This window comes from Odocoileus virginianus, chromosome 31 (assembly GCF_023699985.2).
Source record: "Odocoileus virginianus isolate 20LAN1187 ecotype Illinois chromosome 31, Ovbor_1.2, whole genome shotgun sequence".
In the NCBI taxonomy this organism is placed as follows: Eukaryota; Metazoa; Chordata; class Mammalia; order Artiodactyla; family Cervidae; genus Odocoileus; species Odocoileus virginianus.
The window spans coordinates 21,186,486-21,330,664 of NC_069704.1; the positions used below are offsets into that span (position 1 = coordinate 21,186,486).

Here is a 144,179-nt window from a genome sequence, read left to right on the forward strand (position 1 = left end):
GAGGCTAGAAACTACTGATGGCTGTGACATTGCTTGTTGATTAATATGGCAGGAGATATTTTCATTTCACAGTGGCTTTCTCTGTCCCCTTTCGTTCAAAGCGGCAGTCAAGTCTCTGCTGGTTTATCCCTCCCTATCCTTGGTCTCTGTTGAGAAGACTGATTTTTTTTTTCATTTATTTTTATTAGTTGGAGGCTAATTACTTTACAATATTGTAGTGGGTTTTGTCATACATTGACATGAATCAGCCATGGATTTACATGTATTCCCCATCCCGATCCTCCCTCCCACCTCCTTCTCTACCTAATCCTGAAGACTGATTAAATTAACAAGCCACATCCATGATCTCATCTTCAAATGGGTGCTCAGCTATACCCTTAGAGTTTTCTTCAGAACAAGCTTGCTCACTTTGAAATATGGATAGGCTGATAATTTTCCAAATCTCTAAGTTCTGATCTTTTTTTTTTACTGTATAAATTTATTTAGTTTTAGATGAAACAAAGATGAATATTTTTAATGATAAAAGGTACAACTCACAAAGAAGACAGACATCATAAACCATTCAGCGCCTAACAACAAAGACACAAAGATACGTAAGGTAAAAATTAGAAGAAATAGAAAAGAAAAAAAATATATAATCATAGCAAGGCATACTCACATTTCTCTGAGAATATTTTATCAAGTGCATAAAAATAAGAATAGAAGCATCTTGAATGATGTCATTAATAATTTGAATATAATAGACTTCTATTTATATTGATTTATGTTAATCTTATATCTTATACAGACAAACTTAAAATTCTGTATCTCACATGTTGCTATTAGATGTTCATAGGATGGTGAGAAAAACTGGACAAAAGATAAACATTACTAAATTTCAAAAAGTGGAATTCTTTTTTGTGTATGATTCAGTTATACATATACACATATATTATTTTTAAAATTATTTTCCATTATAGGTTATCATAACATATTGACTATAATTCCCTGTGCTATACAGTAAAACTTTGCTGCTTGTTACATATTTATTTTTTAAATTAGAAAACTAGCATTCTATTTATACTAAGTCGAACAAGTGGAATCAAAATGTTGTAAATTTTTTAGTTAGGCAAAAACTAGTAAGTTTTCTAAAATATATATATTATACATATTATTTATATCTATGTATACAAGAGCTTTTCTATCAAGCCTTTAATAAAGGCTTGAGGAAGAACACTGAGAAAAAAGAAGAAATGGAGAAATTAGAAAACATAGACTAAATGAAATGGGAGTCTTGAATATGAAATGAAAAAAGTGAAGCAAACTAGATAAAAGAGCCTTATATAGCCCAGATATGTTCCAACATCTGTTGGATCATCGAAAAAGCAAGAGAGTTCCAAAAAAGCATCTACATCTGCTTTGTTGACTATGCCAAAGACTGACTGCGTGGACCACAACAAACTCTGGAAAATTCTTCAAGAGATGGGAGTACCAGATCACCTGCCCTGCCTCCTGAGAAATCTGTATACAGGTCAAGAAGCAACAGTTAGAACTGGACATGGAACAACAGACTGGCTCCAAAATAGAGAAGGGAATATGTCAAGGCTGTATATTGTCATCCTGCTTATTTAACTTATATGCAGAGTACATCATGAGAAACGCTGGACTGGAGGAAGCACAAGCTGGAATTAAGATTGCGGGAGAAATATCAATAACCTCAGATATGCAGATGACACCACCCATATGGCAGAAGCAAAGAAGAACTAAAGAGCCTCTTGATGAAAGTGAAAGAGCAGAAAGAAAAAGTTGGCTTAAAGCTCAACATTCAGAAAACTAAGATCATGGCAACTGGTCCCATCACTTCATGGCAAATAGATGGGGAAACAGTGGCTGACTTTATTTTTTTGGGCTCCAAAATCACTGCAGATGGTGACTGCAACCTTGAAATTAAAAGACACTTGCTCCTTGGAAGAAAAGCTATGACCAACCCAGACAGCATGCTAAAAAGCAGAGACATAATTTTGCCAGCAAAGGTCCATCTAGTCAAAGCTACGGCTTTTCCAGTAGTCATGTATGGCTGCAAGAACTGACTATTAAGAAAGCTGAGTGCTGAAGAATTGATGCTTTTGAACTGTGGTGTTGGAGAAGACTCTTGAGAGTCCCTTTGACAGCAAGAAGATCCAACGAGTCCATCTTAAAGGAAATAAGTCCTGAATACTCATTGGAAGGACAGATGCTGAAGCTGAAACTCCAATACTTTGGCCACCTAACACGAAGAATGGACTCATTTGTAAAGACCCTGATATTAGGAAAGATTGAAGGTGGGAGGAGAAGGGGAAAACAGAGGATGAGATGGTTGGATGGCATCACTAACTCAGTGAACATGAGTTTGAGTAAACTCCGGGAGTTGGTGATGGACAAGGAGGCCTGGCTTGCCCCAGTCCATGAAGTCTCAAAGAGTCAGACATGACTGAGCAACTGAACTGAACTGAACTGAATGTTCATTAGAAACATATCTGAAATTCTGGCAAAAAAATTTAAAAAAGCAATGCTTGAATATTTTTATTTATCAAAAATTTCCAAGATAATTCTGATATGCATCTGGATTATGAAATGTCATTACAGGTTTTTCTATTAAATGGTAGGTTTGAGGATATAGAATTCCATTATTTTTCTTTTGACTAATAATGATACAATGGTGGAGCCCCTACCACCCATGCCTCCACAGGAGACCCTCCAACAATAGCAGGTAGTTTTGGTTCAGTCTCCTGTGGGATCACCACTCTTTTCCTCTGGGTCTTGGTGCACACAAGATTTTGTTTATGCCTTCCAAGACTGGAGTGGCTGTTCCCCCAGGCCTGTGGAAGTCCTATAATCAAATCCTGCTGGCCTTCAAGGCCAGATTCCCGGAGCCATATGTTGTTAGGAGGAACTGTCTCATGTGTGAATTCAGATCCGTGTCGACCCTAATACACACACCTGTCCAGCCATGGGTGGCAAGGGAAGGGACAGTAGTTGTGGGATGACTTTGCAGAACCCCGGGCCCCTAAGGTCAGTCCCCATAGCCCCAGCAAGATGGGTCCCCTCCCTCCCTTGAACAAGACACTCCTGTACAAAATTCCCATAAATTCCAGAAAGGGGCCCAGTTGTCATTTTCCTTATATACATCTTTAAGGGGCACCCCATGAATTTCCTCTCACCCATTTCTCCTGTTTCATCCTCACTGGGCCTAAGAGGTAGCTGCCTCCACCACTCTCCACACTGCAGTAATCCCACTGAGACAGGAGGATGCTCACCCTCCAGCCAGGCAGAGAGGCAGACAATACGGACCCATGGCCGAGATTCTTCCTCTCTGGTCAGGCCACCACACAGGAAACCCTGGATGAGCAGAGGATCAGCCCAGCCCCTTCATCTGGCTGCTTCGGGAAGCAGAGAGAAGCTCCCTAAAGACAAAAGCTGTCTCCAGGCTCCATCCTGGAAACTGCTTAGTGTCCAGAGGGCTGAGGGCAGGACAGCAGCTCTCCATCCCCAGATGGTCCAGGGATGCAGATGCCAGTACAGATGTCCCAAAGGTTTCGAGCCAAGCTGGCTTTAGAGAAGGGGATGACGAGGGTGTCCCTGTGGAGGATGAGAGCTGAGAGCTCCCAGGAGCCGCCTGAGGAGTCCTTATCTGTGTGGAGGCAAGACTTGGCCACCTGGAGACCCACAGCATCTGTGAGCTCCCTCCTGTCAGGACCCCCTCTGTGGAGCAGAGCAGACACAAGTAAGATGACAGTGACCCAAGAGCATTTCCCAACAAAACTGCATTTATTCACATTTTACATACATCTCTCCAAGGATCCCGCTGCCACCCACGCCCACCCAGATCCACCTCCCCCACCTCTCGAACTTCCCACAACCCCAACCCCCTCCCTGCCCTGGAGTCCCTTCCCCCAAGAGCATCCAGGATCGCCCATGAGCTGAGGAGCCCTAGGCTCCCCTTGGGGCTGGCCCGCTGTTCCCTACTGGCTGCAAAGCCGCTTCCTCTTCTTCCCTGTGACAAACGGGTCACACTTTCGCTTTCTCAGCTGTGAGGGGTCAACCATTCCCAGAGCCAAGGCTGGCCTCTCAGAGACCCCGAGGCCAGCCCCTGGGCCGGGCAGCATCTCAACAGCATCTGGGCCTCCGCACAGAGCCGGCTTCCTAGACTTGGCAGCGGCCAGAGGAGCTGGGCTGAGGCCTATTCTCTGAGAGGAGGAGGCCTGGCCTGAGGCAGGGACAGGACTCTGGGACAGCCCCCAGGGCAGCAGGCTGTGCTGCGAGGCCAAGAGGAAGGCCAGGCTGGGGAGCTCCTCCTCATCCTCGCTGGACCCGTCCCTGGGCCGTTGGGCCCCCAGAACTGGAGAGGCCGTTCTGAGAACTGAGGTATCCCTGGGTCCGGGCTGAGGGCCAGTGCACCTCTGACCCTGGGGAGGGGAGGGTTGTCCTGGTTGGAATGGAGGCAACTCCTGTTGTCCTGCAGAGGGAACAAGGTCTTTGGCTCTGGACAGGCCAGTGTTTGCTTGGCTGAACCTGTGAACAGCCTCGAAATCAACCTCTGGTGGGCTGGCTTCATGACTGATCCCTAGCTGGGGGCCTTGGTCATGTCTCTGGGCCTCTTTGCTGGCGTCGGACTCAGAAGGACTTGAGCCCACTCGGGGTACACTTTGACTGCTGGGGGTCCGCACTCCCTTGTCTTCCTTCAAGGCCAGGAGTCGTTTCTGCACCAGCTGGTAGGAGAGAAGAGGGCAGTGACTGCTTTGCACACCCACATGTGAGAGGAGCAGCACTGGGCAGAGGGACATGGCCCTGGGTGGGGCGGAGAGGAGGGGCGATCCTGAGACTCAAATCCAAATATAGACACTGTGGTGTTCCTGCTGGTCTCCTGCTCCTCGTTCCCAGCTGTGTCCTTCCCTCCCCCATCACCCGTCCCAGCTCCCTATCCTCTCCCTCCTATCACCCAGCACTGCACCTACCCCAGAGCGGACTCTCCTCCAGGCCAGATGTCCCAGGCAGGGGAGGGATGGACACAGCCGTGGAAGCCTCCTGCTCTGGGGTTCTATGTCTCCCTTGCTCACCAGGGTCCCCCACCCCCTGGTTTACCTGGGAGACCTTTGTCTCCCCTGTGCTACCTGGGATTCCTCCCTCCCTTGGCTCCCCTGGGTCACATGGGGTCCCCACCCATAGGCTCCAGAAGAATCCCTCCCTCCCCTGCTCACCTCCTGAGGGGTGAGGCCTTCCTCCTGCTCCAGCTCCTCAGCTAGTGCCAAGGGATCCAGTTGTGGTTCTGGGGAAAGCAAGTCTGCCAGGAATCGAGGGTGAATGACTGCCTCTACCTGGAACAGGAGGAAAAGGCTGTGAGCATCCTTGGCTAGGAATGGCCTGGGAGCCAAGAAGACCTAGAGGAAAGTGAAAAGTAGAGACCCACTCCTGTTCTCTTCCACAAGATGGGATGTTTTAACTTGTCATGGTACACACACACACACACACACACACACACACACACAAATATGCTCATACACATACAGGCATAAAAAAGTACATATACAGAGTATATGCCCAGTAGTGGGATTTCTGGGTCATATGGTAGTTGTATATTTAGTTTTTAAAGGAACTGCCATACTCTTCTCCACAAGACACAGAAGCCCCAATGTTCATTACAGCACTATTTACAATAGCCAGGAAAGCAAGCAACCTAGATGTTCATCAACAGATAAAAGGATAAAGAAAATGCAGTACATATTTACAGTGAAATATTTCTTAGCCCTAAAAAGGAATGAATGTGAGTCAGTTGTAGAGGTGCAGATGAAACTACAGCCTCTCATACAGAGTGAAGTAAGTAGAAGGAGAAAAAAAAAAAGTCATATATATATGTGGAATCTAGAAAAATGGTCCTGATGAACCTAGTAGCAGGCCAGGAACAGAGGTGCAGATGGAGAGAATGGACTTGTAGACATACAAGTAGGAAGAGGAAAGGGAAAGGAAAAAAGGAAAAGGAAGGGAAGGGTGGGACGGACTGAGGGAGGAGCCTTGACATATACGCACATTATGTGTAAAATAAGTAGCTAATGGGAAGCACAGGAAGTCTCAGCTTGGCGCTCTGTGAAGACCCAGAAGGGTGGAAAGTGGGGGTGGGAGGGATGCTCAAGAGTGAGGGGTGGGGGATATACGTATACATGTGGATGATTCACGTGTTATACAGCAGAAGCTGACAGAACATTGTGAAGCAATTATACTCCATTAAAAAAGCACATATACACATGAACCTACACAGACATATGAAGGCATACACACAGACAGACACAAACATGAGCACTCATACATGTGCATATGGACAAACACACGAAGTACATGAACACACAGCTCAAGGAACAGAGCTTCAGTCCCATTGGCCTGGGCAGAACCCAGATCTTGGGTGCTGAGAGTTCCATGCCTTGGAATCTTATAGACCCCAGGCTCCATGCCCAGCCCACCTTGGTGACGAAGTCTTCCTGGGAACACAGCTTGTCAATGTAGCTCAGGAGATCCGGGTCTCCATAAGTCCATTCCTCTTCCTGGTTCAGCTCATTTCCATCCTCTCCACATTCTGCATCTGACTTGTCCATGGCCGAGTGGATGGGCCCCACCAGCGCCTCCATGATCTCCACATACTCTCTCACAGCCTCAGGGGGAATCTCTTTGGGTGCCTTGGGCCCTGGGTGCCGCTGGGATCTGTGTGGCTGCGAGCGGGTGGGACGGGCCCGGGAGCCGGCCTTCCGGGGAGCATTGGCTGAGGCAGAGCAGGAAAGAGGGGAGGAAGATGAGGGGCTTCTGCATCCACCTCCTGACCACTGAGCAGGCGCTGGTGAGGGCAGTGTTTGGGGGTCAGTGACTTAGGTGTGGGCAGGGTTAGCACCACCTGAAGCCTCATGCACAGTGGGAGGGGGTGGAGGCCATCTAAGAGAGTCCTGTGAGGAATGTGGAACCTTGATTCTTCAGGGTATCCCCAACAAGCCCACTTCTTCAGCGGACTTTGTGTGGGGTCTTTTGACAGGGAGGTGGAAGAGGAGTTATTAAACTGATGGAGATAATACCCTGTAGTGACAAAGGACGACTGAAGACCCTGTCTCACTGGCTGTTCTGGTTGAAAGACCAATGACCCTCTTGAAGGAAAAGGATCCACATGGGGCCAGTGGTCATCCCTTGGCCCACGTTACCTTTGCTTTGAACTCCGGCGGGAACATGGGTGCCTGGCTGAGGGCACACTTTCGGGGCTGAGGACCCCTGAGGATCCAGCTTCGGTGGGACTGGAGGAGGCAGGCCTTGCACCCCCTGCATCCACCGTAACTTCTGAATCTGCATCACCTCCTCAGCCTCAAATTCCATGAACCTGGGAGTGATGGAGGCATACGGCACACTGAGAAAGAGGCCTGGCCTTTGGAGCCGGGAACAAAGGCAACAGAATGAGGGGCTGGGAGAGGGTGGACAAGGCCCTGGGAGGTACTATTCCCAGCAGAGGGCTCTCCTGGAACTGACTCGACATCTGGGACTCCTCCTACCCCACCAGCACTTGCAGGGCACTCAAGAGCATAGACAGAGGCTGCTGAATTGAACCAGGGCCTCAGGACACAGGCAGACCCACAGGGGACCCTCCTCATGCCCCCATTCCTGTCCAGAACTATATGAAGGGCTGATGGCCAGAGGTTGAATCAGGCACATGTCCCCAGAGTGGTCCTTGCTGAATCCAGGACCCTGGACAGGGGCTGAGAGTCCTGGAGACAGGGCCCAGGAAGGGTTGGAGGATTTGGCCACTAAGCTTAGAGGAGAGGCTTTCCTTTCCTCTGAGAGATGTCTGTTTGTTTGGTTCTATTTTTTAAACTAAAAGGATTGCCATGGAGAAAATACTGGAACAGCCAGAGATGCTTGGGCTGATGACATGCTGGCTTTCCCAGCTTCTTCAGGGAGGTCAGAGTACCCACTCCGGCCTCTTTTCATGAGAAGAGGGGGTCCCAAATTCTATGTCAGTGGCTGTCAGCCACCCACGACCAAGGAAGCAGCAGGCTGGTGGGTGGAAAGCATGCCCCTGCACAGTCTCTATGGCTGGGGTTGGACCCCTCTGGGGCTCAAAGCTTTACCCCACCCTATCCTGAGACCTTCATGTCAAGCCAAAGGTAGGTCACCATCAGGGGAGATCAGAGGTCCTGGTGGAGGAAGTACTGAAGACCCACACTCTCAAGGTGAGGGAGGGGTTCTGGAGGGAAGTAGGGCATCTGGGCTGTGGGGGCCCTGTGCTGAGTGAGCATGCCCACAGCCAGACCCTGACCTGGGGTCTAGCCCTCACCCACCCCTGTCACCCAGCACACAGCTCTAGGGCCCAGGATGCTGACTCACTTTCTGGCCATCTCATAGTAGATCATCCGGTCAAAGTTGCTTTTGTGTTGCCATTCCTGCACAGCCCGCCACAGTCCCTCCTCCAGTGTCATGCTGGGCTTCAGGCGAGCCAGGGACCGAAGCACTGGGCTGTAAGCCATCAGGGTCTGTTTCAGAGTCCAGCCCAGTCCCCATCCATCTGATTCCACCCAGCAACTTGGACCACATAACCCAAGATAGCATGACTGAGCATCAGGAGGGTGAGAGGGCAGGCCTGGGAGAGCAAGGACAAGCCTTACTGCTACTGCCATCTCCGCCTCACGCTCACTGGAGGATGACCATCCATTCCCAGGCTAAGGCTGGGACAGGGAGCCTTGTGAGGGCTCCTTCCTCTGCAAGATTGCCTTTTCACTATAAAAATCCCTATCAACAGTGATGCATGGCACATGCCAGGCAGTCTGCTAACACTTCATAGTGAGCATCATGGAAGGCCAAGTTGGCTGTACTCACAAGGCGGTGAGGTAACTGAGATAAGGTACTGAAAGGATGTCAGGAACTTGCATGGTAATGTGTAGGACCAAAATGTGCCTTCTCAGGGACATCACCCTCAGACTTTCTTCCCAGTATCCCTAGAAACCTAATCTGAGTACCCACCCCCAGTTCCTTTTTATCTAAAAGCTCTGATAACCTCACGACCCCCCTGGCTGTTCACTCACATGAGAAAGCAGGAAAGAGCTTCAGCATCAGGACTCTGGGGAAGGTGTCTCCGGGCCAGAGACTTGAAGCGCTGCCAACGTCGGAAGTTCTCATACACGCTGTTGGGGTTACAGGAGTCATCCTGCGAGGCCTTGGACTGGTTGGTGGCCAGGCTGCCCTCCCTGGAAGTGCCATGTGACTGTGGCCCCAAGTTCACTTGGGGAATGTTGGGGGCCAGCTGGGCAGCTGGTAGTGGAGCTTGAGGTGGAAAGCCTGGGGTCCAGCTTCCCTTGCCAGACTGACCTACTCCAACAGCTGGGGCAGTCACAATGGTCTCCATTGCAGGGGTTGTTAAGAATAGGGGGACAGGACATGCAGTATTCCCGCTGAGGGGCCCTGGAGTGCTCCAGTTCAGGGGAGCCTGAGTAAGGACAAAGGTCGGAGTCTGGGGGTGCTCCACCGGCCTTCCTTCGGACCTGACTTGGATAATGATGTTGCAAGCCCCAGGGGCACTGGGGCCAGGGCCAGCATTGGGCACCAAAGGTGTCCTGGGGAAAGCTGGCAGCAGCTGGGTGCTGCCAGGAGCGAATGACGGGGTCATGGAAGGTGGCAGGTGTTGCTCCCAGGGTGGCCGGTGTTGGGGGCCAGGAATGGGTGGAGGAAAAGGCACTGTCATGAAAGGAGACAAGGAGGCACCACGGGTCAAGGTCACATCCGTTCCCAGCGCTGGAGATGCTGTTGAGACAAAGGAAAGATTTGAATGGAGGAGGAGAATGGGCAACAGATGAAAGGTTGTTGCTGAACCACTAAAAGACACCAGGATTCTTGAATCAAAAGAATGTCTGGAGGTTGTAAAGACCTCACCAGACCTACTCCCATAAATTACATTTTAAGATAACAGGATTAGCCAGAAGGTTTAATCCAGAGACTGTCCTCAGGCAGGATACATTATTGTTATATAATCCTAAGGAATGTAGAGGGGGGAAAAAGGGTTTGTCCTTTCTTCCTCCTTGAGAATTCCAGACTCCTCTATCCTTGAGGACCCCTAGACTTATCAACCTGCTTAGGAAATGACTCTCTCATTGGGACTGAGGCTCTCTGGAGAGAATCAGAGTGTAAATCTCAATAGATGAGGACATCCGGATAGTGTGTACAGCATGGACATGTCTCTTCTAATGATTTTCACGATCTGACCTCTGGGTGAGAATTATTCCACTGGTGACCTCCCTCCTAGCCACCAAGGTCCCTGAGCCCTGTCTGCCAGGAAGAAATCTCCTCAGCAAGTGCTGACTCGGAGGCTCTCCAAGCCTCCCTGGCACCCAAACCTCACAGGCTGTCTCCCAGACCCAGAACTGGGTGGACATGTGCTCTGTGAGAAACGCCCCTCAGCAGGTACACTAGCCAGTGGGCATCTTCTCCAAGGTAAGTTCTAGGCACCCAAAGACCCTTTGTGGACAGGCATTGTTTAAAATGTTAGGGCCCCACCTCCACCTCAGTCTTCCTTTTTCCTGGTGCTCAGTATAAATCCTCTCACTCTTTTCAAGCCTCACAAAACAAAAATAATGGAAAATATCACTCGAATGGAACTCTGATACAAACCCATAACACACTGGCTCAACATGCACATCAGAACCACCACTGCAGATGGTTAATATGAGCCAGGTTATACTACCCCCGTCCCAGTGCCCAGAGTCATGTCATCACTCTAGGAGTTCTGTTAGTAGGAACTGTGGGGAGTCTGAGAAGTGGGCATCTGTCCCTTAAATTCTGTTATTTCACAGAGGATTAGACAAGGGCCAGGGAATGGTCATGTTACATTGGTTGTGGGAGTATAGACTGCCTGGGGTCCTTCCCCTTTGAGTTCCCAATAACAGAGTGAAGACAAACAGAAACAGGCCTGATTTAGGTGCCATCGTGATAAGGTTGTCTGGAACACATCCCTGTTCAGGAGAACAAGGTACATACCACATGTATCTAATTAATCAAAACAGGTGTCATACGACTTTTACTCATAACAGAGAAGATCGTCTGCCTGCTCTGAGCTACACTCCTTATCCTCTTTAAAGAAGAAATCAGCTTTCACTTACATTCCACCAGAACTAACCACCCTCCACATCTGTTCCCTGTCCACAAAGGAGTGACGTGAAAAATGAAGCAACTTTTCATCTCAAGATATACTTAAGGTCCACCATGAGATATTGGACAAGATGAAGCAGGTCTGAAGAACTGCTTTTCCACAAAAGGAAGAACAGTTTAGGACATCTTGGGAAACTGAGGCCTGTCTTGGTCAAAGTTACATGGATGCCCAGCCCTGACAAAGCCAAGGCAACTGTTACCTGAACTGAGATGTGAGCTGTGAGCTGGAAGGAGTGGAGAAGGTCTGGACTGCAGCAGTTGGAGTAACTGCCTGCTTAGCTCTCAGAGAGGAAACTTCACTGCAGGTGTGACCACACACAGTCCCACTGAATAGTTTTCTACTAAGACTACCTCTCCCCATGGCCCCATTAGATACAGTATGCCCCAGTCCAAACCCCTCAGAAAGACATGGGGTGGGGGCAAGCTTTGCGTACCTGAGAAACACAATATGGGGCTAGGTCCTCCTCATAATGCTTCCCGTGTCACCACCAGGAGATCACCCACACTTCCCACACACACGTTTCAAAGTGGCTTATCTTCTTTCTAGAAATAATCAAGCCTGCCTGCTGCCATCCTTTCTCCATACCCAGCGCAATTTCCCTTGATCCACTTTCAATGAACCCTCCTCCCCAGTGCAGCCCCAGGTTTCTTCAGGCTCTTCAGTCTCCCCAGATGTCCTTATGGGTCCAGTGCTCTCTCCTTCCTCAACTTCAGTTCAACCATGTGCCCACACTGAAATGTCACATGTGGACTCAAAGGTCTGAGAAATGGCAGGGTCTCTGAGAACACAACCCCAGCCTATAGGCTTACCTCCTTCTGAAGCCATTCCCACAGGCTTGGGCACGGACCACTGCTGCCTGGTAGCCTCAATGAGAAAAGTCAAGACCAAGACCCAGAGAGTGACCTGCTCCAGCAGATGCTCAGCATCCAAGTAAAGGAGGGAAATGTTTGAATTCAAACAGTAGAATGTGGAACTGAAACATTCTGCAGCGGGGGAGGGGCAGAGGGCAGGTGGACCTGGGTGGGGTGAGCAGACATTCCATGAACGGCTCTGGCAGGAAGGTGAGAACCTTCCTTCCACATTACATAGCAGTGACACAACTGGTGTCTGCCTCTTTAGGCAATTTATCAATTGTTTCTCAGTTTCACAGCACCAAGGTCGGACTTGATCTTGCACTTATTTCACTTCTTTATCCATCAACCTAGTTTTGTCTCCCTCAACTCACTCTGCTTCCTAACTTGATCTTGACTTACTTCAACAGAGCCTAGACTTTCAGAACAAGTTCAGAAGAACTGTCAGTCTTATAAGCCCTTGGGTGTTAATGGCCACATGGAAGTGAGAGTTTGAAATTAGGATTGTCTCAGCAGATGCAGGGTGTTTGGTTGCTGTATGTACATCATTCCTAAGGAAGCAGTCCTTGTGCCCCAACCAACATCCAGCAGGACTTTCCTTACTAATGATACTTTTTGCTGGAAAACATCCATCTACCAAAAAACCATCATGCAGCCCACATGTCTAAGACCAGAATTCACTGTGTTTCTCATAGCATTACATTGTTGTTAAATATTTGGTTTTTTATCTTTTAAATGATTTTATTATAATACTTTAAACAAGTAATACCTCCTCATGGTCAAAATCAAATTGTGAGAAATGGAATATGCAGTGACAAGTCCTACTTCCACCTTTTTTCCCACTTCAACTCAATCTTCTTTCCCAGAGAAAACCAGAGTTATCTGTCTCATTAAAATCTTTCCAGAGATGTGTTTTGCAACTAAAAATGAATGTACTTGATATTCATTTTTAAAAATGTCTCCAGTTTATTTTTCTGGTTGAAAATTCACATATGTTCCAATATATCCAAGTATATTTTCAATGACTGTTTTTGTATTTTGTATTACAGCTCCTCTGTTTCTGGACTTAATTCCTAGAACAAGAATTTCTACTGTCTCTTAAATTTCAAATTACCTGAAAAGATAGGATGACCAGATCAAGCAAATACAAATAACAAATGTCTAAATGAATTTGATTTTTGAATTTCGCATAAACAATGAATTAGTTTTTAGTCTAGTTGTGCCCTATGCAATATTTTGGACATAGTTTTATGCAAATTATTTTCCTCATTATCTGATATTTGCATTTAACTGGAAATCTGTATTTTATCTGGCAACACTACCAAAAAAGTGTAACATAGTACGCTATTATTCGTTAGTCATTCCTGTGAGAAAGAGGGGCTTTCTCTTGTGACTCAGTAAAGAATCTGCCTGCAATACAGGAGACTCAGGTTTGATCCCTGGGTTGGGAAGATCCCCTGGAGAAGGAAATGGCAGCCCACTCCAGTATTCTTGCCTAGAGAATTCCTGAACAGAGGAGCCTGGCAGGCACAGTCCATGGGGTTGCAAAGAGTTGGACACGACTGAGCAATTACAGTTTACACTATGAGAAAGAGAACTGAGAGTAAAGAGATTGAAGTGAGCATCTTGGGTCCAACACAAAACACAGTTGCAAACACACAAAATCTGCAGACTGGATGAAATGGATTTAGAAGAGCCATCATATAGCATTGAAAGTTTAGGCTTAGTAGGACTAAGGATAGAAGTAAGGAACAAGAAGGCAAAAAATCTTCTCTTTCCTTGTGTTTAAAGGACTAAATATCTCAGAGCACATCTAGATGTTAAAAATATATTACCCATGAAATGGACGTGCACCTTGAGAGAAATGCCAAAAGTTTATCTAGCAATGTCCAATCCTCATTCACATAAATCCACTTCCATCTAAATCCTAGCCTGCAAACCCTGCTTATAAGCCTGTGAATTTCCTGTCTGCATTACATACCCTTGCTCTTTAGAACCTAGGCTCATTATTGGATATGGACCCACCTGCATGGAAATAATGGGAGCTTATCTTTTTAAATAATTTGTCTGATTCTTATTTTCATATTGAGAATCAATGTCAGTTTATCACTATCAAAATGACATGAAAGAATATTTACCTTTTGTGTTGTGAGAAGAAAGGATTTTAGGAATCTTGTCAAGGGATATGAAGGGTGAAAACTTCAGAGGACTACAACCACATCTCTTGGGAGACACGAGTCACTCCCTGCTATAGCAGGGATTGTGGGGTGTTGGGGAAAGAAAGAAATGTTTAGAAGGACAGTTCCATATGGTAAAAAAGACTCCTGTTGGTGCTTATGAAGTTCCTTGCACCTTGCAAGGAAAAATGGACTCAAAAGAAGGTGAAAAGATTAAGTGAGAGTATTTAAAGTAATATCATGGTGAACTTTATATTAAGAAACTCCTGTTGGGGACTGAAAAAATAACTTGGAAATATGGCTAAGTACTTGAACTTTTATCATGAAGGAAAACTTAAATGATATTCAACCAATACTAGACTTGATGCTAGAGGGATGGTTAGGCAGAATACAAGAAAGGAAAGCTTTCTGGTTGCTTCCTCTCCTATTCAGTCCTTCAACCAATTACAAGATTTTCACTTATAACTCTGATAAAGTATTTGAATGAGGCCTCTCAGGGCCACTGATGCAAAAATTGCATTATGGAAAAATTATCTGATCTCAATTCTGCAATCATTTTTGTACTACTTAAAAATACTACACCCCAGAGACAGAGTTAATCAAATCAGCCCAAATATAATTTGGGAAAACCAGACAAGGAAGGAAGTATCTAAAATTCCTTTAGATTATGATCTCTGACTATTCCTGCAGAGATGTTGGGTGAAGGCATTGATTACAGAGAAAAAGTATCTCTGGACATGGATCACAAGCATCAGAAGACAGTTCATCTTCCACACCATTGCTGCTGCTGGTGCTGCTAAGTCTCTTCAGTTGTGTCCGACTCTGTGCGACCCCATAGATGGCAGCCCACCAGGCTCCCCCATCCCTGGGATTCTCCAGGCAAGAACACTGGAGTGGGTTGCCACCTCCTTCTCCAGTGCATGAAAATGAAACGTGAAAGTGAAGTCGCTCAGTCATGTCCAACTCCTAGCGACCCCTTGGATTGTAAGCCACCTGGCTCCTCTGTCCATGGGATTTTCCAGGTAAGAGTACTGGAGTGGGGTGCCATTGCCTATGGAACATTAAAGACAGGAAGAGATACAATTTTTGTGTCTTGTGGAGTTTTCAAGTCTGTGCATTTGGAAGCTCTTAGCACTGTTAAATATGAGGGATCTTCAGAAGCATTCTGTTGAGAAATGCTCTAATCTTGCAATTGACCAGAAAGAGGATTTGCTAATTGAGGTTTCTTTGGCAAGCATTACAAAGTCAGGTCAATAAGTTGATTCTGCTACTATTTATTTTTTTTTATTGCCAACTGAAATTTTGCAATATATTACCAAAAAGGGGGGAGAGTAAAATTGTTCCCATAGTATTAATACCTGTTGTGTTTAAATTGAACCAGATTGTCATCTTACTCAGGGTTACAACAAAAACTTTACAAAGGAAACACTCAATATTTACTGAGAAAAACTCCATGTATTAAATACACTACAAAAAATATTCTAGTAGAGTATATGCATTTGGAAGAACTCTAGGAATGGAATCAGGAGAAAGCATCTTAGGAGTGTCCCCAGGTCTGAGAGCTCTTTGCTAGAATTGTTCTTTAACAGAAACGCCCAGCTTGCTAGGAAAAAGACCTACTGGTTTTTGACAGGCATAAACAAGAAGCAAGGAACTGCAGTCTGAAGGTCATGAGAACACTTGCTCCAATTTGAGGCTATTGTGATAAGGCTGGAGCTCTCCAAAACTCTTGGCATCTAAGCGCAAGGACTTCACGTGTGCAATTTAAAAATCACAAGTGCTCATCTCACAAGAGCTAGTTTTAAGAGAGCACCACAAAGCTTCCCAGCAAGGAGACAGAGCCAGAGAAGCTCCTGAGGATACCCCGACCCTCCATTTCTCTCCTCTCGAGCAGGGACTTAAAAGGACATTTTCCCACAAGTCCTCTGGGGTTCTGGGGCACTCGAAGGGCGGTAGTCTAAAGGCTCCTCCAAGGGTCTTTTGAGGCTGTCTGCTCTGGAGAACAAGAGCGCACGCGCGAGCTTGGAGGGCGGGGCCCCAACGGCTGTCCCAGCGGCGGGCCGGACCTCTTAAGGCCGCCTCAAGAGTCAGCATGGAGGTAAGGGATGGAGGGCCCCTTCAACCTGCGGGTGTCACGCTCTGCCTGCTGTTCACCCTGTGGGGTATTTGTGCCTTTGTCTGTGTAGGGGAGACTCCCCACAATGTGGATTCATGCCCCTATAGAGCTCAGTTCCCTTTGCTGTGTTTCAGTTCAGTTCAGTTCAGTCGCTCAGTCGTGTCCGACTCTTTGCGACCCCATGAATCGCAGCACGCCAGGCCTCCCTGTCCATCACCAACTCCCGGAGTTTACTCCAGGGTTGTTGGCCATGGGGGAGCAGGCTGCAAGAACGGTTCGGTGACTGTGGGCGTACGTTGTGGGATAAATGGTGTGTGAGAGCCGTTAAACAGGTGCCATTCTGTCCACGTGTTCTGAAGAGTACGGAAGCTAGATGGAAGTTCTTCCCATTTGAAAGCCCTCATCGGTTCCCAAGAACTAGCACAGGTTGTAGGAAAATAAGTGGAAAGTGAGTGAAACCATAGTTTCACTGGTGTCTTCATTTTTAACGTAAAGACATCAATCGATTGTTCAGTTGATTTGGACACAAATGTTCAAACTGCACTCTTTTGTCCATGATGGAAGAAACTTTGCTGAATGTAGTAATAAACAATTCATAGTCTGATGTCAATTCATTATTGATTTGCAAGCATAGATGGGGTTCCTATGTGATCGGTTGGTGGGAATCTGATATGTAGTCAAACGTGTGGGCTGGTTTTGTTTGTGAATATTTGTGTATAAGGGGAAGTTGTTTTTGTGAGACTGTGTAAGGTAAATCTTTGAAGTGTATTTGAAGGGTGTTGAGATTCAACGGAGACATACTCAAAGAGTTAGCGGTTAGGTGTTTGTAATTTGGTATTTGGGGAATATTTTTTACATGTGTCATTTTCACCCATGAATTTGAGAATATCTGTGTGTCTCATGATGGATTTGCATATGTATAAGGGCAGTGTTAGGAAAAGGACTGGTGTGCACTAGTTTGGGTATACTATCTGGTTTGTGTATTTGGGGAATGTAGGATGATCATATGTGTATTCAGAATATCATTTGTGCATTGTGCATGTTGTAGGGCTTATGTGGTTTGTGTGTGTGTATTTTCAGGAGCTGTGTATGTATCTTTTGCTGTGTAGGGGAAAGTCTGTGGCTATTTTATGGAACTGATAGATGTAGGTGTGTTGTGTTTGTATGATACTGTGTTATGCAGGATGGAAGAGTTAATTCTGTGTGAGAGTTTGGGAATGTGGGGTTATGCATATGCAGGTAGTGTGGGACGTGTATTTGAAAGAGAGTATATATAATTATATGTTTGCTTATTTGTAGTGCAGTGGGTAATTGTTCTGTTTGGAGCTTGTGGAGAGTTGTATGTAAAGTAAGTTTGTGTGTGTATTCAAGGGGCATGGCCATTTGGAGGAATATCTGCTAGTGCTGTGTATTTGTATTTTTCAGTAGGGGCCTCTTAGTCTTATATATTTTGAGAAGTGAGTATATGTGTATCTGATGAGAAGGTGAGGTTCCAGGTTTATACACAGGAGTTGCAGAATTGCACTTATATGTATTAGGAATATGTGATATGGTTATTTGTTAGTATTTACAGATGTGTGAGCTGGCTCCTGCTAGCTGGGGATCATTTGATATGTGGAAGTTATTTCATAAATGGTTTTCTGGAGATACTTCTACACGTTACTTGTGAGTAGTAATTTGTGTGTATGTCATCAAAGGGTGTATGAATTATCAAAATTTGTTCATGAGGTATGGAGTTGTTAGGACTATTCTAAGTGCATTTCTTTGGAAACTGCTAGGGTGTTTATACATGTGTTTGGTAGTAGATAGTAAGAAGTGGTCTGTGTATATTAGCATGATGGTAGATATATGTATATAGTGTCCTTTGTTTATATGTTTGGGGAGCAGTGGGGAGGTTGTATTCTGGAGAGGTAGTGTTTGAGGAGGATCTCTATGTTCAGAGGTTGGGAATATTTGCACATCTGTGTCCATAGGTGTGTGAGAATTGCGTATGTATATTAGAGAACAGAAATTGTCGGTGTTTTTGTGTTTTGTGTGTGTCTTAGCATTTGGGGTATATACTTATGAGTAGTTTATGGATGTATGTATTTGTGATTTGTGAGTATAGGAGGCTTAGTGTCCTCTTTGTGTTTATTTAAAAATGTAACGCCTGAAGAATTTAGCAGTGTGGCTTGTTTGTGTGTTCTCAGTACTGGTAAGTTGGACTTACATAAGTATAATTAACTCTATAACATCATGGGTTTGAACCGTACAGGTCTACTCCTAGTGGATTTTTTTTTTTTCAGTAAATTCTACAGTACTGCTACACGATCTATGGATACAAAAGCATTGAATGGAGGGTTGGTATCCTAATACCCAAGTTGTTCAAGGTTCAGCTGTATTTGATAAGTGTAGGGTGTGTGTGTATTTGAATCCCTGGGGCTATGAGCTAAGTATTCTGGCAGTTGTGAGAGTTCAGTAGATGGTGTAGGTTATGTGTATGTTCAGAAATCTGAAGTATATGTATTTTAGGGCTATGAATTGCATGTGGGTCTTTTGGGAGTTGCTTATGAAACAATTGTGTACCTCATGAGCCTATGTGTATACATGTATAGTGTGTACATATGAGTGATATATTGGTTGCACATGTTTGAGTTCAGGCCCATGTTGTGTGTGTATATGTATATAATTGTAAGAGTGGCATGTGAATATTCAGTGTGAGTAGGTTTTTGTCTATAAAAATTTAGGTAGTAAGAGGTGGTCTGTGTGTATATTTATTCAAGATGAGAGTAGAAATGTACATGTGTGTTCAGAATACATGTGTATGGATATACATACATACACACACATATGAATATGTATGTTGTGTCCTTTTGCTTATATATCTGTGGTGGGAGTTGAGGGGCTTACTCTGGGTGTAAGTGGATTGTGTGCACATACTCACATGAAAAGATTTGGGATGTGCTGAAACTGGTTCATACTAGCTTGGGATAGTCAATGGTGCATATCTCCTCCCAGTTCTGTGTTCAGTGATGTCAACTAGGTAGCTTGAAACTGACCATGCTGGGAATATTTATACCATGTAGACACCACAAATGAAGTCTTTCCTACCTTTCTCAGAGAACTTTTTATTAAGCATTTACCAGCACACCACTGATGTGTGTGTTTAGATGTATGTATGTATGACACAAGAATATTTGGGCATCAGTGGGAATGTATGGGACACTTATGTGGTTGTGAGTGGAGCTTCTGGGGTTGTAAGTGTGAATGGATCCTTGTCATTCTGAATCATTACATTGTTCCTATCAGGTTGGTCAAAGAATTCCCATGAAAGTTGGGGATTCCCAGCAGAAATCATGCAGATGGATAGAGGGGTGTCTGTACTTCAGACAGGTGGACACTCCTTCAGCATTTGTATGGCCCTAGCATCTGGGCCCCTAGAAGACTGGGTCTGGTGGGCAGATGATCTTGTAGAGGAGAAGCTTCACAGGTGCATTATTGGTGTGACAGGCAGCAGTCAGAAGTCATAGGGCTTCCTGGATAAGAAGTCAGGTAACCAAGTGCTCTCCCAGGAAAACTCCCTGAGAGTTGTCTGGACAGCTCCAAGTATTGCTGGCTCTTCTGTGACACAGGTGATGGGCAAGCACACCCTCCACACTGGGTCTAGGTGTTGAAAGTCTACAAAGCCATGTGTCCCTGAGCCCAACTGCCCCAGGGTGATAGGGACTATTATCAGGCTGGTCAGCTGTATCACTAGGTCTCAACCAACCTAGCTCCATGGAAACCCAAGTTCTCAGGGTAAGGCAGGACCTCTCGGGATCAATGAGCTGACGAGGATGGAGGTGGGAAGACTTCGTCCCTTGAGGGACAGTTGAGGACTGAGACCTGGAGGGACTGGGGAGTCCCACTCTGAGGAGATATGGCTCTGATATCCCCAAATCCTTTAGTCATGTTCTCTGGTCTTTTCCAAAGGCTGAGGATGCTTCTAGCAGTGGGAAGCTCATCTCAGTCTCTTGTTTCTCTGATAGGATAAAGTGACCTTTTTTTTTTTTTTTTAAGTATTCCACAGCAAGATGCAAAGTCATCAGATGGAGCCATGTGGTCAGTGTGGCCACCAGCTGACCCTGTAGTCACGTTCTGCCTCCCTTGCATCCTCCTAAGAATTTCTGAACCTTCTTAGTGGTGAGTCTTCTGGCCTTTTCTCCCTCATTGTGAATCCTCCTGCCAACAAAACATGCTGTGAACTTTAATAAAAGGAAAACTCAACTGTAACTGGAGTCTGGAAGGCCTGTAGAGGGAGCTATCATTTCCTGTCACTCATCATCAAATACCCTAGCAGGAAGAAGTCATTACTGATCCCAATAGGAAGACTGATACCTTGCAATCTCCAAACAAGAAGTGAAGCTCCATTACTACCCCAGCTGGAGGAGGGAAGATTTCCTTTTTGGCCAACAACAAACCCAGCTAATAGAAAATTTTGCCATCAGAAGCCATTGTCATCTGAACTTTTACTTTTCCCCACTGGAACTTTCATCGCTTCCTTTCCTTGTCCTGCCTTCCTTATTTTAAGAGCATTCCATGATGTGCAACCCCTTGGAGTATCTCCTTGTCTTCCACATGAGATGCCGCCTGATTCATGAATCATTTACTAGAGTCAGTATGCTACAAATTCAGAGTAAATCTTCAAATTTACTTAGTTAAATAGTTTTTTTTTAATATATTAATGGCGGTGATGGAATCTGAAAGGAATGTCTAATGGTATTTGGGGACAAGGAGAAACAGGTGTGATGTCTATAAATCCTTTGAATTCACTGTCCTTCTTGCCATTCCTGGAGGTTGTTGGTAAGCTCCTTTTGGTTTGAGCTCCATTCTCTTCGCGTTTGTGCTCCCAGTCTGATTGACTTTCCTTTACAAGGCAGGTCAGCTTGGCTGGTAGGGGATTCTGCCTGAGGCCAAACCCCTAGCCTTTCAGATCAAAATTGCCAGGGCACAGTAATATCTCTTGGTTATTGTCAATCTATTTTTGAGTAGTAAATGCTAGCCCCTAATTTTGTTCCCTGGGAACTGCTGACAGTTTAGTCTGTACTTTCCCATCTGTTTGGAATCAGCGTTGGCCCCCAGATTCCATGCTGGGAACTATTGGTGACAGCCATAGTTCTCCTTTTTGTTTGGAATTAAGTGTGTAGTCCCAATTCCTTGGAATTTGCTAGTGTGACCCTTTCCCCCATTCCAAGGTTCCCTGGGAATTTGTGGTGGTACAGGCCAGGCCTTCTTTTGGCTGAGACATAGTAGCATCTCTTGGTTACTGCTGACATATTAAGGCCCTGGCGTACTTGCCTTGTTTTGGGTTGACAAAGGCTAGCTAAGGAAATGGAGCCTTTATCACAATTCATTATGCCACCTTCTGGCACACTTGCTTATTTTATGTTTAAGAACTGTAGTCCTGTAGCAAAAGAGACACAGATGTACAGAACAGTCTTTTGGACTCTGTGGGAGAGGGCGAGGGTGGGATGGTTTGGGAGAATGGCATTGAAACATGTATATTATCATATGTGAAACGAATCGCCAGTCCAGGTGCAATGCATGATACAGGGTGCTCGGGGCTGGTGCACTGGAATGACCCAGAGGGATGGGATGGGGAGGAAGGTGGGAGGGGGCTTCAGGATGGGGAACACATGTCCACCCATGGCAGCTTCATGTCAATGTATGGCAAAACCAATACAATATTGTAAAAAAAAAGAGAGAGAGACATTTTAAAAATGAAAAAAAAAATTAAAAAAAGAACTGTAGTCCTGGAGGCTGTACCTAGAAGGATGGCAAAATTTTAGTGATGTTGATCTAGAATTACAGTGGCCACTGTGGGGAGTGTTCCAATCAGACAAGATGGTTCATTTAAGGACCACACTAGAGCAAGGGATCCCATTTGGACAGGGAGAATGAGATGCTTACTTTAATGTATGTGAAAACTTATAAGCCTTCAAGATTCCAAAATATCTTCATTTAAAAACTCAGTGCAAAAAGCTAATGAAAAATTATCATTTGAATCAGTTCTAATGAGGTGGATGAAACTGGAGCCCATTATACAGAGTGAAGTAAGCCAGAAAGATAAAGACCATTACAGTATACTAACACATATATATGGAATTTAGAAAGATGGTAACGATAACCCTGTATGCAAAACAGAAAAAGAGACACAGATGTATAGAACAGACTTTTGGACTCTGTGGGAGAAGGCGAGGGTGGGATGTTTCGAGAGAACAGCATCGAAACATGTATATTATCTAGGGTGAAACAGATCACCAGCCCAGGTTGGATGCATGAGACAAGTGCTCGGACCTGGTGCACTGGGAAGACCCAGAGGGATCGGGTGGAGAGGGAGGTGGGAGGGGGGATCGGGATGGGGAATGCATGTATATCCATGGCTGATTCATGTCAATGTATGACGAAGGCCACTGCAATGTTGTGAAGTGAGTAGCCTCCAACTAATAAAAAAAAAAAAAAAGCTAATGAAAAATTAAAGAGATAAAGTTATCTGAAACAGAAGATCATAGGACAGGTATGACTGTAGACCCAAGTCCTACTATTCCACCATATCCTTTTCCAATCCCTGGCGGCTCAGACGGTAAAGAATCCACCTGCAATGTGGGAGACCTGGGTTCAATCCCTGTGTCAGACAGAACCCCTGGAGAAGGCAGTGGCAACCCACTCCACTATTCTTGCCTAGGAGAATCCCATGGACAGAGGAGCCTGGTGGGATACAGTCCATGAGGTCACAAAGAGTCAGACATGACTGAGTGACTGACTTAATGTTTTACTAACCTTTTGACTGAACTACTTTTCTATTCCAAAGAGAATATTCAACAATTGCTATTTAAAATAAAACTAACTGAGGTTGCAGGCAAGCCTCCTCAGATATCTTCTATGCCTTGGTTAAAGACTGAACTGAGAACTCTAGGCAAAGAATTCTCTAAACCTAAGGAGGAACCCCCAAAGTTTTTGAAGAGTTTAGAGTTATTTTCAGGGCCAAACTGCTAGATCTTTCTCAGCTTGTACACGTTTGTCCTCTCCCCCTCACTGCATGGCCAGACTCACTTTCTGTGGCTGCAAGTAACACTCCCTAATAGAGGGAGTGTTATCTTGGAGGGCAATGGTCCAGGTTCTTCCTGTAGGTCTCCCATGCTTTAAACAACAAACATGGTGTGCCCAGATTAGAATTGCAGTATATAAGGAAGAAAGTTCAGGCCCTCTTCTCTGGGAACAGCCCAGAAACCTAACCAGAAAGGCCATTTCTGAACAGCTCACAGGTCTCTTTGTACCCCCGCTCCCCACTACTACCCTGGGCGTCCCTAGTGGCTCAAATGGTAAAGAATCCGCCTGCAGTGCAGGAGACCTGGGTTCAATTCCTGGGTCGGGAAGATCCCCTGGAGAAGGAAATGGCCACCCTCTCTAGTATTCTTGCCTGGAAAATCCCATGGACAGAGGAGTCTGGCAGGCTACAGTCCATGTGGTTGCAAAGAGTTGGACATGACCAAGTTACTAACATTTTGACTTTCCACTACTACCTGCAGAGCCAAGAAGATCAAGCAGCCTTAGTTCAGTTGCTAACTAGATATCTTCTAATACCCTGTCTGTGTGCCTGTGTCCATGTTTACGATGGGGCTATGGGTTTATTGTCTATTTCCTCCACATACTGTAAATCTGTAAGAGTGGTCTTTGCCGTGTTCATTGATGCCTGATAAGTAATTGAATGAAGAAATGATGATGGTTGTCATAGTTTGGATTTTTTGGAAAACAGAATCAGAGAAAGAGTTTAGGGAACAGGATATTTACTAAGCAACACCTGTGAGGAGCAGAAGCAGAAAGGATTTGGCAGAGGGGCTGTTGAACAGTGACTCAAACTCCAAAACAGCTTCACCCTACCCCCATGGGACCCGAGGAGCCAGACTGTCTCTTCAGAGAGGTCGTCAGTTGGAAGGGGTGGGCCGGGCATTTCTAACTCTGCCTCCATCAGTCCATCAGATATGAACTTTCCTGGAATGGGGATGACTGTAGGCAAGGCAGCTCTCTAGTCCAGCAGTCCCTGAAGGAACTGGGAGCTGACACTGCCTCCTAACTATACTCTTGTCAACTCAGGACACAAGGCCTTCCCTGAAGAGAAACCCAGGTGGCCCATGTCCATGTCACCAAATTCATCTCCGTTACAGCTTGCAGCTGTTTCTTTACAGGGATTGTGAGTGTGGTTGTGTCTTTAGGGTGGTGGAAATTGTATGTGTGTGTCGGGGCTGTGTTGATGTGCATAAACATGTTTTGTATCTGTGAAGTCAAGGAGTGTGGCAGGTGGTGCTTATGTTTGAAGGAAGTTGAGATGGCCCCTTGTATGTTGGGGTGAGGTGTGTTCACAGGGCGATTTCTGGTGTGTTACATTAAGAATATGCAGGTTATGACCTGCTGAGTGAGGAGGCACAGCCCCACAAGGAAATGGCAGGCAGCTCCCTCAGCATCCAAACTCCCACGTTCAGGGAATGAAAACCTTAAGTGTTGTTTTGATTGAAGGCATAGTTTCAGTACATACACACAAAGGAAGTCAAGTCATAAGCGTTATTAGTGTCAGACCCTGGACCTGGGGGATGGTGGGGATAGGTTGGGCAAGGAGCTGGGAAAAGGCAGTCCTCTGCCCAGGTTATGAGCCAGCAAGAGGTAGAAAGCAGGGTAGCATGCATCTATTAATTTTTAGGTGGTTGGGGTGGAGGTCACTGAACTTTGGTGGGCTCAACTGTAAGTTGCTACTTTAAAAGGTGTTCCAGGAAAAGTAAAACTGAACTTGGAGCAAGAATTCTAAGCTCAGCGCGTAAAAAAGGTTATGAGACTCAGCACTTACCTTGGTTTTCCAAAACTCAAAGGCGGAGAGCAGCCTGGCAATCGTAGCACCATCTCACACTCAAGCAGCAAGTGTTATATATAGTAAGCAAGCAAGGAGGCCTTGGGGTAGACATATAGTGAGCTCTGCAAAATGCGACACGAAGTGGTCATCGGCAGGGTATTTAGATAAGCAAACATTCAATTCAGCAACCAAGTCCCAACGCATGTCTCCCTTGGTGTCACCTTGGCTTATAGTGGCAGGTTGTGGAGGCAGCATTCAGGAGGAAGTTGTGTCCAGTCATGTCATGGGCTGGAGTGTTGTCATAGCATGAATCCTCATGTCTCATCCATCCATGTTGTCCTCTCTCAGACGTTATGTCCTGCACTTTTGTGGGCCGTCCAATGTTTATTGCATCTCCAGTGTTGTCTCAGGTGAAGGGAGCCATCTCAGAGGCTCCCATCATAATGGTCCTGCCAGGGAGCCACTGAGGAGGTGAACGGAGTGGCCAGGGGGTCTGACAGGGCCCTGATTAAGGTTTGCTTGTGCTGTCGGGAGTGAACATCAGGATGCATATATCTTTTCAAGTTAGAGTTTTCATCTTTTCTAGATATGTGCCCAGGAGTGGGATTGCAGGATCATATGGTTACTCTACTTTAGGTTATTAAGGAGCTTTCATACTGTTCTCTGTAGTGACTGCAACAATTCACATTCCCTGCCAATAGTGTAGGAGGGTTCCCTTTTCTTCACACCTTCTCCAATTTTATTATTTGTAGACTTTTTGTTGGTAACCACTCTGACCAGTGTGAGGAGATTGAAGCTCTGATCTGCATTTCTCTAATAATTATGTTGAGCATCTTTTCACGTGCCTGTTGGTCACCTGTATGTCTTCTTTGGAGAAATGTCCATTTAGGTCCTCTGCTTGTTTTTTGATTTGGTTGCTTTATTTTGATACTGAGCTATATAAGCTGTTTCTATGTTGTGAAAATTAAGCCCTTGTCGGTTGTATCATTTCCAGATATTTTCTCCCAACTATAGATTGTCTTTGCATTTTGTTTATGGTTTCCTTTGTTGTGCAAAATCTTGTGGTTTTGATTAGGTCCCATTTGTTTTATTTTTGCTTTTATCTCTTTTGCCTTGGAGAATGACGTGAAAAAATATTGCTACAATTTATGTCAAAGAATATTTTGCTTATATTCCCTTCTAAAAGTTTTATGGTGTCATGTCTTATATTTAAAGCTTTAGGACATTTTGAGTTTATTTTTGTGCATGTTGTGAGAGACTGTCCATTGATTTGCTTGTGACTGTCCAACTTTTCCAGTACCGTTTGCAGAAGAGATTGCATATTGGTCCATTGCATATTCTTGCCTCTTTTGTCAAAGATTAATTGACTGTGGGAATGTGGGGTTATTTCTGGGCTCTCCATTCTGTTCCGTTAATCCGTATGTCTGTTTTTCTGCCAATATCACACTCTTGATGAATGTAGCTTTGTAGTATTGTCTGAAGTATGGGAGTGTTATGCCTCTAGCTTTGTTCTTGTTCTGAGTCTTTTGTGGGTCTGTATAAATTTTAGGATTATTTACTTTTGTTGTCTATGTGCTAAGTCCTGTCCAGGCACTGTAGCCCATCTGGCTCCTCTGTCCATGGGATTTCCCAGGTAAGAATACTGGAGTGGGTTGCCATTTCCTTCTCCAGGGGATCTTCCCAATCCAGGAATCAAACCTGCATCTCCTGCATTGGTAGGCAGATTCTTTACCACTGAGCCACCATGGAAGCCCAGGATTAGTCATTGCAGTTCTGTTAAAAAAAAAAAAAAAAATCATGGGCAATTTGATAGGGATTGCATTAAATCTGCAGATTGCTTTGGGTAGCATTACCATTTTAACAACATTAATTCTTCTAACCACAGAGCATAGGATATCTTTCCATTTTCTTGAATAATCTTCATTTGCCTTTGTCAGTGTTTTTATAGCTTTCAGTGTGTAAGTCTTTCATGGCCTTGTCAGGTTGATTCCTAGGTATTTTATTTTTTTGACATAATTTTAAACAAATTTTTTTTTTACTTTCTCTAATATTTCATTTTTGTGTAAAGAAATCCAGAAGATTTCTGTATATTAATATTGTATCCTGCTACCTTGCTGAATTCATTTATCGGTTCTAATTGTTCTTGTGTGGAGGCTTCAGGGTTTTCTATGGAGTATTATGTCATCTGTACATGACAGTTTTATCTCTTCCCTTCCAAAATGGATACCTTTTATTTTTTACTTTTTTGTCTGATTTCTGTGGATAGGACTTTCAATGCTATGTTGAATAGAAATAGTAGTAGTAGGCATCCTTGACTTGTTCCAGAATTTAGTGGGAAAGCTTTCAGCTTTTCACCATTGAGTATTATGTTGGCTGGGGGTTTGTCATAAATAACTTTTATTATGCTGAGACATGTTCCCTCTATATCCACTTTGATGAGAATTTGTGTCATGGATGGATGCTGAATTTTATCAAATGCTTTTTATGCATCTGTTTAAATGATCATGTGGTTTTTGTTATTTGTTGTGATGTAACAGATTAAATCTTTTGCATACATTGAGCCATCCTTATTACGCTGAAATTTATCAAACTTGATTATGGTATATGATCCTTTTTAAGCGTCGTCAGACTTGGTTTGCTAGTATTTTGTTGAGGATTCTTGCATCTATATTCATAAAAAATATTGGCCTGTAATTTTTTCTTTTGGTAGCATCTTTGTCTGGTTTTAGTATCAGGATGATGGTAGCTTCAGAGAATGACTTTGGGAGTCTTCCCTCACCATGTCAGGTTTAGCCTGTTCGTAATGGTACTATTTCTGTTTTAGCCCAGAGGCATTTGTGGCCATGCTGGGTCCCTCTTAGGAGTAATCCCTTATCCATGATATCATAGGGATGTGAGTTTGCCAGAGAATAATCTTCATCCCATGAGGGCTTCTGTTTTTAACAAAGCCCTCCAAGTGACCAGGATTTGATGTGCTAGGGGAGTGTAGTAGGTGTGGAGAGCAGCTGTTTGGTCTAGAAGCCCACAGGCATCCAAGAGGAGCTATGTTAAGTCCAAAGTGCATGCTGATCATTGCCTCAACCCAGAAGGAGCACCCAAGGGGAAGAGCTTAATTAATTTTTTTTCAGATACATTTTATTAAAGCAAACCAATCACCCAATTTATAAATTTGTGATAGCAACCCAGGTTGCAAATTCAGGAACTTCTCAGGTGACACTAGTGGTAAAGAACCTGCCTGCTAATGCAGGAGACATCATGTTGTACATTAGCTCCTCAGATCTTATTCCTTCATTTTGTCTCTCATTTTATAATGAAAAATTTGTATCCATTTACCAACCTGTTCTCATTTCCCCCACAACCAGCTGCTCTGTTCTATGAGTCCTTTTTTTTCTTTTAGATTTCCACATGTAAGCGATACTGTCAGGCTTATTTCACTTAGCATAATGTTCTCCAAGTTCATTCAGTGTTCTTGAAAATGTCAGGGTTAACTTTTATTAAGGCTGAATAATATCTCATTTTGTATGTTACGTATGTGAGTATATCACCTTTCTTTATCCATTTATCTACCACAAACAGGAAATTTCTTTCTGTACCATTATTTTGTGATTAATGTTCAGAGAGCATAGAAAAGCACTGATAACTTTTTCAGATAAAAATGTTTGTTTCTTTTTTGCTAAATGACCAGAAGTGAAATTGCTGGATCACATAGTAGTCTAATTTTATTTTTTTGAAGCATCTCCACAGTGTTTTAAATATTAATTGTACCAATTTACATTCCAAACACCAATGCACAAGGTTTGTTAAGTGACATCAGACCTACCATGAAGGCCCTGTCAATGAGTGGCTCAGTCAGTCAGTTCAGTCGCTCGGGCATGTCTGACTCTTTGCAACCCCATGAATCACAGCACACCAGGTCTCCCTGTCCATCACCAACTCCAGGAGTTTACCCAAACTCATTTTCATCGAGTTGGTGATGCCATCCAGCCATCTCATCCTCTCTCGTCCCCTTCTCTTCCTGCCCCCAGTCCCTCCCAGCATCAGGGTCTTTTCCAGTGAGTCAACTCTTCGCATGAGGTGGCCAAAGTACTGGAGTTTCAGCTTCAGCATCAGTCCTTCCAATGAACACCCAGGACTAATTTCCTCTAGGATGAACTGATTGGATCTCCTTGCAGTTCAAGGGACTCTCAAGAGTCTTCTCCAACACCACAGTTCAAATGCATCAATTCTTCGGCGCTCAGCTTTCTTCACAGTCCAACTCTCACATCCATACACGACCACTGGAAAAACCATAGCCTTGACTAGACAGACCTTTGTTGGCAAAGTAATGTCTCTGCTTTTTAATATGCTGTCTAGGTTGGTCATAACTTTCCTTCCAAGGAGTAAGCGTCTTTTAATTTCATGGCTGCAATCACCATCTGCAGTGATTTTGGAGTCCATAAAAATAAAGTCTGCCACTGTTTCCCCATCTATTTGCCATGAAGTGATGGGACCAGATGCCATGATCTTGGTTTTCTGAATGTTGAGCTTTAAGCCAACTTTTTCACTGTCCTCTTTCACTTTCATCAAGAGGTTTTTTAGTTCCTCTTCACTCTCTGCCATAAGGGTGGCATTATCTGCATATCTGAGGCTATTGATATTTTTCCTGGCAATCTTGATTCCAGCGTGTGCTTCTTCCAGCCCAGCGTTTCTCATGATGTACTCTGCACAATGAGTGGATACTCAGATTCTAAAGAGTGCCGGTGAGGTCTGTGTGGGAGGTCTCAGAGACAGATCTCTGCATAGTGATTTGAGAGGTCACTGGGAGAGTTTGCTCAGCACGGGTCTGTGAGAGGTCCTTGTGTGGGGGCAGTGTGAATCTGTGGCAGGTCTCTCTGAGGGGCTAGTGGGATCCCTATGGGAGATCAGTGGGTTTGTCTGAGGCCTCTGTGTGGGGTCACTTTTTATCTGTGGGAGGTCTCTGTTGGGACTAGGGGGTCTATGTGTGGGGTCTGTGTTGTGGGGTCAGTGTGGGTTTGTGGGTGATCCCTCCTGGGATCTGTGTGTCTCCATGTGGAGACACAAAGCGGGGGGCCCTACATTGCTGTTCTTTCTGCACTTTAGGGCAGGAGACAGGCACAGGGACTTTTCTCCTCCTGGATTCCTGCTTTTCTGTCAATATCCCTTCGGTGTCACTCCTCCAGACAGGAGACTATGGGGCACCCTGGCACTCCCCTCTTGGTGCCCCCAAGAGAACCAAGCAGCAGCCAGGCTCAAGGTCCCCACTGTGTGCCCCCCTCTTCTGAGCGCTGGAGGTCACACTGTGCCCTGAGCCCCTCCCTCAGGCCCTGAGCCCCCACTGCTGGGCCCATGCTGGAGGATGGGCACCAGAGGAGAGACCAGGCTCCAGGGAGAAACCACAGCCCAAGCAGGCCTGTGCCGCTGCCCTCCCATCCCAGGTCCTGGTCCTACGTGCCGGGGTTCTGACACCCTGAGAGTAGTTGACGCTTGCTGTGACGCCAGCATAGTCCCTGGACCTGTTGAGTCCCTCATGTTCCCTGGGAGCCTCCTTGGATCACAGACCATGAGCCTGTCCCAAGCTCCCGGGCCTGTGAAAGCTTCCTTGCTCAGAGGCTCCCCTGTCTCTGGGAGCCTGGTTCTCTGTGGAGGAGCTCTAGGTATTCTCCCTCTGTCTGGGCTCTGGGAGCTGGATTAGGGGGAGACTCTGGGGTGGGGTCACCAGGAGCCACCGGGCCTCTACCTTCTTTCCTCTGGGCCTGTAGACGTGGTGGGACGCCAGGGACCCCTTGATCACTGCACCATCTATGGACACCTCTGCCACCTGCCTCCTTCCTGCACATCCCACCCTAGGGGCAGTGTCCCACCCTCAAGCAGTGAGCTGACTGCACACACAGTGACACCCCTGCTTCTTCCCCAGGGGAGGTGAGTGCTGTGAGCAGGGCTGACCTCTCCTCTGGGGCAGGGGTGGACCAGCCCTTGGGGGCCTCCATGCTCTACCCTGCACACCCTCAGAGCTTGGAATGTGGTCCTCATCCTCGCCTCTGCTCTAGAGCATGAGAAAGGCAGAGGGAGGGTGATGCTCCTAGCTCATCTCATTCCAGTTCCGTCTGGGAGAGGAGGGACTTCCAGGGTAGCATCATCTATCTATCCCACCGTGACATGAGGACAAGGTTTCTCCTACCTCTCACTCGGGGCCAGCACTGCCCCAAAACTTCTGTCCTTATTCTGACAAGAGAAGTTGTCTCTGATACCTTCTGAGCCTGAGGGGAATTTCAGTCTCTGCAAACCCATCCCCCCACCCCCCACCCCCAACCCCCCACCCACAGCCACACAAATTCAAGGTAGAGAGAGAGCAGGAGAGGACTGAACTGGATCCTGAGAAGGTGTGGTCTTTAGGTTTAATTCACCTTGGCATGTCCTGAATGTTGTTGCTTGTTTCCATAATGCTGGTACTGTGGAAACTGGGGTGCAATGAGGGAATTGGGGTGAGGGTGAGTATCCACACTGGGGTCACCCTCCCTCCATGTCCCTGTCCAATCTGGAAGACAAAGCAGGCACCTAAGAAGAGTGAACCCTGACCCCTTCCCTTCCCCCTGGCAGGATGCAGAGAGACCACCACAGTTCATGAGAAAAAAAAAAAAATTTTCAGGAAACAGTAAACTTTGTGGTAGGAAGAAGCCATTGGCACACAGAGGATGTGCTAACACGAGAGGAAAAAGTTTCTAGCTGCATGGTATGCATTTTTTTTCTTGGAGATGAGTTTTTCTATCAGGAAAGCTGTGACAAGCATGTTCTAATTGACCAAAAGAGGTTTATTTCTGAAAGAGGCAGTACCTTGGACAGTGGAGAGGATGGCCTGGGACACTTGCTCTTGATCCATGCTGAAGGTTCTGCCTGGTGGGGTGGGGGAGAACCTGGTTCCCTGGGTGGGAAGGTCCACCTGCTGTCCCTGGGACTGGTCCACTTACTCTTTCTAGGGCAGCCATGACCCATGGGGTAGCTTGGTCATCCCGGCATGTATATTGCCTCACTCTTAACTTGGTAGAGAGAAACCTGTGGTAGTAGTAACGCAGAACTAATGGGGCCCAGATTTTCCTCTGAACCAGTTATTTTCCGAGGCATGAGGTCCACAGTGAAGTGCCATCTTCTCCCTTAGGATCCATCTAACAGCTATCCCAAGAACCTGGGCCTCAGCAGTCCTCCTCTCGAACAAGCCTGATAGGCTCTCCATACTGCCAACCATTTTTATGTTGTCTTAGTTTGGGCTGCCTATAAGTCTCCCGGCAGTGGGGACAAACTTCTTGTCCCCACTTCAAGCTCTTATATTTGGGCTGTAGTCTCAGGGTCTCCTGCTGGCCATGGCTGCTCCCTCCGCTCAAGGTCATGGAGCTTCTGGGAATTGGATGAATCTCCACAGGACAAGGGCTGGAAGCCGGACAGAGAGTCCTGAGAAACCAAGATGTTTGGGGCAATGAAAACATCTGAGTAACAGTCTGAGAAACATGTCTGTGGAGCCATCTTGAAGGAGCAAGCAGTGATGCAGCCTTGAGCCTGTTTCCGCTGGTCTCTGAACCCTTGGACTCAGGCTTCCAACACCGGGCCTCAAAGTGTAGATCTTCTGGACTTGAGGCTGTGGACTCTGTTCAGCGAGGGGCTTTTATGGGCCTTCGGGACCATGATCTCCTCAGATCCATATTGCAGATTTGGAATTTAATCAGCACACTAGGTTTGAAAGTACTTTTCCAGGCAGGCTCCCCCTCCATGACCTCCTGGGCCCTGGAAGATTGGGACCATGTGTCGAGGTCTATGACTGTCATGATAGAGCGGGAGTCTGGGGAGGCCTGCCCCCCGGCTTCTTCCTGTGGGTCATTCCTCACCAATGCTGGACTTGGACTGGGCTCCACGCTGCCTTTGTCAGTCTCCACAACAGACTCGCTGTCACAGGTTCTGCCCACAGAGTTGTATGACGGGGCCTGAAGGTGGCTTGTCTTCCTGTCCAGTCATAGGGGACCTCTGAGGGCATATGGATGTCACCAGGTGGGGGTCCTCCCAGGGGCCCCTGGGTTTCTTCACTCACCCATGAGGGAGCAGGAAAGAGACTCTCCGGAGGGGAAACTGCCCTTGTTGTTATCGCTTTCTCCCACATGAACCTGGAGGGGCTTTTCCAAGATCTTGGTTAACTGGGATTTTGAGTGGTCCCCAGAGTCACAGGTGACTTTCAAGGTGGACTCAAGCCTTTTTCAACTTTAAGCTAAGTATGAACTTGAGTAACTTGAGAGGTACACCCCGTCTGTACCTCACCTGTGTGTGCTAAGTCGCTTCAGTTGTGTCTGACTTTTTGCGACCCCATGGACTGTAGCCTGCCAGACTCCTCTGTCCATGAGGATTCTCCAAGCAAGAATACTGGAGTGGGTTGCTATTTCCTCCTCCCAGGGATCTTTCCGGCCCAGGAATTGAACCCGTGTGTCTTATGTCTCCTGCGTCGGCAGGTGGGTTCTTCACCACTAGCGCCACCTGGAAAGATCACCTGAAACCTTATTGTATGTTGCTTCCAGCTCTTATTGAATATAAGGATTTGAATATAAGAGATTCATGAGAGGTGTTTATGGAGGTTTCCCCACCCTGAGAGGAGTCTGGATTTTCAGTTTCCTTATGAACATTTGAGTCTCCAGGAAAATCTAATACATGGATTTCAGCAAGCTTCCTACAGCGGACATTCCACAGGGATCCAACCCTCTGGATCTCTTGTGCCTTCCTGCCCATAAGAACTCCTGAGACTTCTTCTGGATGCTTCCTGCCTGGACACAGCTCTCTTTCTGACTCAGGGTGCCAACTCGACAGGCCTGAAATGGCACAGCTTGAACACACAGGTTCTAGATGGCTGGTCTCCAAGGGGAGTGTGGAGATGAGCTGCGTGGAATGGTACCCAGTGGGAGTGCCATGGGGTCACCCTGAGTGAGACTCAGCATGGAGTCTCATCAGGACGGCATGGTGGGGAAAGGGAAGAGCAAGTGGCCAGGATGAAAGGCTGTCCAGGGGAAGGAAGATTTCTGGTGTTGGAGAGGCACTCAGGGATTAACGTGATTGAACAGAAACAGAGGTCCCTGAGCCTGGAGAACAGGTGGAGGCCCGAGTTAGAGGCTTCTTGGTCCGAGGAGCTGGGGACATGCTGGGAGGAGCCTCTTCCCTGCATGGCTGGTGGGCTGTGGTAGGTGTTGCTTTACACTCTTGCAAGGGGGGACTTGACAAGAGCTGATGAAAGTTGCCTTTCTGAAGGAACCTCCCCAGGTGGCTGCAGGAGACATGAGGAACAAGCTGCAACCAGGAGCCTCCAGTGCCGCCAGGAGGGCTGGGCAGGCCAGGCTGAGGAGGGCACGTGCAGCTCACAGCCCTCCCTGGCCCCCATGATGACTTTACAATGCTCCTGCTGTCCTTACCCCAGGACTTTATCAATACCCCGCCCCCCAGGGCTCTCCCTCCCAGCTCAGCCCCACGCGGCCTGTATAGGATCTGGGAAGAAGAAGAACCCGGGAGAGAAGGGGAAGATACTTTACCTTTGCAGAGGTGAAGTCAGGTCCCAGATCTCTTCCAGCTCTACCTGGTAGTGTCTACAAGCTAGAAATCAGCAGACTGGGTCATGGTGCTGAAGGCAGGGGTCTAGGGGTCTTACAGGAGGTTAAGTGCACTGTCTCTTTAAGGGGACACCATTGGGAGATTGGAGCCCAAGCTCCAGTGTCCAACACCACATGATCCCTGACAGTGATGGTAAAGTTGATGAAAGGGTTTTTTTTTTTTTTTTTTGATGAAAGGGTTTATCATTTACAAAGTGCTTCCATATCCATTACCCTTTGCTGTCCTTACAACCCTGATATGGAGGAGAGTGGGCAGGGGTCACATTGCAGATGAATCTTAGCAGAGTTAAACACCTTGTCTCTTTTTATGCGGAGTAATATTCCATTGTATATAAGTAGCTCATCTTCTTTATCCACTCATCTGTTCATGAACACAGTTGTTTCCATGACCTGGCTATCGCAAACAGTGCTGCAATGAACACTGGGGTACTTGTGTCTTTTTTGAATTGTGCTTTTCTTAGGTTATATGTCCAGTAGTGGTATTCCTGAGTTATGTGGTAGTTCTATTTTTAGTTTTTTAAGGTACCTCCATGCTGTTCTCCGAAGTGGCTGTATCACTTTACATTCCCACCAAAAGTGCAAAAGGGTTCCTTTTTTTTTTTCCCCACACCTTCTTCTTCACTTATTATTTGTAGATTTCTTGATGATGGCCAATCTAGAAAAAATGTTACAGATGAACCTAGTTCCAGGGCAGGGATACAGATGCCGAAGTGGAGAATGAGCCATGTGGACACGGGGTGGTGAAGGGGAAGGTGGGATGATTTGGGAGATTAGGTTTGATGTAAGTACACTACCATGTGCAGAATGGATGGATGGTGGGAACCTGCATAGAGCGCAGAGAGCTCTGTGTGACCTAGGTGGGTGTGATGGGGATGGAGTGGGAGAGGAGTCCAAGAGCGAGGTTCTGTGTGTGTATATACAGCTGATTCACTTGCTTGTACAGCGGAAACTCACACAGCATTGTAAACCAATCATACTCCAATTAAAAAACAACGGGAACAATTTGTCCATAGTTGGACCCGGAGTCCCACCTCCCAATCTAGGCGCTATTGGTTCAATGCTGCCCACAGGCTCCTTCTCGGCCACACCCTTTTCCAGGCCCCTCGCGGCTTCATTCTCTACACGGAATTTCAGAAGTATCTGTGTTCTGCTCTTCATCCCAGGAGTCTCCCTGAGGCTTCTGTTTCCTGAGTGACAGGTACTGCCGCTGGCCTCCTCAGAGTCCATGGACCTGGGCCCTCAGGGTAGGGAGCCGTGGGGGCTAATGCTTGGGGCACGCAGGGTTGAATGGCAGAACTCCCCTTTCAAAGCTCTTGTTTCTTTTCCTGCTCCTGCTTCTTCCCTTCAGCTCTATTTGATGCTGAGAGAGAAAAAAATGAGGACCTGGGACCAATTCTCATTCTCCCCTCTCGAGACAAGCATCACTCAGAAGCCATACATAATATAACTTCCTGCATTTTACTAACAGCTCTGTGGGTTTTCCTTCCTTTCACTCATTTTTAAAGAAGATACAAGTGTTTTCTGTTTTCCTTCTTTGAAGAACATAAAGGATTTCCAGTGTGGGATTCACCCTGAGTTTCTTTTGTCACGGCTCCTCTGCTCAAGACACGCACACATTCTCAGACCTGTGGGTGAATCTGAGCTCCATCAGGTAGGCCTCTGTTTCCTGAGACCAGGCCCTCCTCCAGCCCCTGCTCTGAGGCTCTGGGGGCCTGAGCAGTGCGCTCAGATTAGTCCTGGTCTGAGATACCTGGTCAGGTCTGGTGAAGCGATGCTCAAGGGCCTCCCCTCTGGCTGAGAGTGAACTCAGTATCCAGTCCTCAGACCCTGGTCACTATGTTGGGGACTAGTCCCGGAGCGTTCTGCCACACCTGGCCGACTGGTCTGAGAACTTCGGATAGAAATCCTGGTGTTCACTGTATCCCCTGCCCAGCCTGGTTTGTCCCTAGAGGGATGATGTTCTGTTCTTCCTTGAGAATAGTTAGCCTGTTCTTTTCCATCCCAGGAGTCTCTCTAGTTGATACAGAAAATGGAAATACATATGCAAAATGTATTTTAAAATGTAAAATAGATAGCCAATGGGAATTTGCTGTTTGGCTTAGGAAACTCAAACAGGGGCTCTGTATCAACCTGGGAGGGGGGGATGGGGAGGGAGATGGGAGGGAGGTTCACAGGGGAGGGATATATGTATACTCAGGGCTGATTCATGTTGAGGTTTGACAGAAAGCAGCAAAATTCTGTAAAACAATTATTCTCCAATAAAAAATAAATAAATTAAAAAAAAAGAAAGTGGAAATAATAATAGAAAAGAAGAGGGAATCATGTGCTTGTGAGACTGGGCCAAGGGTTCCTTACCCTCCTGATCAATCATTAATCACCTCCACAGTAGAATTGGTGTTCAGCCAAGTATCAAAAGTGCTTTTCAGAGAACAGAGAGGATTCTCCAGCATCTGAATCACACTGCTGTCCTCCGGCAGTTGAGCACAGGGTGTGCCCTGGGAACTAAAGTCCGAGATCCCCATGGTAGAGCTGTGGTCTGGTCACAATGGGCTCCTGAGGCTGGGGAGGGGGTCCTAGAGGAGGGGGCTGGACCACGGCCCCTCCCTAACCATCCAGACCCACAGCTCCATTCATCTCCCTCCTCTGAGCCTTCCCATCCTGCCTTTTCATCCTGTTAGAGAGACACAAGTCAAGTTTCAGTTAATTCCACTTGGAACTCAGACAATACTTGATTCCTTTGAGATCTCCACTTGAGCCCCATCAGTTGCTCTGAAAAATCTGGAGGTGTCACAGTAGTTTTGGTTGATCCCAGGAATTTTTATTCCCAGGATGCCCTTGACTGTAATTCCAAGTTTCCCACATAGTATGTTTATGTCTTACATCAACCCAGGCACAGAACTTAAATTTATTTCATACTTAGCCATGTGAATTTTGAAAGCATTAAAGAAAAATTTTAAACTTTATGTTAATCTTAACTGTATTCAGCTATAAGGATTGAAATAATTATTTGAAATTTACACAGTTATGAAGTATAAAACAAGTTGAAATAGTTAAACCTCACAAATAAATATAAGTAACACTGGTACATTTTATACATAAAAGTTTTAACAGTAAATCTTAAGAGTTCTCATCACACACAGTTTTTTCTGTTTCTCTAGTTATATGTAACACATAAGGTAAGAATGTTCACTAAACTTTTATCGTAATCATTTCATGATGTATGTAAGTCTAATCACCTTAAACTTATACAGTGCTGTATGTCCATTATATCCCAATAAAACTGGAAGAAAAAAAAAAGAAACACAAGTAAATATACTAAAAAAAGAGAGAGAGAAAAAAAGAGCCATTATGCCTGGAAACTTCAGAATAATAATTAAAACAAGCAAAATATTTGGGCAGAGATATCGATGGTAAATTATCTAAAATGTCTAGTGTTCAATAGTAAGTTATAAGACATAAAAAGAAGCATGAAAATATGTTCATACTAGGGTGGAAATAAATCAGTAAAAATTGTCTTTAAGTATTCTCATATATTTTTCAAACTTAGAATTCAAAGCACTTATTTAAGTATGATTAAGATTTGGACTCTGTGGGAGAAGGCGAGGGTGGGATGTTTCGAGAGAACAGCATCGAAACATGTATATTATCTAGGGTGAAACAGATCACTAGCCCAGGCTGGATGCATGAGACAAGTGCTTGGGCCTGGTGCACTGGGAAGACCCAGAGGAATCGGGTGGAGAGGGAGGTGGGAGGGGGGACCGGGATGGGGAATACATGTAAATCCATGGCTGATTCATGTCAGTGTATGACAAAAACCACTACAATATTGTAAAGTAATTAGCCTCCAACTAATAAAAATAAATGGAAAATAAATAAATAAATAAAAACTCATACCCCCCCCCAAAAAAAAAGAACCAAAATTGGTCTCCTCCAGCTTATCCTCTAATTGACTCCAATCATGTTATGTCTCTGGACAAAGCTTGTGCACAGGTCTATGTCCTAGCTTCAGCAGCTGCTGCTGAGAGATGGGTCCTTGGATTGATTACCTGGCTCAGATAGCCACCAGGGTTTGCATTCACTGGTCCCACAGAACAGTAGCAAACAAAGAAGTAGTTGTCACTGGCTGTCCTCCTGGGACTCAGGAGTAGAGGGAGCAAACAGAAATACACATCTTTTAGTCTTTTCCTGAAAAGGGTCTGTTTGTGTACTTTTAAATTCACTGCAAACATCAAGTTTCTGATTTAGCATCCTTCTAAGGGCTGAATGAGAGCCTCCCCAAATTCCAAGAGCCTGAGTTCTGCCCTTTGCCCTCTTCTTCAAGCCCACTTGAAGTTGCTAGTATCTCCTGCAAGAAGCTTGTATACATATCCCCCAGCTTTTGCAGCTACTGCCCAAGTCACAGGCCACTGGATTTTTTGACAGCCAGTGGGATTTGCTTCCATAAGTCCCACAGAACCGGAGCAAATGAAGAAGTAGTTCTGAATGGGCACAGGACAGCCCCTCCTTCTTCCTCACAACTATACAAGCACAGAAGGAAGAGGCAAAAATGTCAGTCTTCAGTTTATCACTGGAAGGGGCTTAACTACATACTTTGCCAGCTTCCAATCAGCCTACCTCCAGGTCCTGATGTGATCCTCCCCTTTGGGACACTGATGGGCCCTTGAACATCCTCAATGACTGAGAAGTACCATGGACAAAGTGTGTGGCTTAAACAGTCAAAGATTTGAGAGGCAATCAAGAACCCAGGGTGAGCTGATTGATAAGTTTCATCTTCTATGCGAAACCACTCTGTCAAGACTGGGAAAGGTGGCTGTCTTTTCTAATGTTTAAAACCAACAGGCAGTGAAGGAAATCAAAGAAACAAAGGACTGTTTTCCAAACAAAAAGGTAAGGTAGGGGGGTTCAAGCTAATGGAGTAGAAGGATGTGTGTTCATCTCCCCTTGTGAGAGCCTTCCGGCATGGATCAAGAGTAGCAAGTGTCCCAGGCTATCCACTATCTAAGGCTCTGTTGCCTTCAGAAATACACCTCTTCTGGTCAATCAGAACATGCTTGTCACAGATTTCCTGGTAGGAAAACTCTTCTCCAAGAAAAAAAAATTGCATATCATGCAGAGAAAAACTTTTTCTTTCATGTTAACACATCTTCTGTGTCCTAATGACTTCTTCCTACCGCAGATTTTATTGTTTCCTGAAATAAATGTTTTTTCTCATGAGAATTGGTGGTCTGTACCCTGCTGGGGGGAAGGGAAGGGATCAGGGTCTACTCTTCTCAGGTGCCTGCTTTGTTTTCCAGATGGGACGGGGCCATGGAGGGAGGGTGTGACTCCAGCGTGGATACTCACCTTCACCCCATTTTCTCACTGCACCTTCAGTTTCCACGATGGCCAGCATTACAGAAACAAGCAACAGCATTCAGTACATGTCAAGGTGAACTAAAAGACCTCCCACTTTTTAGGATCCGACTCAGTCCTCTCTACCTCTCTCTCTACCTTGAGCTTGTGGGGCTATAGAGCAGAGGGGTTTGCAGAGGCTGAAATTCCCCTCAGACCCCAGAAAGTGTCAGAGACAAGTTCACATGTCAGAATAAGGAGGGGAGTTTAGGGGCAGTGTTGGCCCCAAGTCCAGAGGTGGGAGAAACCTCGTCCCCACGTCTTGGTGGGATTAGATGACACTGTCCTGGAAGCCCCTTCTCTCCTTGATGGAGCTGAATTGAGATGAACCAGGAACATCACCCTCCCTCTGACTTGCTCATGCTCTGGAGCAGAGGCGATGATGAGGACCACATTCCCAGCCCTGAGGATGTGTGGTGTAGAGCGTGGAGGCCCCTGGGGGCCCGTCCACCCCTGCCCTGGGGAAGGAGCAGGGGTGTGCAGTCACCTCACTCTCTGAGGGTGGGATGCTGTGCCCCTAGGGTGGGATGTAGGGGAAAGGAGACAGGTGGCAGAGGTGTCCATAGATGGTGCAGTGACCAGGGAGCCCCTGGCATCCCACCACCAACTACAGGCCCAGAAGAAAGAAGTTAGGGGGTCCAGTGGTTTCTTGTGGCTCCACCCCCGAGTCTCCCCCACTCCAGCTCCCAGAGCCCAGACAGAGGGAGGCTACCTGGAGCTCCTCCACAGAGGGCCAGGCTCCCAGAGACAGTGGAGCCTCTGAGAATGGAAGCTTCATTTCTCCACAGTGTAAATAACCAGCTTTCACAGGACTGGAAGCTCGGGACAGACTCGCGGTCCATGACCTCTACCTACATGTGTGGCCCAAGGAGGCTCCCAGAGGACAGGCGGGACTTAACAGGCCCAGGGACTGTGCAGGGGTCATAGCAAGTCTCACTTGCCCTCAGCCTTGCTGACCTGAGCCCTGAGGTCGGGAAGGGGAGAGACTGGCAGACAGGATGTGTCACCGAATGGGCGGGAAGTGACCTGTGGGGAACAAGTATGCTGTCAGCTTTCCTCCCTGGACCCAGCCACTGGGGACAGTGGGGAGACGGGAGAAATTCTCTGGAGCAGCTTGGGGCCCCGTGTCACAGTCACTCCCACCGTGGAGAGACCTGCTCCAGGGGGGCCCCAATCCGGGCGACAGGAGGAATAGTCCTGCCCCACGGCTGTCAGGACTCCCAGTGGGACCAGGATCAGGCCTGCTGGTGCTGGGTTTTCTCCCTGAAGACAGGTGCCCTCTGGGCCCCATCCTCTGGGGTGAGCATAGGACTGGGGGGCTTATCCAGGGCTGAGGGAGGAGCTGGGACCCAGGACAGAGGTGACCTCTGGAGTTCAGCAGAAGGGAGCACAGAGAGCTGAGACCCCGAGGCTGGCTGCCGCCTGGTCCTCTCAGAGGCCCCAAGAGGTGAGTGTGAGGGATGGAGGCAGGTAGACCCCCTAGAAACCTCTCCAGAGGAATGAACCAGAACAGACACAAGAGACAAGAAGCTGCAAGTCTCTGTGTCCTGCTGCGAGGGGCAGAAAGACCAGCAATAGAGTCTCCCCACTAAGGGTCCCCACACCGACCCCACACATGGACCTCCCACACACCCACTCTGAGAAATCCCAGAGACCTCTCTCTCTGAGACCTCCCCCACACACCTCACTGGTGTTCTTTAGGATCTGAGTATCCCCCCGCTGACAGGTCCTTCATGGTGGGTCTGATGTCAGTTAATGAACTTCAACACAGGAGAAAGACCAGTGGCCGTGTCCCGACCTCCCCCACACCCCTTGTCCAGAACTCTAAGACATACAGTCATTGTCAGCATGTCCCCAGATGGGCTTCTCTGCTCGGAGAAATGCTCCTGCTTTCTTGTACTTTTGTAAACATTACCTCTGAACAGAAGAATTATAACTTTCCACATGCAGACTTGCAAATGTCTTTCCTCCACAGGTCTTCATTACCTTGAGCTCTGCCACATTGCTTAGAGAATCACAAATTTTAAACATCAGTAAAATGCTGCCAACCTCTAATGAGAGAAAGTATAAAAATTTGTCCCATTTTAGTTATCTTCCAGTCAGATGGTGTCAATATCATATTAATTTCCTGGTGGAGAAGATGAGAAGTCAAGATGTCAGGTTTCTTTACTTTGAAAACAAGGTAACAAATGGGCTCAAGAAATAAACCAGCAAAAAAGCATGTGAAGTCTCACCCACCTCCCAGGGGGCTGTGCAACTAACACATTATTTTGTGCATACAGCTTGTGTCAGGTTTGTGGGTTTGGTTTTATTTTTAAATGAAACAAGCTAAATATTATGTGAAGTTTTTCAGGTGAATTATATATCTGGCAATATTCCTTTTTTGTCCATTGGGAAATTTTTTTTCCCTTAAAATCTGTTAATGCACTCAAATGGTATCATACATATTTTCAAGATATGACAAAGTCCTAATGTCCAGGTAACATAGCTGAAACTAATGAATACTTAGGAGGAATCATTTTTTAAATAATTCTTCAAAATTGTACAATTTCCAAGACTCAGGTAGGCTCCATTTTTTATTCATTATATCATTCTAGGGCTTAAAGGGGGCTTCCCTGGTAGCTCAGCTGGTAAGGAATCCGTCTGCAATGTAAGAGATCCCAGTTCAATTCCTGGGTCGGGAAGTTCCCCTGGAGAAGGGATAGGCTACCCACTCGTTTCCTTGGGCTCCCCTGGTGGCCTAGATGGTAAAGAATCTGCCTGCAATGAGGAGGCCTGGGCTTGATCCCTGGGTTGGGAAGATCCGCTGGTGAAGGGAATGGCAACCCCTTCTGGTATTCTTGCCTGGAGAATTGCCCTGGACAGAGGAACCTGGTGGGCTACAGTCCATGGGGCAGCAAAGAGTCGGGCATGACTGAGCAAGCAAGCACAGGGACTAAAAAAGGCCTCTGCTTCAACTAGTGTGGAGTTTTACAAAAGATCATTTAATCTATGCCTGATATACACACATGGCATAATAAAGTGACCAGAAGGGACTTCTTCACATCTGAATTGAAGATAGGGTTACATAAATAATGTACTAATGTACACAAAATGTACATCCATCATCAAAATCCTCACATTGTATATTCATCCCTTTCCAAAGGTGGCACTTTAGTGAAACTACATATTTCTTGCTGCTCATAAGCAACTATGTTTCCTTGCCTTGTTAAAATCTATTTTAATGACAGCTGTCAAGCGTTAGTCATTGGTTAAGTCAGATTATCCCTCAAGATGACAGTTTCACAGTCTTTCCTCTAAGAGAAGCAGAGCTGATGTGAGGGTTCTTTTGGCCTATTTATTTCAACAAAAATTCCCTTCTTGTATTTTTTTATGATTACAGATTTATAACTAATTTTCTACCTTACTTCTTACAATCTTACCGAATCACAACATGATGGAATATGGTTGTGGATGTCCTGTTGTATTCTATTATGTGATTTTTTTTTTGTAGTGAAGGTTATGCAGGTAGGTTTCATGATCATAACAAAATGGGGCCAACTGAGAAAAATTCCATACAGGAAATGCTTTACAAAATGTATTATCCCCTTTTCAAGTTGACTGTCTTAGACTGATTATTATTCAGTCCTTTGAATTTAAGTTGAACAAACTGAAAACATAAACAAACATACATAATAAATAGTTTATTGCAATGTGTGATTGCATTGCTCCTCATTAGTAATGCATAGTGCAGTAAACTGTGCAAAACTACAATGAACAACGAGCACTAAAGCAATGTTCCCATCAGTCGTTGCACCTGCATCTTCATATGTTGTCTCAGATGATTTATGTATCCAAATTCCACAGCATAAACTTGCACCTTTACCCTAGATGAAGCAATCAAGGGGATTCCATCTATTTTAAAAATATTATTGATATTTCCCCATATTTCCCCCTACTGTAAATCTTATAAATGTTTTACCATTTATATATACAAAACAGAAATGGATATAAAAAATAAGATAATGGAGAACATAACAAGTCCTTTGTTTTTTACATTTTTCACATGAAAACATGTGATTTTTAAAAAATTTTATTTATTTTAATTGGAGACTAATTACTTTACAATATTGTAGTGGTTTTTGCCATGCATTGACATGAATCAGCCATGGGCGTACATGTGTTCCCCATCCAGAACCCCCTTCCCACCTCCCTCTCCATCCCATCCTCCAGGGTCATCCCAGTGCACCACCAGCCCTGAGCACCCTCTCTCATGCATTGAACCTGGACCGGTGATCCACTTCACATATGATAATATACACGTTTCAACGCTACCCTCTCAAATCATCCCACGCTCACCTTCTCCCACAGAGTCCAAAAGACTGTTCTTTACATCTGTGTCTCTTTTGCTGTCTTGCATATAGAGTCATCATTAGCATCTTTCTGAATTCCATATATATGCATTAGTATATTGGTGTTTTTCTTTCTGACTTACTTCACTCTGTATAATAGGCTCCAGTTTCATCCACCTCATTAGAACTGATTCAAATGCCTTCTTTTTAATGGCTGATTAATTTTCCATTGTGTATATGTACCACAACTTTCTTATTCACTCGTCTGCCGATGGGCATCTAGGTTGCTTCCATGTCCTGGCTATTGTAGACAGTGCTGCAGTGAAGATTGGGTTACACGTGTCTCTTTAAGTTCTGGTTTCCTTGGTGTGTATGCCCAGCAGTGGGATTGCTGGGTTGTATGGCAGTTGTTTCCAGTTTTTTAAGCAATCTCCACACTATTCTCCACAGTGACTGTACTAGTTTGCATTCCCACTAACAGGGTAAGAGGGTTCCTTTTTCTTCGCACCCTCTCCAGCATTTATTAAAATATGCAATTTTTAATGCACAGATAAAAGGTTTTCTCCACACTATTCAGTATCAAAAAGAACGTTGGTTTTGAGATTGATTTATATTTAAGACAATTCTTCCTGGTGGCTCAAGACAGTAAAGAATCTGCCTGTAATGTGGGAGAAACAGGTTTGATCCCTGGGTCAAGAAGATCCCCAGAGGAGGGTGTGGCAACTCACTCCAGTGTTCTTGCCTGTAGAATCCCAAGGACAGAGGAGCCTGGTGGGCTATAGTCCATAGAGTTGCAAAGAGTCAAACATGACTGAGGAGACTTAGCATCAACAGCAGCATCACACTGATTAAAATGAACCAGGAAAAACGTGGAAACTAAAATGCTTTTGCACAGCCAAAGAAGCAGTGAACAAAATGAAAAGGCAGCCTACACAATGAGAGAAAATATTTGCAAACCATCTATCTGATAAGGAATTAATATCTAAAATATATAAGGAACTCATACAACTAGCAAAAAGAAGTATTCTGATTTAAAAATGCACAGAAACCTGAATAGTTTCCCAAAGAAGACATACAAATTGTCAAGAGAGACATTAAAGGATGCTCAACATCATTAATTACTAGGAAAGTATGAAAAACTCCAAAGATATCACCTCATACCTATTAGAATGGCTAGTATGAGGTGTTGACAAGAATGTGGAGAAAAGGGAATCTTTGTGCATGTTGGTAGGAATGTAGATTGGTACAACAACTATGGAAAACAGTACGGGGGTCCCTCAAAAAAATTAAGTAGAGAACTATCATATGATGCGATAATTCCACTTCTGGGTATTTTTCTGAAGACAGTGAACTCACTATTCCAAAGAGATATCTGCATCCCCATGTTCATTGCAATGGTATTCACAGTTGCTAGGACATGGAAACAAGTGTCCCTCAACTTGAATGGATAAAGAAAATGTCATGTATGTGTGTATATATATAATACAGATATTATTAAGCCATGAAAAGAAGAAAATCATGCCATTTGAGGAAATCATCCTAAAAGATCATGCTGTTAAAGTGCTGCACTCGATATGCCAGCAATTTGGAAGACTCAGCGGTGGTTACAGGACTGAAAAAGGTCAGTTTTCATTCCAATCCCAAAGAAAAGCAATGGCAAACAATGTTCAAACTACTGCACAATTGCACTCATCTCACATGCCAGCAAAGTAATGCTCAAAATTCTCCAATGGAGGCTTCAACAGTACATGAACCGAGAACTTCCAGATGGTCAAGTTGAATTTAGAAAAGGCAGAGGAACCAAAGATCAAACTGCCAACATCCACTGGATCATAGAAAAAACAAGAGAATTCCAGAAAAATATCTATTTTTGCTTTTATTGATTACACCAAGTTCTTTGACTGTGGATCACAACAAACTGTGGAAAATTCTTAAAGAGATGGGAATACCAGACCACCTGACTTGCCTCCGGAGAATTCTGTATGCAGGTCAAGAAGTAACAGTTAGAACTGGACATGGAACAACAGACTGGTTCCAAATCAGGAAAGGAGTATGCCAAGGCTGTATATTGTCACCCTGCTTATTTAACTTCTATGCAGAGTACATCATGAGAAATGCTGGGCTGGATGAAGCACAAGCTGGGATCAAGATTGCCGGGAGAAATATCAATAACCTCAGATATGCAGATGACACCACCCTTATGGCAGAAAGCAAAGAGGAATTAAAGAGCCTCTTGATGAAAGTGAAAGAGGAAAGTGAGAAAGCTGGCTGAAAACTCAGCATTCAAAAAGCAAAGATCATGGCAGCCAGTCCCAACACTTTGTGGCAAATAGATGGGGAAACAATGGAAACAGAGACTTTATTTTGGGGGGCTCCAAAATCACTGCAGATGGTGACTGTAGCCATGAAATTAAAAGACGCTTGCTCCTTGGAAGAAAAGCTATGACCAACCTAGACAGCATGCTAAAAAGCAGAGACATTGCTTTGCCAACAAAGATTGGTCTTGTCAAAGCTATGGTTTTTCCAGTAGTCATGTATGGATGTGAGAGTTGGACCATAAACAAAGCTGAGTGCCAAAGAACTGATGCCTTTGAACTGTGGTGTTGGAGAAGACTCTTTTTTTTTTCAGTTATATTTATTTTTTTGGAGTGCCCTTGGACTGCAAGGAGATCTAACCAGTCAATCCTAAAGGAAATTAGTCCTAAATATTCATTGGAAGGACTGATGCTGAAGCTGAAACTCCAATATTTTGTCCACCTAATGTGAACAACTGACTCATTGGAAAAGACCCTTATGCTGGGCAAGACTGAGGGCAGGAGAAGGGGGTGACAGAGGATGAGATGGTTGGATGGCATCACCAACTGAATGGACATGAGTTTGAGCAAGCTCCAGGAGTTGGTGATGGACAGGGAAGCCTGGCATGCTTCAGTCCATGGAGTTACAAAGAGTCAGACACAACTAAGCAACTGAACTGAACTGAAGCCATTTGAGACTACTGAATGGACCTTAAAGACATTTTGCTAAATGAACTAAGTCAGAGAAAGACAAATACTATAAAATGCCACTTATATGTGGAATCTAAAAATGAAACAACACAAAAACAAAAACTGAGCACATAAATTCAATTCACTTCAGTTCAGTCGTTCAGTCATGTCTGACTCTTTGTGACCCCATGAACTGCAGCACACCAGGCTTTCTGTCCTTCACCATTTCCCAGAGCTTGCTCAAACTCATGTTCATTCAGTTGGTGATGACATCCAACCATCTCATCCTCTGTCACCCGCTTCTCCTCCTGCCCGCAATCTTTCCCAGCGTCAGGATGACCCAAGTATTGCAGCTTCAGCTTCAGCATCAGTCCTTCCAATGAACATGCATGACTGATTTCCTTAGGATGGACTGGCTGGATCTCCTTGCAGTTCAAGGGACTCTCAAGAGTCTTCTTCAATACTACAGTTCAAAAGCATCAGTTTTTTGGACTTAGCTTTGTTCATGGTCCAACTCTCACATCCATACATGACTACTGGAAAAACCATAGCTTTGACAAGACCAACCTTTGTTGGCAAAGCAATGTCTCTGCTTTTTAGCATGCTGTCTAGGTTGGTCATAGCTTTTCTTCCAAGGAGCAAGCGTCTTTTAATTTCATGGCTACAGTCACCATCTGCAGTGATTTTGGAGCCCCCCAAAATAAAGTCTCTCACTGTTTCCATTGTTTCCCCATCTATTTGCCACAAAGTGTTGGGACTGGCTGCCATGATCTTTGCTTTTTGAATGCTGAGTTTTCAGCCAGCTTTCTCACTTTCCTCTTTCACTTTCATCAAGAGGCTCTTTAATTCCTCTTTGCTTTCTGCCATAAGGGTGGTGTCATCTGCATATCTGAGGTTATTGATATTTCTCCCGGCAATCTTGATCCCAGCTTGTGCTTCATCCAGCCCAGCATTTCTCATGATGTACTCTGCATAGAAGTTAAATAAGCAGGGTGACAATATACAGCCTTGGCATACTCCTTTCCTGATTTGGAACCAGTCTGTTGTTCCATGTCCAGTTCTAACTGTTACTTCTTGACCTGCATACAGAATTCTCCGGAGGCAAGTCAGGTGGTCTGGTATTCCCATCTCTTTAAGAATTTTCCACAGTTTGTTGTGATCCACAGTCAAAGAACTTGGTGTAATCAATAAAAGCAAAAATAGATATTTTTCTGGAATTCTCTTGTTTTTTCTATGATCCAGTGGATGTTGGCAGTTTGATCTTTGGTTCCTCTGCCTTTTCTAAATTCAACTTGACCATCTGGAAGTTCTCGGTTCATGTACTGTTGAAGCCTCCATTGGAGAATTTTGAGCATTACTTTGCTGGCATGTGAGATGAGTGCAATTGTGCAGTAGTTTGAACATTGTTTGCCATTGCTTTTCTTTGGGATTGGAATGAAAACTGACCTTTTTCAGTCCTGTAACCACCGCTGAGTCTTCCAAATTTGCTGGCATATTGAGTGCAGCACCTTAACAGCATCATCTTTTAGGATTTGAAGTAGATCAACTGGAATTCCATCACCTCTACTAGCTTTGTTCATAGTGGTGCTTCCTAAGGCCACTTGACTTCACATTCCAGGATGTCTGGCTCTGGGTGAGTGGTCACACCATCGGGTTATCTAGGTCCTTAAGATATTTTTTGCACGTAAATACAGACAAAAAAATGGTGGCTGGCAGAGTCAGGAAGTTACAGGAGTGAAATTGGTGAAGGGGATCAGAGTGTGCAAACCACAGTTATTTAATAAATCATGGGCTTGTGATGTTCAGTATGGTTGACTATAGTTAATACTGTATTGCATATTGGAAAGTTGGTCAGAGAGTAGGTCTTAAAAGTCCTCATCACAAGAGAAAGATATTGTAACTAGTATGGGGATGGATATTAACTAGACTTTTATTGTGTTTCAATATAGAGCAATACGAAGTCATTATGTTGTACATCTGAAACTAGTATAATGTTATATGTCAATTTTACCTCAATTTAACAAAGAAAACTAGTAAAATTTTCCTGTTAGGAAAAAATGTGCTTGCTTTCTTACTTAGGAAAATTCCACATTGTTCAGGTTTTCTGCCTTGACTAAACAAGTCTGGAGGAGTTATGCATGTGTCTGCTTATAACAAGGTTAAAAAGAATAAAATAGCATATCAAGTCTTAGGTAAAAATCATAGCTAAAACCGAAAGAGGGGGGACATGTAACCTGTAATCTGCAAATTCCAGAATTTTGAGGCTAGGAATCAATGAGGCTCAAGTCATTTTGGAGAGGGTCACGAAGTCCCAAGTCTCAAAGACATGTTTGGAGACCAGAGTTTTTCTAAGGGGCTAGTCTTCATAAGAATTCATACTGATTCATAGAACCATGAATTCAGCTAATTCATAGAATCATAAATTCAAACTGAGTGATAGAACCATAATTTTATACTGCCACCTCTAATTCTTACTTCAGCACCACAGAGTACATTATAGCCTTCTTCCTTTATTTTTAGTTTCTTTCTCCTACAGAGAGAATGAGGGTTTCTTTATCCATAACATACTCACTTCTTACTCACTCCTAGAATATACATATGTTGGCACCACCCCCGATCCTTTTTTAATTATTTTTGAACACATAAAGTTAACACATTTCTAAATGTTAAGAACAATTAAACTTATATTCAAAGTGCCTCTCTTCCTATTCCTATTCCTCTGTTACCATTTCCCCATCCTTTCCGCTTACCCCTCCCTATCTCTGTCACTTTATTCACTCTTAGTTTATATTGTCTGTGGGGTTTTTTTGTGGCACATATGTATATTTTGCTGTTTCCTGTCCTTATATTAAGAGTAGACAGTTCGTGAGGAAGTTCTTTAAGTCTAATCTAATACCTAAACAAATGACAAAATCTCAATTATTTAGCAACTTCAAGTGGGTATATAAAGAAATGACAAATAGCTTCAGAAACTAAACTGAATTATTGAGTTTTCCTCTTTTTCTTTGTCCATGAACAGTCTGGTCCTGATGGCGTGCGTGCTTAGTCGCTTCAGTTGTGTCTGACTCTTTGCGACTCTATGGACTGTAGGCCTCCAGGCTCCTTTGTCCATGGGATTCTCCAGGCAAGAATATTATAGTAGGTTGCCATGCCCTCCTCTAGGGACTCTTCCTGACCCAGGGATCGAACACATGTCTCCTGCAGCTCCTGCGTTGCAGAAGGGTTCTTTACCACTGAGCTACTGGGGAAGTCCTAAAGTCCTAATTAGGAAACACCTAATGAGATGGTTGGATGGCATCACGACTCAGTGGACATGAATTTGGGTAAACTCTGAGAGTGGTGATGGACAGGGAAGCCTGGTGTGCTGCAGTCCATGGGATCGCAAAGAGTCAGACATGACTGAGCGACTGAACTGAAATGAACTGAAACGCACTTACCATTCAACCTAAATGTAAGCGCAAAATGACAGCAGCCATCCTGTTGCCATTCTGGTCCATTGAAGTATTCATTTGTATTTCTAAACTAATATGCAAGCTTAAAAACTTCTGATCAATAAATATAAGGGTTTGAGCTAAGTGTATCTCTGATGCCACTCAGCTCCAAGATTCTGTGAGCCTCTGTTCCCATGGTGTCATGGTTCTAATATTCCAAACCAGAGGAGAATCATTTGACTGAGACAGTAACAGGCAGTCCTACTCTCATTTTGGACTTCTACCGAAGTTTGAACATGGGTGGAATGGGCTACACAGTGAAGAAGTGCACAATAAAAGCAGGAGATCCTCTATACCTGCGGAAGGCCCTTGTGTACAACCTTGGAGAGGAGAAGAGAACCAGGATCTACCTTCAAAAACTCCAGCAGGCTCTAAATATGCGATTCAGGGAGATTGATAAAGAGAAAGCAGCCTTGAAGAAGTTTTTGGTTAAGCTTCAAAAAACAACTGGGTATTTTCCTCAAATGCCCTTCTGGTGACCAGTGCCACTGTGCGTGAGGAGTTCCGTGAAAGGTCCAACACAAAACACATCTGTGTCTCCTTCTGTTATTGCTGTGACCCAAGAAAGCATTATAAAAAACCATTGGGACAAGTTAAAAAAAAAAAAAGACTATACAATTGAACATAAAAATGAAATGTCTAGAAGAAAATCAACAAATATCTCCTACAAAAGAGAGACTAGAGCATTAGTTTTTCCAGATGATTCCATATATTTACAACTTGAAGTGGTAATATGCAGTGCATATATTATTTCCATTCAGACTTTTCCTTGAGACCAGAATAAAGCTTAGCCATTATAGAGCTCTTTGTGATATTGATGGTAGCATGCATATATTTCTCTTAATTTGTTTTTTTTCTCATTGATGTCATTTTCAATTGTTTTTCTATAGTTTTAATAGCATGAATAAAAGTTAGTTTGAGGAACTTCCCTGATGGTCTGGTGGTTAAGACTGCATGCTTCCAATGCAGGGGATGCAGGTTTGATCCCTGGTCAGGGAACTAACATCCCACATACCATGTGGCAGGGTCAGAAAATAAATAAAATATGAATAATAAAATAATTTTGTAAAAAGTTAGTTTGAAAATAATGATATAGTAGGAAAAACTTAGAGTCTTGATTCTTTAGTAGTTCATTGTTGTTCAGTCACTCAGTCATGTTCGGCTCTTTGTGACCCCGGGGACTGCAGCACACCAAGGCTTTCTGTTCTTCACCGTTTCCCAGAGCTTGCTCAAACTTATGTCCATTCAGTTGGTGATGCCATCCAACCATCTCATTCTCTGTTACCCACTTCTCCTCCTGCCTTCAATCTTTCCCAGCATCAGGGTCTGCTGTTTGCATCAGGTGCCCAAAGTACTGGAGCTTCAGCATCAGTCTTTCCAGTGAATATTCAGGACTGATTTCCTTTAGGATTGACTGGTTTGATCTCCTTGCAGTCCAAGGGACTCTCAAGAGTCCCCTCCAACACCACAGTTCAAAAGCATCAATTCTTCAGCACTAAGCCTTCTTTATGGTCCAACTCTCACATCCATACATGACTACTGGAAAAACCATAACTTTGATTATACGGATCTTTGTTGGCAAAATAATGATTCTTTAAGGGAACTTGATCAAATCTAGGTCTGGCCATGCATTACCTGTGTAATCCTGGATTTAGAAACTCTTCTTTTACCCAAGATAGAGATAATAACACTTATATCAAAACACTGCTTTAACAAGACAATCTATATAGAGATTAAATAAGACAATATATGTACAGAGGATATTGCAGACACCCCCAAGTGGTAATAGTTGGCATTGTAGTTAATTTTGTTTTAAATATTACTTTATGACTATATAATAATTAAATTTGTTTAAATTATTACTCAGATTCTCTTCTTAGCTCTTCTACTAACATCCTAGGTCTCCAAACAAGTCTGTTTCCATTCCTAGACCTTGGTTTTTGCAAGGCTATAATATGAAAATGACTAAATCATCTCTAAGGTCCTTTTCAACTTTAAATTCTTTGAAACTAAAACTCCATAGTTCTAGTTTGAAATGTGCTTGTGGGACAGAAAAAGGATCCAGCAATCAGAAAACATATCAAGGTGACTTCATGGGCTTGGATATATTATCCTATTTAACCATGACTTATCTGCCAATTCTATGTTTAAAGATACATGCTATTCAAATACGATATATTCTCATGATATATTTGCTGGGTGATGGCAGAGCAAATGCACCTCACTTCTTGAAAGCCCTTGGGATTAAGTTGCATGTCTTTATTACTTCTTTAGGCTCTACAGTGAAATAGACACAGATTCTGGATATTTTACTGTTTAATATTAGGCAAGTTCACTTCAGTTTAGTTGCTCAGTTGTGTCCAACTCTTTGTGACCCCATGAACTGCAGCACGCCAGGCCTCCCTGTCCATCACCAAGTGCTGGAGTCTATCCAAACCCATGTCTATTGAGTCGGTGATGCCATCCAACCATTTCATCCTCTGTCATCCCCTTCTTCTCCTGTCCTCAATCATTCCCAGCATCAGGGTCTTTTCCAATGAGTCAGCTCTTTGCATCAGATGACCAAAGTATTGGAGTTTCAGCTTCAACATCAGTCCTTCCAATGAACACCCAGGACTGATCTCCCTTAGGATGGACTGGTTGGATCTCCTTGCAATCCAAGGGACTCTCAAGAGTCTTCTCCAACACCACAGTTCAAAAGCATCAATTCTTCAGTGCTCAGCCTTCTTTATAGTCTAACTCTCATGTCCATACTGGAAAAACCATAGCTTTGACTAGACAGACCTTTGTTGAGAAAGTAATGTCTCTGCTTTTCAATATGCTGTCTAGGTTGGTTGTAACTTTCCTTCCAAGGAGTAAGCGTCTTTTAATTTCGTGGCTGCAATCACCATCTGCAGTGTTTTTGGAGCCTCCCAAAATAAAAACACTATTTCCCCATCTGTTTGCCATGAAGTGATGGGACCAGATGCCATGATCTTAGTTTTCTGAATGTTGAGCTTTAAGCCAACTCTTTCACTCTCCTCTTTCACTTTCATCAAGAGGCTCTTTAGTTCTTCACTTTCTGCCATAAAGGTGGTATCGTCTGCATATCTGAGGTTATTGATATTTCTCCCGGCAATCTTGATTCCAACCTGTGCTTCCTCCAGCCCAGCGTTTCTCATGATGTTCTCTGCATATAAGTTAAATAAGCAGGGTGACAATATACAGCCTTGACATACTCCTTTACCAATTTGTAACCAGTCTATTGTTCCATGTCCAGTTCTAACTGTTGCTTCTTGACCTGCAGACAGGTTTCTCAAGAGGCAGGTCAGGTGGTCTGGTATTCCCATCTCTTGAATTTTCCACAATTTATTGTGATCCACACAGTCAAAGGCTTTGGCATAGTCAATAAAGCAGAAATAGATGTTTTTCTGGAACTCTCTTGCTTTTTCAATGATCCAGTGGATGTTGGCAATTTGTTCTCTGGTTCCTCTGCCTTTTCTAAAATCAGCTTGAACATTTGGAAGTTCATGGTTCATGTATTGCTGAAGCCTGGCTTGGAGAATTTTGAGCATTACTTTACTAGCGTGTGAGATGAGTGCAACTGTGTGGGAGTTTGAGTATTCTTTGGAATTGCCTTTCTTTGGGATTTGGATGAAAACTGACCTTTTCCAGTCCTGTGGCCACTGCTGAGTTTTCCAAATTTACTGACATATTGAGTGCAGCACTTTCACAGCATCATCTTTCAGGATTTTTAGTAGCTCAACTGGAATTCCATCACCTCCACTAGCTTTGTTCGTAGTGATGCTTTCTAAGGCCCACTTGACTTCACATTCCAGGATGTCTGGCTCTAGGTGAGTGATCACACCATCGTGATTATCTGGGTCATGAAGATCTTTTTTGTACAGTTCTTCTGTGTATTCTTGCCATCTCTTCTTAATATCTTCTGCTTCTGTTAGGTCCATACCATTTCTGTCCTTTATTGTGCTCATCTTTGCATGAAATGTTCCCTCGGTATCTCTAAATTTTCTTGAAGGGATTCTCTAGTCTTTCCCATTCTATTGTTTTCCTCTATTTCTGTGCATTGATCACTGAGGAAGGCTTTCTTATCTCTCCTTGCTCTTCTTTGGTACTCTGCATTCAAATGGGTATATCTTTCCTTTTCTCCTTTGCTTTTTCGCTTCTCTTCTTTTCACAGTTATTTGTAAGGCCTCCTCAGACAGCCATTTTGCTTTTTTGCATTTCTTTTCCATGGGGATGGGCTTGATTCCTGTCTCCTGTACAATGTCATCAACCTCCTCCATCCATAGTTCATCAGGCACTCTGTCTATCAGATCTAATCCCTTAAATCTATTTCTCACTTCCACTGTATAGTCATAAGGAATTTGATTTAGGTCATACCTGAATGGTCTAGTGGTTTTCCCTACTTTCTTCAATTTAAGTCTAAATTTGGCAATAAGGAGTTCATGATCTGAGCCATAGTCAGCTATTTGTTATACCTTCATGTATACTTTAAGTTGCTTGTATTTTTAAATTGTACATATGTCCATGGGGTCGTAAAGAGTCGGACACGACTGAAGTGACTTAGCACACATCTTTCCTCCATTTTACTGCCTTTGTATTTCATCAAGATCAGTGATATTTTCACAGAAATACAGTGATATTTATGTGAGTCTCTTTCAAGGTTCTTTATTCTATTTCAATTATCTATGACTGTTTTTCCATCCAACACCACACTTGGTTACTGGAGCTTTATTTTAAGTTGTGAAGTCGGGCAGTGTCAATCCTCCAACGTCAGTACTGGTGATTCTGGGTCTTTTGCCACTTCAGATATATTTTAGTATCACCTAGCTGACATCCACAAAATAACATGCTGGCATTTTAATAGGAATTGCATTGAACCTATAAATCGTTGTGAACAATGAATATCTTGACAAAATTGAATTTTCCAGCCATGAACATATCTCTACCTGTATTTCTTTTTAAATTTCTTTCATCAGAGTTTTGTAGTTTCCCCCATATAGATCTTATATGTATTTTCTTAGATTTACATATAACTAAATTTTTTGAGTGTTAATGTAAATGGTAACACATTCTAAATTTAAAATTCTACATGTTTATTGTTGGTATAATAAAAGTGTTAATAACCTTTTGTACATTAACCTTGTATCCTGTAAACTTGCTATAATAACTTTATTAGTTCAAGAAATTTTTTGTTTATTCTATATAGACAATCATGTAATAAATGAACATTTTATTTCCTTTTCCACCCTGTATAACTTTTATTTCCCTTTTTTGTTGTTACCACATGACCTAGATCTTCTGGTATGATGTTGAAAAGGAATGGTGAGAGGACATCGGCCTTGTTCCTGCTCTTAGTGGAAAAGCTTCTAGTTTCTTGCCATTAAGTATGATGTTAGCTGTAGATGTTATCAAGTTGAGAGTTCCCCTCTATTCCTAGTTTGCTAATTTTATAAAAGAATGAGTGCTGGATTTTGTCAAATACTTTTTATCTATTGATATAGTCATGTGATTTTTCTTTGTTAGCCTGTTGATGTGGTAAATTAATGGATTTCCAGATGGTAAACCAAACTTGCATACCTGGAATAAATTCTTTACATACATTTCGGTTTTGATTCGCTAATATTTTGTTGAGACCATTTGCATTTGTATTCATGAGAGAGACTGGTCTATTAAAGACAATCTGGTTTTGGTTTTAGAATAATGCTGGCCTCATATAGAGTTAGGAGGTTCCCTTCTGCATCTTGTATTCTGGAAGAGATTGTAGAGAATTGGCATAAATTCTTCCTTAAATGTTTTAATTCACCAGTGAACCTATCTGGGCCTGCTGCTGTTCTAAAAGGTTTTTAATTATTGATTCAATTTATTAGATACAGGCCTATTCAGTCTTTTTCTTCTTGTGTAAGTTTTGGCAGACGCATTTTTCAAGGAATTGCTCAATGTAATCTAGGTTACCAAATTTTGTGGACATATGGTTGTTCATAGTATTTCCTGATTATTCTTCTAATATCCACAGGATCTGTAGTAATGTCCCTCTTTTATTTTGGATCTTACTAATTTGTATTTTCTTTCAGTTAGCTTGGCTAAAGGCTTATCAATTCTATTGATCTTTTCAAAGAACTATCTTTTTTTCTTTTATTTAACTGAAGCATAATTGACCTATAATACTACGTTAATTCCAGGGGCACGACATAGTGATTCAATATTTCTACAAAATGTTTCCTATGGTAAGTCTAGTTATTTGTCACCATACAAAGATATTACAGTATTACTGAGTATATTCCACATGTTGTATATTTCATCCTTATGACTCATTTATACTGTAACTGGGAGTCTGTACCTCTTACTCTCCACCTATTGCATTCAAACTACCACCCCCTCCCTTATGGCAATCACTATTTCTTCTCTGTATCTATTGTTTTCCTTTTTTCATTTGCTGTTTTTTAGATTCCACGTATAAGTTAAAATCACTTCATTTTTCTTTCTGACTTATTTCACTTAGTGCAATCACCTCTAGGACCTTTCATGCTGTCACACTGAACTCACAAAAGATTTTTCTTTTTATGGCTAATATTCCACTACATATAATATACCACATCTTCATCCATTCATCTATTGCTGGACATTCAGGTGGTTTCCATATGTTGCCCATTGTTAATGCTGCAATAACATAGGGGTGCATACATCTTTTCTAATCAGTGTTTTTACCTAATGTGGCAGCTGAGGACAGAGTGCCTGGACCTGATTAGCTGGCCTCCCCTAGGAATGACCAGAACTGCTTTCCCAGCCATCACGTGTCCAAGTTTCTTAGGTGGGTCCACACACTCAAGAGTTCCCATGTCTGATCTCCAATCTCTTGCTGACACCCCAACCCCTTTCCCTGTGTCTTCAGAAAACCTTCCTATATCTCAACTTATCTGAAGTTTTCCGTTCATCTCCAAACAGCTGTTTCCTTTCCTGCTGTATCATATGTATGTATATTTATTTCAGCTAATTTCTCATCTCCTTCCCCTTTCCCCACTGCTGCATATACAATGCATTAGTACTTAGTTCATGAGTTTTGGAACATCAAGCAAAATCGTGATTGAACTAAGAGAGAGATTCATACCCCTAAGAGTTCTCCCTTGAAACCAGTTCCCACAGCTAACAAAGACCTTGGGTTTTTAAGTGTACCAGTTATACAAGATTTAATGCATTAGGGAAACTGGGTAAAGGGCATATGGGAACCCTCTGTACTATCTCTGCAAATGTTCTGTAGATTTAAAATAACTCCAAAATAAACCTTAAGATTAAACGAGAGAAAAACCTTAGATTTTCTCCTCTGGGTGAAACGACTACATGTGGGCTTGGCTACATAGTATATAGGTGCTGTGTTAGGCCAAAAAACTATTGTTAAAAGGCAAATACAGGCAGTAGGGTATATTGGGTACTGGGCAGCTACAGCAGCAGAATGTAGTAGGGAGCTTTTTAATGTTTACTTTCTATTTTTGAGGAGTTTTTCACTATATGAATCTTGGTTGTGAGTACCTACTATTAAAGCTGAATGGGCCAGACTCTCCCATCCTGAACTTGATGGTGTGGGCATGTGACCCAGGCCAGTAAATCCCATACGCACACTCCACTGAGTCTCAAGAGTCACACTTCCTTAGGGGCAGATGGGAAGTTTTCAGATAATGGCAATGATGCCTGTTCAGTGACAGTGATGGGAGCATGGTGGCAGCAGTGTGGTGGAGCTGGAGGGGAAATAGGAACATGAGCAGCAGAGCCGGGGAGCCAGGCCTTGCTGGAGCCGGCCCTGGTTGTCACCTGCTGCCAGCTTCCCATGGTGCCAGGCCTACTTCTCAAGACTGCACACTGCCCCTCTACGCTACCCTCTTTCTAATAAACTCATTTTTTGGTGAATTTAGTGATCCAGCCTGCTGCTCCTGTTGCCTGCAATTAAGAACTCTAAGGATAGACCCGCTAACCCAGTCAGGGCTTCCATGTGGACCAACTCCAGAGGCATCATTTTCACCAGGCACAGAACGGTGCCCTGCAGCCATGCAATGCTGTGCCGCAGAACTCATCTGTAGGACGGCCAGAGCTATTTATTAATGTGCATCTAATGCATAGAGAAGGCAATGGCACCCCACTCCAGTGCTCTTGCCTGGAAAATCCCATGGGTGGAGGAGCCTGGTGGGCTGCAGTCCATGGGGTCGTGAAGAGTCGGACATGGCTGAGCGACACTTTCACTTTTCACTTTCATGCATTGGAGAAGGAAATGGCAACCCACTCCAGTGCTCTTGCCTGGAGACTCCCAGGGACGGGGGAGCCTGGTGGGCTGCCGTCTATGGGGTCCCACAGGGTCAGACACGACTGAAGCAACTTAGCAGCAGCAAAGCAAGTAACACAGACTAGGAAGATGAAAAAAATATTTACTTCATTAATTACATATCTGGAAAACAAAAAACAACTATGTTACAATCTGAGTACTTTAAACCTGGGTTTTCTAGCACCCAGGGTCTGCATTCACTCCTCTAGGCTACATACTATCCAAATAACCTTGGACAGTTTGTTTGATAGCTGAAAAATGGGCTAACAGTGGGTTAGCTACTCTTCTGTTACATCTCAACTTCTTTGAAAAATACAGACAGTAATATCTACACTTCACTGGCTTCTGGTGAGGATTTAAAAATAAAGTCACCTCACATACTTGTGTGGCCCACAGTAGGTATTTGAAAATCATTACTTCTTTTTCTGATGTTGATACAATAATTACTTTAGTCTCTGTATGTAGACAAGCACCTCACCAACTGTGGTGACAATCTTCAGCTGATGCTGTCATCTTAGCCACACTGCACTTGGAAGTAATATGACCTCAGAATACTAGTTCCGATGTTTCTGGTTTCCACGCCTACAATGGTCATACCGTCACTCTCCACATGAGTAAATCCACTGTGAAGGAAGGGACATGCTACATGTTAACTTCGGAAAAGGACAAATGTTTAAGTCATAAAGCTTTTACACGAAGATGGAGCTCAATCTTGTACGCTTTCCACCCAGTCCACCCCATCTGTGAGTATACTGGGCTTTGACTTGAGGCTTTGACTTGAGGACCTATGTTCATTTGTATCAAGTAGCAAAAATCTTCCCATTCTTGAGTGTGATCAGTTGGAGGTTCTCCTGATGGTAGCTGTCTGAATCACAATGATTCCAGCTACTCTGGAAACTTCTCCTGATACAGGAGTGGGGGGTACCTCATCCAATCTGGGCAGGTCAGAGTCATTTCTCCAAAATTTAGAATTACTATCAATTCCTAACCAGTCTCAGTGAAGGAGATATAATGGCAGGAGCCAATGGGGCCTTCAGTTTCCACAAACACACAACGCTGCTCTGCGGCACCACAGAAAAACGGAGCAAGTGCACAGAGAACCAAACCAACAAACAAACCAACAAACACACACAGAACTGCCTGAGTTTCTCACAGAAGCCCACTTTTTGTCTATAGATTGCTTCTGAAACTAGCTTTGGCTTTCATGAACTACCTTTCAGCTTAGAGTAAATCCCATGATGACTTACTCAGCTTAAGAGATTAATAAACCACTACAATACTATAAAGTAATTAGCCTCCAATTAAAATAAATTAATTAAAAAACCCACATCTTGTGCAAACAACCACCAAAAAAAGAGATTAATAACAAGAGTGGAATGTGGCAGTTTGCAGACTGTGTCAGAAAACTGAAGGACTGGGTTGGAAAATTGCAGGACTGGCTGGTCTACGGCGGGGCTGAGCAGGGCAACAACTGCTCCCTGATACAAGCAGTCAGTCAGCAGTCTCCTTGGTTTGTTAGCAAATAAGGTTGAACTAGCATCTATCTTCTTTCATTTTCTCTTTACAGACTTTCTCTTCATCTTCCCCCACCCCTTCAACTCATCTTTAGTAAATTTGCAGAACTCTGTAACTATCACTAAAACCCAGTTTTAAAAACATTTCTATTGGCCCAAAAACATCTGGTGCAGCCATCTGCAGTAAATCCCATCTTACCCCCAACCCTGGGCAGCAGTAATTAACCTTCTGTTCCTATAGACTTGCCTTTTCTATATGTACCACATTAAAGGAATCATTCAATATGTGACCTTACAATTTGGCTTTTTTCACCAGCACAATATGTTGGCAGTTCACCTACATGTATGTCATATGCCATTCCTCTTTACGGCTGAATAAAACTCCCCTGGATGGATGCACCATAGTGGATTTATCCATTTACCAGTTGATGGGCATCTGCACTGTTTGCACTTTTAGGGTGTTCTGAATAAATCAGCTAAGAGCATTCAAGTACAAGTCTTTGTAGACATGTTTTATTTCTCCTAGGGGTATGCTGCTAGGTTTGCTATTAAATTTATGTTTAACACACCTGTTTTCTTTGAAAAATCAGAGTATGTATTCACAGATCATAACATTTTAGGAAACTGAAAAGCTCCTAAAAAGTAATGAAAAGATAGATGAAATGCAGTCCATAGCTGCCCATCTTGTGGGGATCAGCACAGAGCTAGGTTGCTGGGTTTATGATTGCCAAGTGAAGCCCTTAAAGAGAATTTGCCACTTGCATCAACTAAGGATTTCTGAAGAATCTGTTATGAACTGGGAAAGAGCAGAATTCAAGGTTGAAATACATTCCAGGGTTCTGATTAAAGCACATTTATGTTTCTAAGTGTACTATGCTCATTGAGAACAGTGTCATTTCAGTGAATGGATGTGTTTACCATCCTATAAAATGGGTGTGTTAGTCACTCAGTTGTCTCTGACTCTTGCGACCTCATGGACTGTAGCCCGCCAGGGTCCTCTATCCATGGAATCCTCCAGGCAAGAATAGCCATTCCCTTACCCAGGGAATCTTCCTGATCCAGGGATCAAATCTGGGTCTCCTGCACTGCAGGTGAACTCTTCACCAGCTGAGCCACCAGGGAAGCCTCAGAATAGCACAGTTTAAAAACACATATAAAACAGCAGTTTCTGGAACTTCCCTGGGGGCTCAGTGGTTAAGAATATGCCTGCCAACAATGTAGGGAACACATGTTTGATCCCTGGTCCAGGAAGACCCAACAGGCCACAGGGCAACAAAGCCCGTGTGCCACAACTACTAAGCCCATGCTCTAGAGCCTGGGCTCTGCAACAAGAAGCCACTGCAACTGGAAAAAGCCTGCATGCAGCAATGAAGACCCAGCACAGAGGTAAGTAAATAAATAGTAATTAGAAAAATAAGAAGTTTCTAATTGTGCAAAATTAATATTTCAGTGAATGAAAGTGTTCTGCTTTGTGTGATGCATGTAGAGCAGTGTTTAAAAACGTGTAAAAAAGAAGTTTCTAGAAGTGCTACTTGCTTACTAAGTTGACAACAGTGTTATTTCAGTGAAAAGATGTTCTAACCATTCAGTAGTGATATAGGGAATTCTTCAAAGGCACATATAAAAAAGGAAAGAAAAAAAGGCACATCTTGGGAGACCAACATCGCTGGCAAGCTCTTCAGGGGCCTCCTTCCAGTGGCAACAAGTGTTTGTTCGCACATATGTCTCCTGCCACTGGAGGGAAAAAATCATTACTGAGGGGTCATGAGTGGATGTGGGGCATGTCATCAGGGCCTCCACTGGCCTGAGGGGCTTGCCTCACTAAGGCTGGCCTGCGGCCTAGGTACAGACAGAACAGAGCAAGGCCACCTCTCCTGAGCACAGGGGAGGGTAGAAAGCAACATACTAGGGTCTTTAGTAGGAAATATACAGCCCCTCATGGCCTGCAGTGTGGAGATGGAATGTTATGGCTCTCAAACTCAGCAACTAGGTAGGTTTGTTATACTGGAGTGGGTTGCCATTTCCTTCTCCAGGGGATCTTCCTGACCCAGGGATCAAACCGGGGTCTCCTGCATTGCAGGCAGAAGCTTTACCATCTGAGCTACTAGGGAAGCAGGTTTGTTATAGGAATCTTTAATTGTAAAAATATTTAGTTTGGGGCATTGTATTTTTTTTATTAATACAGTAAGATGTTTGCCACAGGAGGCTGAATTAATCCCATAACTCATGACAGGTAACTGATGGTTATGAAGTAGGAGGTGTTACCATAAGTAACCCAGTGAAACAATCTGGAAGCCCTGTCCTTACTTTGCAGGGGCTACCCTGGTAGGTCAGCTGGTGAAGAATCCACCTGCAATGCAGGAGACCCCGGTTCCACTCCTGGGTCTGGAAGATCCCCTGGGGAAGGGACAGGCTGCCCACTCCAGTATTCTTGGGCTTCCCTGGTGGCTCAGGCAGTGAAGAATTCACCTGCAATGCGGGAGACCTGGGTTTGATCCCTGGGTTGAAAGATCCCCTGGAGGCGGGCATGGTAACCCACTCCAGTATTCTTGCCTGGAGAATCCCCAGGGACAGAGGAGCTTAGTGGGCTACAGTCCATGGGGTTGCAGAGTCAGACACGGCTGAGCGACTAAGCACTGCATCCCCAATTCTAATTGTAAACCACAGCAGAAAAATCACATTCTCTCCAACTTTTACAGTCTTGCCCCTACAGCCACCTAGGTTTGGTAAACGGGCCTGGCGTTGTGCAGGTTACAGAGGTAGGCTAAGGGCTGCATCCAGGCTGACCCTGGCTTCACTGTGCACCCCTGTGGGCCTTTGGGCAAAACCCACATCGCTGACTTCATCTGGAAAATGTGGGTGATGCTAACTGCAGGTGGTGGCTTTGTATATTAAAGGAGATAATGCAAATGATGCATAGTGTAGCATCTTTTTTTAAAAACAGAGGCTAAATATGAACAGTGACTTGCCTCAGGTCCCCATATAGGGAGAGGCAGGCTGGGCTAAGACCCAAAGTCCCATTCACATTCTTGCCAATGGTATCCTCCTGCTGAGGGGCCAGGAGAGGCCAATTTGTAGGTAACATTTAAAAAGTCAGAAACAATTACCTGGCACATCTGTGAGACCCACCCAGCAAATGATAGCAGCTCTTGAGGACAGGAAATTTATTTTCCTTGTTCCACATGTAGACTCGCAGGGAGAGGTCGAAAGAAGAGGTGATGACTCGAGTCTGGTCCTTGAAACAAAAAACCAAGTGAGGCAGGGATGCGGGCTCCAAAGCATGGAGCCACGATGCTGACAGCAGGCAGGCAAGGGGCCACACTCACCACCCACATGGACGTGATGGGCCTCTGGTGGTCCTGAAAGGCCACCAGCTGCAGGCCGTGAATGGTGAAGAGCACCAGCTCCGAGCCGGACACCAGCAGGATCACCTGGGAGCCGTGGCTCTTCATGAGGTGAGGAGGCATCATGGTGTCTGGCAGCAGGAAGCTCGCAATCTGTTGTGCTTTTTGAAATAAAGGCACAGAGACTGTCACGTCTTAGTAGCAGCTAGGGGTCTGGAATAGACATGCCTCACCTACGAGGATGTGGAATAATGAAAAGAGCAACAGCTTTGTGTCACATCTGTAGTCAATCCTGACCCATGCATTTACTCCCCTAGTCTACTGGTCATCAGCTCTCAAACGTGGATTGTGCTGCTTTACAGTGGGACTGTGAGGTTCAAGGCCATATGAACATGGGAGTGACAGTATCGACCCATGGTACTATCCAGGGGTGAGGCTTCCACCCTGCTCTCTACCCTTCCCCATCTAAGACAGGGCGATGCAAGACATGACCACATGAGAACTATGACATTTATGACATCTGCTGAAAACTACTGTTGAAGATTCTTTTATACTGTACAGCATTCCTTGTTAAAAAAAAATTAATTTGATCATTTCCTTATGGAGTTTAGTTAGCACCAGGAAAATAAAATTACCTCTTCTGAAGAGCTCATGCGTTTTCTCATATCAGACAAGGGATTATATTACACATCCTGTTTCCCTTTTTTTCCTCGGCTGCCAGGAAGCTCAGAGTAAAATTTATGGTCAAATGATGACAGGAAAACAAATGAATATAATAAAAAGGAAAAAATGCTAAGAAACAAAGAAAAGGCCTAACGGGGTGATGCGGGGTTTGGAAAACAGAGGAGACAGGAAAGGACAAAGATGTGGGTCTTATTTTCCTACTGGACTAGGAGCTCCTTAGGGAAGAGACAGTTGTGGCTTTTACTCATCTCTGTACGCACTCAGTGCTGAGAGTGGTGACTCTGACACAGTTGTAAAAGGAGAGGTGGGGATGAAGAGAAGGGAGAAGAGTGGACAGCAGTTAACATCTGAATCCCACGGCCATGCAGAGGGCCCCCCCACACAGCAAGTGTTCAACCACTCCACCAGCCCACAAAATCACAACTAGAAAACATTTGTGGGGTCACTATGATTCACTGAGAGGAAAGAAAAAGTGCCCCAAAGGAAACATGAGGAATCTGTGCTTGAAGCATTGTAAGGTAGTGGTGGTGACATGGGGATCCTTACCGAGAATGTCCGCTCTATCCCTGGACTTCTTGGTCCCTAGCTCATAGGTGGTGATGACCAACTGCATGCCATTGTCATTTCTGTGCATCACCATCAGCCTGGCTGCCTCATCGGGGGCCCAGCAGGCTCTGGACGTCAGCCAGATGGGGAGAGAGGCGGAGGTAGGAGTCTCTTCTTCCGACTGGCACAGCAAGGACTGAATGTAGAACACCTGGGGAAACAGCGCCGCACGTCTCATCGCCGGTGAGGGAGACTTCTCCAGCCAGGAGCACTCCGAAAGCCCCCACTAGACCACATCCACGGTGACTGTACTGGGTCTCACAGGGTGCCTCATGTGGACCTGCCTTTCTCAAACACCCTTACCAGGGAAAAGAGGTTAACCCCACCCCATGTCTGGCCCTGCTGGAAAGATCTTGGCAGACCAGTCCCAGTGAGGTCAGCATAATGGGTGAATCAAATAAATGGATTTTCTTTTCCTGAGCGCCTGTCATCATCTTGCTTCTGCCTTCAATGTCTTCCTCCATACTCCTTTCTTATCTTCTTGCAGTCTGGCTCCAAACCCCTTCTTGGTCCCTGGAACTGATGTGAGGCTGCCCACCGATCCTATGGCCTCTCTCCTTTGGCTGTCCTCCCTGACCCCTGGCCTCCCCTGACTCCCAGGTCCCGGGACTGCCAGTTCCGTCCAGCTTGGCCACTGCTTCTCTTTTTCTGTCCTTCCTTGCTCACCGACCCCAGTATGTCTCAAGACCCTCTCCAGCTGCCTGCTTTTTACTCCAGTCTAATTTTCCAATTCAGGCTTTCCGGGTGGCTCAGTGGTAAAAAATCCACCTGCCAAGGTAGGAGACACAGAAGATGCAGGTTTGATCCCTGGGTTGGGTAAATCCTCTAGGGCAGGAAAGGACAACCCACTCCAGTATTCTTGCCTGGGAAATTTCATGAACAGAGGAGCCCAGCAGTCACAGTTGGACACGACTGAATGACAAAGTTTATGGGCGTACCTGCGCTCATGTGTGCGCACACATACACACACACACTTTTCCAATTCAGACCTTGGCACTCAGCCTGAGCATCTCTGAGCCCATGAATCACTGGCAGAGGCAGCCATTCTCACAGGCAAGCTGTGTATGGGCCTCCAGGTAATGGATACAGTCCCCATGCTGTCAGCATCTCCTCCATGCTGGCCCACTGTCTTCCTTACTCTTGTTGAAGCCTGTTCTCAGGCCACCAATACCTCATAAGCATTTCCACCACGACGTCCCAAACCTTTTCAAAACTGAATTCTGTCATCTACAGTCAGGTAGCTGACCCCCTCCAGCCTGTGGGCAACGCGGGAGCGTGTAAAGAACAGAGGCTCCTGGGCGAGGCCGCCATGGCCATCAGCTCAGCCGGTGGCCCTGAGAAGGCACGCTGCTGTGAAAGGTCAGAGATGACTCATCATCACCCATGCAGGCTGTGCGGTTTGGTCCTACATGAGGAGCCGCCCGCCCCAGATGCACCCCAAAAGCCTAGGGAACAGGACCCACCACGCTTGTGCACAAAGCCAGCCCCCTGAGGCAAGGGACACAGCCTGCCACTGACCTCCGGGCTCAAGTCTGAGTTCGGGGTTGACACGAACACCCACTGCCGGTCAGGTGAGCAGAGGAGACTGGTGGGGTTGCTGGGAAACACGCTGACTCTGGACAGCAGCTGCAGCCAGGGCACCGTGAGTGTGTAGACTGCCCCTTCAGCACAGGTGGCCTGCAAGCAACAGGACAAAAACGGGATCAAGAGCCACAAAGAACCAGAAAGTGTCCAAGGAGATAAGCAAAGGTCTAAGAAACACAGAAATGAAGTTCCTACAGAAGAAAAGTCAAATAATTAACAGACTAACACTGAAAATCCATGTACAAGGACTTCCCTTCTGGTCCAGTGGTAAAGAACCTGCCTTCCAATCCACAGGAGACGTGGGTGTGAACGCTGACTGGGGAACCATGATCCCACATGCCACTGAGCAACTAACCCTGAGCACCGAAACTACCGTGTCCGTGTGCTGCAACAGACAGGTGGCACAGTAAGAAAAAAACAAACAAAATTCATGTCCAGTGAAACTTTCTGGAAACAAATCCTGGGGAAGGTGAGCTGATATGGTCACCACAGACACATCACAATACAACGAACTACTAGGCTTTAATTATTTAAAAAAATCCTTTAGGCCTTTGATTTTTAAAACTCCAGTATCTAACAAGAGAAGTAAGGGTGGCAGTAGACTTTTTCAACAGAAACTGTGGCATAATATTTTCACAAAATTCAAGGAAAGCAGGAGCCAGGGATGCAGTGTCCAGCCAGGTCATCTTTAAGCCCCTGGACTACAGAACCACAATGCTAATGCAAGAACTGCACTCGTGGGCCCTTCCTCGGGACCTGACCAGGAGATGAGCATCATCAGATCACAAGATACAACGAAAATGTCACCAAAAGAACTGGTGATGTTATGAAATACATTAAACTGTAAATCAAAGAGCTAATTTAAAAAAAGGTAGACACAAGAGAAGAACAGGTTTAAGTATTTTATGTTCTCAAAAAGCTGGAAATAATACATCTTTAAAAAGTGAGAAGGATCAAAATAGAATAATTCACTGACTGCCATGGGAGTAAAGATAACAAATAAAACAGGTGACAGGCCTAAATAAGGAAAAAGGAGAAAGTGTCAAGGTACAGAAAACCGGGGCTTCCTTGGTGGTCCAGTGGCTAAGAATCCCCATTCCCAATGCAGAGGGCCTGGGTTTGATCCCTGTTCAGGGAACTAGATCCCGCATGCCTCAACTAGGAGTCCACATGCTGCAACTAAAGATCTGAAGTGCCACAACTAAGACTTGGTGCAGCCAAGTAAGGGCTTCCCAGGTGGTGCAGGGGTAAAGAATCCGTTTGCCAATGCAGGAGACACAGAGACTTGGGTTTGATCCCTGGGTTGGGAAGATCCGTTGGAATAGGAAGTGGCAACCCGCTCCAGTATTCTGGCCTGAGAATCCCATGGACAGAGGAGCCTGGCAGGCTACTGTCCACGGGGTCACAAAGAGTTGGACATGACTGAACACATGCAGCCAAATAAAAGGAAAAACTGCTTCTGCTGATGACACGATGGTGTGGGACGTCTCTCCATGTGCTAGTGACCATCTGATTACATTCTTTTCAGAATGCTCAAACTACCGCACAACTGCACTCATCACAAACACTAGCAAAGTAATGCTCAAAATTCTCCAAGACAGGCTTCAACAGTACATAAACCATGAACTTCCAGATGTTCAAGTTGAATTTAGAAAAGGCAGAGAAACCAGAGATCAAATTGCCAATATCTGCTGGATCATCGAGAAAGCAAGAGAGTTCCAGAAAAACATCTGCTTCTGCGTTATTGACTATGCCAGTCCTTGTGTGGATCACAACAAACTGTGGAAAATTCTTAAACAGATGGGAATACCAGATCACCTGACCTGCCTCCTGAGAAATCTGTATGCAGGTCAAGAAGTAACAGTTAGAACTGGACATGGAACAACAGACTCGTTCCAAATAGGAAATGGAGTATGTCAAGGCTGTATATTGTCACCGTGCTTATTTAACTTATATGCAGAGTACATCATGTGAGATGCTGGGCTGGATGAGCAGAAGCTGGAATCAAGACTGCTGGGAGAAATATCAATAACTTCAGATACGTAAATGACACCACCCTTATGGCAGAAAGTGAAAAAGAACTAAAGAGCCTTTGGATGAAAGTGAAAGAAGAGAGTCAAAAAGCTGGCTTAAAATTCAACATTCAGAAAATTAAGATCTTGGCATCCAGTTTCATGACTTCCTGGCAGATAGATGGGGAAACAATGGAAACAGTGAGAAACTTTATTTTTTGGGGCTCCAAAATCACTGCAGATGGTGACTGCAGCCATGAAATTTTAAAAGACGATTGCTCCTTGGAAGAAAAGCTATGACCAATCTAGACAGCATGCTAAAAAGGAGAGACGTTACTTTGCCAACAAAGGTCCGTCTAGTCAAAGCTATGGTTTTCCCAGTAGTCATGTATGGTTGTGAGAGGTGGACTATAAAGAAAGCTCAATGCTGAAGAACTGATGCTTTTGAAATGTGGTATTGGAGAAGACTCTTGAGAGTCCCCTGGACAGCAAGGAGATCCAACCAATCCATCCTAAAGGAAATAAGTCCTGACTATTCATTGGAAGGACTGATGCTGAAGCTGAAACTCCAATACTATGGCCACATGATGTGAAGAACTGACTCACTGAAAAAGACCCTGATGCTGGAAAAGATTGAAGGCGGGAGGAGGAGGGGATGACAGAGGATGAGATGGTTGGATGGCATCACTGACTTGACGGATATGAGTTTGTATAAGCTCTGGGAGTTTGTGACGGCCAGGGAAGCCTGGTATGCTGCAGTCCATGGGGTTGGACAAAGAGTTGGACACGACTGAGTGACTGAACTGAACTGAGGAGTGTTCAGATTCTTTGCATAATTTAAAAGCTGTGTTGTGTCCCTTTTCCTGATTGGTACCAATTCTTTATATATTCTGGACACAGCCTGTGTCATGTTTATATATGAAAGTGAAGTCACTCAATTGTGTCCGACTCTTTGTGACCCCATGAACTGTAGCCTACCAGGCTCTTCTGTCCATGGGATTTTTCAGGCAAGAATACTGGAGTGGGTTGCCACTTTCTTCTCCAGTTTATATATGGTAAATACATTATTCCAGTCTGAAGCTTTTTTGTTTTCCTTAACAACGTCTTCTAAAGAGCAAAAGTTCTAAACTTGATGAAATCAAATTTGTTCATTTTTTATTACACAGCTAGTCCTTTGTGTGTCTTAAGAATTCGTTACCTTTGAAAATTTTCTGCTAATCTACTCCCACCAAAAACAGTTAGAATTAATAGGTTGAACTTCCCTGGTGAGCCAGTGGTTAAGACTCTGCACTGCTAGTACAAGGGGCACAGGTTTAATCCCTAGTTGGGGAAGGTCCCGCAAGCCACAGAGTGCGAGCAAAAAATAATAAAAAATTTTTTTCTTTTTTACCAAAGAATTAACAGGCAAATTTAGCAAGGCTGTTAGATACAGGTAACTATACAAAAGTCAAATGCACTTCTATGTATATTTACACAGAAATTATTTCTATGTATGCTACATAGTGCATGCATGGCCATTTCTTTGTAAATACAAAACCATACATTCTCCTATTACTCTTGGTCTGCACCCTACCCACTTACGCAGCCTCAAGACAGAAGAGTCTGGAGTCAACAATGGTTTAATGGATGGGGGAGCTTATATCTGAAGCAAGGCCCTTAAGTGACATTCTACCACAGCAGCAGGGAGCAGGCAGGACATAGCAGCAGTCTTCACTATTGAGCGGGCAGTTGCTGCTGTTCAGTCGCTCAGTTGTGTCCAACTCTTTGCAACCCCATGGACTGCAGTATGTCAGGCTTCCCTGTCCTTTGCCATCTCCTGGAGTTTGCTCAAACTCATGTCCACTGAATCAATGATGCAATCCAACCATCTTGTCCTCTGTCGTCCCCTTCTCCTCCTGCCTTCAATCTTTCCCAGCATCAGGGTTTTTTCTTATGAGTCAGTTCTTTGCATCAGGTGGCCAGAGTATTGGAGCTTCAGCTTTAGCATCAGTCCTTCTAATGAATATTCAAGATTAATGTCCTTTAGGACTGACTGGTGTGATCCCCTTGCAGTCCAAGGGACTCTCAAGAGTCTTTTCCAACACCACCATTCCAAAGCATCAATCTTTGGAGGTCAGCCTTTATGGTCCAACTCTCACATGACATGACTACTGGAAAAAACCATTCCTTTGACTACACGGGTCACTGGTGGCAAAGTAATGTCTCTGCTGTCAAGGTTCGTCACAGCTTTTCTTCCAAGGAGCAAGTGTCTCTTAATTTCGTGGCTTCAGTCACCATCTGCAGTGATTTTGGAGCCCAAGAAACTAAAGTCTCTCACTGTTTCCCCATCTATTTTCCATGAAGTTATGGGACAGGATGCCATGATATTATTTTTTTGAATGTTGAGTTTTAAGCCAACTTTTCCACTCTCTTTCACCTTCATCAAGAGGCTCTTTATCTTTAGTTCCTCTTCACTTTCTGCCATTAACAGTGGTGTCATCTGCATATCTGAGGTTATTGATATTTCTCCCAGCAATCTTGATTCCAGCTTTTGCTTCATCTAGCCCGGCATTTCGCATGATATACTCTGCCTATAAGTTAAATAAGCAAGGTGACAATATACAGCCTTGATGTACTCCTTTTCCCGTTTGAAACCAGTCTGTTGTTCCATGCCCAGTTCTAACTGTTGCTTCTTGACCTGCATACAGATTTCTCGGGAGGCAGGTCAGGTGGTTTGGTATTCTCATCTCTGGAAGAATTTTCCAGAGTTTGTTGTGATCCACACAGTCAAAGGGTTTAACATAGTCAATGAAACAGAAGTATGTTTTTCTGTAATTATCTTTTTCTATGATCCAACATATGTTGGCAATTTGATCTCTGGTTCCTCTGCCTTTTCTAAATCCAGCTTGACCATCTGGAAGTTTTCAGTTCATGTACTGCTGAAATCTGAGTTGGAGAATTTTGAGCATTACTTTGCTAGCATGTGAGACGAGTGCAATTGTGGGGTAGTTTGAACATTCTTTGACATTACCCTTCTTTGGGATTGGAATGAAAACTGATCTTTTCCAGTCCTGTGGCCACTGCTGTGTTTTCTATATTTGCTGGCACACTGAATGCAGTTCTTTAACATTATCATATTCTAGGATTTTAAATAGCTTAGCTGGAATTCCATCACGTCCACTAGCTTTGTTCACAGTGATGCTTCCTAAGGCCCACTTGACTTCACACTCGAGGATGCCTAGATCTAGGTAAGTGACCACACCATCATGGTTATCTGGGTCATTAAGATGTTTTTTATATAGTTCTTCTGTGTATTCTTGCCACCTCTTCTTGGTATCTTTAGCTTCTGTAATGCTCATACCATTTCTGTCCTTTACTGTGCCCATCTTTGCATGAAATATTCCCTTGATATCTCTTAATTTTCTTGAAGAGATCTCTAGTCTGTCCCATTTTATTGTTTTCCTCTATTTCTTTGCAATCACACAGGAAGGCTTTCTTATCACTCCTTGCTATTGTTTGAAACTCTGCATTCAGATGGGTACGTCTTCCCTTATCTCCTTTGCTTTTTGCTTTTGTTCTTTTCTCAGCTATTTGTAAGGCCTCCTCGGACAACCATTGTGCCTTTTGGCATTTCTTTTTCTTGGGGATGGTGTTGATCGCTGCTTCCTTGTACAATGTTACAAACCTCTGTCCATAGTTCTTCAGGCACTCTATCAGCTCTAATCCCTTGAATTTATTTGTCACTTCCCACTGTATAACCGTAAGGCATTTGATTTAAAGTGCGTTAGTCGCTCAGTCATGTCAGACTCTTTGGGACCTCATGGACTGTAGCCCTCCAGACTCCTCTCTCCATGGGGTTCTCCAGGCAAGAATACTAGAGTGAATTGCTATTTCCTACTCCAGGGGATCTTCCCGACCTAGGGACCGAGCTTACATCTCCCACACTGAAGGCAGACTTTTTCTGTCTGAGCCACCAGGGAAGCCCAGGACTGTCTTTATTCAGACTTAATACTATAGTTTACTCACTTCCCTGCTTTCAGCCCTCTTGCGTCCCACTTCTTACTCTTTCCTTCCCCTTTTCCTCTCCCGGCTGAAGACTGTGCTTTCCCAGGAAGGGCTTTATCATCAGCCTGTGTGCGCTCTGCTCTGGAGGCTCACACTTCATTCAAGCCTGTTTCTGTCCCTTGAAACTCCTGCAACCCCTCCTGTCTGTGGTCCAATTTATGGTTAGAGTTATGGAATTGATTTAGAGCATACCTTTGTGGCCTAGTGGTTTTCCCTACTTTCTTCAATTTAAGTCTGAATTTTGCAATTACACGTTCACAATCTGAGCCACAGTCAGCTCCTGGTCTTGTTTTTACTGACTACATAGAGTTTCTCCATCTTTGACTGCAAAGAATATAATCAATCTGATTTGATCAGATTGATCAATCAATTCATCAGTACTGACCATCTGGTGATGTCCATGTATAGGAGGGGGGCCAAATACAGAGATAACTAACATCAGGGTGGCTTGTTGGTTACCAGGGAAACCAGCAGAGGAGCCCGACCCTTACCACCCGTTTGATAAGCTATCATGGAGAAGATGTTCTGATCTAAAGATTAGAATAATCACTAACTGGAGGTGGGGGCAAGTATGTATTGGGGGGAGGGTTGGTCATGTTGAGTAGGGTGTAGGTGAAGAAGGGACTGGTCAAGCGAAGGATATAGAGACAGCAAGAGAAGAGCCATCTTGGGTAGGATGATCATACAATAATTTGTTCTACATATACTGTATACTAGCAATGAAAAATATTGGAAAAGTAAATTTTAAAATAACATTAAGGGACTTGCCTCATGGTTCAGTCATTAAAACTCTGCCTCCCCATGCAGGGGATGTGAGTTCGATCCCTGGTTGGGGAAGATCTTAAGATCCCACACACATGAGTGCTCAGTAACATCCAACTCTTTGGGAAGTGATAAAACTATAGCCTGCCAGTTTCCTCTGTCATAGAATTTCCCAGGCAGTAATACTCAAGTGTCCCATTTCCTGCTCCAGAGGATCTTCCTGAACCTAGGATTGAACCCATGTCTCCTGCATTGGGAGGTGGATTCTTAACCACTGCATCATCAGGGAAGCCATAAGATCCCACATGCCTTGGGGCAACTAAGTCCGCGCCCCACAACTAACGAGCTGGCAGACTCTGGAGTCTGTGCGCCACAAGTGCTAACAGAGAGCAGTCCCTGTGCTACGACAGAGAGCCTGTGCACCGCAATGACGATCAACCCCGAGTGCGGCAACCAAGGCCTAATGCAGTAAAAAGTAAATGAATATTTTAAAATAATATTTAAAGAGTATAAAAATGCTTCTAACAGACTATGTGCAAGTCCTGTTCACTTAAAACCACAAAACTTTGTTGAGAAAAATAAATGAAGGCCTAAATATATAGGGACATATATGCCATATTCATGGCTTAGAAGACTGAATACTAAGGGGTCAGTTGTCCCCAAATTAATCTACAGATTCAAAGTAACCAAAACACTATGGAAAACAGTGTGGAGATTTCTTAAAAAGCTGGAAATAGAACTGCCAGATGACCCAGCAATCCCACTTCTGGGCATACACACCGAGGAGACCAGATCTGAAAGAGACACGTGCACCCCAATGTTCATCGCAGCACTGTTTATAATAGCCAGGACATGGAAACAACCTAGATGCCCATCAGCAGACGAATGGATAAGGAAGCTGTGGTACATATACACCATGGAATATTACTCAGCCATTAAAAAGAATTCATTTGAATCAGTTCTAATGAGATGGATGAAACTGGAGCCCATTATACAGAGCGAAGTAAGCCAGAAAGATAAAGTCCATTACAGTATACTAACACATATATATGGAATTTAGAAAGATGGTAACGATAACCCTATATGCAAAACAGAAAAAGAGACTCAGATGTATAGAACAGACTTGTGGACTCTGGGAGGAGGCGAGGGTGGGATGTTTCAAGAGAACAGCATCGAAACATGTATATTATCTAGGGTGAAACAGATCACCAGCCCAGGTTGGATGCATGAGACAAGTGCTCGGACTTGGTGCGCTGGGAAGACCCAGAGGGATAGGGCAGAGAGAGAGGTGGGAGGGGGGACCGGGATGGGGAATACATGTAAATCCATGGCTGATTCATGTCAATGTATGACAAAAACCACTGCAATGATGTAAAGTAATTAGCCTCCAACTAATAAAAATAAATGAAAAAAAAAAAAAAGTAACCAAAAACCCAGGAAACAGCGTTATAGAAATTGATGAGCTCACTGGAAAAATTTTATGGAAATACATATATTTTCAAAAAAAGGCAATGTGGGAGATCATGACTTAACTAAAATCGGTGGGAAACAAGACCCTGTGTGACTGACACTAGGACGGACATACAAGATCAGTGGAGACTGACCCACAAGTTTGACATAGAACACCCATGACACATTTCGTCAGTGGATATTTTGACAAAACAAAGGTGATAATGTAATTCGATGAAGAAAGTATGATCTTTCCTGTAAGTTTTGGATGACCATTTGTAAGTAAAAATGAACCCTGATGCTGACCTTGCACACAAATATAATTTAACCTGAAATGAGCTACTGACCTAACAACTTCCAAATAACCCGTGGAATGTATAAAAAGTCACACAAAGCTGAGTCAAGGTGTTAGGGTGCTGGGTTCTCATTTGAGAGCCCATTCAGGTCACTGTGGCTGCAGGACTGAGGTTTCCCTGCCCACTGGCTGGCCGCAGAGACCATCCCCGTTCCAGGCCCACCAACAACCTGGCAGCCAGCATGGGAGGCCCACATGCCCTCACCCTGTGCCTCTGACTTCCTCTTCTGTGACCGGCCAGAGAAAATGCTCTGCCTTTAAAGTGCCCACGGAACTAGTGGGTCCGCCCAGAGCATCTCTCTTTAACCAGGTAACAGAAATGTCTCATGATGCATGTAGCTTTGACCATTTCTCCTTGAAATTCTACACATTATTTTTCAATATATATTTTAGACCATATTCTAAAATGCATTCAAAATTAGCCCTGGGATTTTCCTGGTGGTCTAGTAGTTAAGATTCTGCACTCCTAATGCAGAGGGTACCGGTTTGATCCTTGGTTAGGGAACCAAGATCCTGAAAGCCACACCAAAAAACTGAGGCCACACCCCCAAAAAAAATTAAGCCTTGTTGTATCTTCCTGGGAGGCTTACCTAATTATTATTCTGATATGAAATGACCCTAAGATCCAGGAAAGACTTTCATCTTCCAGTCTTCTCATCTAACATTACTAGCTGTATCAGCTTGCTTCTGGCTAACATCTCTAATGCCTATCATTTTCCCATCATTTTAATTCCAACCCTTCCTTAAGTGTTCTGTTTTAGAGGAGTCTTGTATTAGTTTCCTTTGGCTATAGTAATAAGACAGGCTGGCTGATAAAAACAAAAATGTATTCTCTCAGTTCTGGAGGGCAGAGGCCCCAAATCAAGATGCCAGCAGGGTTCTGCTTCCTCTGAAGGAAGACCAGAGCCAGTTACTCCTCCCTACTCCCTCAAGCCATTTCCAGAGCTGACTCCTAGAAGCCCGCCCTACTGGCCCAGGGAAGTCTGAAAATGAAACCAATGAATCTTTTCACATCTCCTCAGAGCACATGTGGCATCATGAGTTTTGATAATGAGAACTAAAAATGCTGCCTGCCATATCTGTAAACAAAGGATGTTGCAGCCATCAAGCCATCACATTACTGCCACCCCCAATGGTGAGCCCTGAGGGGACTCAGGATGTGAAAACACAGGATACTGACCCCAGACAGTGAAGGTTCATAAAATGAAAGTGAAAGTCGCTCAGTCGTGTCCGACTCTTGCGACCCCATGGACTATACAGTCCATGGAATTCTCCAGGCTAGAATACTGGAGTGGGTAGCCTTTCCTTTCTCCAGGGAATCTTCCCAACCCAGGGATCGAACCCAGGTCTCCCACATTGCAGGCGGATTCTTTACCAGCTGAGCCACAAGGAAGCCCACATCAAAGGAAGGTGCATATCAAAGGAACAATTCAGTAAGCCTAGACTCTTGCATTTTCCCATACATAGAAGAGTGTTAAATTCCTTGAGATATCATATCTGGTTTTCTTTAATAGTAATCTTTTGATCCAACCACCTGGTCATTTGTTGCAAAAAAATCCTATATACCCTGGGTCCCCACCATTGCCTCTTCGGAACCGTTTTCTTAAGGTCATCTGAGATGCGAAAACCTCAGAAAGTCTGCTGAATAAAACAAAACTCTCAACTTCTAGGTTGTGCTACTTTTTTTTTTTTCAGTTGACAATAACCAAGCCAAACTTTGGGTCGGGGTTGATCCTGCCCCTAGAGGGAAACCACAAGACACACTGATCTTCCTCCTATGATTTAGAAGCTACCTGCTGTATACTATTTTGGGAGTTAGGTGAGAGACAACTGTTTGCAAACTGCCTTATAAAGTATATGACTAACAGGTACATTTAATCTTGGACAATTCAAGGAGCTTAGTAGACCTAGTTCCTCATAACCTTCTCCTAACCTAAATGGTGAAGTCATTCATTTTATTTCTACATATAAAATCCACAAGGCATTGTTGCTGCTGCTTTATACAGGTGATATTCGTTTAGATTTCCCAAGATTTACCATGACTCTTGCTCAACAATCTTTCCTGCTTCTTCTGAAAATTCACCTGTGATCATTCTCCCACTGCCTGAAGCAGTCTCATTACTATTACATTTAAGGTAGTTTTATTTCCCCTCACTGCTATTAAATAGATCTGTCTTAGTCTTCAATTATCTCAGTTCACTCTGATGGGTCTATGTGCAGATTTATTTTTATTTACCTTGCTCAGGGTTTGCAGGACCTTCTTGACCTTCATGGATTAATGTCCCTAGTCTATTTTGGAAAAATACATCTTGTCAAACGTTTCTTATGTCCCCACCCCCACCCCCCAGCTTGACAGGGAAAGAGTAAAGGGACAAAGCAGGTCATAAAATAGTTAATTCCCACCAGGGGATTGGAAGTTTAAAAAATTGGGGAGACCCCTGGGAGTTAATGATCACTCAAGAAAGCAAATTTGGTTAACCTCAAAACCAAGCTGGGTCGCTTAGCGACAGAAGCATGAGACATGCCCCCAAAACTGCAAACCAATGGTGGCATGAGACCACATCCTGCCCAGGGAGCTCAGTCAGCTGATGATCCCTAGGACATGCTCTCTGGACACATGAAAACAGTAACTTGTGGACCTAGCTGGACCATGTAGAGACAAGAAAACTCCCCTGCTCAACCTGGAGGAGGAACTGATAATGGAAGCGTTACATCTATTCAAGAAAGACAAAGACGACCTTCTCCTCCTCCTTACTTTTCCTTTGATTATAAAACTGTAGCCCACTAAGTTCTCAGGACACAGCGCTCTCTCGCCCATTTGCTTGTAAGCACCTTATTCTAATAAATCACGTATCTATCACTTAACCTTTTGCTGGATTCTTTCTGCGAGGAGACATAAAAGATCAGGGCTCTTTGGAACCCCATGAAATGACACTAAACAGTTTCACCCTGACTCATCTACTCCTAAGATATAAATAAATACTAAAATTTTTCATGGGTCCTTTGTGGCCTTGCTACTCCAAGTGTGGTCTGTGACCTGAATCCAAAAGGATCTTGCGGGATCAATATCTTCAAGAAGTTCCTAAAAAACTCAGAATCTCAGGTATTCCCAAGGACCCACTGAATCAGAATCTCCATTTAAATGAGGTCCACAGGCAAATACCATCCCATTCAAGTCTGAGAAGCACTGGTCTCTGTCTCTCAGCCTCTCTTTCACGTTTACCACTCCTGATATCTCCATTGCATTCTACAGAATTACTGTTATCTTCCAGCTCACTAATTCTTCTATATGCTTAACTTCTTAATTGATGTATATAACACACAGAAAATGGCACAAAACGTAAAACATAAGAGCTCAGTAAATTATTACAAAGTAAACACTCATATCACCACCCATGGCTTCCATGTCTTGGCTACTGTAAATAGTGCTGCAGTGAACTTAGAATACATGTATTCTTTTGGATAATGGTTTTCTCCAGGTGTATGCCCAAGAGTGGAACTGCTGGATCATATTTTAAGTTGTATTTTTAAGTTTTTTAAGGAACCTCCACACTGTTCTCCATAGTGGTTGTGCCGATTTACACTCCCGCCAATACTGTAGGAGGATTTCTTTTCCTCCACACCCTCTCCAGCATTGTTTGTTTGTAGACTTTTTCATGATGGCTATTTTGACTGGTTTGAGGTGGTATCTCACTGTACTTTTGATTTATATTTCTCTGATAATTAGTGATGCTGAGTACCTTATCATGTGCTTTTTGGTCTTTTTAGAACGTCTTCTTTGGAGAAATGTCTATTTAGGTCTTCTGTTCATTTTTTTATTGTTTTATATATATATATTGTTTATGTATATATGAGAGAGAGAGACAGAAAGCAAGCTCCATGAGCTGTTTGCATACTTTGGGGACTATTCTCCCATTCTGTGGGCTGTCTGTTCATTTTGTTGATAATTTTTCCTTTGTTGTGCAGAAGCTTTTAATTACATCCCATTTGTTTATTGTTGTTTTTATTTTCATTACTCTAGAAGGTGAATCCAAAAGGATCTTGCTGCGATTTATGTCAGAGTGTTCTGCCTATGCTTTCCTCTTAGGAATTTTATAGGGTCTAACCTTACATTTAGGTCTTTGATTCATTTTCAGTTTATTTTTGTGTATGGTGTTAGGGAGTGTTCTAATTTCATTATTTTACATGTAGCTGTCTAGTTTTCCCAACACCACTTTATTGAAGAGACTGTCTTTTTTCCACTGTATATTCTTGCCTCCTTTGTCATAGATTAATTGACTACTGGTGCATGGGTTTATCTTTGGGCTTTCTATTTTGTTCCATTAATCTATATTCCTGTTTCTGTGCAAGTCCCATACTATTTTGATTACTGTTGCTTTGCGGTATAGTCTAAAGTCAGGGAATCTGATTCCTCCAGCTCCCTTTTTCTTTTTCAAGATTACTTTGGCTATTCCAGGGTCTTCTGTGTTTCTATATAAATTAAAAAATTTTTGCTCTAGTTTTGTGAAAACCTGGTAGTCTGGTAAGGATTGCACCAAATCTGTAGACTGCCTTGGGTAGGTCATATTATTTTATTTCTACTTATCTCTGAAAGTGAAAGTTGCTCAGTGTCCCACTCTTTGCGACCCCATGGACTATCCAGTCCACGGAATTCTCTAGGCCAGAATGCTGGAGTGGGTAGCCTTTCCCTTCTCCAGGGGATCTTCCCAACCCAGGGATAGAACCCAGGTCTCCTGCATTGCAGGTGGATTCTTTACCAGCTGAGCCACAAGGGAAGCCCAAGAATATACACCACTGGTAGTTTGGTTAGGACTGCACTGAATCTGTAGATTGCCTTGGGTAGGTCATGTTATCTTATGGCTACTTATCTCTAAGGGAGTGCTAAACACTGTATTTGAAAAGAGAGGCATGGGGAGTCTTATCTTTCTCTAGAAAGGATTTTCATTTACTACCACCAGGTAACTGGGCAGCTGCAGTCATTGCAGGGACTGTTTATTTTCAGACCCTCCCCCACAACTCTCAGGTTCCAACATTCAACAACACTCCCAATGTAAGAGGATTCACAGGGCTCCAATCCTTGATGGCCCTGCACGCCAACCTCTATCTACTTGGCTATCTCCCTACTCAGCTCCTTGGCCTTGGAGTAAACATCTTCAGAACAAAAGCAGCCCCAGCGTTAGGCTCAGCACTGAATCTTGGCCTAGAAACTATTTGCTATTTTTAGCTCTCTGACTTGATATATATTCTAACTTTCCTAACTGTCCTTCACCAACAAGGAAGTGCGAATCATGTGGTCTATCATTCCCCAGAGAGAACTACACTGGCTTCCTCTTCCTCTATACAATATATTCTCAAATTGCTCTGGAGGTATTAATTACACTTATTCCAAAGTCTTCTTTAAACAACTATAGAGTCATTTATATAAAATATGTTCCATCAAGTCTTACTGTTTTGGTACATGAGCTTAGTTCCTTTATAGAATTAGTCTTCTTTACATATGAAACTGTTCCTGGGGGTCTGCTCATCTTTGTATTTGGGAGGCCAGCTTGTCCACACTCTCAAAGACCTCCTTCCCTCCAGGAGGAGGATACTGCCGCCAGGTGAGAGCCACATCCTTGACCTGCCAACTTACACCCACTTTCACCATTTCTCTCTGGTCAAATGCTCCCTCACGATACCCAAGAATCACCTCCAAACCAAATGTCCCTGCAACAGAAGGCCTTCATCATCTCAGGCAAATGCTTGCATTCTACTGAACATGCCTCAGTTTTCCTTTGGGTTGGACCCTTGCTGAGACTTGAAAGGGGGAGAGAAGGGTGAGAATGCAGTAGTGAGAAGTAACCAGAAGCAGAAGAAAGACTATGAGCAGGACCAGGAGACAGGAAAGCAAGGGTATGCGGACAGGAAAGCACCGGCAGCCCATGGGGCTGGACCTCACTGTGAGAGGGTGAGAGGTTGCAGAGACAGCTCCAGGGAGCAGGCTATGGCATGTCAGAACTGAAGGGGGATGTGGAGTCTGCCCTCCACATGGCAGGCAAGGAGGAGCGGGGGGGACCAAGCAGAATGACGAGGTCACCTGGTCTGCCACATGGAGGGCCTGGCTTGAGGCGCCACTGACACGTGGTCTGGTGCCAGGTCCACAGATGCTGGGAAACAGGAGAGGCTCCTAGGAGCCGGGTTACTCACCAGCAAGAGGGGGCCCTCTGGAATGTCACAGGCCTCCAATGTAGATGAATACATGGGCAGCAAGAAGGCGGCTTGCTCACACCCATTCTCTGCTTCCCATGCTTTGATCAGCCCCGTCTCATCCACAGTGACAACCAGCTGCAGCCGAGGGTAGGTCACCAGATGCACCAGAGGAGTAGACTGTACAGGGCTCGACCACAGCTCCATGCCCTGGGCAAGAACAAAATGAATGTAACAACTCACACAGGGCTCATATATCTCCTAAACACTTACTAGTTTCATTCATTCAACCATCACCCAGGGCACACTGGGGACATTCAGGATGAGGGGTGTGATCCCCATCCTCACAGGATGTACAGCACGATATGGGATACTACACAAAGTAACGTTCCCCTGGACTTCCCTGGTGGCCCACTGGTTAAGAATCTGCCTGCCAATGCAGAGGAGATGGGTTTGATCCCTGGTCCAGAAAGACTCCACATGCCGTAGGGAAATTAAGCTCTCGTGCCACAACTACGGAAGCCTGCGCACCCTTAGAGCCTGCTTGGCAACAAGAGAAGATCATACAGCAATGGAGACCCAGCATAGCCAAAAGCTTAAATAAATAATAAATAAAATTCATTAAAAAAAAAAAAGTAACGTTCTACCACAAAGGAGACAATTGTCCTAGAGGAGAGCAGTGGCTGAGTGTGGGTGCAGAGACTGCCTGGGGCTACAGCCATGGCCAGGAGGACTGGAGGAGGGGCCTGGGGTGCACACTGGGATGTCTGAAGCACTCCCAGTGGTCAACTATGGCTTAACTGAGGAAGGTCAGGCAGGGAGGCAGGACCAACACTACCCTCCACCCTGCCCTGGACTGGAGCTGTACTCAGGACATGAGTTCCAGAGGGCGGCATACAGAGAACTTCCACACAGAGCATCTCACTTGGTCCCCAGGGAGCCCAAGTTTACAGATAAGCTAATTTAGGCTCATGGATGCACACAGTTTCTGTTGGGTAACTGCAGGTGCCCTGCTCAGAACACACCCTTCCCATCGGGGTGCCCAGTGGTGCTACCAGGGGCCGGGCCTGGCTAAGGTCCATGCCCCGTCATGGCCATCAGCACAGAGGAGAACAACTGGTCTGAGCTGGGCTGACTCCCAGCTCCACAGTCTCTCCCAGGATTCTGAAAGCTAGAAGAGTGAGGTAAAGAGCAGGCCCATGGCACATTAACAAAGGGCATCAGAGAACCAATCCTCTAGCCGTTGTTTCAGTTTCCAGAGCTGCGACAAGGTTTTTTTCCTTCCAATTTGTAGTTATTATGGTCCTTTTTGTATCAGGTGTTATCTTGTTAGCACAATCTTTTCCTAGTCATGATATCCCAGTATTCTTCCTTTCTTTTCTTTCTTTCTCCTCACGTCAACATATCAACAGTTGATTTCTGTTGCTGGAACAGCTAACAAGACCATCACTAGTAGAAACTCTGCACCGGTGACTGGCTCATGTCAAGTAGGTCTCGGAGACCACACATTACCCCCCAGTGGCCAGGGGTATGGAAGTAGGCAAAGTAGCAGTGAAACTCCCCTTCTCATGTCAGAATCGAAAGCAGTGATCAGGGGAACAGAGCACGGAAATAGGCTACATATAGCATGACTCCAGCCGAATGACTGAACTTTTTAAAAATAAAGTAAGATTGGCGATGTGCTCACAAGAGGGATTAAGATAGGGAAGCAAGCAGAATGGATGCAGAGTGGTCTAGCCCTGTAATAAACAGACCACAGCAGAGTTCAACCACAGCCTGCACCCAAACCCAGCCTACTGCCCATTTTTGAATTTTAGTTAAAGGAAAAAAACAAAGCATTTCATGACACTTGAAAACAACATGAAACTCACGTTTGAGTGTCCATAGTTATATTGGAACACAACCACTCCCTTTTGTTTACCTGTTATCTATAGCTGCTTTTGCATTACAGCCACAGAGTTAAGTTGTTGCAGAATCACATGGTTTACAATGCTTGAAATATTTGCTCTCTGGTCTGCTGACTAGACAAAGAAAAGGTCTTAATGAAAGGTCTCCTGATCCCTGCACCAAAGCCCCTTCTATTCAAGTCAAGATCTTTTTGTTTTGGCAATTATGGAACTTCCCAGACTTTGGGTCTCATTCCTGCCCAAGATCCCTAAGCTACTAAGCCTGCAAGGTCTCATGTCCACAGCCTGAGGCAGGTCTCTTTCAGGACAACACAACTGCAATGAGACAGAAACCAGCTACATGCACCCATGTTCACCAGAGACCTTCCCTTAGAATTATGTCAAACATCATGGCATATATATGAGGAAAACAAAGCACATGGAAGAGAAAAATCCGTGATAAACAAGTGAAAAACTGACTATGGAGGAAAGACGTACAATGCAAATAACTGTATCCTTTAAACAAAGAAAAATAATAATAATAACCAGAGAATATGAAAGGGTTCCTAGTAATTAAAAATGTAATTTTTAAAGCAGTCAACAGATACTCTCTAAAGTATACAGACCATGAAACAGAATCTATTAATAAAATATAAAATTTAATAAGACCAGAAATGAATAAAAAAGTGGTTACCTCTGGAAATGTAACTTTAGGAAAGTGGAAGGAAAGGCAATTTTTTTTTTTTTTACCTCTCATGAATTATCTTTTAGTCCCATTTTTCCTTTTACATAAAAGACTTGATAGTGTTTTATGATTGAAAATCAAAGCAAATTATAACTATCCAAAACTCACTCCAAAACTGCTCTGCCCCTTTGCCCTCTCACTGCTCCCATCCTGTGCCCCCAACATTCCCCCCTTTCCGAGTTCCTATCCCAGTTTCTAGAGTCCCTCAGACGGCCTGGTGTATCATCTGGCATCTGTCGGAATCCTGGGCTGAAGCCCAAGAAGGGCTTTCGGACTCACTTATTCACTGGCAGCCAAGCACCCCAATCACCTAACATGGTTCACACCATTCTCGCTCATGGCGTCTACCATGAAGTCTGGGCAGAGGAGCAACCCCCAAGGCAGGCACGGGGACTCAGGAATGCAGCTTCCACACGGACGGAGAAGTCAAGAGATCCCTGACCACAGTGCCCTGTTCATGGGGCCATCTGCGGGAAGTTAGGGAGGGCCTCCTGGTGCCCTACTCAGGAGTTTACGTGGAAGGAAACTGCCACGTTCAGCAAACCTGAACAATAGCACAAGATGAGCAACAACCTCACCAAGTCTGTCTACTTAATAATGCAAGGCCCTAGAGGGACCTCTTCTTGTCTAGTGTGTTTGAAAACATCAAGTTATCTAGTTTTCCAGAAAAAGATCCATGGGCCCAGGCAGAAGCCCTGGATCTATCTGCAAGTGACCGCGTGGTTCAACTCAGATGCCTTTCCTTTCTGTCTCAGTCTAAACCTGTATAAAATTAGGATGATAATAATAATGAATACTGTGAATAATAATGGCTACCATGGGAATCAAATGAGAAAATGGATAGGAAAACTTTTTAACTATCAGTGCCAACCAAGTCTGAAATTACTAATAAGTTATCGAAGTTTTTAACACTTAGTTTGCAAATGGGTGAGTAGAAGTTGCATTATCTGGGCAAAACCACCCAGAGGCCGGCATCAGCTCCAATGTGGACATCACAAAACTGGGCAAGCCAGCTGCCATCCCCTTGCATGAACAGCCTCCATCAGGCACTATGAAAATGCCCATCTCCCTGAGGCAGGGCAGCGGACAGTCAAGGGCATTTGCGATCGATCAGACTCAAGCTTGAAGAGTGACCTGGCACAGTGACTGAGCCTCCTGCGGCTCACTCTTTTCACTGCACAATGGGTCTCCCACACCTCACAAGGTGACTGTGATGGTTAAAGAGAATAAAGGCAAAGGGCCGCAAGGCTGAGGACACAGCAGAATCCACAGCACTCATCCTGGCCCCTCCCAGGCAGCTCACCTCATGCAGATCCCAGGCACGCACGGTGCCATCTGAGGAGATGGTGCACACCACGGACTTCTCCCGACCATCAAACCGGTACTCGTTGGTTGAGACGTAGGCCAGATTATCTATCTCTCCTGAAAGAGGACACAGACTTGCCTTGAGCACACATGTGGGTGCTCAGGATACGAACATTCAGCTTGGGAGGTGGGATGGTCCCCCCTCTCTCTCTCTGAGAAGCAGTGTGATTCAGGGCACAGTGGTGGACACACAGAATTCGGGCTTCAGACTTACAACCCGGGTATCATGCCCAGGACTGCCTGCCATCCCACTGGTCATGTAACTGGGAACAACTTCCTTATGCTAGTTTCTTTCTACTCTGAAACAGATGCCATGATCTCTGTGAGGATCAAATTACATAGAACAAGGATAGAGTCCAGCAAGGGCATATCCTCATAAAGATATGAGGATACTTTCCAACTAACTGGCTGAAAGACTAAATCCCTGGAGACGTGACCAGGGAAGCAGTGGGAATGTAGAGAGTTACCACTTTGCCACCCCATACCTTTGTGCCCAGCAAGGGCTCTGCAGGTAAAGTCCCCTGGCCGCCCAGATGCCATTCGGAACTCGAGCTCAGATCGGCGGAGATAGTACTGTTTCCATGTCTGTGTGCCCAGGGTCATCTGGGAGGCTTTACAGGAGGACCAGCGTCTCAGACACAGCTGCCTGAAACACAGGCCCCAGTCCCAGGCAGAAAAGGAGTCATTAGAAGGTGTTTTGACATCAGTAGGCCTAGCTTCAATTCCCAGTTTCAGCACCTATTAACATTAGCCTGGACAACTCACTTTGCCTACATAGGCCTCAATTTCCTTTGAAGGATCCAGTGCCGAGGTGGGATGCAGGTTTCCCTGTACTCACTGAAACTCTGCTTATTCTACCAGAAGTAGCATACTCACAGCCTGTGGGCAGAATGGGCAGCCAGATTACCTTGTCTGGTCTGCTTAGGACTGAAAGCAAAAGTGAGGTCACTCAGTCATGTCCAATTCTCTGTAACCCCATGGACTGCCAGGCTCCTCTGTATATGAGATTTTCCAGGCAAGAGTACTGGAGTGGGTTGGCATTTCCTTCTCCAAGGGATCTTCCCAACCCAGGGATCGAACCCGGGTCTTCTGCATTGCAGGCATACTCTTTACCATCTGAGCCACTAGGGAATCCCTTTGCATAGGACTGGCCTACATGAAGTGGTTGCACACACCTAAAAATCAAATTTCACACACAAATCAGGTAAAAGAAGATTTAGCTATATGGAAATCAAATTACCACCTGACAAAACTTGTCTGGGGCCACAGAGAACTGTCCCCTTCAGATAAGAATGGGCTTTCAGCAAATTCCCTGGCAGTTCAGTGGTTAGGACTCTGCACTTTCACTGCTTAGGACCTTAGTGCAGTGTCTAGTTGGGGAACGAGGATCCTGCAAGCTGAATGGCACAGTCAAAAAAAAAAAAAAGAATCAGCTGCACCATGGCCTTCACCATTCGTTTCATCTCCTGAACTAAGAAGCTGAATATCAGCTGCCTCACATCATCACTCTCATGTTGTTGATTTTCATTTAGATGAAATAAGCAGAAAGGGGAATTTCTTGTACACATATGTCAACTTAAACAGTTTGAAAATAAAAACTAGACCAAGAAGACAATGTAGTTTTAAGAAAAAAAAGGGAGAAAGCATGTTTCTTTGTGGAAATGAAGCCTGTTTCTACATCTTTAAGGCCATTATACATCAAACCATAAGTAGGAACCATGATGAATATTCAGAAGAAATAAAACCAAACGATCTGACCAAAAAAGGGCAGACTGTCAATATGGTTGAAGTGTGCATATGAGTAAAGTATATACATCTCTGAAATACAAAGATGTATCAAGTGAAAAAATCAAAACCCTTGGCATCAAAACCTTTCAGACAGCAACTGATAGCAAAACAATCTAATGTACACAACAGAAATTACATACCTTAAACAAATGGAAATGTATGCAGTTTTACTTTTAACCAGAAAACTAATGCTTAGTGTATTAAAGAAATGGCACAATTTAATTAAAAGGTCAAAGGGGAAAAACAGGTCATGAAGTATTTTAAATTAGAACTAGAGTACCTATTAAAACACATGATCAGTTAATCACGTTCATTTACTGTGTCCATAAGAATTTCAATGGGCCTGAGGAACTTTTGGGTCTGGAACCCACGTAGGCACAGCACCAGAAATGCTATGTGCATGTGACAATGCTCCTGGAATGTGTTGTCCCAAAAACAGAAACCCACTGTTTTTATATGAACATAGGTACAATCTTAAGCAATGACTTTATGCTAAAAAGAGTTAACACCAGATACTGTAAAATAATAATCAACTGAAAACCCATCTGTGGCTTGGCTTGCAGACAGCTGAACAATCTGCTTCAGGAACCTCGAGGTGCATACAATATGGTGACACATGACACATATGTGGGGGTTAGGTGATAAGTTGCTGCAGAGATTTTTTGAATTGCTGCAAGAAATATACTTACTTGTGTTACTCAAAGGGAAATTCCTACCCTGGCTTATCAGTAAAAATGAAAACAAAATCTAGGGTTTAGGGTTGGCATTCTACCCATTTCAATTGTGAGCACTGTACTACAAGTTCAGTTCAGTTGCTCAGTCTTGTCCGACTCTTTGCGACCCCGTGGGCTGCAGCACGCCAGGCCTCCTTATCCATCACCAACTCCTGGAGTTTACCAAAACTCATGTCCATTGAGTCAGCGATGCCTTCCAACCATCTCATCCTCTGTCGTCCCCTTCTCCTCCCACCTTCAATCTTTCCCAGCATCAGGATCTTTTCAAATGAGTCAATTCTTCACATCAGATGGCCAAAGTACTGGAGTTTCAGTTTCAGCATCAGTCCTTCCAATGAATATTCAGGACTGATTTTCTTTAGGATGGACTGGTTGGATCTCCTTGCAGTCCAACGGGACTCGCAAGAGTCTTCTCCAACACCACAGTTCAAAAGCATCAATTTCTCGGCACTAGACGGACCTTTGTTGACAAAGTAATGTCTCTGCTTTTTAATATGCTGTCTAGGTTGGTCATAACTTTCCTTCCAAGGAGTAACCTGCAATTAAGTAAATTTACTTAATTAAAGCTTAATTTCATGGCTGCAATCACCATCTGCAGTGATTTCAGAGCCCAAAAAAATAAAGTCAGCCACTGTTTCCCCATCTATTTGCCATGAAGTGATGGGACTGGATGCCATGATCTTAGTTTTCTGAATGTTGAGCTTTAAGCCAACTTTTTCACTCCCCTCTTTCACTTTCATCAAGAGAATCTTTAGTTCCTCTTCACTTTCTGCCATAAGGGTGGTGTCACCTGCATATGTGAGGTTATTGATATTTCTCCCGACAATCTTGATTCCAGCTTGTGCTTCTTCAGCCCAGCATTTCTCATGATGTACTCTGTATATAAGTTAAATAAACAGGGTGACAATATATAGCCTTGACGTACTCCTTTTCCTATTTGGAACCAGTCTGTTGTTCATGTCCAGTTCTAACTGTTGCCTTGTGACCCACGTACAGGTTTCTCAAGAGGCATGTCAGGTGGTCTGGTATTCCCATATCTTTCAGAATTTTCCACAGTTTATTGTGATCCACACACAATTCTGGCCTTGGAGTACAGAATGAAGCAGGGCAAAGGCTAATAAGAGTTTTGCCAAGAGAATACACTGGTCATAGCAAACACCCTCTTCCAACAAAACAAGAGAAGACTCTACCCATGGACATCACAAGATAGTCAACACCGAAATCAGAGTGATTATATTCTTTGCAGTCAAAGATGGAGAAGTTCTATACAGTCAGCAGAGATAAGACTGGGAGCTGGGTGTGGCTCAGATCATGAACTCCTTATTGCCAAATTCAGAGTTAAATTGAAGAAAGTGGGGGGAAACCACTAGATCATTCAAGTATGACCTAAATCAAATCCCTTTTGACTATACAGTGTAAGTGAGAAATAGATTTGTGGGACTAGATCTGATAGACAGAGTGCGTGATGAATTATGTATGGAGGCTCGTGACATTGTACAGGAGGGAGCAAGACCATCCCCCAAAAAAGAAATGCAAAAAAGCAAAATGGCTGTCTGAGGAGGCCTTACAAATAGCTGTGAAAAGAAGAGAAGCGAAAAGCAAAGGAGAAAAAGAAAGATATACCCACTTGAACAATGCCGTTAGAGCAAAGATGAAATCAAAATGGCTTATCTGTCCATCAGTTTGTCTATCAGACAGCTGCATTCAATCTGCTATACACTTCTGCCCCTGAGTTTGGTACCCCCGCCCACAAGATCAACCTCCACTTGATTAACAAAATCTCTTTTATTTCAATATACTATTAAAGAAAAGTCTTATTCCTCCAAGTAGGGAGGGAGGAGTTTCCTGCTGGTAGGGGCTGTGGATTGTCTGTTCCTGTCTCAACAGAAATTCAGTGAGTGCTAAAAAGGGCCACCCCTCTCTCTTTCAAGGTATACTCTCTCCTGAGAGCCCTGGTTTTTCCTTCACTCACCTCCACAGTTCCTTGGTCCTTGAAGCCTCATTCCAGACCTAGAAAAGGAGGGGAGAGAAGACAGTCATCTGTTCAGTCAGCAAGCAATCAATGCCCAGTCTGCCAGGCCCTGTGGAGACGACAGAGTGCTGATGAGATCCAGTGTTGGCATTCAAGAACACTCACCCTGAGGTGACATATTCAGACAATCAAATAAAACCCACCAAACAACGAATGAGGAAGGAAAGAATGACCAACTCAACTGGGGCCAAGAGGTTCAGAAGAAATGATGGATCAAGCCCTGAAGGATGAGTGGCTGTCCTCTAAGAAAATGCCTGAAGCAATTTCAGGGAGAGACAGCCACCTCGGCAAAGATTCACAAGTGTGAAAAAGATGATGAGCAAGTTGCCTGAATCAGAACACAGAGAAAGCAGCTGGAGACAGACTTAGACCAACATTGGAAGGGCAAAAACTGTGAGAAGTCACTTGAGAATTGTGAACGGCAGAGTGACTAGCCAAACTGTTTCAGAAAGGTCACTAGATGCTATGAGAAGGAAGAACTGAAGAAGGCAGAGCAGCAGGGCCCATAAGAAGGCTGCTGCAATGGAGTAAATCAAGGCCCTGGCTAAAGAGATGTCCCAGAGATGTCAAGGTGGCGGAACGGAACTCCTATATGGGGAGGGCACATGTGCCCTATTCCCACAAACTGCTCTCTGCAGAAATGTCTGGAAGAGGCTCAGGTGGCCCTGGAACAGGATCAGAGTGCCATGCCTCCCGCTCCCTCAGGCCACACCTGCATCCTGGAACCTCTTGGCCTCTCTAGCTGGGCCACCCTGGATTCAGCAGCCCACCCATCCTCATGGAAACCACTCCGGAGCTTTCTGTGGCCCAGACCTACTGAGGCTCCCATCCAGATGTGTGGCTTACCCGGCCCTGGCAGAAGTAACAACCATCCTGTCTGAGCCCAGGCTCCTACTTCTGCAGCCCTCACTCATCCAAGTGCAAAATATTTCAGCGCTTAAGAAGTCTTTTTGGAGACTTCCCTGGTAGTCCAGGCGCTAAGACACTGTACTGCCGATGCAGGGACCTGGGTTTGATCCTTGATCAGCGAACTAGATCCTGCATGCTGCAGTGAAAACTGAAGGTTCTGTGTGTGACAACTGAGAACCAGTACAGCCAAATTTAAAAAAAAAGGGGGGGGGGGATTTTTTTGGCTGGAAGGAATGTAAAGTTGATATTTTGCAAAGATCAAACCTGGCAAGATTATCCATTCTCCTTTTACACAGTTCCCAGTTCAAAACCCAAGCAAGATCTTATTTCCCTAATACTTATAATCCCTAATAACTATAATATGTAATGAAACCTACAAATAGATGCTACCCAACTTGGGGCTTCCCTGGTGGCTCAGACGGTAAAGAATCTACCTGTAATGCAGGAGACCTGGGTTTGATCCCTGGGTCAGGAACATTCCCTGGAGGAGGGAATGGCTATCCACTCCAGTATTCTTGCCTGGAGAATGCCATGGACAGAGGAGTCTGTCCATGGGGTCACAAAAGAGTAGACACAACTGAGCGACTAATACTTTCACTTTCAAGTCCTCTGAGAATCTCTGTTAGAACCTGACCTTCATGAAGACACTGTGAGGCAGGGTTTACTGACCTCATTTTACCTAACAGGGGAACCAGAACCTAGAGAATCTGCCACTATCAAAGGGTAAAAGGCACCTCCCTTTCTAAATCTGTTGGCGGACTACCTGGGTGACCTCAGCCAACGCCTCACTACCTGATACTCATTTTCCTTACTGGTGTGCATCCATGCTTAGTCGCTTCTGTTGAGTCTGACTCTTTGTTACCCCGTGGACCACAGCCCACTACGCTCCTTCCTCCATGGGATTCTCCCCGCAAGAATACCGGAGTGGGTCACCATTTCCTCCTCCAGGGGCTCCTCCTGACCTAGGGATGAAACCTTCGTTCCTGACCAAGTACAGTTACCTGCACTGTTAGGCGGGTTCTTTACCACTAGCACCACCTGGGAAGCCCTAATACCTTAGTGGTACAACTGGGGATAACAACCCAGTATTTTACTCTACACATTTAAATTATAATTACACAACGCAGGTGAAGGTCTGTCTGTTTACCTTTTGTAAAGTGATATAATAATGTATTTTTAAAAATGAAAAAATTATTTCACTTGACAAACATTTACTGAGGACCCTAAATATCAAGGGGGTTGAGATGGGTGGATAGCATCACGGATTCAATGGACATGAATTTACGCAAACTCTAGGAGACGGTAAGCAACAGAGAGGCCTGGCGTGCTGCAGTCCATGGGGTCGCAGAGACACGTCTTGGCGACTGAGAAACAAATATCAAGCCATATACTGAGTGTATACACACAATGATTATACAGTGATTTTAAACACAGTGGTGCAAGAAACAAATTCCCCACTCTTAGGAATGAGTCGAGCGAGGGAGGGGGATGAGGAGCAGATATTTAACAAATACACAACACTGTACGATGATTTGGTTACAGCTGTCCTGAGGGAGCGCACAGAGGAGAAAGCGCTCAGAACACCGGTAACACGCGCAGAAGCGCACACCAGACTACCGCATTCAACAGGCACTCATGGAACACAGCCAGTACGGAGTTCGACTGGCTGAGGAGGGGTAGCCCGAGCCTGCAGGAGGAGGTGTCACTCACGGGCAGAGCAAGGATTTCCGGGCAGGCCCCAGAAGGGAACTTCCAGAACATTCCAGAAGAGGCGGGATCTCTAAGTCAATCTTAGGGGTGAATTCTGTCACAGGTACCCAGTGCAGGTCAACCCGGCAGGAGCTCTGGACACACTATAGACAGAAGGAGGGACGAAGGAGTTGAGGTTTTCTGACTGAACCCTTCAAACGCTGAGGTCACCACCCTGGGGGCCACGAGCATCCTCTGCTGATTCCGGGCGGATTCAGGGCCGCCACACGCCCCCTCGCAGATTTGGGAAACTGAGGCCTAGAGGGAACGGACCAACCGTGGACACGCCAGTGACCATGAACCCAGCCCTGCCTCCCACCTGGGACAGGACGCACTACCTTGTCCACTTGGGCGGCGCAGAGCAGGTCGCGGGCCTCCAAGAAGGAAAAGACGTGCAGCAGTTCATGCAGACCCAACTGCGGTTCCATGGCGCCCGCCGCCCTGGACGCCGGGGTCTAGTCACGCCTTCGCTGCGCTTCCCGCCCCCGTAGGCAGAGCCCCGCCCCCTTAGGGTAAGCCCCGCCCCTCAAGCCGATCTTCTTCCCGCAGGCCGCGCCCCTCCCGGCCCGCCGGCTTCCGCCCGGCTGGCATAATTCTTGCCCAGCGGTGGCGCTGTTGCTCCTTGCCGTAGAGGCACGCCGGCTCCGCTTCTGTTAGTCTTCAACAGGCTTTTGAGCTGCCCCTTGGCACTTGCTCTTGTCCTAACAGTAGCCCAGAACCTCGCTCACCGCCTTATACTGACATTTATCCTCGTTCTGACCTTCGCCCTTGCACTGACCCTTACACTGGAACTTGCGGTGCCCCTGCACCGAGTACCTCCTGAGCCCTTGCCCTGGTGCTGGCTCTTACCTAGACCTTGACCCTTTTCTTAGCTTCACCCTAATCATCGCCCTTGACCTCATTAGCATCTGACATCTACCCCACCCCATTCTTACCTGCACTTGACCCTGACACACCCTAACATTCTTTCACCCCGAATTTTGCCCTAGCCGTGACTCTCGCCTTCACAATCACCTTCACAGAGACCCCCCCCCCCCCCCAGCCTCCCTCTTACCCTGGCACTAGCCCTCACCTAGTGTCTCCTTTGTCATGACCCCTGCCTTGGCCCTGACCCCGGACCTCACTCTGGACTTGGTCATGACCATGTCAAAGATCAGAGTTAGTGTATGAGGATCATGATCTAGCTGTGTCAGAGCAGTTAGGGTCACAGGATGAGGGTAAGATCAGGGACAGATTGATGAAGATCAGAAATTGGGGCGAGTGTCCAGTTCAAGGTAAAATTCTGTCAGGTTAAGGGTTAAGATAAGAGAAAGGTCAGGATCATGTCATTGAATCAGTTTCAAGACAAGATCAGTGGGAGGGAAATTTTAGATCCAGGGTTAGATTCGAGATCCAGTTAAAAAAAAAAATCCAGTTCAAGTTTGAGATGTGTGAGAGTCAAGATCATGATCAAGTTGTGCCTCCACTGCAGAGGGTCAGTGAAAGGATGAATGTCAGGATAAGAAAGATGGTATTTTGGGGATGAAAGTTAAAGTTAGGTTCAGGCTGACAGTGCATGTCCAGTTCTGAGTAGGATTCAGGGTCAAGTTGAGGGTGAGGTTGATGTTCAGAATTAGAATCAGTGTCAGATCAGGGTCAAGATCAATGTGAGGATACTGTCAGTGTCAGGGTGAGCACGACATTGTGAAAGTCAAGGTCAATTAAAAGTCAAGGTGGGGTTCCATTTCTATTCCTGCTGGCAGGAATTAAGTTGTCCTCCAACTCTCCCTCTTCTACCCCCATTACATTGGCCCAATCTGCATAATCCAGGATACTCTTTATATCTCACTCCTTCAATTACATTTGCAAAATCCCTTCTGTGTGTAAGATAGCATATTCATAGCTTATAGAATGTGGGCATTTTTAGGGGAACATTAGTCTGCCTACCACAGAAGGTCAGAGTTTGGCTTATAGTCAAAATCAGGCTTAAGTTTCAACATGAGGATAGGTCAAGATGGAGGTGATGATCAGGTTGAGGATCAGAGTCACCATAATCATGAAGGGCTATGTCACCATAAAGTTCAATTTCAGGGTTAAGGTCTGGGTCAAGTTCAAGGCCATGATGGGATTAGGGTGTCAGCACTGTCAGCCAAGTGAGTCCATGTCAAGATGAGTGTCAGAGCCAGAGTCATGACCAGGTTTGGGGAGCAGACTAGTTTCAGTTTCAGCTTGAGTACAGTGGCTCAGACAGTAAAGTATCTGCATGCAATGCAGGAGACCCGAGTTCAATCCCTGGGTCAGAAAGGTCCCTGGAGAAGAGCATGGTAACCCACTCCAGTATTCTTGCCTGGAGAATTCCACCATGAGAGGAGTCTGGCAGTTACAGTCCATGGAGTCGCAAAGAGTTGGACACGACTGAGCGACTAACACACATACAGTGTAGCTCAGCATCAAGATACAAGTTCAAGGGCAGGGTGGGTCAGTATGCGGGTCCTTGTCTAGGTAAGGATTCAGTCTAGGGGCAGAGTCAAGTTGAGGGTTAGAATCAGACTGAGGGTGCTGAGTGTCTCATCACAGTGTTTATGATCAGTGTGAGAGAAACTGTCAGGGATGCCAAGATCAGGATGAATGTGAAGGACAGGTTAATGGTCAGCATGAGGAGCAGGGTCAACATGAGAAACAAAGTAAGATAAATATCAATTAGACAGTCATGGTTAAGGTGAAAGAGCCAAGTTCAAGGACAAGGTTAAGTTCTAGGTCAAATGAAGTCAGAGTCTGGATGAGGATCAGAGTCAATGCTAAGATCAAAGCCAGGCCAGTGGCTGGGGGCAGGGGAGGCGGGGGAAGGGGCTGTCAAAGAACTGAATGAAGGTGAGAGTGAGGGTGTATGCCAGGGTCAGGGTAAGAGGGTCAGGTTAAATGTAAGGCTCAAGGTCAAGGCTAGAGTCTATGTCAGGGGTGGGGGTAAGGTTTATAGAGTCTTTGTGAGCAGAACTGGCTGAGTGTCAGTGATCAGGGTTTGGGTCCAGACCCACATTCATATGAAGGTGAGAGATACCAGAAATTGAGCTAGACTGAAACTTAGTCTTCAGATGTGGCTGGACAAACAGGCAGAGGCCAGATCCTTAAAACACCTTTACAGTCAAGAGATACTTAAAACGTCCCTGCAAGCAACAACTGAGTTTACTGTGCTTTACCCTCAAAGAGCCCAGAAGGCAGTGATGGTGGCAGTTAGTCACCTCTGTAACCTCAGCGCTTGCAGAAGTTTATACGTATGAGCACAAAATGTATATTTTGAATAAAAGACTGCCAGTAAGTTTCTCTCACTTGTCTGCTTTTAATCTATCCATGAACAAATAGCACACTGTCTTATTTACTATAGCCCTATGATATGTCTTGGTATGTGTCTGATACAGTAAATCCTTTCATTGCTTTTCTCCTTTTCTCCTGCTTCTCCCTCCTCTTAACCTTTTCATTTCCACATATATATTTTAGAATTGGCTTACCAAATTATTAAAGAAGAAAGACAAGAGCAAGTTCAGATTGTTTTGGTATTTACTGAATAAATAAATGAATTCCAGGAATGCCTGTCTTATTTGCAAGATATCTCTGAGTGAAGAGGAGGTTCATGTGGTCCCAGCCTACCCTTATCCTGAGGGTGATGCTGGTAAACCAGTTTAAGGTGTGGAGGTCACTACTGGGTCCCCCACTTGAGCCATCCCTGGGCCTTGACTTCTGCCACCTCACCTCTAATGGGAGCTCTGTTACATGAAGAACCTAGGAAGCCCCCAAGACTAAAGTAGCCATGAATGGGGCCACTTTCCAAAGGACCAGAGAGAAGCAAGGGCCAAGAGATGATGCCACCTGGGCCACTTCTCTCTATATGAACTTCTTCTCTCTCTTCTATGGAAGAGGGGCGTATATCACATAGAACTACTCAGGGTTTTTATAATAAATCTCAAAATTGAACTAGTGTTTAATGTCTGAGAACAAAATAAAAAAAAAATTTCCTTCTCACTTGGGTTTCCAACATGAGGACATCTTAAACTCAGGGCTCCCTTAGATGGTTCTACTGGGACAATCCCTGACCAGTGGAATCCCTGATGATGGCAGGCATGGTAGTGGAACTCACTGCCCCCTTCTGATGGATCCCTCAGCAGTGCATAGGTAGGAGGCCGGCAGCACAGGTTGAGGGCGCCCTCTGCTGGGGCTAGATGGCCTCATCGTCTGGCCAGGACCAGGGCCACTGTGGTCGAAATCAGGCTGGAGCAGAGGAACCAGTGGCTTGGTCGTCCTTGGAAGGGGTGGGAAGTGGGGCGCGGGGGACAAGCCAACCGGGCCTGGCCCTGCATCTCAGCCCTCCGGGATGAAAGGCCGAATCAGCTCCGGGTTCAACAGTGACTCCTCGAGGGGCCGGTCCACGTGGAAGTCATGGACGTGGGGAGGTCCTGGGTGGGCCTTGGGGGCAGGTCCCCCTGGACGCTGGGGGATCGGCAGCTCCGAGGGGTGGACAGGCAGGGGAGCGGTGAAGAAGTAGTGGTGCAGGAGGGCCTGAGGGGAGCGAACAAGAGACAGCAAAAGGAGACCGGTCACTGCAGCCTTCCAGCTCAGCTCACTTCCCTCTGGGGGGACAGTGGGGGATGTGAATACTGCCCGGAAGAAATTTCTCATTCATGCATTCTCCATTCAAGATGATCCCAACAGCTCTGAGTGTTCACTGTTTCAGCACTGCTCCAAAGACAGGAGATGTAGCAGTGAACAGAACAAAGAGCTCTGCCTTCAAGTCTTCCATATAGTCAGGGCTTGGACACGCCTGAACGACTAAGCACCGCACAGCACAGGGGGCGATAAACAAGATAAAGTAAGATGAACAGTGCATCAGATCGGGGCCTACCCTCCCGTTCTTCAGGCCTGCAGCCACCCTGGTTTTCCTTGTCCACGCTCTGACTTTCTCTTTCCCACAGCACCAATCATCTGATGCAGTTGAGCAGAGATCTGAAAGCTGAATGAGTGAGGCTCTGGAACAGAAGTGCATAGACCTTAGGACCTGAAGGAGGCCTGGGGTCCCAGGGAGTGGGCAAGGAAAAGGGAGCTGCAGGGTCACAGATGTGACAGTCCCACGTGTGTGATGCCTGTGGGCCACTAGGACCTGGAATTCTCTGCTGAGGAGAGAGCCCTGCAGGGGAAGATGTGAGAGCCTGCCTGGACAAGGCCCCTCTCTCTGCCGGGTGGAGGAGAGACTGAATGGGCAGGAGGAGAAGCAGACTCTGCGAGGCAACTGGGCACGTGCGGGGAGGCAGGGGGCGCTTAGACGGGAGGCAGCAGCAAGGGGCTGAGAAGTGGTCGGTTGGCTTTGTGCATGCGTGCTAAGTTACTTCAGTCGTGTCCAACTCTTTGCCTGCCAGGCTCCTCTGTCCTTAGGATTTCCCAGGCAAGAATACGGGAGTGAGGTACCATTCCCTTCTCCAGAGGATCTTCCTGACCCAGGGATCGAACCCGCGTCTTTTTTTTAATGTCTCCTGCATTGGCAGGCAGATTCTTTATCCCTGGTGCTACCTGGGAAGCCTCGGTTGGCTTCAGTACATCCTAAAGGCCTTGCTGACACTGGAACTCGCAGACGGTGTATGTAAACACACTGCTTGTTCCAAGGGCAGGGAGGTGAGGCTGCCAGGAGGTCAGATGGACAGCTACACATGACAGAGGCCTGACACCATAAGCCAGCAGCCCAGGTTCTCCCCGCCTCCCTCACCTGCAGCCACAGCTTACCCCTTCTGGGTCCTCCTCTCCAGGCCTCTGCTCATCATTTCTCTTGGGATGATAGACCCCCCCCTGCCCTTCTCCAGAAGACTTGCATGACCCCAGTGTCAGTCCCAACATCCCTCCCCTTGAGGTCCACAGACCAGCTGCCCTGCCCCACCACAGGTTGGAGAGCGCAGAGGAACAAGTCACGTCTGTTCACTCAGGATCAGGACCCAAGATGATGCTGGGCACATGCCAGATGCCAGTAAATTCTTCTTGAAGGAATAAAGGGGTGAAGAAGCAAGATGCAGTCTTCAGCGAGGTGGGCATGCCCTTTTAATACGGCCACTCCTAGCCACCTGCTGCCACTCCAGGGTCTGCTCAGGAGAGGCACACCTCCACGCCCTCCCTCCCCTGTCTCCAGGTGTGCTGTTCCCAGCCCATCACAGGTTCTGAGGACCTCAATCTGCTGGGTCACAGGGGCACAAACAAGGAGGGTCAGGGCAATGGGTGTCTCCCTACCTGGGAGGCAGAGATGCGCTGTTGTGGTGGGTAGAGGAGGAACCGCCCTAGCAGGTCCAAGGCCTGGGGAGAGGCGTCGGGCAGCACCTCCTCCAGGGGCACAGGCGCCTGCTCCTTGAAGGAGATCTTGTTGTAGTCGGGCAGCTCAGTGATCTCCTGGAGGGGAAGGGGGCTCATCAGGGCTGACGCCCACCCCGCCAGCCCCCCCAGGCGTCAGTTCTTGCTTCCTGTCACCCACTTGCTGCCACTCACTCACGAATCCCCCATCCACCTGCCCCTGCTCGCACCACATCACTCATGACATCATGAGCTCACAGCACGATGTGAGTGAACATGTGCACATCTCAGGCGCCTGCTCCATGCCCAGCTTGGTAAGGGCTGTGTGTGTGCTGGGGATTAGCAGGAAGGAGTAGGGGCTGGGCCCTGGTCCTCCACCCTCCAGCAGATCAGGGATGGAGGAGATCCCACGCTGGGCCAGGACCAAGGTCTGGGAGGGTCTAGGAGGTGTGGGGCCATGAGACAGAAGACAGAAGATGCAGGGCGGGGGAGTTACGAGCTGCTGGGAGAAGAGAGGACACCCACCCCCACCCCTCCAAATGCTACCAAATGCCCCTGCAAACCGGCCAGACTTGAGGACTGGGGGTGCCCAAGATTCGAAGCACACAGCAAAGCTGTTCGATGTCATTCTCTCCTGGGAAAAGGGGGGACCCGTTCAACAGCTCCCCCAGGATGCAGCCCACGGCCCTGCAGGTACAGAAGCCAAACATCTCAGAGATCTCACACCAGGGACACAGGTTTCCCCACACCAGCACCCACACCTTCCCCTGCGGTCAAGACACCCACAAAGTAGCCTACAGATCCCCAGCTTCACACAGTCCAAAGCTTCAAGCCTAGAGTACAGAGCACAGCCCCTTCTCTCAATAGGTCTCAGGCCTCAACTCTGAAACACACATCAACCCAATAGTTCGGGGAACTTCTCAGAACCTCATACTCTGGGACACACAGCCACGCCCTCCCATTCTGGGGCAGACCTCCAAAATAGCCCCCAGACCTCGAACTCTTGTGAAGTCAGAGTCACTCAGTCGTGTCTGCTTCTTTGCGACTCCAAGGATTGTAGCCTGCCAGGCTCCTCTGTCCATGGAATTCTCCAGGCAAGAATACTGCAGTGGGTAGCCTTTCCCTTCTCCAGGGGACCTTCCCAACCCAGGGATCGAACCCAGGTCTCCCGCACTGCAGGAGGCTTCTTTACCATCTAAGTCACCAGGGAAGCCCAAGAATTCTCGAATGGGTAGCCTATCCCTTCTCCAGCGGATCTTCCTGACCCAGGAACCAAACCAGAGTCTCCTGCATTGCAGGTGGATTCTTTACCAACTGAGCTACCAGGTAAGTCAGTCATGTCCGACTCTGTGATCCTAAGGCCTGTAGCCCACAAGGCTCCTATGTTCATGGAATTCTCCAGGTAAGAATACTAGAGTGAGTTGCCATGCATCTGACTCCAAATAAAGGTTCAGGGCCTTCATATCCAGGGACCCAGGCCTCTGCATAACTCAGGGACATTACATCCTGGGATGTCAGCCCCTGCATGCCGGCTTAGCCTCAGACTGCCTTTCCAACCTCAGCCCAGAAACTTCCTACAGGGACAATCACTCCAATCCCACTTGACCCCTTCCAACTCAAAACTGTCATGGGGAGGATCACTGACTCCAAACTCCTCAGAGATACTCTAACCAGAGGACACACTCCCAAGGCAACCTAGAGCTCACAGCAGGGAAAACCCCCAAACAGCTTAAGAGACCTCAATGTCCAGGAGGAGAGGTGACTCAGCTACCCACATCCCCCCTTGTCTAGCCCACAGGAGTCTCACCAGAGATCGACACCCTGATCGTACTGGCGGGCACCATACAGGAGCTCGGGAGCTCGGTACCACCTATGAGAGGAGGGCAGGGGTCACAGGTAGGTCACTGGTCTGTCAGAAAGCTGCCCTGGAAGACCACCCTGACCCCCATGCCAGCCCCAGTAGCACTTGTTTGGACAGAACATCTCTGTCCAAAATCATCTCTTCCCCAGTAGCAAGGTTGGGGGCCTATCCTTTGCCATATCCCGCCCAGAAACTGGTCCTCCCTACCTGGTAGCCACCTGGTGCGTGTAGAGGCGGTTGCTGTCTGGGGAAAAGACCCGGGCCAGGCCAAAGTCCGCTATCTTGAGCTGGCCTGAGGCACTGATAAGCAGGTTGGCTGGTTTCAGGTCCTGAGGGCACCAAAAGAAGCATCAGTCCCTCTAGAGCCCCCAGTGGACCTCGAGACAGGAGGGCTTGGCAGGCTGGACACCCGGGTGAGCTCAGGACCCGGTCTCCTCCAGGAGCACAACCCCGATCACTTGTCCCCAGGCCCTGCCCCTTCTGTCCCCTCCCAAACCATGCCCTTTATCAAGGGCTGGCCTACTTCCAGCCCAGCCATCCACAGGCCCACCCCAGCCCATGGTGGCACTGACCCGATGCACAATGTTGTTGGCATGGCAGAAGGCGACGCCCTTGAGCAGCATCTGTAAGTAGCTCTTGACCTGCGCCTGGGCCAGTGGCCTCTGGGTGTGGCGCACCACCTCAGCCAGATCGGACAGCATGAACTCGAAGGCCAGCACGAAGCCCGCGCCATGTGGGAACACGGCCTTCAGCTGCACAACCTGCAATGGGGTACCCCGTCAGCCTCCAGACTCACATGGCTCAGACTCTCCCGGACCCTCAGCCCCTGCGCCAACAGAGGACCAGGCAGGCAGAGAAGGTGACAAGAGACCTGAGCTCAGGATCAGGGAGCTGGGTGCTCTCTTGCTCCCTTCTCCCAGAAGGCAAGTCCCTACTGGAACCCCGTGGTAAAAACTCAGGTGGCACGAGTGGTAAAGAACTCGCCTGCCAATGCGAGAGACCTAAGAGATGTGGTTTGATCCCTGAGTTGGGAAGATCCCCTAGAGGAGGACATGGCAGCCCATTCCAATATTCTTGCCTGGGGAATTCCATGGACAAGAAGCCTGGCGGGTCACAGTCCATGAGGTCGCAAAGAGTCAGACACGACTGAAATGATTTAGCTCTAGCAAACCCTCAGGAGGAAGGAGGTCTAAGAAAGGCCACATAGGGCAGTGTCTGATCCCCCACCCAGCCCACAAACTGGAAAATCATCTGGAAACACACATACACACAAGTGATCACAGCTCCCAGCACTGGGACAGCAGGAGACATGCCACATAAACTGGGGGCCCACAAGGTCACAGGGCTGGCTACACAGCAGTGAGCAGGAGGGAGGGCCAGTGGATTCTCAAGGGCTTTAAGGAGTTGGGGAACAAATGACTGAGAAACTAACAAACCTATAGGGTATTCTGATGAAAACAGAAGAGGACAGATGGGGCGAGGTCTGTTATACAGGGATCTGGGAAGGAGCTGTGGGCAGGGGGACAGCAAACACAAGGCCCCAAGGCAAGAATAGGAAGGAGGCTGCTCTGTTCTAAGCTCCTGGAGTCTCGACCGTGCTGTTTTCGGAGAGACATATAAGACATTTTGCTGAATGAATGAATAGGCTGGCATAAGCCGGAGCAGATAGACATAGTTCTTTCAGAGTGAAAAGAAGCCACTGGAGCTTCTCAAGCTGGGGAGTGGATTTTTCTCCATTTTCTTGACTGTGGAGTGGGAGTAGCGGCAGGGAAGGTGGAGGAGGGAAGGGGGAGCTGTTGCAGTTGTTTTGATGAGAGGTGAGGATGGCCTGGGCCAGGGGAATATCTGGAGTGTTTTAAAGATAGACCCTTCAGGCCTGCTACACAGGACCTAGGACTGTATCACCAACTTCCCATGGGCCCTCCAACCAGCTCACACAAGCTGGACCGCGGACATAAAGCAGTTAACCCAGCCTGCAGAACCTAACAGGAGCTCACCAGGTGGCAATAATCATTACCACGAGAAATCACTGTACGCTTTGAGAAAAAGGATAAGTCAGTCAATGCATAAACAAGTAGGCAAGAAATAAATGGGTGAACAAGAGGGAATGAGTGAGGAATGAAATAACTGGGTGAACGAATGTGGACAAGAAAGGCAGTGAGTTGAAGGGTGAGGATGCAAACAAGGCAACACAGTGACCGCAGGCCCTCAGAGCGGGAGTGAGCAAGGAGGGCGGGACAGCCCCTCAGAACAGCAGCCCCACTCACATACTGACTGTCTTCGATCTCCTGCAGGGCCTTGATCTCCCGCAAGACCTGGTTGGGGATGCCATCCTCCAGCCGCCGCAGGGCCACCTTCTTGAGGGCAACGATCTCTCCAGTCTGTTTGGGGCAGAATGCAGACGCTGCCAGCCCGTCCCGGCTGAGAAAAGGGGTGCGACACCTAGGGTTGAGGTCCTCATGGGGGTGGAACGCGCCCCTCAACCCGTACTGGAGGGAAATCAGGCCCAAGAGGCTCAGAGCTGGGCGAACAACTCAGAGATATCCAAGCCAGGGTCCTAGGGGAACTCGCTGAAAGCAAGGCTGGTAGCTGGCCGCAACTTGGAAGCCCTCCCTTCCGCGGGCAAAAGAGGCGGGCTCACGCCAGGACGAACTACCGGGAGGCAGAAGTTATGGCCCAAGCATGGGTCAGGAAGGCGGGGAGATCTCAATGGAACCGAAGGAGGAAGGGGCTGGATGCTCACCTCCACGTGCTTGGCTTTGAAGACGATGCCGTGCGCACCCTCCCCTATGCGCCCCAAGATGCAGTACTGCTCCATGGCCCTCTGCCCTGAACCCTGACCCTACGCAGTCACAGCGCCTTCCCTGGCACCGGACCCTTCCGCGTTAGCCCGCCCCGGCTCCCGCCCCAGACGCGGCTGCCTAGCAACGGCGCGGAAACTAGCGCCCGGGCCAGGAGGCCGAGGGCAACTAGGGATGGTGTCCGGGCCTCTCAGTGCCTTTCCCTAAGACCTCGCCATCGCGCCTCAGTGCGCTTCACTCAGCGGAAGTCATCCGTGCGCAGACCGTGCGGGCGGGAGCGATGGTCACCGCTGATCCCTCTCGGCTCTGCCGAGCACCACGTGACCAGTGATGCCAGGTTACGCAACGGGGCGGGGCCACGCAGCCCGAGGGCAAAGCCGAGAGGCGGTGGGAAGGCGCTAAATTGGCGGGAGGGTGGAGCCGCTCTTCCGGGAGGAGGCGAGCACCGCGCGGGGAGGGGCGGAGCCGTCCACCCGGGGGCGTGACTGCGGCGCCGAGGGCGTGGCCGAAAAGTTACAGGGAGGGGCGGGCTCCTCCCCCAGAAGGCCAGGATCCCTCCGCCCCCTTACGTAGAGGTGCCAGCTTCCACCTAGGAAAACACACAGGTGCCATTTTCAGCCTTTAAGCCCCAGAGCCAGTGATGACTGAAGCGAGACGGGTTCCGGTCTGCGTTGTGGAGGGAGCGTCAAATGGCAGCATTTAAAGACAACTTTTAAAAAGTGCAAACAGAAGACAATGGCTGGGGACTTCTAATAAGGAAACACTGGAGGAATTTGCAGACTGAGAGATTTTTAAGAAGTGCATGCCGTCAAAGGATGTTGACAAAAGCAAGTAGCTTTTTTTTTTTTTAATTGCTTAGTTTTTCACTTATATCACTACCCGGGAGGGGGCCCTAGGCACTTTGAAAGCTCATTTATTTTCATCTTTGGGATGTGCGGCAATAGGCAACCAGTACTAGCTGCCTGTGGTCCCCCTGAGCGCCCGGCGCCTCCCCTGGCTCGGCCGGTTCCCGCACACTGGCGCCGCCAGCCCTGGGGTGCAAGTAGCTTTTTAAAACTTCTGAAGAAGTGTTTAATCTCAGACACGATGAGATAAACCGTAAAATAATCCAATATCAACTAAAGTAATAATAAAATAATCACATCACAGCTGTATATCCTCTTTGACCCACTTCTAGAACCTCCTCCAACAGATACATTGCACACATGTGAAATGACACGTGAAAAGCCAATCATTGAAGTGCAGATGAATTGCAAAAACTTAGAAACAGCATAGATGTCCATCGATAGGAGACTGTCTAAATTGTGATACACGCATCAATTACACTACCTTAAAAATGAACCAGGATGCTTTTCTATGTACAGTAATGAGAAGATTTCTAAGATGTATTGTTAAGTCAAAAGAACAAGAGGAAGAACAAAGTATATTGAGTGCCACTAGCTGTGTAAAAAGAAAAGAAGAAAAGAATATAAATAGTGCTTGTTCATGTATTGCAAGATGTCTGGAAAATACTCAAGATTTCATGATTGTGCTTACTGGTGAAGGGACCAGAAGGATTGGGGACAAGATAGGAGGCTGTCTTTTCACTGGGCCTATTTGGATTTTTTGAAATGTGAACCGTATAATTTAATAATTCTTCAAAAAAATAAATATTTTTCTGGCTCAGAAATTGTACTCTGCTTTAACAATTTCAGAAGAAGGCCTTGATGTCCATACAGAGATTGTCACCCTGTTTGATGATGGCAGAGGCCAGAAAATAAGTCAAATATCCCATGGAAGAATGGTGAATAAGTTATGAGAGTGCCTTAGAATGGAATGCTCTACAGCTATTGCAGATGGTGTGGGTAAATACAGCAGTGGAATGGGAAAGGATGGTCTTCAAAAAATGGTACTGGGTCATTTGGAAAGTCATATGAGGAAGAAATGTCTATTGATGCAGATCTCAAATTGTACACAAAAATTGATTCCAGATGGACTGCAGACCTAAATATAAAAGATAAACAATGAAGCTCTTAGAAGAAAACATGGTATTTTAATGACTTTGGATTAGGTAAGGATTTTCTAAATGAGGTTATAGAAAATGTTAAAAGACAAATAAAAATGAAAAGTTGAACTTTGTCAATAGTCAGAACATCAGTTTATCATAAGAAACCTCATTTAGAGAGTGAAGAACAAAGCCACAAAGAGGAGAAGATATCGTAACACATGTATCTGACAAAGAACTCATATCCAGAATTTATTAAGAACTCTTGCAAAGTCATAAGAAGCAAACTTTCAGAAAAATGGGCAAAATATAGGATAGACACTTCAGAAGAGGAGATACACAAATGGCCCATAAACATTTGAAAAGTTCTGTGCTAATTCCACTAGTCATCAGGAAATTTTAAATCAAAACCATAATATAACAGTCACCAGAATATCATTCCACTCCTAGGAATTTAACCTGGCAGAACTGTGTATACATACTTTTTTTTTTTTTTGAGGAGGGCATGGCAACTCATTCCAGTATTCTTGCCTGGAGAGTCTCATGGACAGAGGAGCCTGGCAGGCTACAGTCCATAGGATGGCACAGAGTCGGACATGACTGAAGTGACTTACCACTCATGCACGTATTTTCTTTAACACCAGAAACACAGAAGAATGTTGATAACAGAGCTCTTTTAAATAGCTCAAACCTGGAAACAACCCCAAAGTCTATAGTAGAATAAATAATGGCAGGATTTTTCACCTAATGGAGTGCTACATAGTAATGAGAATAAACAAAGCCTTATTACTGGCAACAACATGGATGAATCTCAAGCACAATGCTCAAAGAAACTAGACACAAAATAATGTGAAATGGTGCAGCTGCTATGGAGATCAGTATGGCAGTTCCTCAAAAATTAAAAATAGAATTACTATGTGATCCAGCAATTCTACTTCTGAGTATATATCAAAAGAATTAATAGCAAGACCTTAAAGAAATATTTGCACTTCCATATTCATAGTAGCACTGTTCACAGTAGGCAAGAGGAATAAGCAACCCAAATGTCCATAGAAAGATAAATGGATAAACAAAATATAATATATACATACAATGGAATACTACTCTTCTTTTTTTAACTGATCGGCGTGGTATGTGGGATCTTAGTTCCCTGACCAAGGATGGAACCCGTGTCCCTAGCTTAGGAAAAACAGAGTCCTAACCACTGGACCACCAAGTAAGTCCTAGAATACTATTCATTCTTAAAAAGGAAGAAAATTCTGCCACATGGTACGATGTGAGTGAACCTTGAGGACATTATGCTAAGTGAAATAAGCTAGTCACAAAAAGAAAAATACTGTATGATTCCACTTATCTGAAGTATGTAGAGAAATCAAATTCATATCAACAGAAGGCAGACTGATGGTTGCTGGGGCATGGGTGGAGGAAGAAATGGGGTGCTGTTGTTTGCTTATTATAGAGTTTGTTTTCCCATATGAAAACTTCTGGATATTGATTTCACAGTACTGTAAATATGCTTAACACTACTGAACTGTACAGTTAGAAATTGTTCAGGTGGTAAATTGTTTAAATGGTAAACTTTATATGTTCTTTTCCACAACTAAGCCTTTTTAAATAAAAAAAAAAAAGAATTTTTAAATAAACATAATCTGAAAGGCTGGTAAGACATTAAGAGTAGATCTAAAATTTAGGAGAGGTGGAAGAGGGCAGGGCTGAAAAAAATATTTGAATAGATAATGATTGAAAGCTTCACAAATTTGGGAAAGGTATAACCTACAGTTTGAAGAAGTTGAGTCAATCCCCAAAACAGTAGGCCCCAAAATATCATCATGCTCCAAAACATCATAAATCAAATTACTGAAAACTAGAAGAAAAAACCAAAAAACAACTCTTGAATGCGGCCAGCAGTCATAGAAAAATGATACATTGGCTCCTGGGCAGAATGTCTCTAGTTCTTGTGATTTCTCATTAGAAGCCATAGAGGCCAGAAGGAAACAGCACATTTTTCAAGTGCTAAGAGAAAGGAACTGTTAATAGAATTCTACATCCAGTGAGACTATACTTCAGGAATGAAAATGAAATGAAGCCATCCTCAGATGAAGGAAAATTGAGTGAATGTGCTCTTAGTGAACTTAATAAAAAAAATTGCTAAAGGAAGTTCTTGAAAGGAGAAGGCGAATGATAACAGAAGGAAATGTGGAATGTCAGGAGCAAAAAAGAGGAATAGAAAGGCTTAATATTTGGACTTGACTTCTTGGTGAAGTGGATAAGAGTCCGCTGGCCAATGCAGGGGATTTAGGTTTGATCCCTAGCCAGGAAGATTCCACATGAAGAGGAGCAATTAAGCCTATGAGCCACAACTTCCGAGCCTGCATGCTGCAACTTCTGAAGCCCAAGTGCCCTAAAGTCCATGCTTCACAATGAGAGAAGCCTGTGCACTGCAACAGAAAGTAGCTCCAGGTCGCCAAAGCTAGAGAAAGGCCCTCGCAGAAATGAAGACCCAGAGCAGCCGAAAGTAAACAAATAAATACATAAATGAGTAAGAAAAGGGGTTACTCTTTGGTGAGGATAATAGATTATCCTCCCACTGGGGTTTTATCAAGAAATTATGCTTGATATTTAAAAACAAAAAAAATTAGAGTGTTATTTGAAGTGTTTCTCAGTGTATTCACAAATAATATTTAAAACAGAAAACAAGAAACTGCTAAAAAAAAAAAAAAGAAAAAATAAGGTGCACATGAGCCAACAGAAAGCTTCCAATTTCCAAAGCTGAAACAATTTGACCAGGAAAACAAGGATGTAGTATTGGGTTATAACCAAAAGTGTAAAATAAATATCCATGAATCACTATTAATAAATAAATGATAAATAGATAAAGGGTAATAGAAAGTATCCTGTTCAAAAGAATTCCAGATTACTTATTCAAGTACTCTGCTCTCAGGAGATGCAGCATAACCCCCCACTATTTTTTTTTTTGTAATTTAATTTTCAACTTATTAAATTATCTAAAAGATAAAACTATGAAAGTTCATTTTCTTAACCTTGTAAACATCAGTAATGATTGTGGTTAATTTCTCTCAAATACCTTGGGCTTCCCTGGTGACACAGATGGTTAAGACTCTGCCTGCAATACAGGAGACCTGGGTTTGATCCTTGGGTTGGAAAGATCCCCTGGAAAAAGGAATAGCAACCCACTCCAGCATTCTTGCCTGGAGAATCCCATGGGCAGAGGAGCCTGGCGGGCTATAGTCCATGGGGTAGCCAAGAGTTGGACTATGAAAGTTCATTTTCTTATACATATAAGCATCAGTAATGATTCCAGTTAAATTCTCTCAAGTAACTTATATGGCAACAACACATTTACAATGACCTTAAAAAACATATATAAACAATTGCAATAATTATAAAATTTTATCATGAAATTTAAATTCATTCATGTTTAAATTCTATTCTAAAATAATAGATTCACTCTATCAATAGAGTCATTCTATTCCTTATTTCTGTACAATTTGGTATACCTTCCTTCAGTTCAGTTCAGTTCAGTTCAGTTCAGTTGCTCAGTCGTGTCTGGCTCTTTTCTACCCCATGGACTGCAGCACACCAGGCTTCCCCATCCATCACTAACTCCCGGAGCTTGCTCAAACTCGTGTCCATTGAGTCAGTGATTCCATCCAGCCATCTCACCCTCTGTCATCCCCTTCTCCTCCTGCCTTCAGTCTTTCCCAGCATCAGGGTCTTTTCCAGTGAGTCAGTTCTTTGAATCGGGTGGCCAAAGTATTGGAGCTTCAACGTCAACATCAGTCCTTCCAGTGAATATTCAGGACTGATTTCCTTTAGAATTGACTGGTTGGATTTCCTTGCAGTCCAAGGGACTCTCAAGAGTCTTCACCAACACCATAGTTCAAAAGCATCAATTCTTCGGCACTCAGCTTTCTTTGTGGTTTAACTCTCACATCCATACGTGACTACTGGAAAACCATAGCTTTGGCTAGATGAACCTTTGTTGGCAAAGTAATGTCTCTGATTTTTAATATGGTGTCTAGGTTGGTCATAACTTTTCTCCCAAAGAGCAAGCGTCTTTTAATTTCATGGCTGCAGTCACCATCTGTAGTGATTTTGGAGCACAAGAAAAGAAAGTTTCTCACTGTTTCCATTGTTTCTCCATCTATTTGCCATGAAGTGATAGGACCAGATGCCCTGATCTGAGTTTTCTGAATGCTGAATTTTAAGCCAGCCTTTCCACTCTCTTCTTTCACTTTCATCAAGAGGCCCTTTAGTTCTTCTTCACTTTCTGCCATAAGGGTGGTGTTATCTGCATATCTGAGGTTATTGGTATTTCTCCTGGCAATCTTGATCCCAGCTTGTGCTTCATCCAGCCCAGCATTTCTCATGATGTACTCTGCATAGAAGTTAAATAAGCAGGGTAACAATATACAGCCTTGACATACTCCTTTTCCTGTTTGGAACCAGTCTGTTGTTCCATGTCCAGTACTAACTTTTCTTGACCTACATACAGATTTCTCAGGAGGCAGGTAAGGTGGTCTGGTATTCCTATCTCTTTAAGAATTTCCCACAGTTTGTTGTCATCCACACAACCACAATATTAGTCACCCTAATATTAGGGTTATTAATTACAGAAAAACATCTATTTCTGCTTTATTGACTATGTCAAAGCCTTTGACTGTGTGGACCACAATAAACTGTGGAAAATTCTGAAAGAGATGGGAGTACCAGACCACCTGACCTGCCTCTTGAGAAACCTGTATGCAGTTCCAGAAGCAACAGTTAGAACTGGACATGGAACAGACTGGTTCCAAATAGGGAGAGGAGTACATCAAGGCTGTACACTGTGACCCTGCTTGTTTAACTTCTATGCAGAGTGCATCATGAGAAACGCTGGGCTGGATGAAGCACAAGCTGGGATCAAGATTGCCAGGAGAAATACCAATAACATCAGATATGCAGATAACACCACGCTTATGGCAGAAAGTGAAGAAGAACTAAACTAAAGAGTTTCTTGATGAAAGTGAAAGAAGAGAGTGAAAAAGTTGGCTTAAAACTCAACATTCAGAAAACTAAGATCATGGCATCTGGTCCCATCACTTGATGGCGAATAAATGGGGAAACAGTGGAAACAGTGGCTGACTTTATTTTTCTGGGCTCCAAAATCACTGCAGATGGTGATTGCAGCCATGAAATTAAAAGATGCTTACTGCTTGGAAGGAAAGTTATGACCAGCCTAGACAGCATATTAAAAAGCGGAGACATTCCTTTGTCAACAAATGTCCATCTAGTCAAGGCTATGGTTTTTCCCGTGGTCATTTATGGCTGTGAGAGTTGGACTATAAAGAAAACTGAATTGATGCTTTTGAACTGTGGCATTGGAGAAGACTCTTGAGAGTCCCTTGGACTGCAAGGAGATCCAACCAGTCCATCCTATAGGAGATCAGTCCTGGGTGTTCATTGGAAGGACTGATGTTGAAGCTGAAGCTCCAATACTTTGGCCACCTCATGTGAAGAGCTGACTCATTTGAAAAGACCCTGATGCTGGGAAAGATTGAGGGCAGGAGGAGAAGGGGACGACAGAGGATGAGATGGTTGGATGGCATCGCCGACTCAATGGACATGGGCTTGGGTGAATTCCAAGAGTTGGTAATGGCCAGGGAGGCCTGACGTGCTGCAGTTCATGGGGTCACAAAGAGTCGGACACGACTGAGCAACTGAACTGAATGCTGCTTTTGATGTTTTCCTGTGGCTTCAGAAAATTTTGCATTAATTCTTTCCAGGAGTTTTATTCAAATTTACAGATGCCTCTTCCCCTCAGAGCAGCAGGTTTTGCAGGATCTAGGCTATCAATCAATTTGTAAGTATCTTTTTCTGACCCTACTATTAAAGGGAATTAAACTCTAGTGATATATTATGTGGCTGAGTCCCTGTAATATATTTGGACTTTTCTCTCCCTTCCCCTCTCCCTCTCTCTGTTACATATTTTCATTTCTGTAAGTTGTTGTCTTTCCAGTACATGAATAGCTCCCCACTTTTTAACTGCTGGCTGTATGTCATGTCATACTGTCAAAGAGGACAATATGAAAAGTTAATAAAAAGACTATATTGTTGTTGTTCAGTGGCCCAGTTGTGTTCAATTCTTTGTGACCCCATGGACTGCAGCATGCCAGGCCTCCCTGTCCCTCACTGTCTCCCGAAGTTTTGCCCAAGTTCATGTTCATTGCATTGGTGATGCCATTCATCCATCTTATCTGAAATGAAAATCAAGTGAAATCAAATGAAAAATACTATACAGGGAAGAAATCCGACAAGACTCCACCTCGGTCAGGAGATAAGGTCATTACTAGTGATAAGCCGTGCTGATAGTATGTACTACTGGTATGTGGAGAGAATGGCACTTTACCTCTGTTGTCTTCCTTCCCAAATCCCATAATCTCTATCAAATCATCCCGAACGTGGACCATCCTACAAAATAAGTGAACAACACTCCTCAAAACTGGCAAGGTCATCAAGAACAGGGAAAGTCTGAGAAACTGCCATAGCCAAGTGAAAATCACTCAGTTGTGTCCGATTCTTTGTGACCCCATGAACTGTACAGTCCATGGAATTCTCCCAGGGCAGAATACTGGAGTGGGACTTCCTTCCCCAGGGGAGTTCCCAATCCAGGGATCAAACCCCGGTCTCCTGTATTGCAGGCTGATTCTTTACCAGCTGAGCCACAAGGGAAGCCCATAACCAGGAGGAGCCTAAAGAGACGTGACAATGAAATAGAACTTGACATCTTAGAATACTAGGACAGAAAAAACATATTCGGTAGAAACTAAGGAAATCTGAATAAAGTATGGACTTCAGTCAATAATAATGTGTCAACATTCATTTATTAATTATTGTAGATGGGCCTTAACTAATGCAAAATGTTAATGGAAGAAACTGGGTTGTGAAGTATGTGCAAGCTGTATTATTGTTGCGATTTTTCTGTAAATCTAAAACTGTTCTAAAATTTTAAAATTTCCTCTAAAAAAACTCATTAAAACAGTAATCACAGGGACTTCCCTGGTGGTCCAGTGATTAAGAACCTGCCTTGCAGTGCCCGGGACACGGGTTCAATCTGTGGTCCAGGAAGAGACCACATGCTTTCTACAGATGTCTGTTGGATTTAATTGTGTTTAAATGTTGTTCTAGTCTTTTATTTCCTGGCTTTTCTTTTGCCTAGTTGTTCTATTATCGAAAGTGGGACGTGATGTCTTCAACTTTTATTGTTGAATTATGTATTTCTCCTTTCAGTCAAGCCTGGTTTCGTTTCACTGTATTTTAGGACTCTATTGTTAAGTGAATATGTGTGTATAATCATTTTTCTTATTGAATTGTCCTATTTATTTCCTTAAATACCTCTACAAAGTGTCTTTTGTTTCCAGTAACAATTTTTGTCTTAAAGTCTATGTTGACTCATATCAGTATAACCACTTGACTCTTTTGGTTACTATTTGCATTCTGTATCTTTTCTCATCTTTTAACTTTCTAAAGAGAGTCCCTTGTATACAGCTTATAATTGGATCATGTTTTTGGAAAAATCCATTCTGTCAATCTCTCTCTTTTGATTGGAATGTCTAATTCATTAGCATTTGTTGTAATGATTTCTGAAGTAGGATTTACATCTACCAATTCATATTTATTTTCCATGTCTTTTTCATTTCGCTATTCCTCTATTGTCAGCTTCTTCTGTATTAGTAGATGTTTTCTATTGTGTTCTGTTTCAATTCTCTTGTCATTTTGTTTACGATGTTTAGAAAATTTTTTTTTTCTTAATGTTTCTCTGGGTGGTAAAATTAGCATCTTAACTTAAAACAATCTAACATTTTGTTTTTGTTTTGCCTTGCAATGTGACTTGCAGGATCTTAGTTCCCCAACCAGGGATTGAACCTGTGCCCTCAGCAATGAAAGTGTGGAGTCCTAACCATTGGACAGCCAGGGAATTCCCAACAATCAATAATTTTAATTAATACTAAATTTCAGTCACATGGAAAAACTTTGTTCCTGTATATCTCTGTTCCTTCCCCTCTCCTTTATGTTGTTACTATTATACAAATCAATCTTTATACACAGTGTGACCATCAATACAGATTTATAATTATTGCTTTATGCACTTGTCTTTTAAATCAAATGGGAAAAATAGAATTACACAGAGCATATATATTTATGTTGTCATTTGCAGTTACTTATGTAGTTATCTTTACTGGTGCCATGTCGATTCCAGTTACTCTCAAGAGTCCTTTTATTTCAGCCCAAAGAACTCCTTTTAGAATTTTCTGTGGGGCAGATTTAATTCCTCCTTCATTTGTGAAGTATAGTTATGCCAGATGCGGAATTCTTGGTTGACAGTTTTTATTTTCAGCACTTTTAGTGTCACCCCACCACCTTTTGGCCGTCCTGGTTTCTAGGGAGAAATTAGCACTTAATCCCATGGACAGAGGAGTCTGGCGGGCTACAGTCCACAGGGTTGCAAAGAGTTGGGCACGACTGAATCGACAACTGGGAATGACTGAATCGACAATGTGAACGCACATGAGGATCTCTTGTAAGTAGTGAGCGACTCTTCTCCTGCTGCTTTCTGGAGTCTCTTTTGCTTTGGCTTTCAGAATTCAACAGTGATCTCTTTCTCAGGAAATGGAAAGTCTCTTTTCGTCATAGGGAGCTTCGTGGGAGCTTAGGCTATTCTGTGTACTCACTTTCTGAGACAATTTTTGAGCCCCTTGGCTTGGATAGGGTTGGGGGAAACACATGAGAAACAGTATAAACTCTTGACTGGTTACTCAAAATGTGGTTTGCAAGCCAGCAGCACTGTCTACCCCTGGGAGCTTGCTGCAATGTAGATGCCCAGCAGCACCCTAGACCTACTGAATCAGACTCTGTATTTTTAATAAGGTCTCAAGATGACTCAGTGGTAAAGAATCTGCCTGACAATGCATTGATTGCATGTTCAATCCCTAGGTCATGAAAATGCCCTGGAGGAGGAAATGGCAACCCACTTTAGTATTCTTGCCTGGGAAATCCCATGGATAGAGGAGGCTGGTGGGCTGCAGTCTATGGGGTCGCAGAGTCAGACAAGACTGAGAAACTGAGCCAGATGACTCGAGTGCACTCTATAAATTCCTCTTGTGAAGAGGAGAAATGACTACTCCAGAGCCTGCTTAGTTCCCTCAGCTGAACGAGGTGGCTGCTCTCATACACAGCCTTTTGAGGATGAAACACATAGCAGCTAATGCTCTAAGATACTACTGGGAATCTTCCAGTTCCCCTCCATAGCTGCTTATCTCATAAAATTCAGTATTTTCTCAAGTACTAAAGTGAATCAGTGGCTCTCTACCACTTTTTAATTAATTTATTTTTGGCTGTACTGGGTCTCTGTTGCTGTGCGCAGGCTTGCAATGAGCAGGGGCTTCTCTTCTTGTGGAGCATGGGCTCTAGAGCTCTCAGGCTTCAGCAGTTGTGGCACATGGGTTCAGCTGCCCCAAGGCACGTGGAATCTTCCCAAACCAGGGATCAAACCCATGTCCCCTGCGTTGGTAGGCAGATTCTTAACATTGGACCAATAAGGAAGTCCTTTCCACCACTCTTAGCATCATCAAGCAATAAGTCAATAAAGCTCTATGAGTGCCCATGGTGTGCACTTCTAGAGAGAGGGCCATGGACCAAGGCTCCAACTTAGGGAAACTGCAGTTGCTCTTGGAATATTAACATGTAGAAGCCTAGCGCAGGGGATAAAACCAAAACAGTTGCAGTGAGTTTCTCAAAGTGCTCCTCATCAGCTGAAGACCGCAACAATTGCTGAGCGTTTTTCTCTTCCAATGAGATACTGCTAGTACCCACTGAAGAGGGTTGCTCCAATGGTTTAATGAGAGTGTAAGAAGTCACTAAGTCCTCAATAAATGTTCATCATTATTAAGTCATTATAAGCATAGTGGGTTTCACCAGCGGTGTTGTGAGAATTATATGTGAAGATACCTAGATTCAGAGAAGTTAAATCATAAGGTATTTAGGGACCCAGAATGTTGCATATAATAAGTGCTGGAGCATGAATTTGACTCCAAATCTTCTAAATCTTTTTTTTTTTGGGGGGGGGGTCTTTGTGTACAGTCTTTGTTAATTAATTATTCCTCAGGACAAGAACAAAGATCATCCCCTGACAAAACTTAGGAACTATGTATGTGTGCTAAGTTGCTTCAGCTGTGTCCAACTCTTTGCAACTCTATGGACTATAGCCTGCCAGGTTCCTCTGTCCATGGGATTCTCCAGGCAAGGATACTGGAGTGGGTTGCTGTGCCGTCCTCCAGGGAATCTTCCCAACGCAGGGATCAAACCCTTGCTGTATAGAACTTTACAGAACAGAGAACAACACTTTAGCTGAGCCTGGCTGCTGACCTGCAAAGGGTGTCCTGAGTGGACTCAACCAAGAAAAGTAAATCAGGCAGGGAAGGAAAAGTACCCATCTGAATAAAACGTCAGCTGCCATCAGGGCAAGTCTTGTGATGGTCACAGATTGAAGGCTCTGGTTTTGGAAGGTTCGAGTACAGCACAGGGTTCCATGGGTCTTTATGGTTACACCCCAGGCTGAGATGCTGTTTGGTCAATGTAACTCAAATTCTTGGCCAGCCAAACTCTGGCCACAAAGTCCCAAATGGAAGATCAAATTCCTCTGGAAGTCATTCTTATTGGTGCTGAAGTGGTAGATGCCTCAAAGCCACTTTGTCTGGAATTTCCGTAGCTTCGTTTGTTCGCAGAGCCTGCAGCAGTCCCGCCAGCCCCACTGGAAGGCATAGCAGCACCTTCGCCCAAATCTACTAAATCTGTTAATCCCAGATTTCTTTGTGGTTCTTTGTGCTACAAATCAGCTCCATCCTATGCTGTCTTTTCCCTTAATTAGCCCCAGCATAGCTAAGTGCCCTGTAGTCATTTTCAATGAGTTAATCAAGGAACAGCTGAATCCTTTGCTTAGCCTAGAACTGACCTGGCTAAAAGCCCTGGAACGCCTCAGGATATCATTCATAATCCTTTGTCTGCTCCGGCTGCTCTTTCTTCCCTGTGAGCTCTGAATCAGGGAAATTTCAGGCATAAAATAAGAGCATTAATTCATTGGTCCTCATAGTTTTGAAGAAAATAAAATAGCTAATGTTTAATAAGCATGTAACACATGCCAGAACCCACTGAAAGGCACTTTATGTGAAAACCCAGTGAGGCAGCACATTTAGTTACTTCTGTTGTTCACATAAGAAAAATGAAGTTTAGAGAATTTTTCTAAGTCTTTCCGTTTCAGGGAGCTAGGGAAGGGAGGAGCCAGATTCACAACAAAATCTATCTGACCTTCCCTGGTGGCTCAGAGGGTAAAGAATCCGCCTGCAGTGCCGGAGCTTCTGCTGGATCCCTGGGCTGGGAAGATCCCCTGAAGAAGGAAATGGCCACCCACTCCAGTATTCTTGCCTGGAGAATCCCATGGACAGAGAAGCCTGGTGGGCTACAGATCTATGGGGTCACAAAGAGTCAGACATGATGAAGCGACTCACACTAATGTCACAGGGATTGGAAGGACAGGGAGATCAGGGGGGTGGGGGAGAGGGGGAGAGAGACAAAATAAAAGTTGATGGAGTTCATTTTATAGTTTTTAGTTATTATTACTTTAAAGATATTTATTTGGCTGGGCTTGGTCTTAGTTGTGGCATGCAGGGTCTTTAGTTGAAGCATGTGAACTCTTAGTTGTGGCATGTGGGATCTAGTTCCCTGACCAAGGATCAAACTCAGGTCCCCTGCATTGAGAACTTGGAATCTTAGCCAATGGACCACCAGGGGAGTCCCATGGAGTTCATTTTAGACAAGTGTGGTCCTGAGGGTCTGAATCGTGAAGACATTCATGAACAGACTCTTTTTGACTCCATTTTAATCACCCTCAATCTTCATTTCCCTCTCACACGCAATCTTTTTTTTTCCCTTTCTTTCTCTATTTCCATCTATTGCTGTTATGCTTCAAAAAAAAAAAAATTTGGCATGATTCTTGAAATACTAACCTCAAATAATCAACAAGTATTCAGAACTATGTTACATAGTCTGCCATTTCTTATAGGAAAACATTAATTTATGAGTGATGAGTGTCTGATACACTTCAATTGAATAATAAATAAACATAATCTGAGATAGATCAACTTGTCAAATGTCTTTGGAGGTAAAGATAAACTTCCTTAAATTAAAAAAAAATTTTTTTCCCCTGTTATTCTCTAACTCAGTAGTCCACAGTGTTTTTTGGCACAACTGGTTTTGTGGAAGACAGTTTTTCCATAGACAAGTGTGGGGGTGAAGGGGGTGGGGTGTGGGGGTGGGGGAAGGGGGTTGGGGATGGTTTCCAGATGATTCAAGTGCATTACATTTATTGTGCTCTTAATTTCTATTGTTATCACATCAGCTCCACCTCAGATCATCAGGCATTAGATCCTGGGGGTTGGGGGCCTCTGCTCTAAAGGAATCTGAAGCTTTGGCCTTCTCCATGAGGAACGTGGAAGCTTCTTGAAGCCACAGAGGAATACTATTTGTCTTGTTCATAAATTGTCTTTAGGATTTCGCCCATTATCTGGCACCTCATAGGTGCAGAGGGACTGCACAGCAATTAAGGGCACAGACTCTTAATATAATGTGAGCCACATAGGTGATTTTAAATTTTATAATAACCACATTAAAAAGGTAAGAAGAAATGGGTGACATTGATTTTACTAACACATTTTATTTTGCCCAGTATGTCAAAAATGTTTTGACTGTGCAATGCATATAAAAATCACTGAGCTGATGAAACAAAATTATTTTAAGGCAGGACAAGAAAAATTGAACCTAAAATTTTATCTGCTGTTTGAGTCACTCTTCCCTCCCCTTTGTATGCATTGTGCATCTGCACTGTACACAGACTAGATCTCCTTAGAAGCTCTAGAAGACACACAAATGCCTGCTCACCAACAAAATAACTAACTAACTAAAAACCCAACCAATTTTCTGTCACTGCCAGCAAGGTAACTCCTTAGGAGATAACATTCCTTTTTCAATTCTGTAAGGAGTCACGATGACTCACTACTTGCCTTGTTAGATCATGTAAACCATCAATATGTTTCTCTTACGGATAACCCTTTGTCTCAAAAGCTTATATAACTGTGCTTTGACCTCTAATGGATCTTTGAGCTCTAATGGGGTGGAACAGTCCTCAGTGCTTTCTGAGAGACTGTCTCCTGGGTTATAATCCTCGAATTGGCTTGAATAAAATTTTCCGTTTATTTCTTAGATTGGCTATTGAGTATTTTTTTCTTGGACAGAGCTGTTTCACATCGTGTGTTTTGCACTGAGTGTCCAAAATGCAGTGTGCCGGGACTTCCCTGGAAGTCCAGTAGTTAAGACTCCAAGCTTCCACTGCAAGAAGCATGGGTTCAATCTCTGGTTGGGAAATTAAGATCCTGCATGCCACACCATGGGGCAAAAAAAGAATAAATAAATAAACAAGCAAACAAAACAACCCCACAATTCAGGGTGTGTTTTATAGTCACAGCACATCTCAGTTTGGACTTGCCACATTCAAGTGCCCAATAGCACATGTGGCTCAGCCACTGTATTGGGTATAAACATCCTCAGAGCCTGTTTCAGAGGAGGAAAAAGGGCAGCAGTTTACTGCCCAAACTGCCTTGGATTCCAGGACTGTGCCTTTATTTAAAGGGATTTTTGGGCTTGGCCTCCACTCTCGAAGAAATGGGGATGAGAGCAGTTATGGGGACCAATTAATACAAGGGCAGGGCTTGACCCAGACCAGAGATCCAGATCCTTTGAGCTTTGGATGCGTCCTTTGTGGCATTGAACCATTGGTCACCTCATTTCTGCTCTGATTCAACACTTTCCTATAATAACATTTGAGTGTCTCCCATTCTAAAGTATTTCTCCAAAATTCCACGTCCACACATGTATAGAGCTCCCTCTGCTCCCCTGCAAATTCTCCAGGGTTTTCCCACTCCTGCACTTCCTGTTCATCTCTCTCCTCCTCTTGCACAGAGCTTGAAACTCACCATCCCATGCAAGTGCAGTATTCTTCTCAAACTTAGGGACAAGAAGTGAAGTGAGAGGGTCAAGTGTTAAAGAGGTGGTGGTGGATGTTGGGCATTATGTGGGATAGCGTGGTGTGGAGAGTTGTTGGGTTGTTGTGCGGACATTTGGGGGGTGGTTGTGGGATCTTGTGGGGCTGAGGGGGAGTCTTGTGGGGTCTTATGGGGCTGTGTGGGGGTGCTGATATAGCTGTTCCCTGGTGAAGGAGTGGGAACTATCACACCCATAAGGTGGTTCCTTCTGCCCAAGGCAGACCCTCTGATGCTGAATTTTTTCAAACAGATTACATCCTTCATGGACACACAGCTGTGAAGATCATTTCTAACTAGAACTGGTGCAGATGGAGAGCCTTTCAGGATTGGAAGCATTCTGAGTTTTCAGTCTGGTACCCCTCTCTGCAGGAGCGAGACAGGCCAGCAGAACCATCCTCAGAGCAGAATAGGAGGCCAGTGCCCATGTATTTCTGAGCATCCTGGAATGCAGAGGAGAAAGCAGGTTTCTGAGATGGAATTCTCCATGGTAGACCATCAGGAAAGCTTCATATGGCATTTTGAGGTTGTCTTTTTGACAATTTTCAATAATACTTTCCACTCTACTTTTCAACACTTGGATCTTTCCAAGTTTGCTCTTGCTATTTAAATCTTTCAGTTCAGGACAGACTTTGGTGGAAATAATTTCTTTTTTTCTGAGGCAATCCCAAATTAATTGAACAAGTTGCAAATTAATCCAGCCAGGAGAAAAACAAAACAAATCAAATCAAAACTATGGAGCCTGAAAGAAAACACTGGATAGTGGTCAAAATGTGATCAAAAGCCTTTGGTATGGATCACAACAAACTGTGGAAAATTCTTAAAAAGATGGGAATTTACCAGCCTCCTGAGAAAACTTACCTCCTGAGAAACCTTAGGCAGTCAGAACTGGACATGGAACAATGGACTGGTTCAAAACTGGGAAAAGAGTACTTGAAAGCTATATATTGTCACCCTGCTTATTTATCATTTTTGCAGAGTGAAAGTTTAAGTTGCTCAGTCATGCCGACTCTTTGCAACCCCGTGAACTATTGCTCACCAGGCTCCTCTGTCCTTGGAATTCTACGAGCAATAATACTGGAGTGGGTAGCCATCCCCATCTCCAGAGGATCTTCCCAGCCTAGGGATGGAACCACATCCCCTGCATAGGTAGGAGGATTTTTAACACTGAGTCCCCAGGGAAACTCATCATGGGAAATGCTGGGCTGGATGAATCACAAGCTGGACTAAGACTGCTGGGAGAAATATGAACAACTTCAAATATGAAGATGATACCATTCTAATGCAGAAAGTGAAGAGGAACCTAAGAACTCCTTGATAAAGATCAAAGAGGATAGTGAAAAAGCTGACTTAAAACTCAGCATTCAAAAAACTAAGACCATGGCATCTGGTTGCATCACTCCATGGCAAATAGAAGGGAAAAAAGTGGAAACAGTGACAAAGTTTCTTTTCTTGGACTCCCAAATAACTGCAGATGGTGACTGTAGCCATGAAATTAAAAGATGCTTGCTCCTTGGAAGGAAAACTATGACAAACCTAGACAGTACATTGAAAAACACAGACATCACTTTGCCGACAAAGGTCCGTCTAGTCAAAACTATCCTTTTTCCAGTAGTCATGTATGGATGTGAACTGGGGCTTCCCAGGTGGCACAGTGGTAAAGAATCTGCCTGTCAAGGCAGGATATGCAAGAGACACAGTTTCGATCTCTGGGTCAGGAAGATCCCCTGGAGTGGAAAATGGCAACCCACTCCAGTATTTTTGGCTGGGAAATTCCATGGACAGAGGAACCTGGCAGGCTACAGTCCGTAGCATCACAAAGAGTTGGACATGACTGAGTACACAGCCACCCACATGGATGTGAGACTTGGACCATAAAGAAAGCTGAGTGCGAAAGAATTGATGCTTTCTAACTGTGCCGGAGAACACTCTTGAAAGTCCCTTGGACTGCAAGATCAAACCAGTCAATCCTGAAGGAAATCAACCCTGAATATTCATTGCAAGGACTGATGCTGAAAGTGAAGCTACAATACTTAGGGCCACCTGATGTGAAGAGGTGGAAAAGACCCTAATGCTGAGAAAGACTGATGGCAGGAGAATAGGGGGCAGCAGAGGTTGAGGTGGTTATAAATAGCATCACGGACTCAATTGACAAGAAGAGTTTGAGCAAAATCCTGGAAATAGTGAAGGACAGGGAAGCCTGGTGTGCTGCAGTCCAACGGGTTGCAAAGAGTCGGATGCAACTGAGTGATTGAACAATAGCGGCAACAAAATGTGATCATATCTAGTGCCCCACCCTGCTTGTTAATCACTGCAATGAGATAAGCCAAAGGTCATGCAGCTTCCCACTCCTTTCTCTCCTGGTACCTGCACCTTGGGGGCAGTTTGCAACTTATTTCCTTTCTATTTTCGTGGAATTATAGTCTACTAAAATTCCCTTGAGATTTGCTCAGTCCATTGGAATTCAAGAAAAGTGGGCCCTGATATACAGCATAAATGTCTAAATCTTGACTCATCACCTATGTACTAGGTAGGCACAGCAGCAGCTTTTATAATAACATAGTTCATTTCATGATTTAAAAAAATTTTTTTTCGTGATTGAGATGTTGATCAGAGGAAATGGATGAGGAAATTTCAGTAGCAAGTTCTGTAGTAACGGGGTAGGAAAGTGTGATTCAATCTGGCCCTATGTTTGCTACTGGGGGACGTTTGCTTTTGGGCGACGCTTGCTGCCCTGAACCTGGGCGTATTGTGGGTGCAGAAGAGTTGCCTTTCATTCCTCAACTAATTTATCTGCCGTCGTACCCCTCAAAACCAATCACCTTGATGACGCTGTGCAGTCTGGTCTACGCTATTCTGCGACGGGGTCGGGGCAATCTCCAGTCACGTTTCCCAAATCCTGACCCAGTGCTCAATGTCTCAGTAGCTGCGCAAAGCCCTGGTGTTGGGCGCAGGGAAACTAGTGCTCGGCCGAGTGAGCCTGGCCACTCCCAGAACTACTTTCAGAGGAGATTGCATCAAGGGAGGGGGCCCTGGAAGGTGTTTAAAAGGGGCTTGACTGGGTGGGTCCCTCCAGTGCCTCTACAGGACTCCAGGAGACAGGGAGGCAGTTCTCGCTGAAGTTCCTTGCTCGTCTGGAGGCCCATCCTCATCATGTCTTCGAAGGGTGAGTCCTTGGGAGGAGGGCTCTTGTGGACTAATGCGGGAGAGTCTGGGCCGTGGGGTATCGGCAGGACTCACCTGGAGTGATTTGAAGTTTTCTATTCACTGTGCCATTTAGTGCTGAGACTTGGAAAGGGGGGAAGACTAACTAGACCAGGCCCTGAAAAAGCCTCCTTAGAGAAGGAGCTCAAGATGGTAGAAGGCACCCATCATGGTACGGTGTTTTTTTTTTTTCCTTAAATTCAGAAATGTGGAACGTTCGCTTTGCAGGATGCAGTGGTTCTAGATTGCTTTGAGGAGGGCTTAAAGGGGAAAGGGAGCCTAGCTTCTCCAGGGCCTGACATTTTGCCCATTTTTCATCAGGGAGTGAATTCTGTTTAGAACTGAGTCAGTGGTGAGCCCAGTTCTAATGGACTTGGGAGCCCAAAGCTAAAATTGAGGACTGGGGAGCTTGCCCTGGTTACAAGCAGAAATGCAAATATTAATGTGTAGAATTCCACGATGTTTGGTTTTTCTCAGATGAGATTTCCTCGTTTTAATTTTTGACATCTCCTAATAGCTGAGTATTTTGAGTCCTCTCATAGGTGGTGGGTACATATTAGTGGGGGTCTTGACAGACACATCTGGGCATTCCCAGGCCAGTGTCTGGACCTGTGCATTGCGTTGTCATTATAATTTATATGGCAGATGCCCCAAGAATTGTTTGGGGTGAACTGATGTTTTCGGTAAGTTGTGCAAGTGGAATCCCTGAGTTGGGAGCTGAGGGAGAGTCCATATTTCATGGGATTCCTCAGAGGGTACCAGGCCAGAAGCAGAATCCCAGGAACGGGCTTGCGAGAGCTCTGCAAGGGGGCCTAAGCTTCCTGCCCAGAAGCAAAATTCCTTCTCTTTGGAAGGTTGCAAATTGAGCAAGTCTCTGTTCTCACAGAGATGGAGGGGTTACAAGTGAAACTAAATGTGAGGCCTGAGGCTAAAGTCTGTTTTTCATTCTGGATCTATTCTAGAGTCTCTTTCTGGACCTGCTCCAGAGTGTAAAGAAGGCCAGAGGCGCAGGAGAACCAAGTACGACAAAAACCAGTACAAGATTCTTTTCGAGGCTTTCCAAAGTGACGCTTACCCTGATATTAATATCAGAATGGCTCTGGCCAAGCGAATCAAGGTTCCTGAGCCAAGAGTCCAGGTAAAAATGTAAATCCTTGATAGGAGGGTGGGGCTGGGTGAGGAACCAGCCCACGTATTAACTGCCTGTTTTTAATACTGGTTTAAAAAGCCCTGCTTTGAGTTAATCCTCTTAATATTGCTGTGAGGTAGACATTATCCCCATTTATAGGAAAATAAAGGTTAGAGGTTAGTAATTTAGGTTACTACTCTGACATGGGGTAGAGTCTAAACTGGCTTCTGTGGGTTCTATCTGTCAAATATTTACCATGTTAGAAACTGAAAACTGAGAATTTAAAAAAAGGGGGAAAAAAGAAATTGAAACTGAGAAATTTCAAAATATTCACTAATTCAGTAAAAATAATAAATAAACCTAATAATAACCTAAAAATAATAAATAAACATAATAAACCTGTGCTGCAGTCCATGAGTCGCAGAGTCTTAGCGACTGAACAACAATAAACTCGTTACATTACTTGTTAACTTTGAAGTATTTTTTAAGAAAAGCAACCATAGTCTCAAAGCCTGAAAACTGTCTTAGAGGAATGACAAAACAAGACCTGGAAGCTGGTTTCTTAGTTCTTTGCATTCCCTTTGATGTACCAGGTCTCTGGGCCTCTGGGAATCAGAGAATATAGGAAGTAAGCAAAAGAGCAGAGGCAAATCACATCTGGGTGTTGTAAAGAAAATGGATTTCACAGGGACCACCCCCCGCCCCGCCCCAAAGGGGGCTGGAGGTCCCAGGGATCTTGGATCTCTGGATTACAGCCTTGGCACACTGTAGTCTGTCTGATTCCTCCTCCAGGAAGTCTACTGGGATGAGTCTGGGTCCAGCCTGGGAATTTAAATTTGAATAACACCCCCTCCTCTGCCCTCTAGGTGATTAAAGTGTGAGGTCAAGTCTGAAAACTGCTGCTGCTGCTCTTAATGAAATTCAGGTCTCTGAGAGCGGAGCTGGAATATACACAGGCGGTTTAGAAAGCCTCCCAGGTGATTCTGATGTGTAGCTAGGATTGAAATCTCTGTGTCTTGACCAGTGGTTTTCAGTCCTAGATTAATTAATTAATCTCCTGCACTGGCAGGCAGATTCTTTACCACTAGTGCTACCTGGGAAGCCCAAACACCAATACAGGAGACGTAAGAGACTAAGAGACTTGGGTTCGATCCCTGGGTTGGGAAGATCCCCTGGAGAAGAGAATGGCAACCCACTTCAAAATTCTTGCCTGGAGAATCCTATGGACAGAGAAGCCTGGTGGGCTATGGTCCATAGGGTCACACAGAGTTGTACATGACTGAAGCGACTTAGCAGGCAGGCAGGTACAACTTCACGACCACTTATGGGCAGAAGCACTGGGTTCAGAAGTTCAGTAAAAAGTTCTGGGGTTCCATTTATACTTCAGGTAGCAGCTGGAGCCAGATGGGAAACTTTGAAGTTTAAAAGCTCAGCTATGGGACATTCCTCTGGGCGCACCAGGTAGACACCCTGTTAGGGCCAGAGAGTGAAAGTCGATTAGTCGTGTCCAGCTCTTTGCCACCCAGTGCCTGCCAGACTCTTCTGTCCATAGGATTTCCCAAAGGGATGACAATACTGGAGTGGATTGCCATTTGCTTCTCCAGGGGATCTTTCCTGACCCAGGGATTGAGCCCAGGTCTCGCATTGCAAGCAGATTCTTTACCATCTGAGCCACCTGGGAAACCCAATTAGGGGCCAGAGAGACTGGGAAAGTTTGCTGGTTGGAGATCAGCTTAGCATTTGCAAAGGTGCCTGCCTGGAGCTGGGCTTGCCTTGGGGGTCAGGGTGTGTTCAGGAGAGTGCAGGGTTGGAACTTTGGGAATGTCCCTCCTCCCTCACCCCTTCGCAGTAAGTCTGGGCCTTGGTCCTGCAGTTTCCCTGGGGGAATTGTTTTTCCTAAGGGAAAAGAAAATGCGTGGGAATTGTCTGTGAAGTTCCTTTATTGCTCAGTTCCATCTTCAGGGCTTGCCCAGTGGCTGGGCCTATAAAGAGGCCACTGTTGTGTTCCTGGAAGGCAAAGGGGAGGCCTGGCAGAGCTGGACCAGGGTGAGGGGTGAAGAGGAGCCTCCAGGAGAAGGAGTAGCCCTGGGGAAGTAGAACCGCATCTCAAATCTAGAGGAGGCAGAGAGGAGGCCTGCCCGGGAATGGGAAGAGAAGAGGATGCTTGTGTTGGGCAAAAGAGAGGACGTGGGACTAATTAAAGATCTACTTTCTTGGCAACTTTAAAGTATTATTTACAGTTTTATTACCTGTAATCACCATGCTGTAATTAGATCTCCAGAACTTGTTAATCTTATGACCTAGTCCCGTCCCCCCGCCTCCCTCTGCCTACCCCTGCCATGGGAGGAGGCTTCTTTCAAAGATAATCTGGATAAGAAGGGGTGAGTTGCAGTTGGCAGAGAAGAGAAGAGCCAGGAGTGAAAGTGCAGACAAAGACTGGAAAGCAGAATGGGAGAGAAAGGGTGTGTCACTATTGCGGCCGCCACACAGCGTCCTGGGTTGTGGGACGCATGTGCACATGATGCTTTGGGGGAGCTTTGCCCAGAAGGTTAAGGTCGGGCCACACCTTGAATGGTTTGAATCAGCTTACCATGAATTTTACTTTTATTCTGAATTCTACCTTAAGTCACATGCTTCTTGGTGGTGATAATTACGGGACTGGGCTTAACTGGAAAATGTCTTTTGTCTCCCCATCCCTTTGACTCTGTCTCTTCCTTTCCCCATCTCTCCGCCCCTCTAGGTGTGGTTTCAGAACAGAAGAGCTCGAGATCCTCTCTGGAAAACAAAGGGAAAGGCATGCCCCCAGGTTCCAGCACCCATTCATAGAAGAGTTGGTGCCGCAGCTCTAAGACCCAGTCACAGAGGTCTCTGTGCCCCCAGCTGCCCCTGCCAGCAGTGTCTTCTGGCGGCCCAGAGGGATGCCAGTTTATTTTCCTCAAAGCCAGGAAATGCTTCTGGTCAAGCTGGTTTTGGGGGGTATGTTGGTAACCTGGGCATGAATATGGCCTCGCGTAACCTGCCGACGGCAGCTGATGAGCCTTCTGGAGACCTGCGCTACTCTTTCTCCTCGAGCTTCAACCTCCACTGTTTCTCCTCAGGCTTCAACCCCACAGTTCTCACGGCTTCCCCACAGTCCTCTCCACAACTGGAAGCTGGCCGTGCAGAGACTTACGTGGCGGGCCCTGAACAGCTCCTGGCTCAAGGGAACGAGGCCCCGCAGGGATACGGGCAGTGTCCTCCCTCTGGTGAGCAGCAGCCATGGGGGAGCTGGCAGCCTTCGCCGGCTCTGAAGCCGGAGATGGAGTTCGCGCAGCCACCATCCCAGAGCCTGGAGGCCGCTGTGCCCCCGTGGCCCTGTTGGTCACTTCCGCCTACTCCAGACTCGTCACCGCCTCAGCCCCCTCTGCCCCAGGAGCTGTGTTCCCATCGTGCTCCTCAACCCGCTCTGATGAAGGCACCTGCCCACATCAGTAGCCGGTTCCATCCCTACCTCTGAGAAAGGACCCTGGTGGGAGGCCCTAGTCACCCCAGCCCTCAGCCATTGCAGCTGGGGAGCAGCACTTAAACTCCTGCTACAACGAAACAGTGGACGTAACCTAAGCAAGTGTGAGTCAGGTCACAGATGAAATCAGCTAGGGCTCATCTGTACTTTTTAATAGTATGCAAAATTGAAAAAGGATTTGAAGATTTGTGTATTTGCGCTGGAGAGATCTCCTAGACATAATTTCTAAAGAAATGAAGTTGTCAGGATGGAAGGGCATAAAGTGCAGGGGATATGGGCAGGCAGAGGACCTAAGGGGGTTCCTTAGATGGGAGGAAAAGGGATCTTTGGAAGTCCATCTGTCCTGCCTTTTTATGGTTGATCAATATGAAGCACTTAAACGTTCTGTAAACCTTAGAAGGGATTGAGGGGTAGGGTGAGGGCTGATTTGTAGAAATAAACTCAATACTCACAGAATGGGACTCACTGTGGCTATTTCTGTGGCCTGGAATGGGTCCCCCCTCTTCTCCGCGTGCACACTGCCCACTTCCCTTGTCCAGCCAACTGTGTCTTCCCTCTGGACTTCGAACACATCTCTGCTTCTAGGCGAACAATTGCCTGAAAGCAAGTCCCCCTCTCCCAGCTCACTCTGTATGGCCAAATGCAAACTGTAGTGTAGAATGAATGGGTTTGAGTAGAGAGAGAAATTGGAAGATGAATGCAAATGCATCTCTTCTCTTCAGTTTACACAGTGTAGCGTGGGTTCCTCCGGTACCTACCCATCCATGCCAAGAGGGAGAGGGTGGGAAGCACACTTGTGTGGGAGAAATCTGCTTAGCCAGGGAGACTGAGCCCTCAAGGTTGGAGAAATTATATAAAGATGCTTCTTGTTCATGTGGCAGACTACCTTCAAGGTTACAGAGTAGCAAAACTTAGCTTTACCCAGTTTATAAATAAGAATCTGGTGTACATCAGAGATGAACTCCAGCAGCCTTAAATTGCTCCGCACTACTAAGGGAAAATTTAAAGAGTCTGTACAGTGGCAGACTACCTCCAAGGTTACAGAGTAGCAAAATTACATATTTCACCTTCCTTGCTACCTTGCCAGTCTATGAAGTTACAGTACCAGCACACAAACTGTCAGGATAACTTGTAACAGTGCAGTGGCTTCTTGATGAGCCCAAATTCAAAGACTCGATCCCCTTTGTCAGTAAGGCCCAGGAAGGCCTCATAGCTTGAAAATCCTTAAGTTGGATCTATGTTGTCAGCACCTTGGGTTTTGACGCCAGACTACTCAGGTTTCATCAGTAGACATCTTTCTAGCCTCCAACCCCATCCTTCACCCCCATTTTCCTTCCCAAATGGCAGTACCAGGTGAAGAGAGGATGAGGGTACCACCAGACCTTGCTGGAGGGCAGAGCCGCAGGCCGCCCTGTGGCCACAGAGGGCGTCAGGAAACTGCTCCTGTGTGTCTTCATGAGGGGATATGCTGAGTTTCCCAGGTCTGGGCCCCAGTGGGACAGAAGCATAGCTGCATGGTAGGAGACTGGATGGCTGTCCTCTGTTCAAATGGAGCAGAAGCCTTGACTGAACACTGACCTAAAACATAAGGCTTCTCTCTGGACCCCTGTCTTTCTGCCCCTACAGTGCTTTACAATGTGTGAAATCCACATTGGAATGGGTTAATAAGCATTAATTGGCCCTTATATTTATCAAGTTGTAGTAGAGAAGACACTGACTCACGAACTATTTACTCATATATGCTGTGGCAAAGCTGGCCATGGAATCTGCCTATGCTAAGATGGTTGGTGAGTGATGGTCTTTCTCTGAAATTAGATTTCAGCATTTCCAAGTTTCTTGTAGGTGCAAAAGAAATAAATGATGCTGTCTCTTGCTTTTTGTGTCTAGTTTTCTTACATTCTTTGCAGGAAATTGGTCCTCAACAAGGGCAAGGTCTTAGGAATTCCCTGGAGGTCCAATTGTTTTTAGGATTCAGTGCTTTAACTTCTCAGGCCCAGGTTCAGTTTCTAGTTAGGGTTCTAAAATCCAGCAAGTCACACTGCATGGCCAAAACCAAACCAAAAGCAAAACAAAAAACAACTTAAAAAAAAAAAAAAAAGAAAAACATGGACAAGGTCTTTGCTGTCGTTCAGTCACTAAGTCGTGTCTGACTCTTTGAGACCCCATGAAGTGTAGCACGCCAGACTCCTCTATCCTCCACTGTCTCCTGGAGTTTGCTCAAATTCATGTCCATTGAGTCAGTGATGCTATCTAACCATCTCATCCTCCACTGCCTCCTTCTCTTTTTGCTTTCAGTCTTTCCTAGCATCAGGGTCTTTTCTAATCAGTCAGTTCTTCACATCAGGTGGCCAAGGTATTGGAGCTTCAGCAAGATCTTTAGGGAATCAGCATTTGGAAGGAAATGGTTTAGGATATATAACCACGGTTCCATGCTCCTGTTCTTCTCAGATGAGAACTCCCTACCTCCCTTCCTTTCCCCAGGCTCTTGCGTGCTTGTCTGGCAGGCAGCTGATCAGAGAAAGCCTGAGGAATAAGGGAAGAGTCTGAGGTAAGACTGAGATTCAGTTCCGGCCCCACACTCTCTAGATGTAGGGCCTGGGTAACATTTCTTCTCTTAGAGCCTAGTTTTCTTAATTACTAGGCAGCATATGAATGCCACTCAGGCTAAGATGATGGTTCTAAGCATAAAAATAAACACAGAAAAGAGACTGCTCTGCCATTAATACAGGATAGTTACCATGGACAAAACTCAAAATGCAAATGACATGTTGGGGGAAAAAGTGAAAGCATATATAGTGGCAGGGAAATTAATAAATTCAGATAACGATGAATGATACCTCGCAAAATAAAAGTGTTCAATATTTAAAAAGTCATTCTAAATTTTTTAAAAAAGCAAAACTAAAAATAGAATTGCCGTGGTATCCTGCGGTACCACTCCTGGGCGTATATACAGAGAAAACTTGCACCTCTCTGTTCATAGCAGCACTACTTACAGTGGCTATGACATGGAAACAAATGTCCGTCCATAGAGGAACAGATAAAGATGTGGGGACTTCCCTGGTGATCCAGTGGCTAAGACTCCGTGCACCTAATGCTGGGGCCCAGGTTTGATCCCTGGTCAGGGAACTGGATCCCACATGCCACAGCTAAGAGTTCTCATGCTGCAACGAAGACCTGGTATAGCCAAATAAATAAATATTAAAAAAAAAAAAGATGTGATACATATATATAATGGAATACTGCTTAGTCATAAAAAAGAATGAAGTAATGCTATTTGCAGCAACATGGATGGACGCAGAGATTATCATCCTAAGTGAAGTAAATCAGAAAGACAAATACCATAATGATATCATCCATGTGAAATCTAAAATATGATACAAATGAGAATTCCCTGGTGGTTCAGTGGTTAAGACTTGGTGCTTTCACTGCCCTGGGCCTGCATTTGATCCCTCATCTCATCAGAGAACTAAGATCTCACAAGTACGTGTTGTGTCATGGCCAAAATAAAAAAGCTTGTCTATGAAAGAAACAGACTCACATAGAGAACAAATTTGTGGTTGATAAGGGGAAGGGGGGTGGTAGGCAACAGATGGAGATTTGGGGATTAGCAGATACAAACTATACTATATACAAACTATATAGAATGAATAAACAACAAAGTCTTACTGAATAGCACAGGGAACTACATTCAAAATCCTGTGATAAACCATTATAGGAAAGAATATGCAAAAAAGTATATATATATACACATATAACTGAATCCCTTTGCTGTATAGGAAAAATTAATGTAGCATTGTAAATCAGTTATACTTCAATAAAATGATTTTTTTAAAAAGCAATACAACTTAGTGAAAAGCTATATTTTACCTCTTATATTGAATTAAAAATGAAAATATTTGCCATATATGGTCAAATATTTAAGAATATGCATAATAGAGCTTTGTTTATAATAGTAAAAATTAAAGGAATGAAAAAATAGAAAGGTTAATTATATGGATCTTCTAGTACATGAACTATTATGAACTCATTTCAGTGTCCTAAATGAAACATTTTCAACATCTGAGCTAGAACCATTTAGCTAATTAAATCTCCTATTTTACAGGGGAAGAATCTGAGCAGATAATTAGCTAAATCCCAATCTTTCTCCATTTCACCAAATCCCTCCAGCTAATTATAAATGCCTTTAAAGGCATATCAACACTGTTCAGATAAATCATAGGAAACTTCTAAATGCTATTGGGCCTGGTTTGGTTCAGTATGCGTTATGTGTGTGCAGGCTCGCTCAGTAGCTCAGTCATGTCTGACTCTTTGGGACCCCAAAGACTGTAGCCCACCAGGCTCCTCTGTCCAAGGGATTCTTCCAGCAAGAATACTGGAGTGGGTTGCCATTTCCTCCTCCAGGGGATCTTCCTGACCCAGGGCTGGAACTCGAGTCTCCTACATCTCCTGCATTGGCCAGCCGAGTCTTTACCACTGAGCCACTTGGGAAGCCCCCCAGTACCCATTGGGGTGGCCAAAGACATTTGCTGAGAAATGGCATCTTTGGGTTTTGCGGGCCAAACAAGACCAAGGATGCCTCCCTCTCCTACCCCTAGGAAACGCTCAGCTCCTAGAACACATTTCACTTCTGGGAATTTCCTCTTATCTTTGCATCTTTGTAGCAGCTCTTCACTGCCTTTCAGGCCCCCTTCCTGGACAGTGGGCGAGGATGACAGAGCAAAGGTAGGAGGTTGGAGGCCTGGGGCTTGCACCTGCATTTGTTTCCAAGGGAGACAAGAAAGGGAAAAGAAAAGAAGATGAAAACTGACCCCTAAGAAACTGACCCAAGAAACTAGCTGTGGGGACTGCGGGTTTTCTGGGGAACATACATGGCAGCTGAGAGCGGTAAACACAACCCTGTAACTCCATCTGAAGTCTTAGTTTTGCATTCTGGGTCTGCCAAGTGAGACAATCTCATGAATAAAGAAAACCATTCCTGCTTACCTCACAAAGTAGAGTGTTTGAAAGAAGCTTGTGATGTAGTAAGTGCTATGTAAATGTAGGACACCTGTGTTTTGTGCGGTGGGCTGGGAATGCCAGTTCAGAATTTGCAGAATGTTTGCAGACAACTGAGAAGTCAGCAAATAGAAAGAGTGAAGAAACATTTGCCCATAGACACAATAGCTCTCCATTTCAGAGTTCTTTCCAAGAGTTGATCCCAACCTTTTCTATCTGCTAAACCCAGACTGAAAATACATATTCCCCTTGAAGTGTTTCCTTGCTTCCAATTTCTCAACTTCTTGGAGACCTCGCGTATGCCTGCTTCCTTTCCTCCATTCCTGGGGATCCAGATACCTCCGTGGGTTTGACCTGGAGAAGCGAGTAGAGTGTCCTCCCCGTCCCTGGCTTTTCTTTCCTTTATTCCTTTATTTCTTTGTCTTACAACAAAGTTCCCCACCTCACCTTCTCCCCTCGCCCTTATCTCCTTTGAGTAAAGGCTCATGCTCATGGGATTATAATTGCCATCATCTCTTCTCATTTCCACGGCTTCCCCAGTGGCTCAGTGGTAAAGAATCCACCTGTCAATGCAGGAGACTCCAGAGATTGTCCGTTCGATCCCTGGGTGGGGAAGATCCCCTTGAGGTGGAAATGGCAACCTGTTCCAGTATTCTTGCCTGGAGAATCCCAAGGACAAAGCAGCCTGGCCGGCTACAGTCCATAGCATTGCGATGAGTCAGACCGACCGAGCAGCTAGGCACACTTCTCATTCCCAGAGATAGTGGGGAAGGGAACCTGTAATGGGCGGATGATCAAAGCCTTTGTTGTTCAGTCACTCAGTCATGTGTGACTTTTTGTGACCCCATGTGCAGCACACCAGGCTTCCCTGTCCTTCACCATCTCCTGGAGCTTACTCAAACTCATGTCCATTGAGACAGTGATGCCATCCAACCATCTCATCCTCTGTCACCCCTTTCTCCTTCTGCCTCCAATCTTTCCCAGCATCTGGGTCTTTTCTAATGGGTGGGCTCGTCACATCAGGTGGCCAAAGTATTGGAGCTTCAAGTTTCAGCATCAATCCTTGAGATGAATATTCAGGGTTGATTTTCATTAGGGTTGACTGGTTTGATCTCCTTGCAGTCCAAGGGACTCTCAAGAGTCTTCTCCAGCACCACAGTTCAAAAGCATCAGCACTCAGTCTTATTTATGGTCCAACTCTCATATCCATACATGACTACTGGAAAAACCATAGCTTTGACTAGATGGGTCTTTGTTGGTAAAGTAACGTCTCTGCTTTTTAATATGCTGTCTAGGTTTATCATAGCTTTTCTTCCAAGGAGCAAGCATCTTTTAATTTTATGCCCCAAATCTCAGTAATCAGCATGAATAATATTTTAATGTGATATTCAAAAACTATTAGTACTAATGCATTAAAGAAAGATGAAAGAATAGTAAATAAAGATAAGCTCTCACAGTACTACTCTGAGCCACATCAGAGCCTGAGGCAAATGGGAAAATGTGCCTCCCTATCTATGTGTTTTTTTGTGTTTCATTAATTATTTTTTTCAGAATGTTAAAATGGTTGAAAAAATATTGAGGAATTGCAAAGTAGGTTTATTCAACATCTAGCTGAGAAGTTAGTGAACAGCAGTCCTGGGGTGACATCAAAGGCAAATGTCAAAATGCTCCTGAGTGAGGATATTCTGAAAAATGAGATGCCCTTAAAAATAAAGGCATGACACCTCACACCTGTTAGAGCAGCTATTATTAAAACCTCTACAAATAACAAATGTTGGTCTAGATATGGAGAAAAGAGAACACTGTTACATTGTTGGTGGGAATGTAGATTTGTGCAGTCACTGTGGAAAACAGTATGGAGGTTTCCCGAAAAACTAAAAATAGAACTACCATAGGACCCAGAAATTCCACTCTTGGGTATATATTCAAAAACAAAAACACTAATTTGATAAGAGCACACACCCCAATGTTCATAGAAGCATTATTTTTAGTTGCCAAGACCTAAGTGTTCATCAACAGATGAGTGGATAAAGAAAATGTTGTTTCATATATATACACTGTAATACTACTCAGCCATTAAAAAAGTACTAAATTTTGCCATTTGTAGCAACATGGATGGACTTGGAGGGCATTATGCTAAGTGAAACAAGTCAGACAGAGAAACAGATATATTATATGATATCATTTATATGTATAATCTAAAAAATACAACAAACAAGTGAAAATAACATACAGGAAGCAGACTCACAGAGAACAAACTGGTGGTTACCAGTGGAGGGGAAAAGGTCAATAAGAGGTGAGGAAGAGAAGATATAAACTACTGGATGTAAAAGATAGGCTCAAGGATGTATTGTAAAACACAGGGAATATAGCCAACATTTTGGCCATAGTAACTTTGGGGAAAGTAACTTTTAAAAGTTGTATAAAAATTAAGAAACAAATTAGGAAATTCTCTGGTGGTCCAGGGGTTAGGACTTGGTGCTTTCACTGCCCAGGGCCTGGGTTCAGTTCCTGGTGGAGGAACTAGGTCCCTCAAGCCTCGCAGTGCAGCCAAAAGGGTAAAATAAAAGAATAAATAAAAATAAAGGCACGAGACACATGCCTTTAGGAACATGATTTGCCTTGAGCAAGACTTAGCAGACACAACAGTAACGTTTTCCCACCTCGAGAACTTAATACAAAAGAGAAATCCGGAAGACTGTTGATTTAAAAAGAACAAACCTCAAACTCTACTTAAGATGATGACCATAACTAGCTTCTTGCTGTTGTTTAGTCAGTCAGTAGTGTCTGACTCTTTTGTGACCCCACGGACTTAGCCCCCCCAGGTACTGTTGTTCATGGGATTTCCCAGCAAGAATACCAGAGCCTTCTCCAGGGGCTCTTCCCCTCCCAGGGATGGCACCCGTGTCTCGGGCATTGCGGGCTGACTCAACCTCTGAGCCAGCAGGGAAGCCCCAGTTAGCCGCTTAGATGAGAGGCGATTGTGGAAATGCTCACCTTCCAGGAGACCGAAACCTCTAGATGGCGCTACGAATGATGATAAGACAGGAGCGAAAGAGGCAGGTATTTAAAAACAGTCAACAGGCAGAAAAAGAGACTCAGATGTATGGAACAGACTTGTGGACTCTGGGAGAAGGCGAGGGTGGGATGTTTCAAGAGAACAGCATTGAAACATGTATATTATCTAGGGTGAAACGGATAACCAGCTCAGGTTGGGTACATGAGACAAGTGCTCGGGCCTGGTGCACTGGGAAGACCCAGAGGGATCGGGTGGAGAGGGAGGTGGGAGGGGGGACTGGGATGGGGAGTACATGTAAATCCATGGCTAATTCATATCAATGTATAACAAAAACTACTGTAATGATGTAAAGTAATTAGCCTCCAACTAATAAAAATTAAAAAAAAAAAAATAAAAATAAAAACAGTCAACAGGGCAACGAGGGAACAATGGGAAAAACGTAAAACGCCCTCGGGGGTGTGTGGGGGGTGTGGAGTCTCAGGGTGCAAAACTCAAGATTTGGGTTCTGAGAACCCAGGTCAGAACCCGGCGGCTGCTGTTGATTACCTTTCACATGAAGTTCATTTATCCCACAGTCCGGTTTTCCCACCTTCTTAACGTCTCTCAGAGAGCTCTCTCAGAGCTCTCAGCGTCTCCCGCCTCTGGTCAACATCCTTTCTGAACCCCTTCCTCTTCTATGGGGACCACGACATCAGCTCCCTAAGCGAGCAGATGCCCCCCGTATCGTCGGACACGATATCATGTCGTTTAGGACAACTTGGCCCAGAAGCACGTGTAATAGAGGGTCGCCTCTGTCAAACAAGGCCAACACAGTATCTCAATAAATAGGACTTTTTCTATACACCATTACTAAAGTGAATTCAACATGGATAAGATTTAGGAAAATATTCTAAAACGTGTGTGGCGCTTTTTCACTTAAGTTCAGGATCACGAGATAAAAATACATTCTAAGCGTGATTTTTGAATTTAAATGCCATACACTACATATTAGGCAGATCTGAGTCTTTAGTTTTCATTTTCATTTTACCATATGTTGCATGTACTCATTTTGAAAAGTGGAGTGTTTTTTCAGTATTTATGAAGAGACACAGCGATCTCCTGCTTCACCCTTCCACACAACTGATTCTTATTCCTTAAATACAAGAAGATATAAATCTTTTAGGGGCTTATCACAGTTTTATACCTACATTGATATGTGACAAGCTTGCAAGAGTACTTCTTGATTTCTAGTCTTCTGATTGTCTGCTTTCTCACTATGGTAGATGAGAATTTAATTCTTTAAAAAAGTTATTTTATTTTATTTACACTTTATATATATATTTATTTAAGCTGCACTGAGTAGCTTTTGGGAATCTTAGTTCCTTAACCAGGGATCCAACCCCAGGTCCCAGAAGTGAAAGTGCCCGAATCCTAACCACTGGACTGCCAGGGAATTCCTGAGAATTGGCATCTCAGTGTTTACTCTTTCCCACCATTCTCTCTTCATAAAACGTAATTTCTGGGTTTACATTATCATGATCACAATTTTCACAGTATATTAGTCATATTCATAGCGTGTCTGATTATGCTCTTTCTGGTACAACTTCTCTTCTTCTAGACTCAATTTTGTTGCATTTATTTCAATCATTAGTCATTCATTAATTCCCCACACCTCTGATGACCATGCATGCCGTGCTAAGTCACTTCAGTCATGTCTGATTCTTTGCAACCCCATGGAGTGTAGCTTACTAGGCTCCTCTGTCCATGAGATTGTCCAGGCAAGAATGGAGTGGGTTGCCATACCCTTCTCCAGGCTCTGATGACCATATAAACCCAAAATAAACCAGATATTCTCAGTTTTCTTTTCCCCTGGAGGCCTCAGTTTCCCTCCTCCAATCTGTGTCAGCTGTTCTTTAGGCTTCTCTTCCTACTGTTATCCTGGAATTTTCCTACTCCATCATCTTGGGACTTTCCTCCCCCTCTTTCCTCTGTTGGAGCTCGCGTTTTCTGGACCCCATATTGTTCTTTTTCTTGGATTTTTCTATCGTTTTTTTGGATCTTAATTTCGAGTAACTTCATGAGAATAGGTCGTCAACGATTTTTTTGAGATTTCATATTTAGCTGGATATATACTGGCTGTAATATTCCTTCCAAATTTCAAAGGTAATTCTTGTGATCATTTATGCTTTGGCAATGTGAATTTCAATGTCATACTGATTCCCAATGCTTTGTAGGTAAATAGTTTATTTTTCTATCTGAAGAAAATAAATGAGTTTTCTCTTCATTCTTTATGTTTCTGTGTGTGTGCATGTTAAATTACATTTATCTGGCTGTGGATTTGGTAGCTATTGTTTTTTTGATAGCTATTTTAGATTTGATAGTTAATGTCTTTCCATGTTAGAAAATGTTCTTATACTTCTTTGCTGATAACTCTATCTGTGTTTTTTTTTGTTTTTTTTTTTTGTCTTCTCTTTAAAGATTTCATTATTTTGATTTTGGCTATCCAAGCAAATCTCTTAAATTCTATTTCCCCCCTATCTTTTTGTTCTACTTTCTATAAGAAACAAATGAAATAGAAATGAAGAGAGCAATAGCAAAAATCAATGAAACTAAAAGCTGTTCCTTCGAAAAGATAAACAAAATTGATAACCTTTTGCCAGACTCTTAAAGAAAGAATGGGAGAGGACTGCAATAAAATTAGAAATGAAAAGGAAGAAGTTACAACTGATTCAGCAAAAACACAGAGGACCATAAGATACTACAATAAGCAACTGTGGGCTTCCATGGTCACTCAGACAGTAAAGAATCTGCTTGCAATGTAGGAGACCTGGGTTTGATCCCTGGTTTTCGAGACAATCCCCTGGAAGAGGAAATGGCTACCTACTCCAGTATTCTTGCCTGGAAAATTCCATGGGCAGATGAGCCTTTATTTTCTTGGGCTCCAAAATCACTGCAGATAGTGACTGCAGCCATAGAATTAAAAGACATTTGCTCCTTGGAAGAAAAGCTATGACCAACCCGGACACCGTACTACAAAGCAGACATTACTTTACCAACAAAGGTTTGTCTTGTCAAAGCTATTGTTTTTCCAGTAGTTATGTATGAATGTGAGAGTTGGACTATAAAAAAAGCTGAGTGCTCAAGAATTGATGCTTTTGAACTGTGGTGTTGGAGAAGACTCTTGAAAGTCCCTTGGACTGCAAGGAGATCCAACCAGTCCATCCTAAAGGAAATCAGTCCTGAATATTCATTGGAAGGACTGATGCTGAAGCTGAAACTCCAACACTTTGGCCATCTGATTCGAAGAACTGACTCATTGGAAAAGACCCTGATGCTAGGAAAGACTGAAAGCAGGAGGAGAAGAGGATGACAGAGGATGATATGGCTGGATGGCATCACTGACTCGATTTACATGTGTTTGAGCAAGCTCTGGGAGTTGGTGATGGACAGGAAAGCCTGGCGTGCTGCAGTCCATGGGGTTGCAAGTAGTCGGACATGACTGAGTAACTGAACTGAACTGAGGAGCCCGGTAGACTACAGATCATGGAGTCGCAAAGAGTTGGACGTGACTGAGTGACTTAACTCTTCACTTTAATTTCACTTCACAAGCAACTACATTCTAATAAAATGGACAATCTGGGAAAAATGGACTAATTCTTAGAAAAGTCAACCTTCCAAGACTGATCCAGGAAGAAATAGAAATTATGAACAGATCAGTCACAAATTGTAAAGGTGAAATTGATTAAAAATCTTCCTACAAATAAAAGTCCAGGACCAGATGGTTTCACAGTGAATTCTATCAAATATTTAGAGAAGAAATAACACCTATCCATCTCAAACTCTTCCAAAAATTGAGGGAGGAACACTCCCAAGCTTATTCTATGATGTTACCATCATCCTGATATCAAAACCAGAAAAAGATATCACAAAAAAAGAAAACTACAGACCAACATCACTGATGAACATAGATCTGTGGCCAGAATGATTTTTCCCTTAAAAAGATCAGTACACCTACCCTTATAGGTAGTTCAAATTTTGAAATCATCTTTATATATGTATACACACATGTTGGTTGTGCCCATGTTTGAAATAGTGCAGTGGTTCTCGAGTTCAAGTTTCAACAGAAGAAACGATTGTAAAATTGAGATCACTGGGATCCACCCCCTGACCGAGTATGTCTGAATGAGGCCTGAGAACCTGAATTCTGACAAGCTCCCAGGTAGTGTAGATGCTGCAGGTGGGGGATGTGCTTTCAAACCAGCCCTAGAGCCGCTCACTCAGCTATTTCAGAATCACTCCACAAGGTGGCGCAGTGGGAGCGCTTCTGGACAGGCTATTAGCCAGCTCTTCCGCTAGGTGGTCAGTGGGCATCTGTACCAGGGACCCTCCTCACCACCTGCTGATCCCCTCATCCTCTTTTACTTTAAATTGTTAGGACCTAGCTTTCGCTGCGGCAATTCAGACCTCAAAAGTAATACAGTTTTAAATGAAACCAACTAGTAATGAATAAAGCAGTAATGAATTACGTCTTTATTTAACATAGGACCATATGCAAAAATAAACTCAAAATGAGTAAAGACTTAAATATAAGACCTGCAACCATAAAATTCCTATAAGAAATCATAGGCAGTGAAATGTTTTACTTGGCCTTAGCAAGGTGTTTTGGGGTTTGTCTAAGGCACGGTCAACAAAAGCAAAAATAAACAAATGCGACTACATCAAAGTAAAAACCTTTTGTACGGAGAATGGAATCATTAATAAAATAAAAAGACAACCTATTGAATGGAAGAAGATATTGGCTTGGAGGATGAGCAGTGGGCATTGATTCTCATAGAGAGGCAAGTGAGTTGGCAAAACAGGAACAGAGGCTTAAAATCATTATTTAAAGGTATAAAGATACGCAATAAGAGAATAAAAATGAATTGGGAGCTTATAGCATAGTAATTTGTAAAAATTGTGATGTAAGATTTTGAAGAAGAGTAACAGAGTTAACCACCTGGAAAGCTTCAGCAAAACAGTTCCTAGTGTGGGAGGGAAATTTTTCTTCTACCAATGTAGGTCCCGGGGGTCAGGGGCCTGTTTAACAGGAGAGAGGTTTATTTCAAACGCGTGCAGGATCACTCAAAAATGAGTGGCTCCCTGAAAAGGTAGGGACTGCTCTTAACAAAAGCAGAGGGTGGAGGGGAGCGTGGGCGGGGCTCCTTCAGGAAGTGCTGAAGGTTTTGATAGAGTTTGGTATCAATGAGTTATTGCAGTTACTTATGTTGCAATGTTGTGATGACTAATGGATTGATGAGTTACTAGCTAACCAAGTTATGAAACATTGTCTAATTCTAGTTCTTGTAGTCCCCTGTTCAAATTTCTAAAAATAACAAAGTGGGAGTTGACTTTGAGATGTTTTTGTTGCTCAGTCCTGTTGTTCAGTCATGTCCGGTGGACTCTTTGTGACCCCAGGGACTGCAGCATGCTAGAAGGACAGGCTTCTCTGTCCTTCACCATCTCCCCCGAGCTTGCTCAAATTCGTGTCCACTGAGTCAGTGATACCATCCAACCATCTTGTCCTCTGTCTTCCCCTTCTTCTCCTGCCCTTAATCTTTCCCAGCATCAGGGTCTTTTCCAGTGAGTTGGCTCTTGGCTTCAGGTGGCCAAAGTATTGAAGTCTCAGCCTCAGCATCAGTCTCTCCAGTGAACATTTAGGATTGATTTCCTTTAGGATTGACTGGTTTGATCTCCTTGTAGTCACGGGCCTCCCAGGAGTCTTCTTCAGCACCACAGTTCAAAAGCATCAGTTTTGAGACATTATTAGACTTTAAAAATGTATTGATTAATCCTCACAGTTACTTCAAAGAAGATATGTAATTGAAATGTTTAGAATATGTGCCATTCACTGTTCATCCAGCTGGTGTTCTGTGCTTGCATGGGCCTGTGCAGTGAGAGCCCACTAAGGCTGCTGGCTTTCCAGAGCCTTCAACATTCCTGCTCAGAGTCCTCAGACCTTGAGACAGCTAGGGAGCAAGTGCACAGTAATCAAGGTTAGGGAAATGCCCATGATGCACTTCAAGAAAGCCACGGTGTCAGCCTCCATCTTTAGATGAGGTGGTTGAGGAAAACTGTCTGACTGTAATATGTTACCTGAATCTATTACTCAGGTAATAGATGGGAAAGAGGCCTGTGCAGCATGTGGGTATGCATATGCAGATAAGATGTATGTGTGTGTATGTGTATATGTATGTATGTATGTGTGTGTGTGCATGAGAGAGAGAGAGAGAGACTGATTTTGAGGAATTGGCTCCCATGATTGTGGTGGTTGGCAAGTCTGAGATCTGAAGGGCAGGTTGGCAGACTGGAGACCCAGGGAAGGATTGATGCTGCAGCTTGAGTCCATAGGCTGTCTGGATTCAGAATTTCCTCTCCTTTGTGAGACCTCAGTCTTTTTCTGAAGACCTTTCACTGATTGAAGGAGGCCCATTCACATTATGGAGGGCAACTGTGTGTGTGTTCATGCATGCATTCTAAGTCACTTCAGTCATGTTTGACTCTTTGTGACCCTATGGACTATAGCCTGCCAGGTTCCTCTGTCCATGGGATTCTCCAGGCAAGGATATTGGAGTGCATTGCTGTGTGATGGAGGGCAGTCAGCTTGGCTCAAATTCTACTGAGTTAAGTGTTAATTTCTATACTAAATAGCTTCACAGAACATCTAGAATAATATTTGGCCAAATATCCAAACTGTGGCCCAGTCACGTAAACACATGAAATTAACCATCACAGTGAAACAGGTGAAAAAACTGAAGCATGACCGAGCTATGGGTGGAACATTCCAAAAAAGAAGACAAGCAACTCTGGCCTGGATGGGAAGGAGGTTGTTGGCACCACAGTGTTGCCAGAAAAATTCTGGGAACATCAGGCTAAGGCCACATCATACAGGGCTCTGAGGAGTAAGGCAAGGGGTTTGAATTTATTCTGAGAGCAATGGAAAACACATCTGTGCCTTGATAAGTGTCAGGGTTACTTCTGAGAAGATCTTCCAGTTCTATGTACCGAGTGTAAAACAGGGTGCCTTCTAGACAAAATGCCTTGCTGGATAATGAATCCCAGATAATGGCTCAAATGGAGAAGACAGACATTAAATACGTTAAGTAGCCTTTTCCTTACACTCTCACTCTAGAGGATACTTTTACAGTCACTGACACCCTAACTACAACTTTCCAACATTTTAGTATTATATATGTATATTTCTATTTTGCATTTTAAATGATGTTGTACTGTATTGTATTACAGGCCCCTAAAAATGCTCTGGGCCTTCCGTGGTGACTCAACAGTAAAGAACCCACCTGCAATGCAAGAGACACAAGTTCCATCCCTGGGCTGGGAAGATCCTCTTGAGAAGGAAATGGCAACCCACTCCAGTATTCTTGCCTGCCTGGGAAATCCCATGGACTACAGTCCATGGAATCACAAAGAGTCGGACGCAATTGAGCGACTAAAGACCAACAAAAGTGCTGAGGCTAATATAGACAAATTTTCATTTAGAACACAGCTGGAGTGCATTTTTTTTTTTTTGGTGATGAGAAAGTCAGTTCCTTTTTCATAATGATGACTATTACAAACATTTCTGGGAACTTTTGCAATGTTTTCTTCAGAATGCTTCATATAGCAGTTATCTAATTTCAAAGCAGTCACCATTTAGCACTTTGAACAGAGTGTGAAATAATTGACCTCTGGCTATCACAAAAGGCACACATTTTAGTAACGGAGAGGTCAAACCTTCAATATTTATTCAGAATCCCCTCAAAGGACTATGAAGCAACACTTAAAAGAGTCCTTTAAAAAACTCAGCCCATGAAGCAGGGCTGAGTGTGAGAAGCAGGGCCCTCAGCCGGTGTATGTGCGGTCTGCAGTCAGAGAGCCTCCTTCATCAGGAATCAAGCCGGTTTCCTGAGAGGTTTCTATTTCTAGCTCCTTTTACAAAATGCATCTCAAGGCAGCTTGATTACCAGGGAAGTACTTGAGAAAACAAAAGCAAATGTTTCAATAAGTGGGATGAGAGTCTGAGGCTAGCACTTTCTGGGCATACTCTCCCCACCTACCACAGCTCCTTAAGCTGAAATGCCCACCCTCCCCTTGCCCTGGGGAAGGGTGGGGCCTCTCCGCCTGGATCTGGGAAGTGGCTAAAGCGGCCAGTACCAG

At 44.7% G+C, this 144,179-nt stretch overlaps 2 protein-coding genes and 3 long non-coding RNA genes across 11 annotated transcripts; 2 read left to right on the plus strand and 3 right to left on the minus strand.

Annotated features, from left to right (window-relative positions):
• Positions 1 to 3,919: 3,919 nt before the first annotated feature.
• LOC110140963 (NUT family member 2D-like) lies at positions 3,920 to 25,604 on the minus strand. 2 transcript variants are annotated; one of them, XM_020899653.2, is made up of 8 exons: positions 25,405 to 25,604; positions 25,181 to 25,305; positions 9,063 to 9,777; positions 8,368 to 8,496; positions 7,194 to 7,366; positions 6,471 to 6,766; positions 5,217 to 5,333; positions 3,920 to 4,727 (listed from the first exon to the last, which is right to left on the minus strand). In XM_020899653.2, exons 3-8 carry the CDS (start codon positions 9,716 to 9,718, stop codon positions 3,981 to 3,983), a joined length of 2,118 nt encoding a protein of 705 aa, XP_020755312.2. In that variant the 5' UTR covers positions 9,719 to 9,777; positions 25,181 to 25,305; positions 25,405 to 25,604; the 3' UTR covers positions 3,920 to 3,980. The 2 variants fall into 2 exon arrangements, with proteins under 2 accessions (XP_020755312.2, XP_020755311.2); XM_020899652.2 differs by lacking the exons at positions 25,181 to 25,305; positions 25,405 to 25,604 and adding an exon at positions 11,989 to 12,104.
• LOC110140964 (uncharacterized) lies at positions 16,181 to 20,994 on the plus strand. Its single transcript, XR_002314935.2, has 2 exons — positions 16,181 to 16,305; positions 20,362 to 20,994. It is a non-coding gene; the product is annotated as an uncharacterized lncRNA (long non-coding RNA).
• An 18,267-nt stretch (positions 25,605 to 43,871) lies between the features above and the next one.
• Positions 43,872 to 51,254, minus strand: LOC139032417 (uncharacterized). Its single transcript, XR_011484957.1, has 2 exons — positions 50,956 to 51,254; positions 43,872 to 44,069 (listed from the first exon to the last, which is right to left on the minus strand). It is a non-coding gene; the product is annotated as an uncharacterized lncRNA (long non-coding RNA).
• Positions 51,255 to 59,405: 8,151 nt separating this feature from the next.
• CDK20 (cyclin dependent kinase 20) lies at positions 59,406 to 104,426 on the minus strand. 6 transcript variants are annotated; one of them, XM_070459373.1, is made up of 16 exons: positions 103,970 to 104,426; positions 103,498 to 103,647; positions 101,799 to 101,987; positions 101,434 to 101,555; positions 101,173 to 101,235; positions 99,929 to 100,052; positions 99,309 to 99,464; positions 90,351 to 90,388; positions 86,342 to 86,502; positions 85,795 to 85,913; positions 81,861 to 82,070; positions 66,987 to 67,145; positions 65,409 to 65,619; positions 64,161 to 64,339; positions 63,942 to 64,069; positions 59,406 to 59,943 (listed from the first exon to the last, which is right to left on the minus strand). In XM_070459373.1, the coding sequence occupies exons 1-16, from the start codon at positions 104,042 to 104,044 to the stop codon at positions 59,835 to 59,837; spliced, it is 2,193 nt and encodes a 730-aa protein (XP_070315474.1). In that variant the 5' UTR covers positions 104,045 to 104,426; the 3' UTR covers positions 59,406 to 59,834. The 6 variants fall into 6 exon arrangements, with proteins under 6 accessions (XP_070315474.1, XP_020755304.2, XP_070315475.1 ...); XM_020899645.2 differs by having other exon boundaries at positions 103,494 to 103,607; positions 103,970 to 104,423; XM_070459374.1 differs by lacking the exon at positions 101,173 to 101,235.
• On the plus strand, positions 59,940 to 61,330 carry LOC110140962 (uncharacterized). The gene is made up of 2 exons (XR_002314934.2): positions 59,940 to 60,063; positions 61,151 to 61,330. It is a non-coding gene; the product is annotated as an uncharacterized lncRNA (long non-coding RNA).
• Positions 104,427 to 144,179: the final 39,753 nt, after the last annotated feature.

Coding starts and splice junctions, on each gene's coding strand:
- CDK20 (XM_070459373.1), bottom strand. CDS start 104,044: ATGGAGCAGTACTGCATCTTGGGGCGCATAGGGGAGGGTGCGCACGGC. Junction 103,648..103,969: donor TCAAAGCCAAGCACGTGGAG/GTGAGCATCCAG, acceptor CCCTTTTCTCAG/CCGGGACGGGCTGGCAGCGT. Junction 100,053..101,172: donor GATCAGGGTGTCGATCTCTG/GTGAGACTCCTG, acceptor CTGTACCTGCAG/GGCCGTGGGCTGCATCCTGG.
- LOC110140963 (XM_020899652.2), bottom strand. Junction 8,497..9,062: donor GCTCTTTCCTGCTTTCTCAT/GTGAGTGAACAG, acceptor GATGGCTTACAG/CCCAGTGCTTCGGTCCCTGG. Junction 7,367..8,367: donor TACTATGAGATGGCCAGAAA/GTGAGTCAGCAT, acceptor CATCACTCCCAG/GTTCATGGAATTTGAGGCTG.